Genomic DNA, 144179 nt, shown 5'->3' with positions numbered 1-144179 from the left:
ATTAATCGGAACCAGGTTTAATTGACCATTTCGGTGTGGTACCACATTACTATGTAATCCAACCCAGAAAAAATCCAGGATCTGGACAACAAGTATGCGAAGAATGCGAAAGTATGAGTCAGATGATTGCAAATACCAGACCTAACACAAACCTAACCGCCGTTATCCTCTAAAATATTAATCGGAACCAGGTTTAATTGACCATTTCGGTGTGGTACCACATTACTATGTAATCCAACCCAGAAAAAATCCAGGCTCTGGACAACAAGTATGCGAAAAATGCGAAAGTATGAGTCAAATGATTGCAAATACCAGACATAACCAAGACATAACCGGCGTTATCCTCTAAAATATTAATCGGAACCACGTTTAATTGACTGCTTCAGTGTGGTACCATATTACTACGTGATCCAAACCGGAAAAAACCCAGGATCTGGCCAACAAGTATGCGAATAATGCGAAAGTATGAGTCAGATGATAGCAAATACCAGACCTTACACAGACATAACCGGCGTTATCTTCTAAAATATTAATCGGAACCAGGTTTAATTGGCCATTTCGGTGTGGTACCACATTACTATGTAATCCAAACCAGAAAAAATCCAGGATCTGGACAACAAGTATGCGCAAAATGCGAAAGTATGAGTCAAATGGTTGCAAATACCAGACATAACCCAGACATAACCGGCGTTATCCTCTAAAATATTAATCGGAACCACGTTTAATTGACTGTTTCAGTGTAGTACCACATTACTACGTGATCCAAATCAGAAAAAACTCCCGATCTGGCCAACTAGTATGCGAAGAATGCGAAAGTCTGAGCCAGATGATTGCAAATACCAGACCTAACACAAACCTAACCGGCGCTATCCTCGAAAATATTAATCGGAACCAGGTTTAATTGAATGGTTCAGTGTGGTACCACAATGATACGTGATCCTATCCAGACAAAAACCCAGGATCTGGCCATTCAAGTATGCGAAAAATGCGAAAGTATGAGGCAGCTGATTCCAAATACCAGACCTAACACAAACCTAACCTACGTTATCATCTATGATATCAATCGGAACCAGGTTTAATTGACTGTTTCAGTGTGGTACCACATTACTACGTGATCCAAACCGGAAAAAACCCAGGATCTGGCCAACAAGTATGCGAAGAATGCGAAAGTCTGAGTCAGATGATTGCAAATACCAGACCAGACACAAACCTAACCGTCGCTATCCTCTAAAATATTAATCGGAACCAGGTTTAATTGACTGTTTCAGTGTGGTGCCATATTACTACGTGATCGAAACCGGAAAAACCCAGGATCTGGCCAACAAGTATGCGAAAAATTCGGAAGTATGAGGCAGATGATTGCAAATACCAGACCTAACACAAACCTAACCGGCGTTATCCTCTAAAATATTAATCGGAACCAGGTTTAATTGACCATTTCGGTGTGGTAACACATTACTATGTAATCCAAACCAGAAAAAATCCAGGCTCTGGACAACAAGTATGCGAAAAATGCGAAAGTATGAGTCAAATGGTTGCAAATACCAGACATAACCCAGACATAACCGGCGTTATCCTCTAAAATATTAATCGGAACCACGTTTAATTGACTGTTTCAGTGTAGTACCACATTACTACGTGATCCAAATCAGAAAAAACCCCCGATCTGGCCAACAAGTATGCGAAGAATGCGAAAGTCTGAGTCAGATGATTGCAAATACCAGACCTAACACACACCCAACCGGCGTTATCCTCTAAAATATTAATCGGAACCAGGTTTAATTGACTGTTTCAGTGTGGTACCATATTACTACGTGATCCAAACCGGACAAAATCCAGGATCTGGACAACAAGTATGCGAAAAATGCGAAAGTATGAGTCAGATGACAGCAAATACCAGACCTAACCCAGACATAACCGGCATTATGCCCTAAAATATTAATCGGAACCAGGTTTAATTGACTGTTTCAGTGTGGTACCACATTACTACGTGATCCAAACCAGAAAAAGCCCAGGATCTGGCCATTCAAGTATGCGAAAAATACGAAAGTATAGGCTAGATGACGGCAAATACCACACCTAACCCAGGCATTACCGGCGTTATCCTCTAAAATATTAATCGCAACCAGGTTTAATTGACTGTTTCGGTGTGGTACCACAACACTACGTGATCCAAACCAGAAAATACCCAGGATCTGGCCAACAAGTATGCGAAGAATGCGAAAGTATGAGCTTGATGATGGCAAATACCAGACCTAACCCAGACAAAACCGGCGTTATCCTCTAAAATATTAATCGCAACTAGTTTTAATAGACGGCTTCGGTGTGGTACCACATTACTACGTGATCCAAACCAAAAAAGCCCAGGCTCTGGCCAACAAGTATGCGAAGAATGCGAAAGTCTGAGTCAGATGATTGCAAATACCAGACCTGACACAAACATAACCGCCGCTATCCTCTAAAATATTAATCGGAACCAGGTTTGATTGACTGTTTCAGTGTGGTACCACAATGATACGTGATCCTATCCAGACAAAAACCCAGGATCTGGCCATTCAAGTATGCGAAAAATGCGAAAGTATGAGGCAGCTGATTCCAAATACCAGACCTAACACAAACCTAACCGCCGTTATCGTCTATAATATCAATCGGAACCAGGTTTAATTGACTGTTTCAGTGTGGTACCACATTACTACGTGATCCAAACCGGAAAAAACCCAGGATCTGGCCAACAAGTATGCGAAGAATGCGAAAGTCTGAGTCAGATGATTGCAAATACCAGACCTAACACAAACCAAACCGGCGTTATCCTCTAAAATATTAATCGGAACCAGGTTTAATTGACTGTTTCAGTGTGGTATCATATTACTACGTGATCCAAACCGGACAAAATCCAGGATCTGGACAACAAGTATGCGAAGAATGCGAAAGTATGAGTCAGATGATAGCAAATACCAGACCTAACCCAGACATAACCGGCATTATGCCCTAAAATATTAATCGGAACCAGGTTTAATTGACTGTTTCAGTGTGGTACCACATTACTACGTGATCCAAACCAGAAAAAGCCCAGGATCTGGCCATTCAAGTATGCGAAAAATGCGAAACTATGAGCTAGATGACGGCAAATACCACACCTAACCCAGGCATTACCGGCGTTATCCTCTAAAATAATAATCGCAACCAGGTTTAATAGACCGTTTCGGTGTGGTACCACATTACTACGTGATCCAAACCAGGAAAAGCCCAGGATCTGGCCATTCAAGTATGCGAAAAATGCGAAAGTATGAGCTAGATGACGGCAAATACCACACCTAACCCAGGCATTACCGGCGTTATCCTCTAAAATAATAATCGCAACCAGGTTTAATAGACCGTTTCGGTGTGGTACCACATTACTACGTGATCCAAACCAGAAAAAGCCCAGGATCTGGCCAACAAGTATGCGAAGAATGCGAAAGTCTGAGTCAGATGATTGCAAATACCAGACCAGACACAAACCTAACCGTCGCTATCCTCTAAAATATTAATCGGAACCAGGTTTAATTGACTGTTTCAGTGTGGTACCATATTACTACGTGATCCAAACCGGAAAAAACCCAGGATCTGGCCAACAAGTATGCGAAAAATGCGAAAGTATGAGCCAGATGATTGCAAATACCAGACCTAACACAAACCTAACCGGCGTTATCCTCTAAAATATTAATCGGAACCAGGTTTAATTGACTGTTTCAGTGTGGTGCCATATTACTACGTGATCGAAACCGGAAAAACCCAGGATCTGGCCAACAAGTATGCGAAAAATTCGGAAGTATGAGGCAGATGATTGCAAATACCAGACCTAACACAAACCTAACCGGCGTTATCCTCTAAAATATTAATCGGAACCAGGTTTAATTGACCATTTCGGTGTGGTAACACATTACTATGTAATCCAAACCAGAAAAAATCCAGGCTCTGGACAACAAGTATGCGAAAAATGCGAAAGTATGAGTCAAATGGTTGCAAATACCAGACATAACCCAGACATAACCGGCGTTATCCTCTAAAATATTAATCGGAACCACGTTTAATTGACTGTTTCAGTGTAGTACCACAGTACTACGTGATCCAAATCAGAAAAAACCCCCGATCTGGCCAACAAGTATGCGAAGAATGCGAAAGTCTGAGTCAGATGATTGCAAATACCAGACCTAACACACACCTAACCGGCGTTATCCTCTAAAATATTAATCGGAACCAGGTTTAATTGACTGTTTCAGTGTGGTACCATATTACTACGTGATCCAAACCGGACAAAATCCAGGATCTGGACAACAAGTATGCGAAAAATGCGAAAGTATGAGTCAGATGACAGCAAATACCAGACCTAACGCAGACATTACCGGCATTATGCCCTAAAATATTAATCGGAACCAGGTTTAATTGACTGTTTCAGTGTGGTACCACATTACTACGTGATCCAGACCAGAAAAAGCCCAGGATCTGGCCATTCAAGTATGCGAAAAATACGAAAGTATAGGCTAGATGACGGCAAATACCACACCTAACCCAGGCATTACCGGCGTTATCCTCTAAAATATTAATCGCAACCAGGTTTAATTGACTGTTTCGGTGTGGTACCACAACACTACGTGATCCAAACCAGAAAATACCCAGGATCTGGCCAACAAGTATGCGAAGAATGCGAAAGTATGAGCTTGATGATGGCAAATACCAGACCTAACCCAGACAAAACCGGCGTTATCCTCTAAAATATTAATCGCAACTAGGTTTAATAGACGGCTTCGGTGTGGTACCACATTACTACGTGATCCAAACCAGAAAATGCTCAGGATCTGGCCAACAAGTATGCGAAGAATGCGAAAGTCTGAGTCAGATGATTGCAAATACCAGACCTAACACAAACCTGACCGGCGTTATCCTCTAAAATATTAATCGGAACAAGGTTCAATTGACTGTTTCAGTGTGGTACCATATTACTACGTGACCCAAACCGGACAAAATCCAGGATCTGGACAACAAGTATGTGGAAAATGCGAAAGTATGAGACAGATGATTGCAAATACCAGACCTGACACAAACATAACCGCCGCTATCCTCTAAAATATTAATCGGAACCAGGTTTGATTGACTGTTTCAGTGTGGTACCACAATGATACGTGATCCTATCCAGACAAAAACCCAGGATCTGGCCATTCATGTATGCGAAAAATGCGAAAGTATGAGGCAGCTGATTCCAAATACCAGACCTAACACAAACCTAACCGCCGTTATCGTCTATAATATCAATCGGAACCAGGTTTAATTGACTGTTTCAGTGTGGTACCACATTACTACGTGATCCAAACCGGAAAAAACCCAGGATCTGGCCAACAAGTATGCGAAGAATGCGAAAGTCTGAGTCAGATGATTGCAAATACCAGACCTAACACAAACCAAACCGGCGTTATCCTCTAAAATATTAATCGGAACCAGGTTTAATTGACTGTTTCAGTGTGGTATCATATTACTACGTGATCCAAACCGGACAAAATCCAGGATCTGGACAACAAGTATGCGAAGAATGCGAAAGTATGAGTCAGATGATAGCAAATGCCAGACCTAACCCAGACATAACCGGCATTATGAACTAAAATATTAATCGGAACCAGGTTTAATTGACTGTTTCAGTGTGGTACCACATTACTACGTGATCCAAACCAGAAAAAGCCCAGGATCTGGCCATTCAAGTATGCGAAAAATGCGAAAGTATGAGCTAGATGACGGCAAATACCACACCTAACCCAGGCATTACCGGCGTTATCCTCTAAAATAATAATCGCAACCAGGTTTAATAGACCGTTTCGGTGTGGTAACACATTACTATGTAATCCAAACCAGAAAAAATCCAGGCTCTGGACAACAAGTATGCGAAAAATGCGAAAGTATGAGTCAAATGGTTGCAAATACCAGACATAACCCAGACATAACCGGCGTTATCCTCTAAAATATTAATCGGAACCACGTTTAGTTGACTGTTTCAGTGTAGTACCACAGTACTACGTGATCCAAATCAGAAAATACCCCCGATCTGGCCAACAAGTATGCGAAGAATGCGAAAGTCTGAGTCAGATGATTGCAAATACCAGACCTAACACACACCTAACCGGCGTTATCCTCTAAAATATTATTCGGAACCAGGTTTAATTGACTGTTTCAGTGTGGTACCATATTACTACGTGATCCAAACCGGACAAAATCCAGGATCTGGACAACAAGTATGCGAAAAATGCGAAAGTATGAGTCAGATGACAGCAAATACCAGACCTAACGCAGACATAACCGGCATTATACTCTAAAATATTAATCGGAACCATGTTTAATTGAACATTTCGGTGTGGTACACATTACTATGTAATCCAAACCAGAAAAAATCCAGGATCTGGACAACAAGTATGCGAAAAATGCGAAAGTAAGAGTCAAATGATGGCAAATACCAGACATAACCCAGACATAACCGGCGTTATCCTCTAAAATATTAATCGGAACCACGTTTAATTGACTGTTTCAGTGTAGTACCACATTACTACGTGATCCAAACCAGAAAAAGCCCAGGATCTGGCCAACAGGATTTCGAAAAATGCGAATGTATGAGCCAGATGATTGCAAATACCTGAACTAACCCAGACATAACCGGCGTTATCCTCTAAAATATTAATCGGAACCACGTTTAATTGACTGTTTCAGTGTAGTACCACATTACTACGTGATCCAATCCAGAAAAAGCCCAGGATATGGCCAACAAGTATGCGAAGAATGCGAAAGTCTGAGTCAGATGATTGCAAATACCAGACGTAACTCAGACATAACCGGCGTTATCCTCCAAAATATTAATCGCGAGCGGGTTTAATTGACTGTTTCGTTGTGGCACCACATTACTACGTAATCAAACCAGAAAAAAACGCAGGATCTGGCCAACAGGAATTCGAAAAATGCGAATGTATGAGCCAGATGATTGCAAATACCTGAACTAACCCAGACATAACCGGCGTTATCCTCTAAAATATTAATCGGAACCACGTTTAATTGACTGTTTCAGTGTAGTACCACATTACTACGTGATCCAAATCAGAAAAAGCCCAGGATCTGGCCAACAAGTATGCGAAGAATGCGAAAGATTGAGCTTGGTACTGGCAAATACCAGACGTAACTCAGACATAACCGGCGTTATCCTCCAAAATATTAATCGCGAGAGGGTTTCATTGACTGTTCCAGTGTGGTACCACATTACTATGTAATCCAAACCAGAAGAAACGCAGGATCTGGACAACAAGTATGCGAAAAATGCGAAAGTATGAGTCAAATGATTGCAAATACCAGACATAACCCAGACATAACCGGCGTTATCTTCTAGAATATTTATCGCAACCAGGTTTAATTGACTGTTTCAGTGTGGTACCACATTACTACGTGATCCAAACTAGAAAAAGCCCAGGATCTGGCCAACAAGTATGCGAAAAATGCGAAAGAATGAGCTTGGTATTGGCAAATACTAGACGTAACTCAGACATAACCGGCGTTATCCTCCAAAATATTAATCGCGAGCGGGATTAATTGACTGTTTCGTTGTGGCACCACATTAATACGTAATCAAACCAGAAAAAACCCAGGATCTGGCCAACAGGAATTCGAAAAATGCGAATGTATGAGCCAGATGATTGCAAATACCTGAACTAACCCAGACATAACCGGCGCTATCCTCTAAAATATTAATCGGAACCACGTTTAATTGACTGTTTCAGTGTAGTACCACATTACTACGTGATCCAAACCAGAAAAAGCCCAGGATCTGGCCAACAAGTATGCGAAGAATGCGAAAATCTGAGTCAGATGATTGCAAAAACCAGACCTAACATAAACCTAACCGGGGTTATCCTCTAAAATATTAATCGGAACCAGGTTTAATTGACTGTTTCAGTGTGGTACCATATTACTACGTGACCCAAACCGGACAAAATCCAGGATTTGGAAAACAAGTATGCGAAAAATGCGAAAGTATGAGTCAGATGATAGCAAATACCAGACCTTACCCAGACATAACCGGCGTTATCTTCTAAAATATTAATCGCAACCAGGTATAATTGACAGTTTCGGTGTGGTGCCAGATTACTACGTGATCCAAATCAGAAAAAGTCAGGATCTGGCCAACAAGTATGCGAAGAATGCGAAAGTACGAGTCATATGATGGCAAATACCAGACCTAACCCAGACATAACCGGCGTTATCTTCTAAAATATTAATCGGAACCAGGTTTAATTGACTGTTTCAGTGTGGTACCACGATACCATGTAATCCAAACCAGAAGAAATCCAGGATCTGGACAATAAGTATGCGAAAAATGCGAAAGTATGAGTCAAATGATTGCAAATACCAGACATAACCCAGGCATAACCGGCGTTATCTTCTAGAATATTTATCGCAGCCAGGTTTAATTGACTGTTTCAGTGTGGTACCACAATACTACGTGATCCAAGCCAGAAAAAGCCCAGGATCTGGCCAACAAGTATGCGAAAAATGCGAAAGAATGAGCTAGGTATTGGCAAATACCAGACGTAACTCAGACATAACCGGCGTTATCCTCCAAAATATTAATCGCGAGCGGGTTTAATTGACTGTTTCGTTGTGGCACCACATTACTACGTAATCAGACCAGAAAAAAACCCAGGATCTGGCCAACAGGAATTCGAAAAATGCGAATGTATGAGCCAGATGATTGCAAATACCTGAACTAACCCAGACATAACCGGCGTTATCCACTAAAATATTAATCGGAACCACGTTTAATTGACTGTTTCAGTGTAGTACCACATTACTACGTGATCCAAATCAGAAAATGCCCGGATCTGGCCAACAAGTATGCGAAGAATGCGAAAGTCTGAGTCAGATGATTGCAAATACCAGACCTGACACAAACCTAACCGCCGCTATCCTCTAAAATATTAATCGGAACCAGGTTTGATTGACTGTTTCAGTGTGGTACCATATTACTACGTGATCCAAACCGGACAAAATCCAGGATCTGGACAAGTATGCGAAAAATGCGAAAGTATGAGTCAGATGACAGCAAATACCAGACCTAACCCAGACATAACCGGCATTATGCCCTAAAATATTAATCGGAACCAGGTTTAATTGACTGTTTCAGTGTGGTACCACATTACTACGTGATCCAAACCAGAAAAAGCCCAGGATCTGGCCATTCAAGTATGCGAAAAATACGAAAGTATAGGCTAGATGACGGCAAATACCACACCTAACCCAGGCATTACCGGCGTTATCCTCTAAAATATTAATCGCAGCCAGGTTTAATTGACTGTTTCAGTGTGGTACCACAATGATACGTGATCCTATCCAGACAAAAACCCAGGATCTGGCCATTCAAGTATGCGAAAAATGCGAAAGTATGAGGCAGCTGATTCCAAATACCAGACCTAACACAAACCTAACCGCCGTTATCCTCTATAATATCAATCGGAACCAGGTTTAATTGACTGTTTCAGTGTGGTACCACATTACTACGTGATCCAAACCGGAAAAAACCCAGGATCTGGCCAACAAGTATGCGAAGAATGCGAAAGTATGAGGCAGCTGATTCCAAATACCAGACCTAACACAAACCTAACCGCCGCTATCCTCTAAAATATTAATCGGAACCAGGTTTGATTGACTGTTTCAGTGTGGTACCACAATGATACGTGATCCTATCCAGACAAAAACCCAGGATCTGGCCATTCAAGTATGCGAAAAATGCGAAAGTATGAGGCAGCTGATTCCAAATACCAGACCTAACACAAACCTAACCTCCGTTATCCTCTATAATATCAATCGGAACCAGGTTTAATTGACTGTTTCAGTGTGGTACCACATTACTACGAGATCCAAACCGGAAAAAACCCAGGATCTGGCCAACAAGTATGCGAAGAATGCGAAAGTCTGAGTCAGATGATTGCAAATACCAGACCAGACACAAACCTAAGCGTCGCTATCCTCTAAAATATTAATCGGAACCAGGTTTAATTGACTGTTTCAGTGTGGTGCCATATTACTACGTGATCGAAACCGGAAAAACCCAGGATCTGGCCAACAAGTATGCGAAAAATTCGAAAGTATGAGGCAGATGATTGCAAATACCAGACCTAACACAAACATAACCGGCGTTATACTCTAAAATATTAATCGGAACCATGTTTAATTGAACATTTCGGTGTGGTACACATTACTATGTAATCCAAACCAGAAAAAATCCAGGATCTGGACAACAAGTATGCGAAAAATGCGAAAGTAAGAGTCAAATGATGGCAAATACCAGACATAACCCAGACATAACCGGCGTTATCCTCTAAAATATTAATCGGAACCACGTTTAATTGACTGTTTCAGTGTAGTACCACATTACTACGTGATCCAAACCAGAAAAAGCCCAGGATCTGGCCAACAGGAATTCGAAAAATGCGAATGTATGAGCCAGATGATTGCAAATACCTGAACTAACCCAGACATAACCGGCGTTATCCTCTAAAATATTAATCGGAACCACGTTTAATTGACTGTTTCAGTGTAGTACCACATTACTACGTGATCCAATCCAGAAAAAGCCCAGGATATGGCCAACAAGTATGCGAAGAATGCGAAAGTCTGAGTCAGATGATTGCAAATACCAGACGTAACTCAGACATAACCGGCGTTATCCTCCAAAATATTAATCGCGAGCGGGTTTAATTGACTGTTTCGTTGTGGCACCACATTACTACGTAATCAAACCAGAAAAAAACGCAGGATCTGGCCAACAGGAATTCGAAAAATGCGAATGTATGAGCCAGATGATTGCAAATACCTGAACTAACCCAGACATAACCGGCGTTATCCTCTAAAATATTAATCGGAACCACGTTTAATTGACTGTTTCAGTGTAGTACCACATTACTACGTGATCCAAATCAGGAAAAGCCCAGGATCTGGCCAACAAGTATGCGAAGAATGCGAAAGATTGAGCTTGGTACTGGCAAATACCAGACGTAACTCAGACATAACCGGCGTTATCCTCCAAAATATTAATCGCGAGAGGGTTTCATTGACTGTTCCAGTGTGGTACCACATTACTATGTAATCCAAACCAGAAGAAACGCAGGATCTGGACAACAAGTATGCGAAAAATGCGAAAGTATGAGTCAAATGATTGCAAATACCAGACATAACCCAGACAAAACCGGCGTTATCTTCTAGAATATTTATCGCAACCAGGTTTAATTGACTGTTTCAGTGTGGTACCACATTACTACGTGATCCAAACTAGAAAAAGCCCAGGATCTGGCCAACAAGTATGCGAAAAATGCGAAAGAATGAGCTTGGTATTGGCAAATACTAGACGTAACTCAGACATAACCGGCGTTATCCTCCAAAATATTAATCGCGAGCGGGATTAATTGACTGTTTCGTTGTGGCACCACATTAATACGTAATCAAACCAGAAAAAACCCAGGATCTGGCCAACAGGAATTCGAAAAATGCGAATGTATGAGCCAGATGATTGCAAATACCTGAACTAACCCAGACATAACCGGCGCTATCCTCTAAAATATTAATCGGAACCACGTTTAATTGACTGTTTCAGTGTAGTACCACATTACTACGTGATCCAAACCAGAAAAAGCCCAGGATCTGGCCAACAAGTATGCGAAGAATGCGAAAATCTGAGTCAGATGATTGCAAAAACCAGACCTAACATAAACCTAACCGGGGTTATCCTCTAAAATATTAATCGGAACCAGGTTTAATTGACTGTTTCAGTGTGGTACCATATTACTACGTGATCCAAACCGGAAAAAACCCAGGATCTGGCCAACAAGTATGGGATGAATGCGAAAGTCTGAGTCAGATGATTGCAAATACCAGACCTAACACAAACCTAACCGGCGTTACCCTCTAAAATATTAATCGGAACCAGGTTTGATTGACTGTTTCAGTGTGGTACCATATTACTACGTGACCCAAACCGGACAAAATCCAGGATTTGGAAAACAAGTATGCGAAAAATGCGAAAGTCTGAGTCAGATGATAGCAAATACCAGACCTTACCCAGACATAACCGGCGTTATCTTCTAAAATATTAATCGCAACCAGGTATAATTGACAGTTTCGGTGTGGTGCCAGATTACTACGTGATCCAAATCAGAAAAAGTCAGGATCTGGCCAACAAGTATGCGAAGAATGCGAAAGTACGAGTCATATGATGGCAAATACCAGACCTAACCCAGACATAACCGGCGTTATCTTCTAAAATATTAATCGGAACCAGGTTTAATTGACTGTTTCAGTGTGGTACCACGTTACCATGTAATCCAAACCAGAAAAAATCCAGGATCTGGACAATAAGTATGCGAAAAATGCGAAAGTATGAGTCAAATGATTGCAAATACCAGACATAACCCAGGCATAACCGGCGTTATCTTCTAGAATATTTATCGCAGCCAGGTTTAATTGACTGTTTCAGTGTGGTACCACAATACTACGTGATCCAAGCCAGAAAAAGCCCAGGATCTGGCCAACAAGTATGCGAAAAATGCGAAAGAATGAGCTAGGTATTGGCAAATACCAGACGTAACTCAGACATAACCGGCGTTATCCTCCAAAATATTAATCGCGAGCGGGTTTAATTGACTGTTTCGTTGTGGCACCACATTACTACGTAATCAGACCAGAAAAATACCCAGGATCTGGCCAACAGGAATTCGAAAAATGCGAATGTATGAGCCAGATGATTGCAAATACCTGAACTAACCCAGACATAACCGGCGTTATCCTCTAAAATATTAATCGGAACCACGTTTAATTGACTGTTTCAGTGTAGTACCACATTACTACGTGATCCAAATCAGAAAATGCCCGGATCTGGCCAACAAGTATGCGAAGAATGCGAAAGTCTGAGTCAGATGATTGCAAATACCAGACCTGACACAAACCTAACCGCCGCTATCCTCTAAAATATTAATCGGAACCAGGTTTGATTGACTGTTTCAGTGTGGTACCATATTACTACGTGATCCAAACCGGACAAAATCCAGGATCTGGACAAGTATGCGAAAAATGCGAAAGTATGAGTCAGATGACAGCAAATACCAGACCTAACCCAGACATAACCGGCATTATGCCCTAAAATATTAATCGGAACCAGGTTTAATTGACTGTTTCAGTGTGGTACCACATTACTACGTGATCCAAACCAGAAAAAGCCCAGGATCTGGCCATTCAAGTATGCGAAAAATACGAAAGTATAGGCTAGATGACGGCAAATACCACACCTAACCCAGGCATTACCGGCGTTATCCTCTAAAATATTAATCGCAGCCAGGTTTAATTGACTGTTTCAGTGTGGTACCACAATGATACGTGATCCTATCCAGACAAAAACCCAGGATCTGGCCATTCAAGTATGCGAAAAATGCGAAAGTATGAGGCAGCTGATTCCAAATACCAGACCTAACACAAACCTAACCGCCGTTATCCTCTATAATATCAATCGGAACCAGGTTTAATTGACTGTTTCAGTGTGGTACCACATTACTACGTGATCCAAACCGGAAAAAACCCAGGATCTGGCCAACAAGTATGCGAAGAATGCGAAAGTATGAGGCAGCTGATTCCAAATACCAGACCTAACACAAACCTAACCGCCGCTATCCTCTAAAATATTAATCGGAACCAGGTTTGATTGACTGTTTCAGTGTGGTACCACAATGATACGTGATCCTATCCAGACAAAAACCCAGGATCTGGCCATTCAAGTATGCGAAAAATGCGAAAGTATGAGGCAGCTGATTCCAAATACCAGACCTAATACAAACCTAACCTCCGTTATCCTCTATAATATCAATCGGAACCAGGTTTAATTGACTGTTTCAGTGTGGTACCACATTACTACGTGATCCAAACCGGAAAAAACCCAGGATCTGGCCAACAAGTATGCGAAGAATGCGAAAGTCTGAGTCAGATGATTGCAAATACCAGACCAGACACAAACCTAAGCGTCGCTATCCTCTAAAATATTAATCGGAACCAGGTTTAATTGACTGTTTCAGTGTGGTGCCATATTACTACGTGATCGAAACCGGAAAAACCCAGGATCTGGCCAACAAGTATGCGAAAAATTCGAAAGTATGAGGCAGATGATTGCAAATACCAGACCTAACACAAACATAACCGGCGTTATACTCTAAAATATTAATCGGAACCATGTTTAATTGAACATTTCGGTGTGGTACACATTACTATGTAATCCAAACCAGAAAAAATCCAGGATCTGGACAACAAGTATGCGAAAAATGCGAAAGTAAGAGTCAAATGATGGCAAATACCAGACATATCCCAGACATAACCGGCGTTATCCTCTAAAATATTAATCGGAACCACGTTTAATTGACTGTTTCAGTGTAGTACCACATTACTATGTGATCCAAACCAGAAAAAGCCCAGGATCTGGCCAACAGGAATTCGAAAAATGCGAATGTATGAGCCAGATGATTGCAAATACCTGAACTAACCCAGACATAACCGGCGTTATCCTCTAAAATATTAATCGGAACCACGTTTAATTGACTGTTTCAGTGTAGTACCACATTACTACGTGATCCAATCCAGAAAAAGCCCAGGATCTGGCCAACAAGTATGCGAAGAATGCGAAAGTCTGAGTCAGATGATTGCAAATACCAGACGTAACTCAGACATAACCGGCGTTATCCTCCAAAATATTAATCGCGAGCGGGTTTAATTGACTGTTTCGTTGTGGCACCACATTACTACGTAATCAAACCAGAAAATACCCAGGATCTGGCCAACAAGTATGCGAAGAATGCGAAAGTATGAGCTTGATGATGGCAAATACCAGACCTAACCCAGACAAAACCGGCGTTATCCTCTAAAATATTAATCGCAACTAGGTTTAATAGACGGCTTCGGTGTGGTACCACATTACTGCGTGATCCAAACCAAAAAAGCCCAGGATCTGGCCAACAAGTATGGGAAGAATGCGAAAGTCTGAGTCAGATGATTGCAAATACCAGACCTGACACAAACCTAACCGCCGCTATCCTCTAAAATATTAATCGGAACCAGGTTTGATTGACTGTTTCAGTGTGGTACCACAATGATACGTGATCCTATCCAGACAAAAACCCAGGATCTGGCCATTCAAGTATGCGAAAAATGCGAAAGTATGAGGCAGCTGATTCCAAATACCAGACCTAACACAAACCTAACCTCCGTTATCCTCTATAATATCAATCGGAACCAGGTTTAATTGACTGTTTCAGTGTGGTACCACATTACTACGTGATCCAAACCGGAAAAAACCCAGGATCTGGCCAACAAGTATGCGAAGAATGCGAAAGTCTGAGTCAGATGATTGCAAATACCAGACCAGACACAAACCTAAGCGTCGCTATCCTCTAAAATATTAATCGGAACCAGGTTTAATTGACTGTTCCAGTGTGGTGCCATATTACTACGTGATCGAAACCGGAAAAACCCAGGATCTGGCCAACAAGTATGCGAAAAATTCGAAAGTATGAGGCAGATGATTGCAAATACCAGACCTAACACAAACATAACCGGCGTTATACTCTAAAATATTAATCGGAACCATGTTTAATTGAACATTTCGGTGTGGTACACATTACTATGTAATCCAAACCAGAAAAAATCCAGGATCTGGACAACAAGTATGCGAAAAATGCGAAAGTAAGAGTCAAATGATGGCAAATACCAGACATAACCCAGACATAACCGGCGTTATCCTCTAAAATATTAATCGGAACCACGTTTAATTGACTGTTTCAGTGTAGTACTACATTACTACGTGATCCAAACCAGAAAAAGCCCAGGATCTGGCCAACAGGAATTCGAAAAATGCGAATGTACGAGCCAGATGATTGCAAATACCTGAACTAACCCAGACATAACCGGCGCTATCCTCTAAAATATTAATCGGAACCACGTTTAATTGACTGTTTCAGTGTAGTACCACATTACTACGTGATCCAATCCAGAAAAAGCCCAGGATATGGCCAACAAGTATGCGAAGAATGCGAAAATCTGAGTCAGATGATTGCAAAAACCAGACCTAACATAAACCTAACCGGGGTTATCCTCTAAAATATTAATCGGAACCAGGTTTAATTGACTGTTTCAGTGTGGTACCATATTACTACGTGATCCAAACCGGAAAAAACCCAGGATCTGGCCAACAAGTATGGGATGAATGCGAAAGTCTGAGTCAGATGATTGCAAATACCAGACCTAACACAAACCTAACCGGCGTTACCCTCTAAAATATTAATCGGAACCAGGTTTGATTGACTGTTTCAGTGTGGTACCATATTACTACGTGACCCAAACCGGACAAAATCCAGGATTTGGACAACAAGTATGCGAAAAATGCGAAAGTATGAGTCAGATGATAGCAAATACCAGACCTTACCCAGACATAACCGGCGTTATCTTCTAAAATATTAATCGCAACCAGGTATAATTGACAGTTTCGGTGTGGTGCCAGATTACTACGTGATCCAAATCAGAAAAAGTCAGGATCTGGCCAACAAGTATGCGAAGAATGCGAAAGTACGAGTCATATGATGGCAAATACCAGACCTAACCCAGACATAACCGGCGTTATCTTCTAAAATATTAATCGGAACCAGGTTTAATTGACTGTTTCAGTGTGGTACCACGTTACCATGTAATCCAAACCAGAAAAAATCCAGGATCTGGACAATAAGTATGCGAAAAATGCGAAAGTATGAGTCAAATGATTGCAAATACCAGACATAACCCAGGCATAACCGGCGTTATCTTCTAGAATATTTATCGCAGCCAGGTTTAATTGACTGTTTCAGTGTGGTACCACAATACTACGTGATCCAAGCCAGAAAAAGCCCAGGATCTGGCCAACAAGTATGCGAAAAATGCGAAAGAATGAGCTAGGTATTGGCAAATACCAGACGTAACTCAGACATAACCGGCGTTATCCTCCAAAATATTAATCGCGAGCGGGTTTAATTGACTGTTTCGTTGTGGCACCACATTACTACGTAATCAGACCAGAAAAAAACCCAGGATCTGGCCAACAGGAATTCGAAAAATGCGAATGTATGAGCCAGATGATTGCAAATACCTGAACTAACCCAGACATAACCGGCGTTATCCTCTAAAATATTAATCGGAACCACGTTTAATTGACTGTTTCAGTGTAGTACCACATTACTACGTGATCCAAATCAGAAAATGCCCCGGATCTGGCCAACAAGTATGCGAAGAATGCGAAAGTCTGAGTCAGATGATTGCAAATACCAGACCTGACACAAACCTAACCGCCGCTATCCTCTATAATATCAATCGGAACCAGGTTTAATTGACTGTTTCAGTGTGGTACCACATTACTACGTGATCCAAACCGGAAAAAACCCAGGATCTGGCCAACAAGTATGCGAAGAATGCGAAAGTCTGAGTCAGATGATTGCAAATACCAGACCTAACACAAAACAAACCGTCGTTATCCTCTAAAATATTAATCGGAACCAGGTTTAATTGACTGTTTCAGTGTGGTACCATATTACTACGTGATCCAAACCGGACAAAATCCAGGATCTGGACAACAAGTATGCGAAGAATGCGAAAGTATGAGTCAGATGATAGCAAATACCAGACCTAACCCAGACATAACCGGCATTATGCCCTAAAATATTAATCGGAACCAGGTTTAATTGACTGTTTCAGTGTGGTACCACATTACTACGTGATCCAAACCTGAAAAAGCCCAGGATCTGGCCATTCAAGTATGCGAAAAATGCGAAAGTATGAGCTAGATGACGGCAAATACCACACCTAACCCAGGCATTACCGGCGTTATCCTCTAAAATAATAATCGCAACCAGGTTTGATAGACCGTTTCGATGTGGTACCACATTACTACGTGATCCAAACCAGAAAAAGCCCAGGATCTGGCCAACAAGTATGCGAAAAATTGGAAAGTATGAGGCAGATGATTGCAAATACCAGACCTAACACAAACCTAACCGGCGTTATCCTCTAAAATATTAATCGGAACCAGGTTTAATTGACCATTTCGGTGTGGTACCACATTACTATGTAATCCAACCCAGAAAAAATCCAGGATCTGGACAACAAGTATGCGAAGAATGCGAAAGTATGAGTCTGATGATTGCAAATACCAGACCTAACACAAACCTAACCGCCGTTATCCTCTATAATATTAAACGGAACCAGGTTTAATTGACTGTTTCAGTGTGGTACCACATTACTACGTGATCCAAATCAGAAAAAGCCCAGGATCTGGCCAACAAGTATGCGAAAAATGCGAAAGTATGAGCTAGATGATGGCATATACCATGCCTGACACAAACCTAACCGGCGTTATCCTCTAAAATATTAATCGGAACCAGGCTTAATTGTCTGTTTCGGTGTGATACCACAATACTACGTGATCCAAACCAGAAAAAACCCAGGATCTGGCCAACAGGTATTCGAAAAATGCGAAAGCATGAGCAAGATGATTGCAAATACCAGAACTAACCCAGACATAACCGGCGTTATCCTCCAAGATATTAATCGGAACCACGTTTAATTGACTGTTTCAGTGTAGTACCACATTACTACGTGATCCAAATCAGAAAAAACCCAGGACCTGGCCATTCAAGAATGCGAAAAATGCGAAAGTATGAGCTTGATGATGGCAAATACCAGACCTAACCCAGACATAACCGGCGTTATCCTCTAAAATATTAATCGCAACTAGGTTTAATAGACGGCTTCGGTGTTGTACCACATTACTACGTGATCCAAACCGAAAAAACCCCAGGATCTGGCCAGCAAGTATGCGAAAAATTCGAAAGTATGAGGCAGATGATTGCAAATACTAGACCTAACCCAGACATAACCGGCGTTATCTTTTAACATATTAGTCGCAACCAGGTTTAATTGACCAGTTCGGTGTGATACTACAATACTACGTGATCCAAACTGGAAGAGACCCAGGATCTGGCCAACAAGTATGCGAAGAATGCGAAAGTATGAGTCAGATGATGGCAAATACCAGACCTAACCCAGACATAACCGGCGTTATCTTCTAACATATAAATCGCAACCAGGTTTAATTGACTGCTTCGTGGTGGCACCACATTACTACGTAATCAAACCAGAAAAAAACCTAGGATCTGGCCAACAGCAATTCGAAAAATGCGAATGTATGAGCCAGATGATTGCAAATACCTAAACTGACCCAGACATAACCGGCGTTAACCTCTAAAATATTAATCGGAACCACGTTTAATTGACTGTTTCAGTGTGGTACCATATTACTACGTGATCCAATCCGGACAAAATCCAGGATCTGGACAACAAGTATGCGAAGAATGCGAAAGTATGAGTCAGATGATTGCAAATACCAGACATAACACAAACCTAACCGGCGTTATCCTCTAAAATATTAATCGGAACCAGGTTTAATTGACGGCTTCGGTGTGGTACCATATTACAACGTGATCCAAACCGGAAAAAACCCAGGATCTGGCCAACAAGTATGCGAAGAATGCGAAAGTCTGAGTCAGATGATTGCAAATACCAGACCTAACACAAACCTGACCGGCGTTATCCTCTAAAATATTAATCGGAACAAGGTTCAATTGACTGTTTCAGTGTGGTACCATATTACTACGTGACCCAAACCGGACAAAATCCAGGATCTGGACAACAAGTATGTGGAAAATGCGAAAGTATGAGACAGATGATTGCAAATACCAGACATAACCCAGACACAACCGGCGTTATCCTCTAAAATATTAATCGCAACTAGGTTTAATTGACAGTTTCGGTGTGGTGCCAGATTACTACGTGATCCAAATCCGAAAAAGTCAGGGTCTGGCCATCAAGTATGCGAAGAATGCGAAAGTATGAGTCGTATGATGGCAAATACCAGACCTAATCCAGACATAACCGGCGTTATCTTCTAAAATATTAATCGGAACCAGGTTAAATTGACTGTTTCGGTACGGTACCACATTACTACGTAATCAAACCTGAAAAAACCCAGTATCTGGCCAACAGGTATTCGAAAAATGCGAAAGTATGAGACAGATGATTGCAAATACCAGACATAACCCAGACATAACCGGCGTTATCCTCTAAAATATTAATCGGAACCACGTTTAATTGACTGTTTCGGTGTGGTACCACAACACTACCTGATCCAAACCAGAAAATACCCAGGACCTGGCCATTCAAGTATGCGAAAAATGCGAAAGTATGAGACAGATGATTGCAAATACCAGACATAACCCAGACACAACCGGCGTTATCCTCTAAAATATTAATCGCAACTAGGTTTAATTGACAGTTTCGGTGTGGTGCCAGATTACTACGTGATCCAAATCCGAAAAAGTCAGGGTCTGGCCAACAAGTATGCGAAGAATGCGAAAGTATGAGTCGTATGATGGCAAATACCAGACCTAATCCAGACATAACCGGCGTTATCTTCTAAAATATTAATCGGAACCAGGTTAAATTGACTGTTTCGGTACGGTACCACATTACTACGTAATCAAACCTGAGAAAACCCAGTATCTGGCCAACAGGTATTCGAAAAATGCGAAAGTATGAGACAGATGATTGCAAATACCAGACATAACCCAGACATAACCGGCGTTATCCTCTAAAATATTAATCGGAACCACGTTTAATTGACTGTTTCGGTGTGGTACCACAACACTACCTGATCCAAACCAGAAAATACCCAGGACCTGGCCATTCAAGTATGCGAAAAATGCGAAACTATGAGGCAGATGATTGCAAATACCAGACATAACCCAGACATAACCGGCGTTATCCTCTAAAATATTAATCGGAACCAGGTTTAATTGACTGTTTCAGTGTGGTACCATATTACTACGTGATCCAAACCGGACAAAATCCAGGATCTGGACAACAAGTATGCGAAAAATGCGAAAGTATGAGTCAGATGACAGCAAATACCAGACCTAACCCAGACATAACCGGCATTATGCCCTAAAATATTAATCGGAACCAGGTTTAATTGACTGTTTCAGTGTGGTACCACATTACTACGTGATCCGAACCAGAAAAAGCCCAGGATCTGGCCATTCAAGTATGCGGAAAATGCGAAAGTATAGGCTAGATGACGGCAAATACCACACCTAACCCAGGCATTACCGGCGTTATCCTCTAAAATATTAATCGCAACCAGGTTTAATAGACCGTTTCGGTGTGGTACCACATTACTACGTGATCCAAACCAGAAAAAGCCCAGGATCTGGCCAACAAGTATGCGTAGAATGCGAAAGTCTGAGTCAGATGATTGCAAATACCAGACCAGACACAAACCTAACCGTCGCTATCCTCTAAAATATTAATCGGAACCAGGTTTAATTGACTGTTTCAGTGTGGTACCATATTACTACGTGATCCAAACCGGACAAAATCCAGGATCTGGACAACAAGTATGCGAAAAATGCGAAAATATGAGTCAGATGATAGCAAATACCAGACCTAACCCAGACATAACCGGCATTATGCCCTAAAATATTAATCGGAACCAGGTTTAATTGACTGTTTCAGTGTGGTACCACATTACTACGTGATCCAATCCAGAAAAAGCCCAGGATCTGGCCATTCAACTATGCGAAAAATGCGAAAGTATGAGCTAGATGACGGCAAATACCACACCTAACCCAGGCATTACCGGCGTTATCCTCTAAAATAATAATCGCAACCAGGTTTAATAGACCGCTTCGGTGTGGTACCACATTACTACGTGATCCAAACCAGAAAAAGCCCAGGATCTGGCCAACAAGTATGCGAAAAATTCGAAAGTATGAGGCAGATGATTGCAAATACCAGACCTAACACAAACCTAACCGGCGTTATACTCTAAAATATTAATCGGAACCAGGTTTAATTGACCATTTCGGTGTGGTACCACATTACTATGTAATCCAAACCAGAAAAAGCACAGGATCTGGCCAACAAGTATGTGAAGAATACGAAAGTCTGAGTCAGATGATTGCAAATACCAGACCTAACACAAACCTAACCGGCGCTATCCCCTAAAACATTAATCGGAACCAGGTTTAATTGAGTGTTTCAGTGTGGTTCCATATTACTACGTGATCCAAACCGGAAAAAACCCAGGATCTGGCCAACAAGTATGCGAAGAATGCGAAAGTCTGAGTCAGATGATTGCAAATACCAGACCTAACACAAACCTAACCGGCGCTATCCCCTAAAATATTAATCGGAATCAGGTTTAATTGACTGTTTCAGTGTGGTTCCATATTACTGGGTGATCCAAACCGGAAAAAACCCAGGATCTGGCCAACAAGTATGCGAAAAATTCGAAAGTATGAGGCAGATGATTGCAAATACCAGACCTAACACAAACCTAACCGGCGTTATACTCTAAAATATTAATCGGAACCATGTTTAATTTAACATTTCGGTGTGGTACACATTACTATGTAATCCAAACCAGAAAAAATCCAGGATCTGGACAACAAGAATGCGAAAAATGCGAAAGTAAGAGTCAAATGATGGCAAATACCAGACATAACCCAGACATAACCGGCGTTATCCTCTAAAATATTAATCGGAACCAGGTTTAATTGACCATTTCGGTGTGGTACCACATTACTATGTAATCCAAACCAGAAAAAGCCCCGGATCTGGCCAACAAGTATGCGAAGAATGCGAAAGTCTGAGTCAGATGATTGCAAATACCAGACCTAACACAAACCTAACCGGCGTTATCCTCTAAAATATTAATCGGAACCAGGTTTAATTGACTGTTTCAGTGTGGTACCATATTACTACGTGATCCAAACCGGACAAAATCCAGGATCTGGACAACAAGTATGCGAAAAATGCGAAAGTATGAGTCAGATGACAGCAAATACCAGACCTAACCCAGACATAACCGGCATTATGCCCTAAAATATTAATCGGAACCAGGTTTAATTGACTGTTTCAGTGTGGTACCACATTACTACGTGATCCAAACCAGAAAAAGCCCAGGATCTGGCCATTCAAGTATGCGAAAAATACGAAAGTATAGGCTAGATGACGGCAAATACCACACCTAACCCAGGCATTACCGGCGTTATCCTCTAAAATATTAATCGCAACCAGGTTTAATTGACTGTTTCGGTGTGGTACCACAACACTACGTGATCCAAACCAGAAAATACCCAGGATCTGGCCAACAAGTATGCGAAGAATGCGAAAGTATGAGCTTGATGATGGCAAATACCAGACCTAACCCAGACAAAACCGGCGTTATCCTCTAAAATATTAATCGCAACTAGGTTTAATAGACGGCTTCGGTGTGGTACCACATTACTACGTGATCCAAACCAAAAAAGCCCAGGATCTGGCCAACAAGTATGCGAAGAATGCGAAAGTCTGAGTCAGATGATTGCAAATACCAGACCTGACACAAACCTAACCGCCGCTATCCTCTAAAATATTAATCGGAACCAGGTTTGATTGACTGTTTCAGTGTGGTACCACAATGATACGTGATCCTATCCAGTGTTACGAGCCAGGGCCGTGCAGCGCGCGTGGCCTGCGAGTGCGAGAGAGAGTATGGAATATGGTATCAATTTGTTAGTTAGGTACACGGACGAACCCGATGCGAAATCGGGGAGCCGCTAGGATAGTTGATAGCGAGGACGAACCTGATGCGAAATCAGGGAGCCTCTGGGATGGAGTCACGTACGGACGAACCTGGTGCGAAACCAGGGAGCCGTAGGAGGGTGAAACGTCGTGAACGAACCCGATGCGAAATCGGGGAGTCACTAGGATTGTTGATAACGACGCAGACGAACCCAATGCGAAATCGGGGAGCTGCTAGGAGGTTGGAAGAAACGCAGACGAACTCAATGCGAAATCGAGGAGCTGCTGGGAGGTTGGATAAATCACAGACGAACCTGATGCGAAATCAGGGAGCTGTAGGATGCGGACGAACCTGATGCGAAATCAGGGAGCCGCTAGGATGGTAATAGATTGCGTGGACGAACTCGATGCGTAATCGAGGAGCCACTAGGTTGTAAGAGGTTGTATTTGGATTTGGGGATGTGTTAATTGAACTCGTAACTGTGAATTATTAAATATAATATAACCCGAGCGGTAAGGTTATATTATTATGGGAACGTTTAACTAATAATAATCGCTTTATATAATTGTGGGTTAAAGAAGTTGGGTAACTCTGATTTGATAATAAAAGTAGATATATTCTTAAATCAACAAATAAAATACAATTGTTTCGTGTATCTTATGTCGCGATCAAAGAATGATTATATTTACCTAAAATGACCTTGCACGGTGTTGACGCACTGGCGATGCGGGGGTATGTCAGTTGGAAATAAAGGCCGCAATAGAATTTATGCCGGTTCACGGATTCTATATGGTTTGATACTAAAGGGTACGGTAGCCCGATCTCGCAAGATACAACTGACTATCAAATCGTATACGCGTGACAAGAGACGTGACGTTGACTCTAACGTGACGGTACGATTATGATCCCCCGAGTAATGAAATCACAGGGTTTATATACCAAAAAATCTGTGTGGGGCGGATTCAAAAGTACGTTAGAAATCACCGTGTGCACTATTCTCCGAATTGTATTAATTAACGGGCTGCTCTATTCTCCGAATTGTATTAATTAACGGGCTGCTGCATCGCGACGGAAGTGACCCCCATTTCAAAGGTTAGATAAGTAGCAGGGCGATTTCATAATGCACGCAAGTGACAAGAAAAATTTGAGGAACGAAACGTTCGACATACGTAACATCTCCCCCCCCCCCCCCCCCCAAGATGAAACATCGCGTTATGCGTGATGCTTTCATATTAGACGGAAAGCGCCCTGTTACTTATTTACAAATGAAAATAATGAAAGTCGCGAAAAGTAGAATAATTGAAAGCTAAATGTGTCGGGGTGTGTAGTATCATGTTGTGGTGTGTACTTATCGATTCTGGTGCGTTGTGTTCTGGGTTTAAACCTTGGGCACGACGTAGCCCACCTCCAACCAGTGCTCGGCCACGTTCACAGGTGGCTGCCCCTGTAGTCGGTCCAGGTGGAGATCGGCAACGACTCCGTCTTCCGCGTTACCGATCCGGGATATTCGGCCTCTTCGATTGCTCAATGCGAGGACTGCAATCCTCGTCCTTGCGTTGAGCGGGGTTATGTTTCTGGGTTGGACCCCCCTCAGCTGGATCCTCACCGCCATCCATAGAGTTTTCCGGTAATGGGGCGGCAGGGATCTGATTTCTGTTGCCGGTACATCTACAGTTTGTCCGTAATCCCCAAGGAAGACTTCGCACCCATGCAAAGTGGTTTGTTTTAGTTGGCCCCTTCGCCACATGCCCTTGTGACGTACGGCCACCAGCCGCTCTGGCGTCAGGGCGTCTAGCGGCATTGCGTACATTTCTCCTTGGCATTGCATGCGGTGGTGAAGTTCATACCCCATGGTCCGGAGGTTCGGCAGGTCCCTTTCTAACACCACCCATACCGTCGTCATGCCTTCCACGTGGGTAGTCACGATTCTGGCCTCGGTTCCCAGGGTTCCGGTTGAGATGGTTTCCATTGTGTAGCGTTCTTCTTAATTGGTTCCCGGTGTAAAGAGGCGAATGTTCTTGTCCGTTATGATTTTAAGACCGGTCCAGTCTTTTGAAGGTTGCGGTGGTTGACGCCTTTTCCTGGTTTGAGTAGCGCGGCCTTTACACACTGGTCCGGCCGAACAGAGTTGGTATTTCCTGGCAGATAGGGGTGTTCCTTGTTCCGGGTAAGACGTTGTTTGTGTTCCAATGGTTTTCGATTGCATCTGTGACTGATACTGATTTCGATACGGTCCAGCATCTTGCTTTTAAAGGCCCCAAACCCCACTCCAACTTCCCTGCGTGTAGGTGGAGGGGAGTCGCTAAGGGTGCAGGCGTCTCTAGAAAATTGTTGCGCTCGGCCTTTCGATTTTTTTATCTGTTTCCAGGGTATTAGGTATATTTATTGTAATTTTATTCGGTTCCTCTGGAGGATTTGTATTTTTGGATAGTTTGTTGACCCAGATTTTTCCAATTATTATTATGCCTGCCACAGTTAATGTTATGAATACGGTTCCGATGAACGTGAAATTAATGATATTCTGGTTGCGAAAACTGGTTCGATGATTTGATAGTTCTCTTGCTCGTTGTTCTATTTCGGTAAGTGACACTGCTGCAGGTAGCTTATCCCAGGTAGAAGTAGTATGGTTTGCGTCAAAGGTGTCTCTCTCCAAAACTTCTAGGTGATGCGTTGCGGGTTCTGGTAATATTATTGACAAATTATACACGTTTGAAGGGTAGTAAATGATGTTCTCAGTTGTTTTCATTGTTTCTACGGCTTCGAATTGTATGGAATTAATCGTTGCACGGCATCCAGGTTTGAGTTCAAAAATTCCTGTGTTTGACATATTTTTGATTACTCCTTTGTCTCCCTGGCAGTAGATCCGCGCCTTTTGTTGTTCGGGCATGAAGTACAACCATGTAGACGGTCTGTTTAGAGTTTGCCAATATGGTTTTATAGAAGAGGTTATTCTTATGTCGCAGGTCGACCATTTTATTGCAGAAGGGTTCAGTAACGCCGTAGATTCGCAGATAGCGTGGCGGTCCGTTTGGTATATTGGTAGTGTTGATGGTCCCACAAATTGTCCGCGATGGAAATGACAGTGGTTCAGGTAGTCCTCAGTTGGAATAATATATTGTTGTTCGTCTGATGATACAGCAAGGAATTGAATTTTTGATTTGATGTATAAAACTACAGATTTTTTCCCAATTTTATGTATGGATGGGCAAGGATATATCTTATATAAACTGTAGGCTCTTGTTTCAAGTAAGGGTATCGAGAGTTCAAAAAGTATTCTTCCCCTTTTAAAAATGACGTTTAACTTCGTAATTCTTTCAATTTGCTCCGTAAGTAGTTCTTCCGGCGTCAGAGGAAATTCATGCTTCGATGTTTGTTTGATTCTCTGGGCAGATCGTAATAACTGCTGCAGTGAAAAAATTGCCGGATGCAGAATTCCCTGTTTTGCCAAAAGTATGGAATCTATTAATAATAACAGATTGGCATTGTAGTCATCCAGTCCTTTTTCAATCTCAAATACCGCGTCCCTTGCTGCTGCTTCGAAACGTAATTTACTTATGTTGGATTCTGTTTCACGGAACATTAACGAGTGTTCAGCCATAGTTTTCATTAATTGAGTAGTGAATTTTGTTAGGTTAACAATTCTGTCATGAGTGGAAGAAAATTCGGCTCTAATTATATGGGTTTGTTTTTCTATGATCTCTGTTATTTCATGTTGGTCATTATAAATTTTATTTAACTCTTGATTATAATATTCCGCATCTTCTTGTGTCAAGGTTCCAAATAATGTTTTGCTTAGGCTGCCGATGAATCCAAACGGTACACTGCGACGCGATGATTTAGTAATTGGAATATCACCCATTGCAGTTTTTATTAACTTGATGTACTGGAACGTGTTTTCTTCTTTCTTGATTAATCGGGGTCCCCATTCTTTGCTGATGCAATGAAGAGAATCGTGACGGTCACAGAGTTGATTGATAGCTTTGATAAATTCCTTTACAGGTGGAGCATGATTGAGGTATCGGTTAACGTCTAATGATGTGACTAAGCGCCATTGTGTGCGGAAAATCCTAATTTCTGGCAGTCTCTCGTAGAACAATCCGGCATCGTTCACCAGCGGCGTTATTGTTGAACCGTTCTTAGTTATTTCCTGGCCAGTGGTCAGTGGTATCAGAAGCATCCAGATGAACATCATGATCCACTGAGTGATTTGATTCCACTGAAGATGGGAAATAAGCAGGTTTTAATTTGTCTTGGTGCTTTGTAATTATTTTACTGTCGGTTTGAATGACAACGTTGTTTCGGTCTGTTACGTCTAGAATTTTGTATGGTCCAATGTAGTGTGGGTCGAATTTATTTATACGAGGTTCGAGGAGTACGTAAACAAAATCACCTACGTTGAAATTTACTGGGTTTGACCGTCTATCGTAATAATCTTTTGAACGAATTTTCGCTTTATTTAAATTCTCTGAAGTAATGTTACGGATTTTAGTTATGTGTGAAATCAAGTCCTGTAAATAATCTCCATATGATTTTAATTTCTCTTTATCTGGGAAGGAACTGGGTTCTCGAGCTACTTTTCCAAAAATTAACTCGTATGGTGTGAAATTTGTTGCTTCGTGAACGGATGTGTTATATGAGAACATTGCAAAAGGAATTAATAAATCCCAATCTTCGTAATTATCCATGTAATGTTTGAGGTATTCAGTGAGCACGATGTGACTTCTTTCCAATGATCCATTAGTTTGTGGTCTGTATCCGGAAGTTGTTATTTGTTTGATTTTAAATATTTCTGCCAAATTCGTCATTAAATTTCCAATGAAACTAGTTCCTTTATCTGTTAATATTGCGCGAGGTGTACCGTAGATTGCGATAAAGTGTCGTGCGAAGGCATCTGCAATGGTCGCGGCTCGAATATTAGGTATTGCAACTGCCACGCAGTATTTCGTCAGATTGTCCTGTATGGTAAGAATATGTCTATTTCCATTAGGCGTGATTGGAAGAGGTCCCACGGTGTCCAATGATATTTTGTCAAATGCATCCAGCGGTGTGTCGGTGATCAACATGGGTTGGCGAGTCTTTGCTCGAACTAATTTTTGTTCTTGGCAACTTTGGCATGTCCTGATGTACTCTTGAATTTCGTTGCGCATTTTTGGCCAATGGAATTTTGATCGAATGCGTTTGTACGTTTTTGTTATCCCTTTATGCCCTCCAATTAAACTATCATGGGCTTCGCGAATTATATCCAATCTATCCGATTCAGACGGTGTGGTGATAGCACAGCTGCATAGAGTAATTTGTTGATCTGTTTCGGTAAAAACTTCTTCTAATATTTTGTAAAATTTGTTAGCTGGTAATTTGTGTAAATCTCCTGTTACAGATATTCGAAAGGAATTTATTTGATTTTGGTCCAGGGTATGTCTGAGAGTCTTTAACCCATGGGATACATCTTTTGCCGTAATATTGTCGTAAAAATTGTCAGAAATTACTATACTGAAGGTTTTAAACAATCCATTGTCTGAAGTCAATACGTGTCCCTTTTTCGGTTGCGCTGCCAAAAGATCCGGTTTATTAATTATTTCGGTGTCCAGTAATACTTTTCCTACGGTGGATATTAGGTTGCAATCTGCTGATATGAAGTGCGCGTAATGTCCGTTTTCCGCAGCGAGGGTGTTCGAAGAAACAGTTATTTTATAAGATTGTTTTGACGCAGTGTATCGGTGCTCGTTTTCGTCGGTTAAAACATCTGTGTCGGATGCGTATGGTAGGTAAGGGTCAGGCGTGTGGTCAAAGGCGTCAGGTAGCCGTTCTGCACTTGCTTCGGTTGCAACCCTTGCAGGTGGATGAATTATGGCTGGTTGTAAAATTTCGTCTGTAACATGCGGTGTTACCTGTGGAGTACTGAATACATTTTTACGAGGATTTTCCATAATTGTATTTTCATTATTGGTAATATCAAGTGGTTCTTCAAAGGACATTAGGTCATCGGGTAAATTGTTATCTTCCTCCGGTAGTGTGTTCCTTGTGGAGTTTGCTGCTGGCAGTAAGTTGTTTATGATTTCCTGAGATTCGTCTGGCAATGTTACTTCGTGCGATAAGCTGGGTAGAGTTCGGTGTCTAGCTATTATCGGCGAGTGTTGAATTTTTCCATAAGAGGGGCCTTGTTCTTCGTCCGAGCTACTACTAGCCTCCCGGTATTTGGGTCGGTTTTCCCTATCTCGACGTAACTGTTGTATACGGTGACCTATGAATTGCTTATCGGTAGTCGGTGGTACTTGAGCCCGGAAGTCGGGATCGTCCTTTGACTCCCGCGGAATGAGCGGTAGACAGACTGATGGAGGGTTGCGCGATAACGCGTCCGCGTTCATGTTCGTTTTTCCACACTTGTGGATAACCTGGTACTCGTATTCCGAAAGTCGTAATTTCCATTTTATTAGCCTGGAGGTCGGGTCCTTAACTGAATGTAGCCAGACTAAGGGACGGTGATCTGTGACAAGGGTGAATTTTGTTCCATAAATATAGGGTCGGAAATACTTTACTGCGTAAACCATTGCGAGACATTCCATCTCTGTTGCCGAATAATTCTTTTCAGGTTTATTAAGGCTTCGAGATGCATATGCTATCGGTAAATCCTTTCCTATTTCCCCCTGGCTAAGTACAGCTCCTATGGCGTATTCGGATGCGTCTGTAGTCACGATGAAGGGTTTGGTGAAATCCGGATACTGCAATATAGGTTGTTGACAAAGTTCTTTACGTAATTGATTAAAACTTTGATCTTGTTCTTCTGTCCATTTAAATTTAATGCCCTTTCCTAGTAAATTGATCAATGGTTTTGACTTCACGGTGAAATCTGGTATAAATCTTCTGTAATATCCTGCTAAGCCCAAGAATTGTTGAATATTCTTCTGCGTTTTCGGTGTGGGAAAGTCTTGCACAGCTTTTAATTTTCTTGGATCCGGTCTTACCCCCTTTTCGGAAATTATATGTCCTAAATATGCAACTTCTTTGCGTAGAAATTCGCATTTGTCAGTTTGAAGGGTTAAGCCCTGTTCCCGAAGGCGGTTCAATAATTTTTTAACTTTGATATTATGTTCTTGCAATGATGAAGCGTAAACGACAATGTCGTCCAGGTAAACGAAGAGGTCTGTTCCTTGTAATCCGGTGAGAACTTGATCCATGAGGCGTTGAAATGTAGGTGGAGCGTTCTTTAAGCCAAAAGGCATTCTTGAAAATTCGTAATGTCCATGCGGTGTGGTGAATGCTGTTTTTTGCTTATCCCTTGGATTCATTTCTATCTGGTGAAATCCACTGGCGAGATCAAAAACGGAAAAATATTTTGCTCCTCCTAATCGGTCCAAAATTTCTGTGATTTGTGGTAATGGATATTTGTCGGAGATTGTCTTTTCGTTTAATGCGCGAAAGTCTATTACCATGCGCCAACGTTTGTTTCCCTGTGAGTCAGCTTTCTTCGGTACGATCCATAAAGGTGAGTTGTAGGGTGATTTTGACGGAGTAATTATGCCTTGTGATAATAATGCGCTAACCTGTTTTTGTATTTCGTCCTGATGCACAGGCGGATATCGATATTGTCTTGTGTTTACTGGTATTTCGTCTATGGTGTGAATCGAATGATTAAAATCGGCTGCTTTTCCTAATTTGTCTCCAAGCAGAAAAAATCGGTCTGGAAATTCTTTTATTAAATCAGTGACGGATGCTCGTTCTTCCCTGTTTAAATGATTGGTATTTAGTGTATTTACGAGTTTTTCTATCCTATCTTCGGTGGTCCTGAATTTTGTTGGCTGTTCTGCATATGAGCAAAGGTCTTCGTCCGATGTGCTTAGAAAATCGTACGGTTCTATTATCTGTGGTTCTATCTCTACGTCGAGGTCTTCGCTGCTGGTGTTCGTTGCTAAGACGTGACATTTTCCGTTGTTATTTGTTACAGCTGCTTCCCTTACGTACAGTTGATCGTGAGTTTTAATACGTGGTAAATATCCTTCCTTTACTGTCGGGTTTGCTATTTTTACCGCGATTTGTTGTATCGTACGAGCTTCGAGCCTGTGTTTAGTCGGAGTTTGCGAGTTTAAAGATGAAAACAAATCATTGCGGTTTGAAAAACGTAATGGTCTAATAGGTTTGTCCCTTAATACCATGGTCCCATGATAATAAGAAATTTCGGCACCCTCTTGCATTAAAAATGGGCTTCCTATGAGTCCATCAGCGTCTATTGCAAGAGTTCTTACTATATAGAAAAATGCGGGTGTATCGTGAATATGGAGAATTGTGGTTCCTAACGTGTAAATTGGAGTTGTGGTTAATTCTGTTATTTCTATTTCTTCGCGAGAATTTATTATTGCTTTTGTTCCTAAAACATCGAGACGTACTAAGTTGATGGCTGCACCGCAATCGATTAAAAATGTTCCCTTTCCTAATTCCAGTTCTGGGACTTTGGTTTCGAGACGTGGGGCAGGTGTTTCTTTGATAAGGAGTCGTTTTCGAAGTGTACTGTTCTTTGACGACGGGTTTCGTTGCCGCTCATCGTGTCGCCGGTACGGTGAGCGCGATTGAAGTTTAAAGACCCGTTCGATTCGGCTGACGAGTCCCGCGAGTCGCGTCGGTTTTTTGGATTACGCGGATTTTTTCTACAGGATTTATTGTCGTGTCCCGTAGTTTCACAATACCAACAATATAATTTCGGTTCGCGATATCTTTCGGAATTTTTTAATATGGAATAATGATTTCCTTCATCCTTAGGAAAATCGTAAGAACGCCTCGAAGGGGAAATCGAGGGGCTCCCTTGTCGCACGGGCCATGCCGACGCATGTGGTTGTTCCTCTCGATCCTCTTGACCTTCGTATGTTCTAGCATGCCGCCCTCGGTCATAACGACTCGGCGAGCCAGGGTACGACACTTGATTGTCGCGGTGGCGATAATCTTCGGTTCCACGATCCTTTCGTGACCACCGTGCAGGTGATTCGTTCCGGGGCATTTGTCTTCGATTCCTTAGTTTCCTGTCTATATGCAGCACGGCGTCGTAAGCATCTTCAAGAGTCCGTATGTCTCTAAATTGTGCCGACACCTTCCAAGAAATACGATCCGGTAAGCCTTCGATGAAATTTTCCAAAACATCTCGTTCCATCTCCTTGATGAAATCTTCGGCGTTGTCCCGGTATCTTTCTCGAATGGCTCCGCGCGCGCAATAAACCAGGTGACTAGTCCTGTCGACGTACTGTCGCAAACTTTCACCCTCGCGAATACGTAAACTCGCGATGTCTACTTGGAAATACGACAAACTTTTTCCCGGCGTGAATCTCTTTTTTAAATGTTTAATCAATTCGCTAACACTCACGAATTTATGCTCTAAGGTGCACCTTCGTGCGGGACCTATGAGTTTAGTCAGAATAATCGCCAGATAATCGGCTTCCGAACCCTCAGGTATCAATGTTAACCCATCCTCCACACTTTGTGCAAAACGCGATAAAGATGGAGTTTCTCCGTCGAAAGTCGGTATCGTCGATGTAACGTTTTGTATGCATGTCTTTTGTGTCAAAAGTGACATTGAATTTGCAAGCGATAATGTCAAGTTCATAATATCGTTCGACGAAATATTTGCTTGTGAACTTGTCATTTTTAATAATTTATTTTAATTCAACTAGAGAAAACTAGTATATTTAAATCCAATTAACAATGTGTATTAACTAGCGAAAACTAGTATATCGTCTAAATTCAAGAAGAGAAATTTCAACTTTTCAAGAAACCCCAAAATTACGTAGCGATTCTAAAATAGTTAGATCCCACCGCTGTCACCAGTTTCTGTTACGAGCCAGGGCCGTGCAGCGCGCGTGGCCTGCGAGTGCGAGAGAGAGTATGGAATATGGTATCAATTTGTTAGTTAGGTACACGGACGAACCCGATGCGAAATCGGGGAGCCGCTAGGATAGTTGATAGCGAGGACGAACCTGATGCGAAATCAGGGAGCCTCTGGGATGGAGTCACGTACGGACGAACCTGGTGCGAAACCAGGGAGCCGTAGGAGGGTGAAACGTCGTGAACGAACCCGATGCGAAATCGGGGAGTCACTAGGATTGTTGATAACGACGCAGACGAACCCAATGCGAAATCGGGGAGCTGCTAGGAGGTTGGAAGAAACGCAGACGAACTCAATGCGAAATCGAGGAGCTGCTGGGAGGTTGGATAAATCACAGACGAACCTGATGCGAAATCAGGGAGCTGTAGGATGCGGACGAACCTGATGCGAAATCAGGGAGCCGCTAGGATGGTAATAGATTGCGTGGACGAACTCGATGCGTAATCGAGGAGCCACTAGGTTGTAAGAGGTTGTATTTGGATTTGGGGATGTGTTAATTGAACTCGTAACTGTGAATTATTAAATATAATATAACCCGAGCGGTAAGGTTATATTATTATGGGAACGTTTAACTAATAATAATCGCTTTATATAATTGTGGGTTAAAGAAGTTGGGTAACTCTGATTTGATAATAAAAGTAGATATATTCTTAAATCAACAAATAAAATACAATTGTTTCGTGTATCTTATGTCGCGATCAAAGAATGATTATATTTACCTAAAATGACCTTGCACGGTGTTGACGCACTGGCGATGCGGGGGTATGTCAGTTGGAAATAAAGGCCGCAATAGAATTTATGCCGGTTCACGGATTCTATATGGTTTGATACTAAAGGGTACGGTAGCCCGATCTCGCAAGATACAACTGACTATCAAATCGTATACGCGTGACAAGAGACGTGACGTTGACTCTAACGTGACGGTACGATTATGATCCCCCGAGTAATGAAATCACAGGGTTTATATACCAAAAAATCTGTGTGGGGCGGATTCAAAAGTACGTTAGAAATCACCGTGTGCACTATTCTCCGAATTGTATTAATTAACGGGCTGCTCTATTCTCCGAATTGTATTAATTAACGGGCTGCTGCATCGCGACGGAAGTGACCCCCATTTCAAAGGTTAGATAAGTAGCAGGGCGATTTCATAATGCACGCAAGTGACAAGAAAAATTTGAGGAACGAAACGTTCGACATACGTAACACCAGACAAAAACCCAGGATCTGGCCATTCAAGTATGCGAAAAATGCGAAAGTATGAGGCAACTGATTCCAAATACCAGACCTAACACAAACCTAACCGCCGTTATCCTCTATAATATCAATCGGAACCAGGTTTAATTGACTGTTTCAGTGTGGTACCACATTACTACGTGATCCAAACCGGAAAAAACCCAGGATCTGGCCAACAAGTATGCGAAGAATGCGAAAGTCTGAGTCAGATGATTGCAAATACCAGACCTAACACAAACCAAACCGGCGTTATCCTCTAAAATATTGTTGCGCCGGGGAGTATTGCTCGTCGCTCGCCTCATATTGTCTCAACACAATTAAAACAGCACAACGTAACAAACTAATGTAAACTGGGAACTTTATTAACAACAGTGCTTTTCAATACGTCTGTTCGCCTTGCGATCTGTCGTAATTCTAATCTTCAAAACGTTGCCGGTTTCTCAGCAACCGGAAGGCTCGGGATCTCGCATCCGCTCGTTTTTGTGTGGCAGCTTCACCTCATCGCGAAGCCTCTTCACACCATTGCGACGATGCAATTTCGCGGTATTGCGCGGAATCTTCATACCGTCGCAACACTGCTTCCTCTTCCTTCAGAGCGGTCGTCCCGACCGCTGCAAATTCCGTTCGAACAGCCAACTTCACCCGTAGTCTCCTAACCTCCGGGTTGTCACGAAGCTGCGTCGAACCTGTACACCTCTGTCTGTAAAGTAGATAAACTAATAGGTCGAACATTTACCTGAGTGGCCTTTATCAGACAGTCAGCGCCTTGACATTCGTCCTTCGTCCCAAGGAAAACCACTCAAAAACCTTGAGCAAGGCGCCGGTGTAAGTCCTTTGTGCGATTCCTCTGGATGGAACTTAAATCCCGACCGATCCTCGCCCTCCTCTTGACTCTTACGACTTGCGTACTTCTTTCTTGATGTCTTCCCGGATGCGGATTCCCCCCCAGCCTCACGAGAGAACTTCCCATGGGATGTTCCCCAATCTCCAAGGAGAATTTCCTCGAAGATCGGTTGTGGAACATACCACAATTCCGCCGTCCGACCGTCTGTGCCCCATTCCGCTATTAGTGTCGAGCATGACTGGGGGGCGACCCTCCCCGGGGAGAATCGCACTTCCCCGGCCGTTCTGACCTGCGGAAATGGAAAGTCCTCCGCGGCCGGTAAGAAAACCCGATCCTCGCCTTCTGCGATGAAACGTCCTCTTCTTGGGCGAAGATGTCGGCCATCTTTCTCAATCCTCACCTCGCAGTTTCTTCGCAGGGGGCCTCTCGTGAATCGTACCGGGCCAGTCGATTCACATGCACCACCCTTGGTTTGGACTTCGGGGAACGGACTATCCGGTAGATCAACTCATTCAGCCGATTTTTCACCTCGTAGGGCCCTTCCCAGTCGTATTGGAGCTTCGGGCATCTTCCTTTCGTCCTTCGAGGATTGTATAACCACACCTTCTCTCCTGGAGCAAAGGAAATTGATCTCGAGAACGAATCATACCACGATTTCGTCCTCTCCGAACAAATTCGCATCCGCTGTCGAACGAATTTGTGAACTTCTTCAATCCTTTTCTTGGTTTCCTCAATGAAATCATCTTCATCCTTTCTCTCAGCAGGAACAGCTCCCCTTAGAAGATCCAGAGGAAGGCGCAGCTCCCGTCCCGTGAGGACCATTGACGGAGTATTCTGTGTCACTTCATGTTGCGAGGAACGATAAGCAAGCAAGAACGTTGGAATCCATTCGTCCCAGTCCTTTTGATGTTCTGCAACAAACTGAGACAAATATCGCAACAAGGTTCTAATCATCCGCTCAACGAGCCCGTCCGACTGAGGGTGTAATGGAGTTGTCCTTGTCTTCTTAATTCCAAGCATCTTCATCAGTTCTCTGAAGATGCTTGATTCGAAACTCCGACCCTGATCAGAATGCAGCTCTAGCGGAACTCCATGTCGGCTTATCACTTCCTTCAGCAACGCCGTGGAAATCGTTGTCGCCCGCTGGTTGAGAAGTGGAATAACCTCTGGCCACTTCGAAAAATAATCCATCACAACCAGCGCGAATCTGTTCCCAGCGAAAGACCTCGGCAGGGGACCAACAACGTCGAGCGCTACCCTCTCAAAAGGTGCCCCTACGTTATAAACCTTCATGGTTCCTCTTCCCTTCTCCGCAGGTCCTTTCCTCGCAGAACAGCTATGGCACCGGCGACACCAATCTTCCACGTCCCGACGGTGGTTCGGCCAAAAGAAGCGCTGTCGAATTTTCGCCAATGTCTTCCTCACCCCAAAGTGTCCTCCAGAAGGCGCATCATGGCATTCCTGAAGGGCTTCGGCAATTTTGCTTTTCGGTACAACCAATAACCGATTGAACTCATTTCCATCAGCAGATTCCCACCTTCGGAACAATAATCCACGTTGTACTTCCAAGGAATCCCACGTTTTCCAGAAGTACTTCGCTTCAGGAGAAAGTGCTGAAACATCCTGCCAAGTAGGCTTATTCTCTTCAATCTTCGCTTGTCGAATAAATCGCAGATCCTCATCCTCTTCCTGGGCCTTAATCCAATCTTCCGTCTTCGCAGATACGCAGGTGGTCCTGAGAACAAGATGCTCTTCTTCGCGATCTTGCTCCAGACGTAAGCAGCGTTTGCATTGCAAAGCTTCGCATGGTCTCCGGGAAAGGCTGTCTGCATTCCCGTGGTTCTTTCCTTCACGATGTTTGATCTCGAACTCGTACTGTTGAAGACGCTCTATCCATCTTGCAGTTTGTCCTTCGGGATTCTTGAAAGAGAGGAGCCATCTTAAGGAAGCATGATCCGTCCTCACCAAGAACTTGCGGCCATAGAGGTAATGGTGGAAATGCTCAATGGATTTTACGATGGCTAATAGTTCCCTTCTTGTCACACAATAATTTCTTTCCGCCTTTCCCAGCACCTTCGAGAAATACGCAATCACCTTTTCTTGCCCACCTTGAATCTGGGAAAGGACTGCACCAATTCCATTGCTCGATGCGTCGGTGTCCAAGATGAAATCCGCATCAGGCAAGGGGTAAGCCAAGATAGGGGACTTCGCAAGATGTGTCTTCAAGTCTTCGAATACCTTCTGGCATTCCTCTGTCCATTGGAACGAAACCTTACTCTCCGTCAAACGATACAAGGGCTTTGCAATCGCTGAAAAGTTTCGGACAAATTTCCTGTAATAAGTGCAAAGTCCTAAGAAACTTCGCAGTTCCGTCTGATTTTTGGGTACAGGCCATTCTCGTACCGCGGCTATCTTCTCGGGGTCCGTCTTAACGCCTTGCTCGGAAACCATGTGACCGAGGTATTTAACTTCCCGGCAAAAGAAATTGCATTTCTTCGGGCTCATGACCAATTTCGCCTTGCGCAGGCGGGTGAAAACTTTCCTCAAATTTCCAATTTCCTCCTCGAAACTTCTTCCGAAAATTATAACATCGTCCAGGTATACCAGACAGATTTTCCAGTTTAAATCCGTCAATACTGTATCCATAAGACGTTCGAAAGTAGCAGGGGCATTGCAGAGTCCAAACGGCATCACCTTGAATTGCCAAAGACCAGCACCAACACAAAAGGCGGTTTTCTCCTTATCCTCTTCGTGTACAGCAATTTGCCAGTAACCACTTTGCAAATCTATCGTCGAGAACCAGGTTGCACCAGCCAGGGCATCCAGCGTGTCCTCAATCCTGGGAAGTGGATAGGAGTCCTTCTTCGAGACTTCGTTAAGACGACGATAGTCTACACAGAATCGGGTGCTTCCATCCTTCTTCTTCACCAGTACAATTGGAGAAGACCACGGACTTCCTGATTTCTCAATTACTCCCTGCCTTTCCATTTTCGCAAGCAGCTCTTCAACTTCACCACGACGATGTATAGGCAAACGCCGCGGTGGTTGTTTAATCGGACGATGATCCCCAGTGTCAATTCTGTGTTGAACGACATCGCATCTTCCTACTTGATCGGGATCCCTTGCGAAAACGTCTTGAAATTCGTTTAATAACTTTCGGAATTCAGTCTTCTGCTGTTCGGAAAGGTCGACAGAACAACGTCCATACAGATCTTGAAGAAATTCCGGAGTAGAAGCTTCGTTCTTCATTTCCGCAAGCCTCAAGACCCGGTCTTCAGGATGATTCCTCTTCAAATCCATATCTTGATGTCCTTTAATCCGGAGTTTTCCTAGGATGAAATCCAGCTGGCAAGAATGCTTTCGGAGAAAGTTCGTTCCTAAAATGCATTCTTCAACCATTCCAATCAAAAGAAAATCTTCCTCGGTTCGGAGGCTACCAATGGTAACAGAGAAACATTGTTTTCCTAGAATTTGTAACTTTTCACCGGAAACAGAGTAAATGTTAATGTTTTCTTGTACTCCCGCCGCGCAAGACTTGTCATTCTTGTGAAATTTCATTAAGTTCACACTTGAGCCCGTGTCGATGACGAACCGACACCTCCTTCCCTCGACGGTTCCCTCGACGCTAGTCGAATCTTCTGACAAGTTTGTCTTCCTTACGACGGGGGTAGGAGAAAACGAAGCCGGAGTCTCCCCCCCTACGCCGACTTCTTCAAGTTTCCCTTCTTCGAGGGGGCCTCTTCTCTCCTCCTCTTCTTCGGGCAGTTCCGCTGTAAATGTCCCTCCTGTCCGCAGTTCCAGCACTCCGAGACCGGCTTCCCAGCAGTCCTCTTCTCCAACTTTCCCTTGGGAAAACAAGTGACACCCTGAATGCAGTCCTTAACACGGCAAGGACCAGGGGCCACAGACTCGACGGCCTCAATCTCCAGGGCTCTGATCACAGCCGCCCTGAGAGTATTGAAACCGCCTAGCCTCAGCGTCCTCCTCATTTCCTCATTGGCCAGGGCGGAGACGAACTGAGAGGCGGCCAGCTTATCCCTGACTTCCATTGGACAATCACCAAAGGAAGCCTGCGCCAACCTCTCAATCTCCGAAGCCAAATCAGAAATCGACTCCCCCTTCCGTTGAGTATAATTTTGGAATTTCACGTAATTTAGATTCGCGAAATTCTTGGTTCCGAAACGGAACTCCAAAGCGGAAACCAAGACACCAAAATCACAACGCGACTCCTCGGAAAGAGTAGTCAAAACACTCCGAGCGGGCCCCTCCAGACATGCGACCAAGGCCAACGCTTTCCTTGGTGCATCTCATCCATTCGCCTTCGCAATCGCCTCGAATTGCACCCGGTACTCCTCCCAACAAGCTCTTCCATCAAACGCTGGTGGTTTTAGGACGTACCCCAGAAATCCACCAGTCGCTTCCAACGGAGGAGCCGACTGCGAAGTGGAAGACATCGCGAGTCCAGCAACAACAGGATTATCCCTAACAAAATTATTAACAAGGCTGGACTCGCGATCCTCGCTACGGAACGCCGCGGCCGACAGGTTATCGATCACACTTTTAAAATTCTCCGCAAGCACCTGATAACGGTCTTCCATGGCCCTTATCCTTCCTTCCACAGCAGCCTCCTTCGCCGAAGCGGCAGCCTCCTTCGCGGCCTGCCTCTCTTCGGTCCGCTTCCGATCCTCTTCCCACCTGGACTCGAAAGTTCTCTGCTGCTCCTGGAACTGCGCAGCGAGGCTCCTCTGCAGGCCCTCGAACAACAGTTCCAAGGAAGGAACGGCCACTCTCTCCCCGGCGGTAGATCGGGTCGACATCCCGCTTCTGGCCCCACTGTTGCGCCGGGGAGTATTGCTCGTCGCTCGCCTCATATTGTCTCAACACAATTAAAACAGCACAACGTAACAAACTAATGTAAACTGGGAACTTTATTAACAACAGTGCTTTTCAATACGTCTGTTCGCCTTGCGATCTGTCGTAATTCTAATCTTCAAAACGTTGCCGGTTTCTCAGCAACCGGAAGGCTCGGGATCTCGCATCCGCTCGTTTTTGTGTGGCAGCTTCACCTCATCGCGAAGCCTCTTCACACCATTGCGACGATGCAATTTCGCGGTATTGCGCGGAATCTTCATACCGTCGCAACAATATTAATCGGAACCAGGTTTAATTGACTGTTTCAGTGTGGTACCATATTACTACGTGATCCAAACCGGACAAAATCCAGGATCTGGACAACAAGTATGCGAAGAATGCGAAAGTATGAGTCAGATGATAGCAAATACCAGACCTAACCCAGACATAACCGGCATTATGCCCTAAAATATTAATCGGAACCAGGTTTAATTGACTGTTTCAGTGTGGTACCACATTACTACGTGATCCAAACCAGAAAAAGCCCAGGATCTGGCCATTCAAGTATGCGAAAAATGCGAAAGTATGAGCTAGATGACGGCAAATACCACACCTAACCCAGGCATTACCGGCGTTATCCTCTAAAATAATAATCGCAACCAGGTTTAATAGACCGTTTCGGTGTGGTACCACATTACTACGTGATACAAACCAGAAAAAGCCCAGGATCTGGCCATTCAAGTATGCGAAAAATGCGAAAGTATGAGCTAGATGACGGCAAATACCACACCTAACCCAGGCATTACCGGCGTTATCCTCTAAAAAAATAATCGCAGCCAGGTTTAATAGACCGTTTCGGTGTGGTACCACGTTACTACGTGATCCAAACCAGAAAAAGCCCAGGATCTGGCCAACAAGTATGCGAAGAATGCGAAAGTCTGAGTCAGATGATTGCAAATACCAGACCAGACACAAACCTAACCGTCGCTATCCTCTAAAATATTAATCGGAACCAGGTTTAATTGACTGTTTCAGTGTGGTACCATATTACTACGTGATCCAAACCGGAAAAAACCCAGGATCTGGCCAACAAGTATGCGAAAAATTGGAAAGTATGAGGCAGATGATTGCAAATACCAGATCTAACACAAACCTAACCGGCGTTATCCTCTAAAATATTAATCGGAACCAGGTTTAATTGACCATTTCGGTGTGGTACCACATTACTATGTAATCCAACCCAGAAAAAATCCAGGATCTGGACAACAAGTATGCGAAGAATGCGAAAGTATGAGTCAGATGATTGCAAATACCAGACCTAACACAAACCTAACCGCCGTTATCCTCTATAATATTAATCGGAACCAGGTTTAATTGACTGTTTCAGTGTGGTACCACATTACTACGTGATCCAAATCAGAAAAAGCCCAGGATCTGGCCAACAAGTATGCGAAAAATGCGAAAGTATGAGCTAGATGATGGCATATACCATGCCTGACACAAACCTAACCGGCGTTATCCTCTAAAATATTAATCGGAACCAGGTTTAATTGTCTGTTTCGGTGTGATACCACAATACTACGTGATCCAAACTGGAAGAAACCCAGGATCTGGCCAACAGGTATGCGAAGAATGCGAAAGTATGAGTCAGATGATGGCAAATACCAGACCTAACCCAGACATAACCGGCGTTATCTTCTAACATATAAATCGCAACCAGGTTTAATTGACTGCTTCGGTGTGGTACCACATTACTACGTAATCAAACCAGAAAAAACCCAGGATCTGGCCAACAGGTATTCGAAAAATGCGAAAGTATGAGCCAGATGATTGCAAATACCAGAACTAACCCAGACATAACCGGCGTTATCCTCTAGAATATTAATCGCAACCAGGTTTAATTGACTGTTTCGGTGTGGTACCACAACACTACGTGATCCAAACCTGAAAAAACCCAGTATCTGGCCAACAGGTATTCGAAAAATGCGAAAGTATGAGACAGATGATTGCAAATACCAGACCTAACCCAGACATAACCGGCGTTATCCTCTAAAATATTAATCGCAACTAGGTTTAATAGACGGCTTCGGTGTGGTACCACATTACTACGTGATCCAAACCAGAAAATGCTCAGGATCTGGCCAACAAGTATGCGAAGAATGCGAAAGTCTGAGTCAGATGATTGCAAATACCAGACGTAACTCAGACATAACCGGCGTTTTACTCTAAAATATTAATCGGAACCATGTTTAATTGAACATTTCGGTGTGGTACACATTACTATGTAATCCAAACCAGAAAAAGCACAGGATCTGGCCAACAAGTATGTGAAGAATACGAAAGTCTGAGTCAGATGATTGCAAATACCAGACCTAACACAAACCTAACCGGCGCTATCCCCTAAAACATTAATCGGTACCAGGTTTAATTGAGTGTTTCAGTGTGGTTCCATATTACTACGTGATCCAAACCGGAAAAAAACCCAGGATCTGGCCAACAAGTATGCGAAGAATGCGAAAGTCTGAGTCAGATGATTGCAAATACCAGACCTAACACAAACCTAACCGGCGCTATCCCCTAAAATATTAATCGGAACCAGGTTTAATTGACTGTTTCAGTGTGGTTCCATATTACTGGGTGATCCAAACCGGAAAAAACCCAGGATCTGGCCAACAAGTATGCGAAAAATTCGAAAGTATGAGGCAGATGATTGCAAATACCAGACCTAACACAAACCTAACCGGCGTTTTACTCTAAAATATTAATCGGAACCATGTTTAATTGAACATTTCGGTGTGGTACACATTACTATGTAATCCAAACCAGAAAAAATCCAGGATCTGGACAACAAGTATGCGAAAAATGCGAAAGTAAGAGTCAAATGATGGCAAATACCAGACGTAACCCAGACATAACCGGCGTTATCCTCTAAAATATTAATCGGAACCACGTTTAATTGACTGTTTCAGTGTAGTACCACATTACTACGTGATCCAAACCAGAAAAAGCCCAGGATCTGGCCAACAGGAATTCGAAAAATGCGAATGTATGAGCCAGATGATTGCAAATACCTGAACTAACCCAGACATAACCGGCGTTATCCTCTAAAATATTAATCGGAACCACGTTTAATTGACTGTTTCAGTGTAGTACCACATTACTACGTGATCCAAACCAGAAAAAGCCCAGGATCTGGCCAACAAGTATGCGAAGAATGCGAAAGTCTGAGTCAGATGATTGCAAATACCAGACGTAACTCAGACATAACCGGCGTTATCCTCCAAAATATTAATCGCGAGCGGGTTTAATTGACTGTTTCGTTGTGGCACCACATTACTACGTAATCAAACCAGAAAAAAACCCAGGATCTGGCCAACAGGAATTCGAAAAATGCGAATGTATGAGCCAGATGATTGCAAATACCTGAACTAACCCAGACATAACCGGCGTTATCCTCTAAAATATTAATCGGAACCACGTTTAATTGACTGTTTCAGTGTAGTACCACATTACTACGTGATCCAAATCAGAAAAAGCCCAGGATCTGGCCAACAAGTATGCGAAGAATGCGAAAATCTGAGTCAGATGATTGCAAATACCAGACCTAACATAAACCTAACCGGCGTTATCCTCTAAAATATTAATCGGAACCAGGTTTAATTGACTGTTTCAGTGTGGTACCATATTACTACGTGATCCAAACCGGAAAAAACCCCGGATCTGGCCAACAAGTATGCGAAGAATGCGAAAGTCTGAGTCAGATGATTGCAAATACCAGACCTAACACAAACCTAACCGGCGTTATCCTCTAAAATATTAATCGGAACCAGGTTTCATTGACTGTTCCAGTGTGGTACCACATTACTATGTAATCCAAACCAGAAAAAATGCAGGATCTGGACAACAAGTATGCGAAAAATGCGAAAGTATGAGTCAAGTGATTGCAAATACCAGACAAAACCCAGACATAACCGGCGTTATCTTCTAGAATATTTATCGCAACCAGGTTTAATTGACTGTTTCAGTGTGGTACCACATTACTACGTGATCCAAACCAGAAAAAGCCCAGGATCTGGCCAACAAGTATGCGGAAAATGCGAAAGAATGAGCATGGTACTGGCAAATGCCAGACGTAACTCAGACATAACCGGCGTTATCCTCCAAAATATTAATCGCGAGCGGGTTTCATTGACTGTTCCAGTGTGGTACCACATTACTATGTAATCCAAACCAGAAAAAATGCAGGATCTGGACAACAAGTATGCGAAAAATGCGAAAGTTTGAGTCAAATGATTGCAAATACCAGACATAACCCAGACATAACCGTCGTTATCTTCTAGAATATTTATCGCAACCAGGTTTAATTGACTGTTTCAGTGTGGTACCACATTACTACGTGATCCAAACTAGAAAAAGCCCAGGATCTGGCCAACAAGTATGCGAAAAATGCGAAAGAATGAGCTTGGTATTGGCAAATACCAGACGTAACTCAGACATAACCGGCGTTATCCTCCAAAATATTAATCGCGAGCGGGTTTAATTGACTGTTTCGTTGTGGCACCACATTACTACGTAATCAAACCAGAAAAAAACCCAGGATCTGGCCAACAGGAATTCGAAAAATGCGAATGTATGAGCCAAATGATTGCAAATACCTGAACTAACCCAGACATAACCGGCGTTATCCTCTAAAATATTAATCGGAACCACGTTTAATTGACTGTTTCACTGTAGTACCATATTACTATGTGATCCAAACCGGAAAAAACCCCGGATCTGGCCAACAAGTATGCGAAGAATGCGAAAGTCTGAGTCAGATGATTGCAAATACCAGACCTAACACAAACCTAACCGGCGTTATCCTCTAAAAAATTAATCGGAACCAGGTTTAATTGACTGTTTCAGTGTGGTACCTTATTACTACGTGATCCAAATCAGAAAAAGCCCCGGATCTGGCCAACAAGTATGCGAAAAATGCGAAAGTATGAGGCAGATGATTGCAAATACCAGACCTAACACAAACCTAACCGGCGTTATCCTCTAAAATATTAATCGGAACCAGGTTTATTTGACTCTTTGAGTGTGGTACCTTATTACTACGTGATCGAAATCAGAAAATGCCCAGGATCTGGCCAACAAGTACGCGAAGAATGCGAAAGTCTGAGCTAGATGATAGCAAATACGAGAACTTACCCCGACATAACCGGCGTCGTCCTCTAAAATATTAACCGCAATCAGGTTTAATTGACGGTTTCGGTGTGGTACCATATTACTACGTCATTCAAACCGGAAAATGCCCAGGATCTGGCCCACAAGTATGCGAAGAATGCGAAAGTATGAGTCATATGATGGCAAATACCAGACCTAACCCAGACATAACCGGCGTTATCTTCTATAATATAAATCGGGACCAGGTTTAATTGACTGTTTCGGTACGGTACCACATTACTACGTGATCCAAACCGGACAAAATCCAGGATCTGGACAACGAGTATGCGAAAAATGCGAAAGTATGAGGCAGATGATTGCAAATACCAGACCTAACACAAACCTAACCGGCGTTATCCTCTAAAATATTAATCGGAACCAGGTTTGTTTGACTCTTTCAGTGTGATACCACATTACTACGTGATCCAAGTCAGATAAAGCCCAGGACCTGGCCAACAAGTATGCGAAGAATGGGAAACTCTGAGTCAGATGATGGTAAATACCAGACCTAACCCAGACATAACCGGCGTTATCGCCTAAAATATTAATCGGAACCAGGTTTATTTGACTCTTTCAGTGTGGTACCACATTACTACGTGATCCAAATCAGAAAATGCCCAGGATCTGGCCCACAAGTATGCGAAGAATGCGAAAGTCTGAGTCAGATGATGCCAATTTCCAGACCTAACACAAACCTAACCGGCGTTATCCTCTAAAATATTGTTCAGAACCAGGTTTAATTGACTGTTTCAGTGTGGTACCATATTACTATGTGATCCAAACCGGAAAAAACCCCGGATCTGGCCAACAAGTATGCGAAGAATGCGAAAGTCTGAGTCAGATGATTGCAAATACCAGACCTAACACAAACCTAACCGGCGTTATCCTCTAAAAAATTAATCGCAACCAGGTTTAATTGACTGTTTCAGTGTGGTACCATATTACTACGTGATCCAAATCAGAAAATGCCCAGGATCTGGCCAACAAGTACGCGAAGAATGCGAAAGTCTGAGCTAGATGATAGCAAATACCAGACCTTACCCAGACATAACCGGCGATATCTTCTAAAATATTAACCGCAACCAGGTTTAATTGACAGTTTCGGTGTGGTGCCAGATTACTACGTGATCCAAATCAGAAAAAGTCAGGATCTGGCCAACAAGTATGCGAAGAATGCGAAAGTATGAGTCATATGATGGCAAATACCAGACCTAACCCAGACATAACCGGCGTCATCTTCTAAAATATTAATCGGAACCAGGTTTAATTGACTGTTTCAGTGTAGTACCACATTACTACGTGATCCAAACCAGAAAAAGCCCAGGATCTGGCCAACAAGTATGCGAAGAATGCGAAAGTCTGAGTCAGATGATTGCAAATACCAGACATAACCCAGACATAACCGTCGTTATCTTCTAGAATATTTATCGCAACCAGGTTTAATTGACTGTTTCGTTGTGGCACCACATTACTACGTAATCAAACCAGAAAAAAACCCAGGATCTGGCCAACAGGAATTCGAAAAATGCGAATGTATGAGCCAGGTGATTGCAAATACCTGAACTAACCCAGACATAACCGGCGTTATCCTCTAAAATATTAATCGGAACCACGTTTAATTGACTGTTTCAGTGTAGTACCACATTACTACGTGATCCAAACCAGAAAAAGCCCAGGATCTGGCCAACAAGTATGCGAAGAATGCGAAAGAATGAGTCAGATGATTGCAAATACCAGACCTAACATAAACCTAACCGGCGTCATCTTCTAAAATATTAATCGGAACCAGGTTTAATTGACTGTTTCAGTATAGTACCACATTACTACGTGATCCAAATCAGAAAATGCCCAGGATCTGGCCAACAAGTACGCGAAGAATGCGAAAGTCTGAGCTAGATGATAGCAAATACCAGACCTAACCCAGACATAACCGGCGTCATCTTCTAAAATATTAATCGCAACCAGGTTTCATTGACTGTTCCAGTGTGGCACCACATTACTATGTAATCCAAACCAGAAAAAATGCAAGATCTGGACAACAAGTATGCGAAAAATGCGAAAGTATGAGTCAAGTGATTGCAAATACCAGACAAAACCCAGACATAACCGGCGTTATGTTCTAGAATATTTATCGCAACCAGGTTTAATTGACTGTTTCAGTGTGGTACCACATTACTACGTGATCCAAACCAGAAAAAGCCCAGGATCTGGCCAACAAGTATGCGAAAAATGCGAAAGAATGAGCTTGGTACTGGCAATTACCAGACGTAACTCAGACATAACCGGCGTTATACTCCAAAATATTAATCGCGAGCGGGTTTCATTGACTGTTCCAGTGTGGTACCACATTACTATGTAATCCAAACCAGAAAAAATGCAGGATCTGGACAACAAGTATGCGAAAAATGCGAAAGTATGAGTCAAATGATTGCAAATACCAGACATAACCCAGACATAACTGGCGTTATGTTCTAGAATATTTATCGCAACCAGGTTTAATTGACTGTTTCAGTGTGGTACCACATTACTACGTGATCCAAACCAGAAAAAGCCCAGCATCTGGCCAACAAGTATGCGAAAAATGCGAAAGAATGAGCTTGGTATTGGCAAATACCAGACGTAACTCTGACATAACCGGCGTTATCCTCCAAAATATTAATCACGAGCGGGTTTAATTGACTGTTTCGTTGTGGCACCACATTACTACGTAATCAAACCAGAAAAAAACCCAGGATCTGGCCAACAGGAATTCGAAAAATGCGAATGTATGAGCCAGATGATTGCAAATACCTGAACTAACCCAGACATAACCGGCGTTATCCTCTAAAATATTAATCGGAACCACGTTTAATTGACTGTTTCAGTGTAGTACCACATTACTACGTGATCCAAACCAGAAAAAGCCCAGGATCTGGCCAACAAGTATGCGAAGAATGCGAAAATCTGAGTCAGATGATTCCAAATACCAGACCTAACATAAACCTAACCGGGGTTATCCTCTAAAATATTAATCGGAACCAGGTTTAATTGACTGTTTCAGTGTGGTACCATATTACTACGTGATCCAAACCGGAAAAAACCCAGGATCTGGCCAACAAGTATGCGATGAATGCGAAAGTCTGAGTCAGATGATTGCAAATACCAGACATAACCCAGACATAACCGGCGTTATCTTCTAGAATATTTATCGCAGCCAGGTTTAATTGACTGTTTCAGTGTGGTACCACAATACTACGTGATCCAAGCCAGAAAAAGCCCAGGATCTGGCCAACAAGTATGCGAAAAATGCGAAAGAATGAGCTAGGTATTGGCAAATACCAGACGTAACTCAGACATAACCGGCGTTATCCTCCAAAATATTAATCGGAACCACGTTTAATTGACTGTTTCAGTGTAGTACCACATTACTACGTGATCCAAATCAGAAAAAGCCCCGGATCTGGCCAACAAGTATGCGAAGAATGCGAAAGTCTGAGTCTGATGATTGCAAATACCAGACCTAACACAAACCTAACCGGCGTTATCCTCAAAAATATTAATCGGAACCAGGTTTAATTGACTGTTTCGGTACGGTACCACATTACTACATGATCCAAAGCGGACAAAATCCAGGATCTGGACAACAAGTATGCGAAAAATGCGAAAGTATGAGGCAGATGATTGCAAATACCAGACCTAACACAAACCTAACCGGCGTTATCCTCTAAAATATTAATCGGAACCAGGTTTATTTGACTCTTTCAGTGTGGTACCTTATTACTACGTGATCGAAATCAGAAAATGCCCAGGATCTGGCCAACAAGTACGCGAAGAATGCGAAAGTCTGAGCTAGATGATAGCAAATACGAGAACTAATCCCGACATAACCGGCGTCGTCCTCTAAAATATTAACCGCAATCAGGTTTAATTGACGGTTCCGGTGTGGTACCATATTACTACGTAATTCAAACCGGAAAATGCCCAGGATCTGGCCCACAAGTATGCGAAGAATGCGAAAGTATGAGTCATATGATGGCAAATACCAGACCTAACCCTGACATAACCGGCGTTATCTTCTAAAATATTAATCGGAACCAGGTTTAATTGACTGTTTCGGTACGGTACCACATTACTACGTGATCCAAACCGAACAAAATCCAGGATCTGGACAACGAGTATGCGAAAAATGCGAAAGTATGAGGCAGATGATTGCAAATACCAGACCTAACACAAACCTAACCGGCGTTATCCTCTAAAATATTAATCGGAACCAGGTTTGTTTGACTCTTTCAGTGTGATACTATATTACTACGTGATCCAAGTCAGAAAAAGCCCAGGACCTGGCCAACAAGTATGCGAAGAATGGGAAACTCTGAGTCAGGTGATGGTAAATACCAGACCTAACCCAGACATAACCGGCGTTATCGCCTAAAATATTAATCGGAACCAGGTTTATTTGACTCTTTCAGTGTGGTACCACATTACTACGTGATCCAAATCAGAAAATGCCCAGGATCTGGCCCACAAGTATGCGAAGAATGCGAAAGTCTGAGTCAGATGATGCCAATTACCAGACCTAACCCAGACATAACCGGCGTTGTCCTCTAAAATATTGACCGAAACCAGCTTTAATTAACTGTTTCGGTGTGGTATCACATTACTACGTGATCCAAATCAGCAAGAGCCCAGGATCTGGTCACTCAAGTATGCGAAAAATGCGAAAGAATGAGCTTGGTATTGGCAAATACCAGACGTAACTCAGACATAACCGGCGTTATCCTCCAAAATATTAATCGCGAGCGGGTTTAATTGACTGTTTCGTTGTGGCACCACATTACTACGTAATCAAACCAGAAAAAAACCCAGGATCTGGCCAACAGGAATTCGAAAAATGCGAATGTATGAGCCAGATGATTGCAAATACCTGAACTAACCCAGACATAACCGGCGTTATCCTCTAAAATATTAATCGGAACCACGTTTAATTGACTGTTTCAGTGTAGTACCACATTACTACGTGATCCAGATCAGAAAAAGCCCCGGATCTGGCCAACAAGTATGCGAAGAATGCGAAAGTCTGAGTCAGATGATTGCAAATACCAGACCTAACACAAACCTAACCGGCGTTATCCTCTAAAATATTGATCAGAACCAGGTTTAATTGACTGTTTCAGTGTGGTACCATATTACTATGTGATCCAAACCGGAAAAAACCCCGGATCTGGCCAACAAGTATGCGAAGAATGCGAAAGTCTGAGTCAGATGATTGCAAATACCAGACCTAACACAAACCTAACTGGCGTTATCCTCTAAAAAATTAATCGCAACCAGGTTTAATTGACTGTTTCAGTGTGGTACCTTATTACTACGTGATCCAAATCAGAAAATGCCCAGGATCTGGCCAACAAGTACGCGAAGAATGAGAAAGTCTGAGCTAGATGATAGCAAATACCAGACCTTACCCAGACATAACCGGCGTTATCTTCTAAAATATTAATCGCAACCAGGTTTAATTGACAGTTTCGGTGTGGTGCCAGATTACTACGTGATCCAAATCAGAAAAAGTCAGGATCTGGCCAACAAGTATGCGAAGAATGCGAAAGTATGAGTCATATGATGGCAAATACCAGACCTAACCCAGACATAACCGGCGTCATCTTCTAAAATATTAATCGGAACCAGGTTTAATTGACTGTTTCGGTACGGTACCACATTACTACGTGATCCAAATCAGAAAAAGTCAGGATCTGGCCAACAAGTACGCGAAGAATGCGAAAGTATGAGTCATATGATGGCAAATACCAGACTTAACCCAGACATAACCGGCGTTATCTTCTAAAATATTAATCGGAACCAGGTTTAATTGACTGTTTCGGTACGGTACCCCATTACTACGAGATCCAAACCGGACAAAATCCAGGATCTGGACAACTAGTATGCGAAAAATGCGAAAGTATGTGGAAGATGATTGCAAATACCAGACCTAACACAAACCTAACCGGCGTTATCCTCCAAAATATTAATCGGAACAAGGTTCAATTGACTCTTTCAGTGTGGTACCTTATTACTACGTGATCCAAATCAGAAAATGCCCCGGATCTGGCCAACAAGTACGCGAAGAATGCGAAAGTCTGAGCTAGATGAAAGCAAATACGAGAACTAACCCAGACATAACCGGCGTCGTCCTCTAAAATATTAACCGCATTCAGGTTTAATTGACGGTTTCGGTGTGGTACCATGTTACTACGTAATTCAAACCGGAAAAAACCCAGGATCTGGCCAACAAGTATGCGAAAAATGTGAAAGTATGAGCTACATGATGGCTAATACCACACCTAACGCAGACATAACAGGCTTTATCCTATAAAATATTAATCGCAACCACGTTTGATTAACTGTTTCGGTGTGGTAAAACATTACTACCTGATCCACATCAGCAGGAGCCCAGGATCTGGCCAACAGGTATGCGAAAAATGCGAAAGCATGAGCCAGATGATTGCAAATAGCAGACCTAACCCAGACATAACCGGCGTTATCCCCTAAAATATTAATCGGAACCAGGTTTAATTGACTGCTTCGGTGTAGTACCACATTGCTACGTTATTCAAATCAGCAAAAGCCCAGGATCTGGCAACAAGTATGCGAAAAATGCGAAAGTAGGAGCCAGATGATTGCAGATACCAGACCTAACCCAGACATAACCGGCGTTATCCCCTAAAGTATTAATCGGAACCAGGTTTATTTGACTCTTTCAGTATTATACCACATTACTACGTGATTCAAGTCAGAAAAAGCCCAGGACCTGGCCAACAAGTATGCGAAGAATGGGAAACTCTGAGTCAGATGATGGTAAATACCAGACCTAACCCAGACATAACCGGCGTTATCGCCTAAAATATTAATCGGAACCAGGTTTATTTGACTCTTTCAGTGTGGTACCATATTACTATGTGATCCAAACCGGAAAAAACCCCGGATCTGGCCAACAAGTATGCGAAGAATGCGAAAGTCTGAGTCAGATGATTGCAAATACCAGACCTAACCCAGACATAACCGGCGTCATCTTCTAAAATATTAATCGGAACCAGGTTTAATTGACTGTTTCGGTACGGTACCACATTACTACGTGATCCAAATCAGAAAAAGTCAGGATCTGGCCAACAAGTACGCGAAGAATGCGAAAGTATGAGTCATATGATGGCAAATACCAGACTTAACCCAGACATAACCGGCGTTATCTTCTAAAATATTAATCGGAACCAGGTTTAATTGACTGTTTCGGTACGGTACCCCATTACTACGAGATCCAAACCGGACAAAATCCAGGATCTGGACAACAAGTATGCGAAAAATGCGAAAGTATGTGGAAGATGATTGCAAATACCAGACCTAACACAAACCTAACCGGCGTTATCCTCCAAAATATTAATCGGAACAAGGTTCAATTGACTCTTTCAGTGTGGTACCTTATTACTACGTGATCCAAATCAGAAAATGCCCAGGATCTGGCCAACAAGTACGCGAAGAATACGAAAGTCTGAGCTAGATGAAAGCAAATACGAGAACTAACCCAGACATAACCGGCGTCGTCCTCTAAAATATTAACCGCAATCAGGTTTAATTGACGGTTTCGGTGTGGTACCATGTTACTACGTAATTCAAACCGGAAAAAACCCAGGATCTGGCCAACAAGTATGCGAAAAATGTGAAAGTATGAGCTACATGATGGCTAATACCACACCTAACCCAGACATAACAGGCTTTATCCTATAAAATATTAATCGCAACCACGTTTGATTAACTGTTTCGGTGTGGTAAAACATTACTACCTGATCCACATCAGCAGGAGCCCAGGATCTGGCCAACAGGTATGCGAAAAATGCGAAAGCATGAGCCAGATGATTGCAAATAGCAGACCTAACCCAGACATAACCGGCGTTATCCCCTAAAATATTAATCGGAACCAGGTTTAATTGACTGCTTCGGTGTAGTACCACATTGCTACGTTATTCAAATCAGCAAAAGCCCAGGATCTGGCAACAAGTATGCGAAAAATGCGAAAGTAGGAGCCAGATGATTGCAGATACCAGAACTAACCCAGACATAACCGGCGTTATCCCCTAAAGTATTAACCGGAACCAGGTTTATTTGACTCTTTCAGTGTGGTACCACATTACTACGTGATCCAAATCAGAAAATGCCCAGGATCTGGCCCACAAGTATGCTAAGAATGCGAAAGTCTGAGTCAGATGATGGTAAATACCAGACCTAACCCAGACATAACCGGCGTTATCGCCTAAAATATTAATCGGAACCAGGTTTATTTGACTCTTTCAGTGTGGTACCACATTACTACGTGATCCAAATCAGAAAATGCCCAGGATCTGGCCCACAAGTATGCTAAGAATGCGAAAGTCTGAGTCAGATGATGCCAATTACCACACCTAACCCAGACATAACCGCCGTTATCCTCTAAAATATTGACCGAAACCAGCTTTAATTGACTGTTTCGGTGTGGTATCACATTACTACGTGATCCAAATCAGCAAGAGCCCAGGATCTGGCCAACAAGTATGCGAAGAATGCGAAAGTCTGAGTCTGATGATGGCAAATACCAGACCTAACCCAGACATAACCGGCGTTATCGCCTAAAATATTAATCGGAACCAGGTTTATCTGACTCTTTCAGTGTGGTACCACATTACTACGTGATCCTATCCAGACAAAAACCCGGGATCTGGCCAACAAGTACGCGAAGAATGCGAAAGTCTGAGCTAGATGATGGCAAATACCAGACCTAACCCAGACACAACCGGCGTTATCTTCTAAAATATTAATCGGAACCAGGTTTAATTGACTGTTTCGGTGCGCTACCACATTACTACGTGATCCAAACCGGACAAAATCCAGGATCTGGACAACAAGTATGCGAAGAATGCGAAAGTCTGAGTCAGATGATGCCAATTACCAGACCTAACCCAGACATAACCGGCGTTATCTTCTAAAATATTGACCGAAACCAGCTTTAATTGACTGTTTCGGTGTGGTATCACGTTACTACGTGATCCAAATCAGCAAGAGCCCAGGATCTGGCCACTCAAGTATGCGAAAAATGCGAAAGAATGAGCTTGGTATTGGCAAATACCAGACGTAACTCAGACATAAAAGGCGTTATCCTCCAAAATATTAATCGCGAGGGGGTTTAATTGACTGTTTCGTTGTGGCACCACATTACTACGTAATCAAACCAGAAAAAAACCCAGGATCTGGCCAGCAGGAATTCGAAAAATGCGAATGTATGAGCCAGATGATTGCAAATACCTGAACTAACCCAGACATAACCGGCGTTATCCTCTAAAATATTAATCGGAACCACGTTTCATTGACTGTTTCAGTGTAGTACCACATTACTACGTGATCCAAATCAGAAAAAGCCCCGGATCTGGCCAACAAGTATGCGAAGAATGCGAAAGTCTGAGTCAGATGATTGCAAATACTAGACCTAACACAAACCTAACCGGCGTTATCCTCTAAAATATTGATCGGAACCAGGTTTAATTGACTGTTTCAGTGTGGCACCATATTACTACCTGATCCAAACCGGAAAAAACCCCGGATCTGGCCAACAAGTATGCGAAGAATGCGAAAGTCTGAGTCAGATGATTGCAAATACCAGACCTAACCCAGGCATAACCGGCGTTATCCTTTAAAATATTAATCGGAACCAGGTTTAATCGAATGCTTCGGTGTAGTACCACATTGCTACGTTATTCAAATCAGCAAAAGCCCAGGATCTGGCAACAAGTATGCGAAAAATGCGAAAGTAGGACCCAGATGATTGCAAATACCAGAACTAACCCAGACATAACCGGCGTTATCCCCTAAAGTATTAACCGGAACCAGGTTTATTTGACTCTTTCAGTGTGGTACCACATTACTACGTGATCCAAATCAGAAAATGCCCAGGATCTGGCCCACAAGTATGCGAAGAATGCGAAAGTCTGAGTCAGATGATGCCAATTACCAGACCTAACCCAGACATAACCGGCGTTATCCTCTAAAATATTGACCGAAACCAGCTTTAATTGACTGTTTCGGTGTGGTATAACATTACTACGTGATCCAAATCAGCAAGAGCCCTGGATCTGGCCAACAAGTATGCGAAGAATGCGAAAGTCTGAGTCTGATGATGGCAAATACCAGACCTAACCCAGACATAACCGGCGTTATCCTCTAAAATATTGACCGAAACCAGGTTTAATTGACTGCTTCGCTGTGGTATCACATTACTACGTGATCCAAATCAGCAAGAGCCCAGGATCTGGCCACTCAAGTATGCGAAAAATGCGAAAGAATGAGATTGGTATTGGCAAATACCAGACGTAACTCAGACATAACCGGCGTTATCCTCCAAAATATTAATCGCGAGCGGGTTTAATTGACTGTTTCGTTGTGGCACCACATTACTACGTAATCAAACCAGAAAAAAACCCAGGATCTGGCCAACAGGAATTCGAAAAATGCGAATGTATGAGCCAGATGATTGCAAATACCTGAACTAACCCAGACATAACCGGCGTTATCCTCTAAAATATTAATCGGAACCACGTTTCATTGACTGTTTCAGTGTAGTACCACATTACTACGTGATCCAAATCAGAAAAAGCACCGGATCTGGCCAACAAGTATGCGAAGAATGCGAAAGTCTGAGTCAGATGATTGCAAATACCAGACCTAACACAAACCTAATCGGCGTTATCCTCTAAAATATTGATCGGAACCAGGTTTAATTGACTGTTTCAGTGTGGTATCATATTACTACGTGATCCAAACCGGAAAAAACCCCGGATCTGGCCAACAAGTATGCGAAGAATGCGAAAGTCTGAGTCAGATGATTGCAAATACCAGACCTAACACAAACCTAACCGGCGTTATCCTCTAAAAAATTAATCGGAACCAGGTTTAATTGACTGTTTCAGTGTGGTACCTTATCACTACGTGATCCAAATCAGAAAATGCCCAGGATCTGGCCAACAAGTACGCGAAGAATGCGAAAGTCTGAGCTAGATGATAGCAAATACCAGACCTTACCCAGACATAACCGGCGTTATCTTCTAAAATATTAATCGCAACCAGGTTTAATTGACAGTTTCGGTGTGGCGCCTGATTACTACGTGATCCAAATCAGGAAAAGTCAGGATCTGGCCAACAAGTATGCGAAGGATGCGAAAGTATGAGTCATATGATGGCAAATACTAGACCTAACCCAGACACAACCGGCGTTATCTTCTAAAATATTAATCGGAACCAGGTTTAATTGACTGTTTCGGTGCGCTACCACATTACTACGTGATCCAAACCGGACAAAATCCAGGATCTGGACAACAAGTATGCGAAGAATGCGAAAGTCTGAGTCAGATGATGCCAATTACCAGACCTAACCCAGACATAACCGGCGTTAAGCTTCTAAAATATTGACCGAAACCAGCTTTAATTGACTGTTTCGGTGTGGTATCACGTTACTACGTGATCCAAATCAGCAAGAGCCCAGGATCTGGCCACTCAAGTATGCGAAAAATGCGAAAGAATGAGCTTGGTATTGGCAAATACCAGACGTAACTCAGACATAACCGGCGTTATCCTCCAAAATATTAATCGCGAGGGGGTTTAATTGACTGTTTCGTTGTGGCACCACATTACTACGTAATCAAACCAGAAAAAAACCCAGGATCTGGCCAGCAGGAATTCGAAAAATGCGAATGTATGAGCCAGATGATTGCAAATACCTGAACTAACCCAGACATAACCGGCGTTATCCTCTAAAATATTAATCGGAACCACGTTTCATTGACTGTTTCAGTGTAGTACCACATTACTACGTGATCCAAATCAGAAAAAGCACCGGATCTGGCCAACAAGTATGCGAAGAATGCGAAAGTCTGAGTCAGATGATTGCAAATACCAGACCTAACACAAACCTAATCGGCGTTATCCTCTAAAATATTGATCGGAACCAGGTTTAATTGACTGTTTCAGTGTGGTATCATATTACTACGTGATCCAAACCGGAAAAAACCCCGGATCTGGCCAACAAGTATGCGAAGAATGCGAAAGTCTGAGTCAGATGATTGCAAATACCAGACCTAACACAAACCTAACCGGCGTTATCCTCTAAAAAATTAATCGGAACCAGGTTTAATTGACTGTTTCAGTGTGGTACCTTATCACTACGTGATCCAAATCAGAAAATGCCCAGGATCTGGCCAACAAGTACGCGAAGAATGCGAAAGTCTGAGCTAGATGATAGCAAATACCAGACCTTACCCAGACATAACCGGCGTTATCTTCTAAAATATTAATCGCAACCAGGTTTAATTGACAGTTTCGGTGTGGCGCCTGATTACTACGTGATCCAAATCAGGAAAAGTCAGGATCTGGCCAACAAGTATGCGAAGGATGCGAAAGTATGAGTCATATGATGGCAAATACTAGACCTAACCCAGACACAACCGGCGTTATCTTCTAAAATATTAATCGGAACCAGGTTTAATTGACTGTTTCGGTGCGCTACCACATTACTACGTGATCCAAACCGGACAAAATCCAGGATCTGGACAACAAGTATGCGAAGAATGCGAAAGTCTGAGTCAGATGATGCCAATTACCAGACCTAACCCAGACATAACCGGCGTTAAGCTTCTAAAATATTGACCGAAACCAGCTTTAATTGACTGTTTCGGTGTGGTATCACGTTACTACGTGATCCAAATCAGCAAGAGCCCAGGATCTGGCCACTCAAGTATGCGAAAAATGCGAAAGAATGAGCTTGGTATTGGCAAATACCAGACGTAACTCAGACATAACCGGCGTTATCCTCCAAAATATTAATCGCGAGGGGGTTTAATTGACTGTTTCGTTGTGGCACCACATTACTACGTAATCAAACCAGAAAAAAACCCAGGATCTGGCCAGCAGGAATTCGAAAAATGCGAATGTATGAGCCAGATGATTGCAAATACCTGAACTAACCCAGACATAACCGGCGTTATCCTCTAAAATATTAATCGGAACCACGTTTCATTGACTGTTTCAGTGTAGTACCACATTACTACGTGATCCAAATCAGAAAAAGCACCGGATCTGGCCAACAAGTATGCGAAGAATGCGAAAGTCTGAGTCAGATGATTGCAAATACCAGACCTAACACAAACCTAATCGGCGTTATCCTCTAAAATATTGATCGGAACCAGGTTTAATTGACTGTTTCAGTGTGGTATCATATTACTACGTGATCCAAACCGGAAAAAACCCCGGATCTGGCCAACAAGTATGCGAAGAATGCGAAAGTCTGAGTCAGATGATTGCAAATACCAGACCTAACACAAACCTAACCGGCGTTATCCTCTAAAAAATTAATCGGAACCAGGTTTAATTGACTGTTTCAGTGTGGTACCTTATCACTACGTGATCCAAATCAGAAAATGCCCAGGACCTGGCCAACAAGTACGCGAAGAATGCGAAAGTCTGAGCTAGATGATAGCAAATACCAGACCTTACCCAGACATAACCGGCGTTATCTTCTAAAATATTAATCGCAACCAGGTTTAATTGACAGTTTCGGTGTGGCGCCTGATTACTACGTGATCCAAATCAGGAAAAGTCAGGATCTGGCCAACAAGTATGCGAAGAATGCGAAAGTATGAGTCATATGATGGCAAATACTAGACCTAACCCAGACACAACCGGCGTTATCTTCTAAAATATTAATCGGAACCAGGTTTAATTGACTGTTTCGGTGCGCTACCACATTACTACGTGATCCAAACCGGACAAAATCCAGGATCTGGACAACAAGTATGCGAAGAATGCGAAAGTCTGAGTCAGATGATGCCAATTACCAGACCTAACCCAGACATAACCGGCGTTATCCTCTAAAATATTGACCGAAACCAGCTTTAATTGACTGTTTCGGTGTGGTATCACATTACTACGTGATCCAAATCAGCAAGAGCCCTGGATCTGGCCAACAAGTATGCGAAGAATGCGAAAGTCTGAGTCTGATGATGGCAAATACCAGACCTAACCCAGACATAACCGGCGTTTTCCTCTAAAATATTGACCGAAACCAGGTTTAATTGACTGCTTCGCTGTGGTATCACATTACTACGTGATCCAAATCAGCAAGAGCCCAGGATCTGGCCACTCAAGTATGCGAAAAATGCGAAAGAATGAGCTTGGTATTGGCAAATACCAGACGTAACTCAGACATAACCGGCGTTATCCTCCAAAATATTAATCGCGAGCGGGTTTAATTGACTGTTTCGTTGTGGCACCACATTACTACGTAATCAAACCAGAAAAAAACCCAGGATCTGGCCAACAGGAATTCGAAAAATGCGAATGTATGAGCCAGATGATTGCAAATACCTGAACTAACCCAGACATAACCGGCGTTATCCTCTAAAATATTAATCGGAACCACGTTTCATTGACTGTTTCAGTGTAGTACCACATTACTACGTGATCCAAATCAGAAAAAGCACCGGATCTGGCCAACAAGTATGCGAAGAATGCGAAAGTCTGAGTCAGATGATTGCAAATACCAGACCTAACACAAACCTAATCGGCGTTATCCTCTAAAATATTGATCGGAACCAGGTTTAATTGACTGTTTCAGTGTGGTATCATATTACTACGTGATCCAAACCGGAAAAAACCCCGGATCTGGCCAACAAGTATGCGAAGAATGCGGAAGTCTGAGTCAGATGATTGCAAATACCAGACCTAACACAAACCTAACCGGCGTTATCCTCTAAAAAATTAATCGGAACCAGGTTTAATTGACTGTTTCAGTGTGGTACCTTATCACTACGTGATCCAAATCAGAAAATGCCCAGGACCTGGCCAACAAGTACGCGAAGAATGCGAAAGTCTGAGCTAGATGATAGCAAATACCAGACCTTACCCAGACATAACCGGCGTTATCTTCTAAAATATTAATCGCAACCAGGTTTAATTGACAGTTTCGGTGTGGCGCCTGATTACTACGTGATCCAAATCAGGAAAAGTCAGGATCTGGCCAACAAGTATGCGAAGAATGCGAAAGTATGAGTCATATGATGGCAAATACTAGACCTAACCCAGACACAACCGGCGTTATCTTCTAAAATATTAATCGGAACCAGGTTTAATTGACTGTTTCGGTGCGCTACCACATTACTACGTGATCCAAACCGGACAAAATCCAGGATCTGGACAACAAGTATGCGAAGAATGCGAAAGTCTGAGTCAGATGATGCCAATTACCAGACCTAACCCAGACATAACCGGCGTTATCCTCTAAAATATTGACCGAAACCAGCTTTAATTGACTGTTTCGGTGTGGTATCACATTACTACGTGATCCAAATCAGCAAGAGCCCTGGATCTGGCCAACAAGTATGCGAAGAATGCGAAAGTCTGAGTCTGATGATGGCAAATACCAGACCTAACCCAGACATAACCGGCGTTTTCCTCTAAAATATTGACCGAAACCAGGTTTAATTGACTGCTTCGCTGTGGTATCACATTACTACGTGATCCAAATCAGCAAGAGCCCAGGATCTGGCCACTCAAGTATGCGAAAAATGCGAAAGAATGAGCTTGGTATTGGCAAATACCAGACGTAACTCAGACATAACCGGCGTTATCCTCCAAAATATTAATCGCGAGCGGGTTTAATTGACTGTTTCGTTGTGGCACCACATTACTACGTAATCAAACCAGAAAAAAACCCAGGATCTGGCCAACAGGAATTCGAAAAATGCGAATGTATGAGCCAGATGATTGCAAATACCTGAACTAACCCAGACATAACCGGCGTTATCCTCTAAAATATTAATCGGAACCACGTTTCATTGACTGTTTCAGTGTAGTACCACATTACTACGTGATCCAAATCAGAAAAAGCACCGGATCTGGCCAACAAGTATGCGAAGAATGCGAAAGTCTGAGTCAGATGATTGCAAATACCAGACCTAACACAAACCTAATCGGCGTTATCCTCTAAAATATTGATCGGAACCAGGTTTAATTGACTGTTTCAGTGTGGTATCATATTACTACGTGATCCAAACCGGAAAAAACCCCGGATCTGGCCAACAAGTATGCGAAGAATGCGGAAGTCTGAGTCAGATGATTGCAAATACCAGACCTAACACAAACCTAACCGGCGTTATCCTCTAAAAAATTAATCGGAACCAGGTTTAATTGACTGTTTCAGTGTGGTACCTTATCACTACGTGATCCAAATCAGAAAATGCCCAGGATCTGGCCAACAAGTACGCGAAGAATGCGAATGTCTGAGCTAGATGATAGCAAATACCAGACCTTACCCAGACATAACCGGCGTTATCTTCTAAAATATTAATCGCAACCAGGTTTAATTGACAGTTTCGGTGTGGCGCCTGATTACTACGTGATCCAAATCAGGAAAAGTCAGGATCTGGCCAACAAGTATGCGAAGAATGCGAAAGTATGAGTCATATGATGGCAAATACCAGACCTAACCCAGACACAACCGGCGTTATCTTCTAAAATATTAATCGGAACCAGGTTTAATTGACTGTTTCGGTGCGCTACCACATTACTACGTGATCCAAACCGGACAAAATCCAGGATCTGGACAACAAGTATGCGAAAAATGCGAAAGTATGAGGAAGATGATTGCAAATACCAGACCTAACACAAACCTAACCGGCGCTATCCTCCAAAATATTAATCGGAACCAGGTTTGATTGACTGTTTCAGTGTGGTACCATATTACTACGTGACCCAAACCGGACAAAATCCAGGATCTGGACAACAAGTATGCGAAAAATGCGAAGGAATGAGTCAGATGATAGCAAATACCAGACCTTACCCAGACATAACCGGCGTTATCTTCTAAAATATTAATCGCAACCAGGTTTAATTGACAGTTTCGGTGTGGTGCCAGATTACTACGTGATCCAAATCAGAAAAAGTCAGGATCTGGCCCACAAGTATGCGAAGAATGCGAAAGTCTGAGTCAGATGTTGCCAATTACCAGACCTAACGTAGACATAACCGGCGTTATCCTCTAAAATATTGACCGAAACCAGCTTTAATTGACTGTTTCGGTGTGGTATCACCTTACTACGTGATCCAAATCCGCAAGAGCCCAGGATCTGGCCAACAAGTATGCGAAGAATGCGAAAGTCTGAGTCTGATGATGGCAAATACCAGACCTAACCCAGACATAACCGGCGTTATCCTCTAAAATATTGACCGAAACCAGGTTTAATTGACTGCTTCGCTGTGGTATCACATTACTACGTGATCCATATCAGCAAGATCCCAGGATCTGGCCACTCAAGTATGCGAAAAATGCGAAAGAATGAGCTTGGTATTGGCAAATACCAGACGTAACTCAGACATAACCGGCGTTATCCTCCAAAATATTAATCGCGAGCGGGTTTAATTGACTGTTTCGGTGCGCTACCACATTACTACGTGATCCAAACCGGACAAAATCCAGGATCTGGACAACAAGTATGCGAAAAATGCGAAAGTATCAGGAAGATGATTGCAAATACCAGACCTAACACAAACCTAACCGGCGCTATCCTCCAAAATATTAACCGCAATCAGGTTTAATTGACGGTTTCGGTGTGGTACCATATTACTACGTAATTCAAACCGGAAAAAACCCAGGATCTGGCCAACAAGTATGCGAAAAATGTGAAAGTATGAGCTACATGATGGCTAATACCACACCTAACCCAGACATAACAGGCGTTATCCTATAAAATATTAATCGCAACCACGTTTGATTGACTGTTTCGGTGTGGTAAAACATTACTACCTGATCCACATCAGCAGGAGCCCAGGATCTGGCCAACAGGTATGCGAAAAATGCGAAAGCATGAGCCAGATGATTGCAAATACCAGACGTAACCCAGACATAACCGGCGTTATCCCCTAAAATATTAATCGGAACCAGGTTTAATTGACTGCTTCGGTGTAGTACCACATTGCTACGTGATCCAAATCAGAAAAAGCCCCGGATCTGGCCAACAAGTATGCGAAGAATGCGAAAGTCTGAGTCAGATGATTGCAAATACTAGACCTAACACAAACCTAACCGGCGTTATCCTCTAAAATATTGATCGGAACCAGGTTTAATTGACTGTTTCAGTGTGGTACCATATTACTACCTGATCCAAACCGGAAAAAACCCCGGATCTGGCCAACAAGTATGCGAAGAATGCGAAAGTCTGAGTCAGATCACGGCGGATCATACCCTGGAGGTATGCCCCGCGTGGGAGGGGGAGCGCCGTGTCCTGGTCGGCGTCGTCGGGCGGGATGTCTCGCTGCCGGGCGTGGTGCGCGCCATGCTCGGCAGCGAGGAGAAGTGGAGGGCCGTGGCCTCCTTCTGCGAGAACGTCATGTTGCAGAAGGAGGCCGCGGGGAGGGAGCGCGAGCTTCAACGGCGCGCTGAAGCTCGCGCTCGTGCGGTGGCCCGAGGTCGTCACCCGGTCGCGAGGCGTCGCGGGCGGCCGCCTCGGCGTGGCGGATGACCTAGGCTGGGTGGGGGGTCCTGAGGGGACCCTCCTCCCGTCAGGCGGCGCCGGGTCGGACCGGTTGGGGGTAGGAGTGCCTCCCCCTACCGGTCCGACGCAAGGGGAGGCACCCTCGGCGGTCTGGTGCGGCCATGAACGCCCGGCCGCCGAGGGGTGGAAACGGGGTCGCGGGCGGTTGCGAGTTGGGGCTCGCAGCCGCCACTAAACGCGGCCCCGGGACGGATAGCGGCGGGATGGAGTGGCCCCGTCCCGCCGCTATGAGGCAGTGTGTCTACTGGTGGGACCGATTGTCCCCCCGGGGGATGGGCGCGAAAGCGCGGGCACGGGGAGGATACCGGAAGAATGCTTCGAGCGATTCCCGGTGTCCTCCCAAAGCGTGCCGAAGGGTCACCGTGGGGTTTTTAGTGGGTAGGTCCCGCGCCTGTCGTTGTACGGGCGCGGGGAATCCCACACACCCCTCCCACCTCTCCCCAAGGAGGTGGGAGGGAGTCTTTCGAAGATTTTCCCCACGACAAAAAAAAAAAAAAAAAAAAAAAAAAAAAAAGTCTGAGTCAGATGATTGCAAATACCAGACCTAACCCAGACATAACCGGCGTTATCCTTTAAAATATTAATCGGAACCAGGTTTAATCGAATGCTTCGGTGTAGTACCACATTGCTACGTTATTCAAATCAGCAAAAGCCCAGGATCTGGCCCACAAGTATGCGAAGAATGCGAAAGTCTGAGTCAGATGATGCCAATTACCAGACCTAACCCAGACATAACCGGCGTTATCCTCTAAAATATTGACCGAAACCACGTTTGATTGACTGTTTCGGTGTGGTAAAACATTACTACCTGATCCACATCAGCAGGAGCCCAGGATCTGGCCAACAGGTATGCGAAAAATGCGAAAGCATGAGCCAGATGATTGCAAATACCAGACGTAACCCAGACATAACCGGCTTTATCCCCTAAAATATTAATCGGAACCAGGTTTAATTGACTGCTTCGGTGTAGTACCACATTGCTACGTTATTCAAATCAGCAAAAGCCCAGGATCTGGCAACAAGTATGCGAAAAATGCGAAAGTAGGAGCCAGATGATTGCAAATACCAGACCTAACCCAGACATAACCGGCGTTATCGCCTAAAATATTAATCGGAACCAGGTTTATTTGACTCTTTCAGTGTGGTACCACATTACTACGTAATCAAACCAGAAAAAAACCCAGGATCTGGCCAGCAGGAATTCGAAAAATGCGAATGTATGAGCCAGATGATTGCAAATGCCTGAACTAACCCAGACATAACCGGCGTTATCCTCTAAAATATTAATCGGAACCACGTTTAATTGACTGTTTCAGTGTAGTACCACATTACTACGTGATCCAAATGAGAAAAATCCCCCGATCTGGCCAACAAGTATGCGAAGAATGCGAAAGTCGGAGTCAGATGATTGCAAATACCAGACCTAACCCAGACATAAACGGCGTTATCCTTTAAAATATTAATCGGAACCAGGTTTAATCGAATGCTTCGGTGTAGTACCACATTGCTACGTTATTCAAATCAGCAAAAGCCCAGGATCTGGCAACAAGTATGCGAAAAATGCGAAAGTAGGACCCAGATGATTGCAAATACCAGAACTAACCCAGACATAACCGGCGTTATCCCCTAAAGTATTAACCGGAACCAGGTTTAATTGACTGCTTCGCTGTGGTATCACATTACTACGTGATCCAAATCAGCAAGAGCCCAGGATCTGGCCAACAAGTATGCGAAGAATGCGAAACTCTGAGTCAGATGATGGTAAATACCAGACCTAACCCAGACATAACCGGCGTTATCCTTTAAAATATTAATCGGAACCAGGTTTAATCGACTGCTTCGCTGTGGTATCACATTACTACGTGATCCAAATCAGCAAGAGCCCAGGATCTGGCCAACAAGTATGCGAAGAATGCGAAACTCTGAGTCAGATGATGGTAAATACCAGACCTAACCCAGACATAACCGGCGTTATCCTTTAAAATATTAATCGGAACCAGGTTTAATCGACTGTTTCGGTGTGGTATCACATTACTACGTGATCCATATCAGCAAGATCCCAGGATCTGGCCACTCAAGTATGCGAAAAATGCGAAAGAATGAGCTTGGTATTGGCAAATACCAGACGTAACTCAGACATAACCGGCGTTATCCTCCAAAATATTAATCGCGAGCGGGTTTAAATGACTGTTTCGTTGTGGCACCACATTACTACGTAATCAAACCAGAAAAAAACCCAGGATCTGGCCAACAGGAATTCGAAAAATGCGAATGTATGAGCCAGATGATTGCAAATACCTGAACTAACCCAGATATAACCGGCGTTATCCTCTAAAATATTAATCGGAACCACGTTTAATTGACTGTTTCAGTGTAGTACCACATTACTACGTGATCCAAATCAGAAAAAGCACCGAATCTGGCCAACAAGTATGCGAAGAATGCGAAAGTCTGAGTCAGATGATTGCAAATACCAGACCTAACACAAACCTAATCGGCGTTATCCTCTAAAATATTGATCGGAACCAGGTTTAATTGACTGTTTCAGTGTGGTATCATATTACTACGTGATCCAAACCGGAAAAAACCCCGGATCAGGCCAACAAGTATGCGAAGAATGCGAAAGTCTGAGTCAGATGATTGCAAATACCAGACCTAACACAAACCTAACCGGCGTTATCCTCTAAAAAATTAATCGGAACCAGGTTTAATTGACTGATTCAGTGTGGTACCTTATCACTACGTGATCCAAATCAGAAAATGCCCAGGATCTGGCCAACAAGTACGCGAAGAATGCGAAAGTCTGAGCTAGATGATAGCAAATACCAGACCTTACCCAGACATAACCGGCGTTATCTTCTAAAATATTAATCGCAACCAGGTTTAATTGACAGTTTCGGTGTGGCGCCTGATTACTACGTGATCCAAATCAGGAAAAGTCAGGATCTGGCCAACAAGTATGCGAAGAATGCGAAAGTATGAGTCATATGATGGCAAATACCAGACCTAACCCAGACACAACCGGCGTTATCTTCTAAAATATTAATCGGAACCAGGTTTAATTGACTGTTTCGGTGCGCTACCACATTACTACGTTATCCAAACCGGACAAAATCCAGGATCTGGACAACAAGTATGCGAAAAATGCGAAAGTATGGGAAGATGATTGCAAATACCAGACCTAACACAAACCTAACCGGCGCTATCCTCCAAAATATTAATCGGAACCAGGTTTGATTGACTGTTTCAGTGTGGTACCATATTACTACGTGACACAAACCGGACAAAATCCAGGATCTGGACAACAAGCATGCGAAAAATGCGAAAGTATGAGGAAGATGATAGCAAATACCAGACCTAACACAAACCTAACCGGCGCTATCCTCCAAAATATTAACCGCAATCAGGTTTAATTGACGGTTTCGGTGTGGTACCATATTACTACGTAATTCAAACCGGAAAAAACCCAGGATCTGGCCAACAAGTATGCGAAAAATGTGAAAGTATGAGCTACATGATGGCTAATACCACACCTAACCCAGACATAACAGGCGTTATCCTATAAAATATTAATCGCAACCACGTTTGATTGACTGTTTCGGTGTGGTAAAACATTACTACCTGATCCACATCAGCAGGAGCCCAGGATCTGGCCAACAGGTATGCGAAAAATGCGAAAGCATGAGCCAGATGATTGCAAATACCAGACCTAACCCAGACATAACCGGCGTTATCCTTTAAAATATTAATCGGAACCAGGTTTAATCGAATGCTTCGGTGTAGTACCACATTGCTACGTTATTCAAATCAGCAAAAGCCCAGGATCTGGCAACAAGTATGCGAAAAATGCGAAAGTAAGACCCAGATGATTGCAAATACCAGACCTAACCCAGACATAACCGGCGTTATCCCCTAAAGTATTAACCGGAACCAGGTTTATTTGACACTATCAGTGTGGTACCACATTACTACGTGATCCAAATCAGAAAATGCCCAGGATCTGGCCCACAAGTATGCGAAGAATGCGAAAGTCTGAGTCAGATGATGCCAATTACCAGACCTAACCCAGACATAACCGGCGTTATCCTCTAAAATATTGACCGAAACCTGGTTTAATTGACTGCTTCGCTGTGGTATCACATTACTACGTGATCCAAATCAGCAAGAGCCCAGGATCTGGCCAACAAGTATGCGAAGAATGCGAAACTCTGAGTCAGATGATGGTAAATACCAGACCTAACCCAGACATAACCGGCGTTATCCTTTAAAATATTAATCGGAACCAGGTTTAATCGACTGTTTCGGTGTGGTATCACATTACTACGTGATCCATATCAGCAAGATCCCAGGATCTGGCCACTCAAGTATGCGAAAAATGCGAAAGAATGAGCTTGGTATTGGCAAATACCAGACGTAACTCAGACATAACCGGCGTTATCCTCCAAAATATTAATCGCGAGCGGGTTTAATTGACTGTTTCGTTGTGGCACCACATTACTACGTAATCAAACCAGAAAAAAACCCAGGATCTGGCCAACAGGAATTCGAAAAATGCGAATGTATGAGCCAGATGATTGCAAATACCTGAACTAACCCAGACATAACCGGCGTTATCCTCTAAAATATTAATCGGAACCACGTTTCATTGACTGTTTCAGTGTAGTACCACATTACTACGTGATCCAAATCAGAAAAAGCACCGGATCTGGCCAACAAGTATGCGAAGAATGCGAAAGTCTGAGTCAGATGATTGCAAATACCAGACCTAACACAAACCTAATCGGCGTTATCCTCTAAAATATTGATCGGAACCAGGTTTAATTGACTGTTTCAGTGTGGTATCATATTACTACGTGATCCAAACCGGAAAAAACCCCGGATCTGGCCAACAAGTATGCGAAGAATGCGAAAGTCTGAGTCAGATGATTGCAAATACCAGACCTAACACAAACCTAACCGGCGTTATCCTCTAAAAAATTAATCGGAACCAGGTTTAATTGACTGTTTCAGTGTGGTACCTTATCACTACGTGATCCAAATCAGAAAATGCCCAGGATCTGGCCAACAAGTACGCGAAGAATGCGAAAGTCTGAGCTAGATGATAGCAAATACCAGACCTTACCCAGACATAACCGGCGTTATCTTCTAAAATATTAATCGCAACCAGGTTTAATTGACAGTTTCGGTGTGGCGCCTGATTACTACGTGATCCAAATCAGGAAAAGTCAGCATCTGGCCAACAAGTATGCGAAGAATGCGAAAGTATGAGTCATATGATGGCAAATACCAGACCTAACCCAGACACAACCGGCGTTATCTTCTAAAATATTAATCGGAACCAGGTTTAATTGACTGTTTCGGTGCGCTACCACATTACTACGTGATCCAAACCGGACAAAATCCAGGATCTGGACAACAAGTATGCGAAAAATGCGAAAGTATGAGGAAGATGATTGCAAATACCAGACCTAACACAAACCTAACCGGCGCTATCCTCCAAAATATTAATCGGAACCAGGTTTGATTGACTGTTTCAGTGTGGTACCATATTACTACGTGACCCAAACCGGACAAAATCCAGGATCTGGACACCAAGTATGCGAAAAATGCGAAAGTATGAGGAAGATGATTGCAAATACCAGACCTAACACAAACCTAACCGGCGCTATCCTCCAAAATATTAACCGCAATCAGGTTTAATTGACGGTTTCGGTGTGGTACCATATTACTACGTAATTCAAACCGGAAAAAACCCAGGATCTGGCCAACAAGTATGCGAAGAATGCGAAAGTACGAGTCATATGATCGCAAATACCAGACCTAACCCAGACATAACCGGCGTTATCCTCTAAAATATTGACCGAAACCAGCTTTAATTGACTGTTTCGGTGTGATATCACATTACTACGTGATCCAAATCAGCAAGAGCCCAGGATCTGGCCAACAAGTATGCGAAGAATGCGAAAGTCTGAGTCTGATGATGGCAAATACCAGACCTAACCCAGACATAACCGGCGTTATCCTCTAAAATATTGACCGAAACCAGGTTTAATTGACTGCTTCGCTGTGGTATCACATTACTACGTGATCCATATCAGCAAGATCCCAGGATCTGGCCACTCAAGTATGCGAAAAATGCGAAAGAATGAGCTTGGTATTGGCAAATACCAGACGTAACTCAGACATAACCGGCGTTATCCTCCAAAATATTAATCGCGAGCGGGTTTAATTGACTGTTTCGTTGTGGCACCACATTACTACGTAATCAAACCAGAAAAAAACCCAGGATCTGGCCAACAGGAATTCGAAAAATGCGAATGTATGAGCCAGATGATTGCAAATACCTGAACTAACCCAGATATAACCGGCGTTATCCTCTAAAATATTAATCGGAACCACGTTTAATTGACTGTTTCAGTGTAGTACCACATTACTACGTGATCCAAATCAGAAAAAGCACCGAATCTGGCCAACAAGTATGCGAAGAATGCGAAAGTCTGAGTCAGATGATTGCAAATACCAGACCTAACACAAACCTAATCGGCGTTATCCTCTAAAATATTGATCGGAACCAGGTTTAATTGACTGTTTCAGTGTGGTATCATATTACTACGTGATCCAAACCGGAAAAAACCCCGGATCTGGCCAACAAGTATGCGAAGAATGCGAAAGTCTGATTCAGATGATTGCAAATACCAGACCTAACACAAACCTAACCGGCGTTATCCTCTAAAAAATTAATCGGAACCAGGTTTAATTGACTGTTTCAGTGTGGTACCTTATCACTACGTGATCCAAACCGGAAAAAACCCCGGATCTGGCCAACAGGAATTCGAAAAATGCGAATGTATGAGCCAGATGATTGCAAATACCTGAACTAACCCAGATATAACCGGCGTTATCCTCTAAAATATTAATCGGAACCACGTTTAATTGACTGTTTCAGTGTAGTACCACATTACTACGTGATCCAAATCAGAAAAAGCACCGAATCTGGCCAACAAGTATGCGAAGAATGCGAAAGTCTGAGTCAGATGATTGCAAATACCAGACCTAACACAAACCTAATCGGCGTTATCCTCTAAAATATTGATCGGAACCAGGTTTAATTGACTGTTTCAGTGTGGTATCATATTACTACGTTATCCAAACCGGACAAAATCCAGGATCTGGACAACAAGTATGCGAAAAATGCGAAAGTATGAGGAAGATGATTGCAAATACCAGACCTAACACAAACCTAACCGGCGCTATCCTCCAAAATATTAACCGCAATCAGGTTTAATTGACGGTTTCGGTGTGGTACCATATTACTACGTAATTCAAACCGGAAAAAACCCAGGATCTGGCCAACAAGTATGCGAAAAATGTGAAAGTATGAGCTACATGATGGCTAATACCACACCTAACCCAGACATAACAGGCGTTATCCTATAAAATATTAATCGCAACCACGTTTGATTGACTGTTTCGGTGTGGTAAAACATTACTACCTGATCCACATCAGCAGGAGCCCAGGATCTGGCCAACAGGTATGCGAAAAATGCGAAAGCATGAGCCAGATGATTGCAAATACCAGACCTAACCCAGACATAACCGGCGTTATCCTTTAAAATATTAATCGGAACCAGGTTTAATCGAATGCTTCGGTGTAGTACCACATTGCTACGTTATTCAAATCAGCAAAAGCCCAGGATCTGGCAACAAGTATGCGAAAAATGCGAAAGTAAGACCCAGATGATTGCAAATACCAGACCTAACCCAGACATAACCGGCGTTATCCCCTAAAGTATTAACCGGAACCAGGTTTATTTGACTCTTTCAGTGTGGTACCACATTACTACGTGATCCAAATCAGAAAATGCCCAGGATCTGGCCCACAAGTATGCGAAGAATGCGAAAGTCTGAGTCAGATGATGCCAATTACCAGACCTAACCCAGACATAACCGGCGTTATCCTCTAAAATATTGACCGAAACCAGCTTTAATTGACTGTTTCGGTGTGATATCACATTACTACGTGATCCAAATCAGCAAGAGCCCAGGATCTGGCCAACAAGTATGCGAACAATGCGAAAGTCTGAGTCTGATGATGGCAAATACCAGACCTAACCCAGACATAACCGGCGTTATCCTCTAAAATATTGACCGAAACCAGGTTTAATTGACTGCTTCGCTGTGGTATCACATTACTACGTGATCCATATCAGCAAGATCCCAGGATCTGGCCACTCAAGTATGCGAAAAATGCGAAAGAATGAGCTTGGTATTGGCAAATACCAGACGTAACTCAGACATAACCGGCGTTATCCTCCAAAATATTAATCGCGAGCGGGTTTAATTGACTGTTTCGTTGTGGCACCACATTACTACGTAATCAAACCAGAAAAAAACCCAGGATCTGGCCAACAGGAATTCGAAAAATGCGAATGTATGAGCCAGATGAATGCAAATACCTGAACTAAACCAGACATAACGGGCGTTATCCTCTAAAATATTAATCGGAACCACGTTTAATTGACTGTTTCAGTGTAGTACCACATTACTACGTGATCCAAATCAGAAAAAGCACCGGATCTGGCCAACAAGTATGCGAAGAATGCGAAAGCCTGAGTCAGATGATTGCAAATACCAGACCTAACACAAACCTAACCGGCGTTATCCTCTAAAATATTGATCGGAACCAGTTTTAATTGACTGTTTCAGTGTGGTATCATATTACTACGTGATCCAAACCGGAAAAAACCCCGGATCTGGCCAACAAGTATGCGAAGAATGCGAAAGTCTGAGTCAGATGATTGCAAATACCAGACCTAACACAAACCTAACCGGCGTTATCGTCTAAAAAATTAATCGGAACCAGGTTTAATTGACTGTTTCACTGTGGTACCTTATTACTACGTGATCCAAATCAGAAAATGCCCAGGATCTGGCCAACAAGCACGCGAAGAATGCGAAAGTCTGAGCTAGATGATAGCAAATACCAGACCTTACCCAGACATAACCGGCGTTATCTTCTAAAATATTAATCGCAACCAGGTTTAATTGACAGTTTCGGTGTGGTGCCCGATTACTACGTGATCCAAATCTGAAAAAGTCAGGATCTGGCCAACAAGTATGCGAAGAATGCGAAAGTATGAGTTATATGATGGCAAATACCAGACCTAACCCAGACACAACCGGCGTTATCTTCTAAAATATTAATCGGAACCAGGTTTAATTGACTGTTTCGGTACGGTACCACATTACTACGTGATCCAAACCGGACAAAATCCAGGATCTGGACAACAAGTATGCGAAAAATGCGAAAGTATGAGGAAGATGATTGCAAATACCAGACCTAACACAAACCTAACCGGCGTTATCCTCCAAAATATTAATCGGAACAAGGTTCAATTGACTCTTTCAGTGTGGTACCTTATTACTACCTGATCCACATCAGCAGGAGCCCAGGATCTGGCCAACAGGTATGCGAAAAATGCGAAAGCATGAGCCAGATGATTGTAAATACCAGACCTAACCCAGACATAACCGGCGTTATCGCCTAAAATATTAATCGGAACCAGGTTTATTTGACTCTTTCAGTGTGGTACCACATTACTACGTGATCCAAATCAGAAAATGCCCAGGATCTGGCTCACAAGTATGCGAAGAATGCGAAAGTCTGAGTCAGATGATTCCAATTACCAGACCTAACCCAGACATAACCGGCGTTATCCTCTAAAATATTGACCGGAACCAGCTTTAATTGACTGTTTCGGTGTGGTATAACATTACTACGTTATCCAAATCAGCAAGCGCCCAGGATCTGGGCAACAAGTACGCGAAGAATGCGAAACTCTGAGTCAGATGATGGTAAATACCAGACCTAACCCAAACATAACCGGCGTTATCGCCTAAAATATTAATCGGAACCAGGTTTATTGGACTCTTTCAGTGTGGTACCACATTACTACGTGATCATATCCAGACAAAAACCCGGGATCTGGCCTACATGTATGCGAAAAATGCGAAAGTATGAGCTAGATGATGGCAAATACCAGACCTAACCCAGGCATTACCGGCGTTATCCTCTAGTATATTAATTGGGACCATGTTTTATTGACTATTTCAGTGTGGTACCACATTAATACGTGATCCTATCCAGACAAAAACCCGGGATCTGGCCTACATGTATGCGAAAAATGCGAAAGTATGAGCTAGATGATAGCAATTTCGAGAACTAACCCAGGCATAACCGGCGTCGTCCTGTAAAATATTAACCGCAATCAGGTTTAATTGACGGTTTCGGTGTGGTACCATATTACTACGTAATTGAAACCGGAAAAAACCCAGGATCTGGCCAACAAGTATGCGAAGAATGCGAAACTCTGAGTCAGATGATGGTAAATACCAGACCTAACCCAGACATAACCGGCGTTATCGCCTAAAATATTAATCGGAACCAGGCTTATTTGACACTTTCAGTGTGGTACCACATTACTACGTGATCCAAATCAGCAAGCGCCCAGGATCTGGCCAACAAGTATGCGAAGAATGCGAAACTCTGAGTCAGATGATGGTAAATACCAGACCTAACCCAGACATAACCGGCGTTATCGCCTAAAATATTAATCGGAACCAGGCTTATTTGACACTTTCAGTGTGGTACCACATTACTACGTGATCCAAACCGGACAAAATCCAGGATCTGGCCCACAAGTATGCGAAGAATGCGAAAGTCTGAGTCAGATGATGCCAAATACCAGACCTAACCCACACATAACCGGCGTTGTCCTTTAAAATATTAATCGGAACAAGGTTCAATTGACTCTTTCAGTGTGGTACCTTATTACTACGTGATCCAAATCAGAAAATGCCCAGGATCTGGCCAACAAATACGCGAAGTATGCGAAAGTCTGAGTCAGACGATTCCAATTACCAGACCTAACCCAGACATAACCGGCGTTATCCTATAAAATATTAATCGCAACCACGTTTGATTGACTGTTTCGGTGTGGTAAAACATTACTACCTGATCCACATCAGCAGGAGCCCAGGATCTGGCCCACAGGTATGCGAAAAACGCGAAAGCGTGAGCCAGATGATTGCAAATACCAGACGTAACCCAGACATAACCGGCGTTATCCCCTAAAATATTAATCGGAACCAGGTTTAATTGACTGCTTCGGTGTAGTACCACATTGCTACGTTATTCAAATCAGAAAATGCCCAGGATCTGGCAACAAGTATGCGAAGAATGCGAAAGTCTGAGCCAGATGATTGCAAATACCAGACCTAACCCAGACATAACCGGCGTCATCCCCTAAAGTATTAATCGGAACCAGGTTTATTTGACTCTTTCAGTGTGGTACCACATTACTACGTGATCCAAATCAGAAAATGCCCAGGATCTGGCCCACAAGTATGCGAAGAATGCGAAAGTCTGAGTCAGACGATTCCAATTACCAGACCTAACCCAGACATAACCGGCGTTATCCTCTAAAATATTGACCGGAACCAGCTTTAATTGACTGTTTCGGTGTGGTATAACATTACTACGTGATCCAAATCAGCAAGCGCCCAGGATCTGGGCAACAAGTATGCGAAGAATGCGAAACTCTGAGTCAGATGATGGTAAATACCAGACCTAACCCAGACATAACCGGCGTTATCCTCTAAAATATTGACCGAAACCAGGTTTAATTGACTGTTTCGGTGTGGTATCACATTACTACCTGATCCAAATCAGCAAGAGCCCAGGATCTGGCCAACAAGTATGCGAAGAATGCGAAAGTATGAGTCATATGATGGCAAATACCAGACGTAACCCAGACATAACCGGCGTTATCTTCTAAAATATTAATCGGAACCAGGTTTAATTGACTGTTTCGGAACGGTACCACATTACTACGTGATCCAAACCGGGCAAAATCCAGGATCTGGACAACAAGTATGCGAAAAATGCGAAAGTATGAGGAAGATGATTGCAAATACCAGACCTAACACAAACCTAACCGGCGTTATCCTCCAAAATATTAATCGGAACAAGGTTCAATTGACTCTTTCAGTGTGGTACCTTATTACTACGTGATCCAAATCAGAAAATGCCCAGGTTCTGGCCCACAAGTATGCGAAGAATGCGAAAGTCTGAGTCAGACGATTTCAATTACCAGACCTAACCCAGACATAACCGGCGTTATCCTCTAAAATATTGACCGGAACCAGCTTTAATTGACTGTTTCGGTGTGGTATAACATTACTACGTGATCCAAATCAGCAAGCGCCCAGGATCTGGGCAACAAGTATGCGAAGAATGCGAAACTCTGAGTCAGATGATGGTAAATACCAGACCTAACCCAGACATAACCGGCGTTATCCTTTAAAATATTAATCGGAACCAGGTTTAATCGACTGTTTCGGTCTGGTATCACATTACTACGTGATCCAGATCAGCGAGAGCCCAGGATCTGGCCACTCAAGTATGCGAAAAATGCGAAAGAATCAGCTTGGTATTGGCAAATACCAGACGTAACTCAGACATAACCGGCGTTATACTCCAAAATATTAATCGCGAGCGGGTTTAATTGACTGTTTCGTTGTGGCACCACATTACTACGTAATCAAACCAGAAAAAAACCCCGGATCTGGCCAACAAGTATGCGAAAAATGCGAAAGTCTGAGTCAGATGATTGCAAATACCAGACCTAACACAAACCTAACCGGCGTTATCCTCCAAAATATTAATCGGAACAAGGTTCAATTGACTCTTTCAGTGTGGTACCTTATTACTACGTGATCCAAATCAGAAAATGCCCAGGATCTGGCCAACAAATACGCGAAGAATGCGAAAGTCTGAGCTAGATGATAGCAAATACGAGAACTAACGCAGACATAACCGGCGTCGTCCTCTAAAATATTAACCGCAATCAGGTTTAATTGACGGTTTCGGTGTGGTACCATATTACTACGTAATACAAACCGGAGAAAACCCAGGATCTGGCCAACAAGTATGCGAAAAATGTGAAAGTATGAGCTACATGATGGCTAATACCACACCTAACCCAGACATAACAGGCGTTATCCTATAAAATATTAATCGCAACCACGTTTGATTGACTGTTTCGGTGTGGTAAAACATTACTACCTGATCCACATCAGCAGGAGCCCAGGATCTGGCCAACAGGTATGCGAAAAACGCGAAAGCGTGAGCCAGATGATTGCAAATACCAGACGTAACCCAGACATAACCGGCGTTATCCCCTAAAATATTAATCGGAACCAGGTTTAATTGACTGCTTCGGTGTAGTACCACATTGCTACGTTATTCAAATCAGCAAAAGCCCAGGATCTGGCAACAAGTATGCGAAGAATGCGAAAGTCTGAGCCAGATGATTGCAAATACTAGACCTAACCCAGACATAACCGGCGTTATCCCCTAAAGTATTAATCGGAACCAGGTTTATTTGACTCTTTCAGTGTGGTACCACATTACTACGTGATCCAAATCAGAAAATGCCCAGGATCTGGCCCACAAGTATGCGAAGAATGCGAAAGTCTGAGTCAGATGATGCCAATTACCAGACCTAACCCAGACATAACCGGCGTTATCCTCTAAAATATTGACCGAAACCAGCTTTAATTGACTGTTTCGGTGTGGTATCACATTACTACGTGATCCAAATCAGCAAGAGCCCAGGATCTGGCCAACAAGTATGCGAAGAATGCGAAAGTCTGAGTCTGATGATGGCAAATACCAGACCTAACCCAGATATAACCGGCGTTATCCTCTAAAATATTGACCGAAACCAGGTTTAATTGACTGTTTCGGTGTGGTATCACATTACTATGTGATCCAAATCAGCAAGAGCCCAGGATCTGGCCAACAAGTATGCGAAGAATGCGAAACTCTGAGTCAGATGATGGTAAATACCAGACCTAACCCAGACATAACCGGCGTTATCCTTTAAAATATTAATCGGAACCAGGTTTAATCGACTGTTTCGGTCTGGTATCACATTACTACGTGATCCAGATCAGCAAGAGCCCAGGATCTGGCCACTCAAGTATGCGAAAAATGCGAAAGAATGAGCTTGGTATTGGCAAATACCAGACGTAACTCAGACATAACCGGCGTTATCCTCCAAAATATTAATCGCGAGCGGGTTTAATTGACTGTTTCGTTGTGGCACCACATTACTACGTAATCAAACCAGAAAAAAACCCAGGATCTGGCCAACAGGAATTCGAAAAATGCGAATGTATGAGCCAGATGATTGCAAATACCTACACTAACCCAGACATAACAGGCGTTATCCTCTAAAATATTAATCGGAACCAGGTTTAATTGATTGTTTCAGTGCGGTACCACATTACTATGTAATCCAAACCAGAAAAAATCCAGGATCTGGACAACAAGTATGCGAAAAATGCGAAAGTATGAGTCAAATGATTGCAAATACCAGATATAACCCAGACATAACCGGCTTTATCTTCTAGAATATTAATCGCAACCAGGTTTAATTGACTGTTTCAGTGTGGTACCACATTACTACGTGATCCAAATCAGAAAATGCCCAGGATCTGGCCAACAAGTACGCGAAGAATGCGGAAGTCTGAGCCAGACGATAGCAAATACGAGAACTAACCCAGACATAACCGGCGTTATCCTCTAAAATATTGATCGGAACCAGGTTTAATTGACTGTTTCAGTGTGGTACCATATTACTACGTGATCCAAACCGGAAAAAACCCCGGATCTGGCCAACAAGTATGCGAAGAATGCGAAAGTATGAGTCAAATGATAGCAAATACCAGACCTTACCCAGACATAACCGGCGTTATCTTCTAAAATATTAATCGCAACCAGGTTTAATTGACAGTTTCGGTGTGGTGCCAGATTACTACGTGATCCTAATCAAAAAAACCCAGGATCTGGCCAACAAGTATGCGATGAATGCGAAAGTCTGAGTCAGATGATTGCAAATACCAGACCTAACACAAACCTAACCGGCGTTATCCTCTAAAATATTAATCGGAACCAGGTTTGATTGACTGTTTCAGTGTGGTACCATATTACTACGTGACCCAAACCGGACAAAATCCTGGATCTGGACAACAAGTATGCGAAAAATGCGAAAGTATGAGTCAGATGATAGCAAATACCAGACCTTACCCAGACATAACCGGCGTCGTCCTCTAAAATATTAACCGCAATCAGGATTAATTGACGGTTTCGGTGTGGTACCATATTACTACGTAATTCAAACCGGAAAAAACCCAGGATCTGGCCAACAAGTATGCGAAAAATGTGAAAGTATGAACTACATGATGGCTAATACCACACCTAACCCAGACATAACAGGCGTTATCCTATAAAATATTAATCGCAACCACGTTTGATTGACTGTTTCGGTGTGGTAAAACATTACTACGTGATCCAAATCAGAAAATGCCCAGGATCTGGCCCACAAGTATGCGAAGAATGCGAAAGTCTGAGTCAGATGATGCCAATTACCAGATCTAACCCAGACATAACCGGCGTTATCCTCTAAAATATTGACCGAAACCAGCTTTAATTGACTGTTTCGGTGTGGTATCACATTACTTCGTGATCCAAATCAGCAAGAGCCCAGGATCTGGCCAACAAGTATGCGAAGACTGCGAATTCTGAGTCTGATGATGGCAAATACCAGACCTAACCCAGACATAACCGGCGTTATCCTCTAAAATATTGACCGAAACCAGGTTTAATTGACTGTTTCAGTGTGGTATCACATTACTACGTGATCCAAATCTGCAAGAGCCCAGGATCTGGCAAACAAGTATGCGAAGAATGCGAAAGTCTGAGTCAGATGATTGCAAATACCAGACCTAACACAAACCTAACCGGCGTTATCCTCTAAAAAATTAATCGGAACCAGGTTTAATTGACTGTTTCAGTGTGGTACCTTATTTCTACGTGATCCAAATCAGAAAATGCCCAGGATCTGGCCAACAAGTACGCGAAGAATGCGAAAGTCTGAGCTAGATGATAGCAAATACCAGACCTTACGCAGACATAACCGGCGTTATCCTCTAAAATATTGATCGGAACCAGGTTTAATTGACTGTTTCAGTGTGGTACCATATTACTACGTGATCCAAACCGGAAAAAACCCCGGATCTGGCCAACAAGTATGCGAAGAATGCGAAAGTATGAGTCATATGATGGCAAATACCAGACCTAACCCAGACACAACCGGCATTATCTTCTAAAATATTAATCGGAACCAGGTTTAATTGACTGTTTCGGTACGGTACCACATTACTACGTGATCCAAACCGGACAAAATCCAGGATCTGGACAACAAGTATGCGAAAAATGCGAAAGTATGAGGAAGATGATTGCAAATACCAGACCTAACACAAACCTAACCGGCGCTATCCTCCAAAATATTAATCGGAACCAGGTTTGATTGACTGTTTCAGTGTGGTACCATATTATTACGTGACCCAAACCGGACAAAATCCAGGATCTGGGCAACAAGTATGCGAAAAATGCAAAAGTATGAGTCAGATGATAGCAAATACCAGACCTTACCCAGACATAACCGGCGTTATCTTCTAAAATATTAATCGCTACCAGGTTTAATTGACAGTTTCGGTGTGGTGCCAGATTACTACGTGATCCAAATCAGAAAAAGTCAGGATCTGGCCAACAAGTATGCGATGAATGCGAAAGTATGAGTCATATGATGGCAAATACCAGACGTAACCCAGACATAACCGGCGTTATCTTCTAAAATATTAATCGGAACCAGGTTTAATTGACTGTTTCGGTACGGTACCACATTACTGCGTGATCCAAACCGGACAAAATCCAGGATCTGGACAACAAGTATGCGAAAAATGCGAAAGTATGAGGAAGATGATTGCAAATACCAGACCTGACACAAACCTAACCGGCGTTATCCTCCAAAATATTAATCGGAACAAGGTTCAATTGACTCTTTCAGTGTGGTACCTTATTACTACGTGATCCAAATCAGAAAATGCCCAGGATCTGGCCAACAAGTACGCGAAGAATGCGAAAGTCTGAGCTAGATGATAGCAAATACCAGACCTTACCCAGACATAACCGGCGTTATCTTCTAAAATATTAATCGCAACCAGGTTTAATTGACAGTTTCGGTGTGGTGCCAGATTACTACGTGATCCAAATCAGAAAAAGTCAGGATCTGGCCAACAAGTATGCGAAGAATGCGAAAGTATGAGTCATATGATGGCAAATACCAGACCTAACCCAGACATAACCGGCGTTATCCTCTAAAATATTGACCGGAACCAGCTTTAATTGACTGTTTCGGTGTGGTATAACATTACTACGTGATCCAAATCAGCAAGCGCCCGGGATCTGGCCAACAAATATGCGAAGAATGCGAAACTCTGAGTCAGATGATGGTAAATACCAGACCTAACCCAGACATAACCAGCGTTATCGCCTAAAATATTAATCGGAACCAGGTTTATTTGACTCTCTCAGTGTGGTACCACATTACTACGTGACCCTATCCAGACAAAAACCCGAGATCTGGCCTACAAGTATGCGAAAAATGCGAAAGTATGAACTACATGATGGCTAATACCACACCTAACCCTGACATAACAGGCGTTATCCTATAAAATATTAATCGCAACCACGTTTGATTGACTGTTTCGGTGTGGTAAAACATTACTACGTGATCCAAATCAGAAAATGCCCAGGATCTGGCCCACAAGTATGCGAAGAATGCGAAAGTCTGAGTCAGATGATGCCAATTACCAGATCTAACCCAGACATAACCGGCTTTATCCTCTAAAATATTGACCGAAACCAGCTTTAATTGACTGTTTCGGTGTGGTATCACATTACTACGTGATCCAAATCAGCAAGAGCCCAGGATCTGGCCACTCAAGTATGCGAAAAATGCGAAAGAATGAGCTTGGTATTGGCAAATACCAGACGTAACTCAGACATAACCGGCGTTATCCTCCAAAATATTAATCGCGAGCGGGTTTAATTGACTGTTTCGTTGTGGCACCACATTACTACGTAATCAAACCAGAAAAAAACCCAGGATCTGGCCAACAGGAATTCGAAAAATGCGAATGTATGAGCCAGATGATTGCAAATACCTACACTAACCCAGACATAACAGGCGTTATCCTCTAAAATATTAATCGGAACCAGGTTTAATTGATTGTTTCAGTGCGGTACCAGATTACTATGTAATCCAAACCAGAAAAAATCCAGGATCTGGACAACAAGTATGCGAAAAATGCGAAAGTATGAGTCAAATGATTGCAAATACCAGACATAACCCAGACATAACCGGCTTTATCTTCTAGAATATTAATCGCAACCAGGTTTAATTGACTGTTTCAGTGTGGTACCACATTACTACGTGATCCAAATCAGAAAATGCCCAGGATCTGGCCAACAAGTACGCGAAGAATGCGGAAGTCTGAGCCAGACGATAGCAAATACGAGAACTAACCCAGACATAACCGGCGTTATCCTCTAAAATATTGATCGGAACCAGGTTTAATTGACTGTTTCAGTGTGGTACCATATTACTACGTGATCCAAACCGGAAAAAACCCCGGATCTGGCCAACAAGTATGCGAAGAATGCGAAAGTATGAGTCAAATGATAGCAAATACCAGACCTTACCCAGACATAACCGGCGTTATCTTCTAAAATATTAATCGCAACCAGGTTTAATTGTCAGTTTCGGTGTGGTGCCAGATTACTACGTGATCCTAATCAAAAAAACCCAGGATCTGGCCAACAAGTAAGCGATGAATGCGAAAGTCTGAGTCAGATGATTGCAAATACCAGACCTAACACAAACCTAACCGGCGTTATCCTCTAAAATATTAATCGGAACCAGGTTTGATTGACTGTTTCAGTGTGGTACCATATTACTACGTGACCCAAACCGGACAAAATCCAGGATCTGGACAACAAGTATGCGAAAAATGCGAAAGTATGAGTCAGATGATAGCAAATACCAGACCTTACCCAGACATAACCGGCGTCGTCCTCTAAAATATTAACCGCAATCAGGATTAATTGACGGTTTCGGTGTGGTACCATATTACTACGTAATTCAAACCGGAAAAAACCCAGGATCTGGCCAACAAGTATGCGAAAAATGTGAAAGTATGAACTACATGATGGCTAATACCACACCTAACCCAGACATAACAGGCGTTATCCTATAAAATATTAATCGCAACCACGTTTGATTGACTGTTTCGGTGTGGTAAAACATTACTACGTGATCCAAATCAGAAAATGCCCAGGATCTGGCCCACAAGTATGCGAAGAATGCGAAAGTCTGAGTCTGATGATGGCATATACCAGACCTAACCCAGACATAACCGGCGTTATCCTCTAAAATATTGACCGAAACCAGGTTTAATTGACTGTTTCAGTGTGGTATCACATTACTACGTGATCCAAATCAGCAAGAGCCCAGGATCTGGCAAACAAGTATGCGAAGAATGCGAAACTCTGAGTCAGATGATGGCAAATACCAGACCTAACACAAACCTAACCGGCGTTATCCTCTAAAATATTGAATGGAACCAGGTTTAATTGACTGTTTCAGTGTGGTACCATATTACTACGTGATCCAAATCAGAAAATGCCCAGGATCTGGCCAACAGGAATTCGAAAAATGCGAATGTATGAGCCAGATGATTGCAAATACCTGAACTAACCCAGACATAACCGGCGTCGTCCTCTAAAATATTAACCGCAATCAGGTTTAATTGACTGTTTCAGTGTGGTACCTTATTACTACGTGATCCAAATCAGAAAATGCCCAGGATCTGGCCAACAAGTACGCGAAGAATGCGAAAGTCTGAGCTAGATGATAGCAAATACCAGACCTTACGCAGACATAACCGGCGTTATCCTCTAAAATATTGATCGGAACCAGGTTTAATTGACTGTTTCAGTGTGGTACCATATTACTACGTGATCCAAACCGGAAAAAACCCCGGATCTGGCCAACAAGTATGCGAAGAATGCGAAAGTATGAGTCATATGATGGCAAATACCAGACCTAACCCAGACACAACCGGCGTTATCTTCTAAAATATTAACCGCAATCAGGTTTAATTGACTGTTTCAGTGTGGTACCTTATTACTACGTGATCCAAATCAGAAAATGCCCAGGATCTGGCCAACAAGTACGCGAAGAATGCGAAAGTCTGAGCTAGATGATAGCAAATACCAGACCTTACGCAGACATAACCGGCGTTATCCTCTAAAATATTGATCGGAACCAGGTTTAATTGACTGTTTCAGTGTGGTACCATATTACTACGTGATCCAAACCGGAAAAAACCCCGGATCTGGCCAACAAGTATGCGAAGAATGCGAAAGTATGAGTCATATGATGGCAAATACCAGACCTAACCCAGACACAACCGGCGTTATCTTCTAAAATATTAATCGGAACCAGGTTTAATTGACTGTTTCGGTACGGTACCACATTACTACGTGATCCAAACCGGACAAAATCCAGGATCTGAACAACAAGTATGCGAAAAATGCGAAAGTATGAGGAAGGTGATTGCAAATACCAGACCTGACACAAACCTAACCGGCGTTATCCTCCAAAATATTAATCGGAACAAGGTTCAATTGACTCTTTCAGTGTGGTACCTTATTACTACGTGATCCAAATCAGAAAATGCCCAGGATCTGGCCAACAAGTACGCGAAGAATGCGAAAGTCTGAGCTAGATGATAGCAAATACCAGACCTTACCCAGACATAACCGGCGTTATCTTCTAAAATATTAATCGCAACCAGGTTTAATTGACAGTTTCGGTGTGGTGCCAGATTACTACGTGATCCAAATCAGAAAAAGTCAGGATCTGGCCAACAAGTATGCGAAGAATGCGAAAGTATGAGTCATATGATGGCAAATACCAGACCTTACCCAGACATAACCGGCGTTATCCTCTAAAATATTGACCGGAACCAGCTTTAATTGACTGTTTCGGTGTGGTATAACATTACTACGTGATCCAAATCAGCAAGCGCCCGGGATCTGGCCAACAAATATGCGAAGAATGCGAAACTCTGAGTCAGCTGATGGTAAATACCAGACCTAACCCAGACATAACCGGCGTTATCCCCTAAAGTATTAATCGGAACCAGGTTTATTTGACTCTTTCAGTGTGGTACCACATTACTACGTGATCCAAATCAGCAAGAGCCCAGGATCTGGCCAACAAGTATGCGAAGAATGCGAAACTCTGAGTCAGATGATGGTAAATACCAGACCTAACCCAGACATAACCGGCGTTATCCTCTAAAATATTAATCGGAACCAGGTTTAATCGACTGTTTCGGTCTGGTATCACATTACTACGTGATCCAGATCAGCAAGAGCCCAGGATCTGGCCACTCAAGTATGCGAAAAATGCGAAAGAATGAGCTTGGTATTGGCAAATACCAGACGTAACTCAGACATAACCGGCGTTATCCTCCAAAATATTAATCGCGAGCGGGTTTAATTGACTGTTTCGTTGTGGCACCACATTACTACGTAATCAAACCAGAAAAAAACCCAGGATCTGGCCAACAGGAATTCGAAAAATGCGAATGTATGAGCCAGATGATTGCAAATACCTACACTAACCCAGACATAACAGGCGTTATCCTCTAAAATATTAATCGGAACCAGGTTTAATTGACTGTTTCAGTGCGGTACCACATTACTATGTAATCCAAACCAGAAAAAATCCAGGATCTGGACAACAAGTATGCGAAAAATGCGAAAGTATGAGCCAAATGATTGCAAATACCAGACATAACCCAGACATAACCGGCTTTATCTTCTAGAATATTAATCGAAACCAGGTTTAATTGACTGTTTCAGTGTGGTCCCACATTACTACGTGATCCAAACCAGAAAAAACCCAGGATCCGTTCAACAAGTATGTGAAGAATGCGAAAGTATGAGTCTGATGAGGGCAAATCCCCGACCTATCCCAGACCTAACATGCGTTATCCTCTAAAATATTTATCAAGACCAGGTTTAATTGACTGTTTCAGTGTGGTCCCACATTACTACGTGATCCAAACCGGAAAAAACCCCGGATCTGGCCAACAAGTATGCGAAGAATGCGAAAGTATGAGTCAAATGATAGCAAATACCAGACCTTACCCAGACATAACCGGCGTTATCTTCTAAAATATTAATCGCAACCAGGTTTAATTGACAGTTTCGGTGTGGTGCCAGATTACTACGTGATCCAAATCAAAAAAACCCAGGATCTGGCCAACAAGTATGCGAAAAATGTGAAAGTATGAGCTACATGATGGCTAATACCACACCTAACCCAGACATAACAGGCGTTATCCTATAAAATATTAATCGCAACCACGTTTGATTGACTGCTTCGGTGTGGTAAAACATTACTACCTGATCCACATCAGCAGGAGCCCAGGATCTGGCCAACAGGTATGCGAAAAATGCGAAAGCATGAGCCAGATGATTGCAAGTACCAGACGTAACCCAGACATAACCTGCGTTATCGCCTAAAATATTAATCGGGACCAGGTTTATTTGACTCTTTCAGTGTGGTACCACATTACTACGTGATCCAAATCAGCAAGAGCCCAGGATCTGGCCAACAAGTATGCGAAGAATGCGAATTCTGAGTCTGATGATGGCAAATACCAGACCTAACCCAGACATAACCGGCGTTATCCTCTAAAATATTGACCGAAACCAGGTTTAATTGACTGTTTCAGTGTGGTATCACATTACTACGTGATCCAAATCAGAAAATGCCCAGGATCTGGCCAACAGGAATTCGAAAAATGCGAATGTATGAGCCAGATGATTGCAAATACCTGAACTAACCCAGACATAACCGGCGTTATCCTCTAAAATATTAATCGGAACCACGTTTAATTGACTTTTTCAGTGTAGTACCACATTACTACGTGATCCAAATCAGAAAAAGCCCCGGATCTGGCGAACAAGTATGCGAAGAATGCGAAAGTCTGAGTCAGATGATTGCAAATACCAGACCTAACACAAACCTAACCGGCGTTATCCTCTAAAATATTGATCGGAACCAGGTTTAATTGACTGTTTCAGTGTGGTACCATATTACTACGTGATCCAAACCGGAAAAAACCCCGGATCTGGCCAACAAGTATGCGAAGAATGCGAAAGTCTGAGTCAGATGATTGCAAATACCAGACCTAACACAAACCTAACCGGCGTTATCCTCTAAAAAATTAATCGGAACAAGGTTTAATTGACTGTTTCAGTGTGGTACCACATTACTATGTAATCCAGACCAGAAAAAATCCAGGATCTGGACAACAAGTATGCGAAAAATGCGAATGTATGAGTCAAATGATTGCAAATACCAGACATAACCCAGACATAACCGGCTTTATCTTCTAGAATATTAATCGCAACCAGGTTTAATTGACTGTTTCAGTGTGGTACCAGATTACTACGTGATCCAAATCAGAAAAAGTCAGGGTCTGGCCAACAAGTATGCGAAGAATGCGAAAATCTGAGTCAGATGATTGCAAATACCAGACCTAACATAAACCTAACCGGCGTTATCCTCTGAAATATTAATCGGAACCAGGTTTAATTGACTGTTTCAGTGTGGTACCATATTACTACGTGACCCAAACCGGACAAAATCCAGGATCTGGACAACAAGTATGCGAAAAATGCGAAAGTATGAGGAAGATGATTGCAAATACCAGACCTAACACAAACCTAACCGGCGCTATCCTCCAAATTTTAATCGGAACCAGGTTTGATTGACTGTTTCAGTGTGGTACCATATTACTACGTGACCCAAACCGGACAAAATCCAGGATCTGGACAACAAGTATGCGAAAAATGCGAAAGTATGAGTCAGATGATAGCAAATACCAGACCTTACCCAGACATAACCGGCGTTATCTTCTAAAATATTGACCGAAACCAGGTTTAATTGACTGCTTCGCTGTGGTATCACATTACTACGTGATCCATATCAGCAAGATCCCAGGATCTGGCCACTCAAGTATGCTTAAAATGCGAAAGAATGAGCTTGGTATTGGCAAATACCAGACGTAACTCAGACATAACCGGCGTTATCCTCCAAAATATTAATCGCGAGCGGGTTTAATTGACTGTTTCGATGCGCTACCACATTACTACGTGATCCAAACCGGACAAAATCCAGGATCTGGACAACAAGTATGCGAAAAATGCGAAAGTATGAGGAAGATGATTGCAAATACCAGACCTAACACAAACCTAACCGGCGCTATCCTCCAAAATATTAATCGGAACCAGGTTTGATTGACTGTTTCAGTGTGGTACCATATTACTACGTGACCCAAACCGGACAAAATCCAGGATCTGGACAACAAGTATGCGAAAAATGCGAAAGTATGAGTCAGAAGATAGCAAATACCAGACCTTACCCAGACATAACCGGCGTTATCTTCTAAAATATTAATCGCAACCAGGTTTAATTGACAGTTTCGGTGTGGTGCCAGATTACTACGTGATCCAAACCAGAAAAAACCCAGGACCTGTTCAACAAGTATGTGAAAAACGCGAAAGTATGAGCCTGATGAGGGCAAATCCCAGACCTATCACAGACCTAACTTGCGTTGTCCTCTAAGATATTGATGGAAACCAGGTTTAATTGACTGTTTCAGTGTTGTACTTCATTACTACGTGATGCAATCGAGAAAAAGCCCAGGATCTAGCCGTCAAGTATGAGAAATATGCGAAAGAATGAGCCTGATGAGAGCAAATCCCAGACCTAACCTAGACCTAACATGAATTATTCTCTAATATATTCATCAAAACCAGGCTTAATTGACTGTTTCAGTGTGGTACCACATTACTACGTGATCCAATCCAGAAATAGCCCAGGATCCAGCCATGAAGTATGAGAAATATGCGAAAGTATGAGCCTGATGAGGGCAAATCCTAGACCTAACCCAGACCTAACATGCGTTATCCTCTAAAATATTGATCGCATCCAAGTTTAATGGACTGTTTCAGTGTGGTACCACACTACTACGTGATCCAAACCAGAAAAAACCCCGGATCTGTTCAACAAGTATGAGAATAACGCGAAAGTATGAGTCTGATGAGGTCAAATCCCAGACCTATCCCAGACTTAACTTGCGTTATCCTCTAAAATATTGATCGAAACCAGGTTTCATCGACTGTTTCAGCGTGGTACCACATTACTATGTGGTACAATCCAGAAACTGCCCAGGATCTAGCCATGAAGTATGAGAAATATGCGAAAGTATGAGCCTGATGAGTGAAAATCCTCGGCCTAACCTAGACCTAACATGCGTTATCCTCAAAAATATTGATCCAAACCAGGTTTAATGGACTGTTTCAGTGTGGTACCACCTTACTACGTGATCCAAAGCAGAAAAAACCCTCCATCAGGTCAACATGTATGTTAAAACTGCGAAAGTATGACCCTGATGAGAGCAAATCCCAGGCCTAACCTAGACCTAACATGAACTATTCTCTAAAATATTGATCGAAACCAGGTTTAATTGACAGTTTCGGTGTGGTGCCAGATTACTACGTGATCCAAACCAGAAAAAACCCAGGATCCGTTCAACAAGTATGTGAAGAATGCGAAAGTATGAGTCTGATGAGTGAAAATCCCAGGCCTAACCTAGACCTAACATGCGTTATCCTCAAAAATAGTGATCGAAACCCGGTTTAATCGACTGTTTCAGTGTGGTACCACATTACTATGCGATCCAAACCAGAAAATAACCCAGGATCTGTTCAACGAGTATGTGAAGTGTGCGAAAGTATGAGTCTGATGAGGTCAAATCCCAGACCAATCCCAGACTTAACTTGCGTTATCCTCTAAAATATTGATCGAAACCAGGTTTAATCGACTGTTTCAGTGTGGTACCACATTACTACCTGATCCAAACCAGAAATAACCCAGGATCAGTTCAACAAGTATGTGAAGAATGCGTAAGTATGAGCCTGATGAGGGCAAATCCTAGACCTAACCCAGACCTAACATGCGTTATCCTCTAAAATATTTATCAAGACCAGGTTTAATTGATTGTTTCAGTGTGGTCCCACATTACTGCGTGATCCAAACCAGAAAAAACCCAGGATCTGTTCAACATGTATGAGAAATATGCGAAAGAATGAGCCTGATGAGAGCAAATCCCAGACCTAACCTAGACATCACATGAATTATTCTCTAAAAGATTGATCGAAACCTGGTTTAATGGACTGTTTCAGTGTGGTACCACACTACTACGTGATACAAACCTGAAAAAACCTTGGATCTGTTCAACGAGTATGTGAAGTGTGCGAAAGTATGAGTCTGATGAGGGCAAATCCCAGACCTATCCCAGACCTAAAATGCGTTATCCTCTAAAATATTTATCAAGACCAGGTTTAATTGATTGTTTCAGTGTGGACACACATTACTACGTGATCCAAACCAGGAAAAACACAGGATCCGTTCAACAAGTATGTGAAGAATGCGAAAGTATGAGTCTGATGAGTGAAAATCCCACACCTAACCTAGACCTAACATGCGTTATCCTCTAAAATATTGATCCAAACCAGGTTTAATGGACTGTTTCAGTGTGGTGCCACACTACTACGTGATACAAACCAGAAAAAACCCAGGATCTGTTCAACAAGTATGTGAAAAACGCGAAAGTATGAGTCTGATGAGGTCAAATCCCAGACCTATCCCAGACTTAACTTGCGTTATCCTCTAAAATATTGATCGCAAGCAGGTTTAATGGACTGTTTCAGTGTGGTACCACACTACTACGTGATCCAAACCAGAAAAAACCCAGGATCTGTTCAACAAGTATGTGAAAAACGCGAAAGTATGAGTCTGATGAGGTCAAATCCCAGACCTATCCCAGACTTAACTTGCGTTATCCTCTAAAATACTGATCCAAACCACGTTTAATCGACTGTTTCAGTGTGGTACCACACTACTACGTGATCCAAACCAGAAAAAACCCAGGATCTGTTCAACGAGTATGTGAAGTGTGCGAAAGTATGAGTCTGATGAGGGCAAATCCCCGACCTATCCCAGACCTAACATGCGTTATCCTCTAAAATATTTATCAAGACCAGGTTTAATTGATTGTTTCAGTGTGGTCCCACATTACTACGTGATACAAACCAGAAAAAACCCAGGATCTGTTCAACAAGTATGTGAAAAACGCGAAAGTATGAGCCTGATCAGGGCAAATCCCAGACCTATCCCAGACCTAACTTGCGTTGTCCTCTAAGATATTGATGGAAACCAGGTTTAATTGACTGTTTCAGTGTTGTACTTCATTACTACGTGATGCAATCCAGAAAAAGCCCAGGATCTAGCCATCAAGTATGAGAAATATGCGAATGAATGAGCCTGATGAGAGCAAATCCCAGACCTAACCTAGACCTAACATGAATTATTCTCTAAAATATTGATCGAAACCAGGTTTAATTGACTGTTTCAGTGTGGTCCCACATTACTACGTGATCCAAACCAGAAAAAACCCAGGATCCGTTCAACAAGTATGTGAAGAATGCGAAAGTATGAGTCTGATGAGGGCAAATCCCCGACCTATCCCAGACCTAACATGCGTTATCCTCTAAAATATTTATCAAGACCAGGTTTAATTGACTGTTTCAGTGTGGTCCCACATTACTACGTGATCCAAACCAGAAAAAACCCAGGATCCGTTCAACAAGTATGTGAAGAATGCGAAAGCATGAGTCTGATGAGTGAAAATCCCAGGCCTAACCTAGAGCTAACATGCGTTATCCTGAAAAATATTGATCGAAACTTGGTTTAATCGACTGTTTCAGTGTGGCACCACATTACTATGCGATCCAAACCAGAAAATAATCCAGGATCTGTCAAACGTGTATGTGAAGTGTGCGAAAGTATGAGCCTGATGAGTGCAAATCCTAGACTTAACCCAAACCTAACATGCGTTATCCTCTCAAATATTTATCAAGATCAGGTATAATTGAATGTTTCAGTGTGGTACCACATTACTACGTTAACGAGACCAGAAAAAACCCAGGATCCGTTCAACAAGTATGTGAAGAATGCGAAAGTATGAGTCTCATGAGTGAAAATCCCAGACCTAACCTAGGCCTAACATGCGTTATCCTCCAAAATATTGATTGAAACCAGGTTTAATTGACTGTTTCAGCGTGGTACCCCATTACTACGTGGTACAATCCAGAAACAGCCTAGGATCTAGCCAAGAAGTATGAGAAATATGCGAAAGTATGAGCCTGATGAGGGCAAATCCTAGACCTAACCCAGACCTAACATGCGTTATCCTCTAAAATATTTATCAAGACCAGGTTTAATTGATTGTTTCAGTGTGGTCCCACATTACTACGTGATCCAAACCAGAAAAAACCCAGGATCTGTTCAACATGTATGAGAAATATGCGAAAGAATGAGCCTGATGAGAGCAAATCCCAGACCTAACCTAGACCTAACATGCGTTATCCTCCAAAATATTGATCCAAACCAGGTTTAATGGACTGTTTCAGTGTGGTACCACACTACTACGTGATACAAACCAGAAAAAACCCAGGATCTGTTCAACGAGTATGTGAAGTGTGCGAAAGTATGAGCCTGATGAGGGCAGGTCCAAGAGCTATCCCAGACCTAACTTGCGTTGTCCTCTAAGAGATTGATGGAAACCAGGTTTAATTGACTGATTCAGTGTTGTAATTCATTACTACGTGATGGAATCCAGAAAAAGCCCAGGATCTAGCCATGAAGTATGAGAAATATGCGAAAGTATGAGCCTGATGAGGGCAAATCCTAGACCTATCCCAGACCTAACATGCGTTATCCTCAAAAATAATTATCAAGACCAGGTTTAATTGAATGTTTCAGTGTGGTACCACATTACTACGTGATGCAATCCAGAAAAAGCCCAGGATCTAGCCATCAAGTTTGAGAAATATGCGAAAGAATGAGCCTGATGAGGGCAAATCCTAGACCTAACCCAGACCTAACATGCGTTATCCTCTAAAATATTTATCAAGACCAGGTTTAATTGATTGTTTCAGTGTGGTCCCACACTACTACGTGATCCAAACCAGAAAAAACCCGGGATCTGTTCAACAACTATGTGAAAAACGCGGAAAGTATGAGCCTGATGAGGGCAAATCCCAGACCTATCCCAGACTTAACTTCCGTTATCCTCTAAAATATTGATCGCAAGCAGGTTTAATGGACTGTTTCAGTGTGGTACCACACTACTACGTGATCCAAACCAGAAAAAACCCAGGATCTGTTCATCAAGTATGTGAAAAACGCGAAAGTATGAGTCTGATGAGGTCAAATCCCAGACCTATCCCAGACTTAACATGCGTTATCCTCTAAAATACTGATCGAAACCACGTTTAATCGACTGTCTCAGTGTGGTACCACATTACTACGTGATCCAAACCAGAAAAAAACCCAGGATCCGTTCAACAAGTATCTGAAGAATGCGTAAGTATGAGTCTGATGAGTGAAAATCCCCGACCTAACCTAGACTTAACATGCGTTATCCTCTAAAATATTGATCCAAACCAGGTTTAATGGACTGTTTCATTGTGGTATCACACTACTACGTGATCCAAACCAGAAAAAACCGAGGATCCGTACAACAAGTATGTGAAGAATGCGAAAGTATGAGTCTGATGAGTGAAAATCCCAGGCCTAACCTAGACCTAACATGCGTTATCCTCTAAAATATTGATCGAAACCTGGTTTAATCGACCGCTTCAGTGTGGTACCACATTACTATGTGATCCAAACCAGAAAATAACCCAGGATCTGTTCAACGAGTATGTGAAGTGTGCGAAAGTGTGAGTGTGATGAGGTCAAATCCCAGACCAATCCCAGACTTAACTTGCGTTATCCTCTAAAATATTGATCGAAACCAGGTTTAATCGACTGTTTCAGTGTGGTACCACATTACTACGTGATCCAAACCAGAAAAAACCCAGGATCCGTTCAACAAGTATGTGAAGAATGCGAAAGTATGAGTCTGATGAGTGAAAATCCCAGACCTAACCTAGACCTAACATGCGTCATCCTCTAAAATATTGATCCAAACCAGGTTTAATGGACTGTTTCAGTGTGGTACCATACTACTACGTGATCCAAACCAGAAAAAACCCAGGATCTGTTCAAAAAGTATGTGAAAAACGCGAAAGTATGAGCCTGATGAGGGCAAATCCAGGACCTATCCCAGACCTAACTTGGGCTGTCCTTTAAGATATTGATGGAAACCAGGTTTAATTGCCTGTTTCAGTGTGGCACCACATTACTACGTGATCTAATCCAGAAATAGCCCAGGATCTAGCCATGAAGTATGAGAAATATGCGAAAGTATGAGTCTGATGAGGGCAAATCCCCGACCTATCCCAGACCTAACATGCGTTATCCTCTAAAATATTTATCAAGACCAGGTTTAATTGATTGTTTCAGTGTGGACACACATTACTACGTGATCCAAACCCGAAAAAACCCAGGATCCGTTCAACAAGTATGTGAAGAATGCTAAAGTATGAGTCTGATGAGTGAAAATCCCAGACCTAACCTAGACCTAACATGCGTTATCCTGTAAAATATTGATCCAAACCAGGTTTAATGGACTGTTTCAGTGTGGTACCACATTACTACGTGATACAAACCAGAAAAAACCCAGGATCTGTTCAACAAGTATGTGAAAAACGCGAAAGTATGAGCCTGATGAGGGCAAATCCCAGACCTATCCCAGACCTAACTTGCGTTGTCCTCTAAGATATTGATGGAAACCAGGTTTAATTGACTGTTTCAGTGTTGTACTTCATTACTACGTGATGCAATCCAGAAAAAGCCCAGGATCTAGCCGTCAAGTATGAGAAATATGCGAATGAATGAGCCTGATGAGAGCAAATCCCAGACCTAACCTAGACCTAACATGAATTATTCTCTAAAATATTGATCGATACCAGGTTTAATTGACTGTTTCAGTGTGGCCCCACATTACTACGTGATCCAAACCAGAAAAAACCCAGGATCCGTTCAACAAGTATGTGAAGAATGCGAAAGTATGAGTCTGATGAGGGCAAATCCCCGACCTATCCCAGACCTAACATGCGTTATCCTCTAAAATATTTATCAAGACCAGGTTTAATTGATTGTTTCAGTGTGGACACACATTACTACGTGATCCAAACCCGAAAAAACCCAGGATCCGTTCAACAAGTATGTGAAGAATGCTAAAGTATGAGTCTGATGAGTGAAAATCCCAGACCTAACCTAGACCTAACATGCGTTATCCTGTAAAATATTGATCCAAACCAGGTTTAATGGACTGTTTCAGTGTGGTACCACACTACTACGTGATCCAAACCAGAAAATAACCCAGGATCTGTTCAACGAGTATGTGAAGTGTGCGAAAGTATGAGTCTGATGGGGGCAAATCCCAGACCTATCCCAGACCTAACATGCGTTATCCTCTCAAATATTTATCAAGATCAGGTATAATTGAATGTTTCAGTGTGGTACCACATTACTACGTTAACGAAACCAGAAAAAACCCAGGATCTGTTCAACAAGTATGTGAAAAACGCGGAAAGTATGAGCCTGATGAGGGCAAATCCCAGACCTATGCCAGACCTAACTTGCGTTATCCTGTAAAATATTGATCGAAACCAGGTTTAATTGACTGTTTCAGCGTGGTACCAAATTACTACGTGATACAATCCAGAAACAGCCCAGGATCTAGCCACGAAGTATGAGAAATATGCGAAAGTATGAGCCTGATGAGTGCAAATCCCAGACCTAACCTAGACCTAACATGAATTATTCTCTAAAATATTGATCGAAACCAGGTTTAATTGACTGTTTCAGTGTGGTCCCACATTACTACGTGATCCAAACCAGAAAAAACCCGGGACCTGTTCAACAAGTATGAGAAATATGCGAAAGTATGAGCCTGATGAGGGCAAATCCTAGACCTAACCCAGACCTAACATGCGTTATCCTCTAAAATATTGATCGCAACCAAGTTTAATGGACTGTTTCAGTGTGGTACCACACTACTACGTGATCCAAACCAGAAAAAACCCCGGATCTGTTCAACAAGTATGAGAATAACGCGAAAGTATGAGTCTGATGAGGTCAAATCCCAGACCTATCCCAGACTTAACTTGCGTTATCCTCTAAAATATTGATCGAAACCAGGTTTCATCGACTGTTTCAGCGTGGTACCTCATTACTATGTGGTACAATCCAGAAACAGCCCAGGATCTAGCCATGAAGTATGAGAAATATGCGAAAGTATGAGCCTGATGAGTGAAAATCCTCGGCCTAACCTAGACCTAACATGCGTTATCCTCAAAAATATTGATCCAAACCAGGTTTAATGGACTGTTTCAGTGTGGTACCACCTTACTACGTGATCCAAAGCAGAAAAAACCCTCGATCAGGTCAACATGTATGTTAAAACTGCGAAAGTATGACCCTGATGAGAGCAAATCCCAGGCCTAACCTAGACCTAACTTGCGTTGTCCTCTAAGATATTGATGGAAACCAGGTTTAATTGACTGTTTCAGTGTTGTACTTCATTACTACGTGATGCAATCCAGAAAAAGCCCAGGATCTAGCCGTCAAGTATGAGAAATATGCGAATGAATGAGCCTGATGAGAGCAAATCCCAGACCTAACCTAGACCTAACATGAATTATTCTCTAAAATATTGATCGAAACCAGGTTTAATTGACAGTTTCAGTGTGGTCCCACATTACTACGTGATGCAAACCAGAAAAAACCCAGGATCCGTTCAACAAGTATGTGAAGAATGCGAAAGTATGAGTCTGATGAGTGAAAATCCCAGGCCTAACCTAGACCTAACATGCGTTATCCTCAAAAATATTGATCGAAACCTGGTTTAATCGACTGTTTCAGTGTGGTACCACATTACTATGTGATCCAAACCAGAAAATAACCCAGGATCTGTTCAACGAGTATGTGAAGTGTGCGAAAGTGTGAGTCTGATGAGGTCAAATCTCAGACCAATCCCAGACTTAACTTGCGTTATCCTCTAAAATATTGATCGAAACCAGGTTTAATCGACTGTTTCAGTGTGGTACCACATTACTACCTGATCCAAACCAGAAATAACCCGGGATCAGTTCAACAAGTATGTGAAGAATGCGATAGTATGAGCCTGATGAGGGCAAATCCTAGACCTAACCCAGACCTAACATGCGTTATCCTCTAAAATATTTATCAAGACCAGGTTTAATTGATTGTTCCAGTGTGGTCCCACATTACTACGTGATCCAAACCAGAAAAAACCCAGGATCTGTTCAACATGTATGAGAAATATGCGAAAGAATGAGCCTGATGAGAGCAAATCCCAGACCTAACCTAGACATCACATGAATTATTCTCTAAAAGATTGATCGAAACCTGGTTTAGTGGACTGTTTCAGTGTGGTACCACACTACTACGTGATACAAACCAGAAAAAACCCAGGATCTGTTCAACGAGTATGTGAAGTGTGCGAAAGTATGAGTCTGATGAGGGCAAATCCCAGACCTATCCCAGACCTAAAATGCGTTAACCTCTAAAATAATTATCAAGACCAGGTTTAATTGATTGTTTCAGTGTGGACACACATTACTACGTGATCCAAACCAGGAAAAACACAGGATCCGTTCAACAAGTATGTGAAGAATGCGAAAGTATGAGTCTGATGAGTGAAAATCCCACACCTAACCTAGACCTAACATGCGTTATCCTCTAAAATATTGATCCAAACCAGGTTTAATGGACTGTTTCATTGTGGTATCACACTACTACGTGATCCAAACCAGAAAAAACCCAGGATCCGTACAACAAGTATATGAGGAATGCGAAAGTATGAGTCTGATGAGGGCAAATCCCCGACCTATCCCAGACCTAACATGCGTTATCCTCTAAAATATTTATCAAGACCAGGTTTAATTGATTGTTTCAGCGTGGTACCAAATTACTACGTGATACAATCCAGAAACAGCCCAGGATCTAGCCACGAAGTATGAGAAATATGCGAAAGTATGAGCCTGATGAGTGCAAATCCCAGGCCTAACCTAGACCTAACATGCGTTGTCCTCTAAAATATTGATGGAAACCAGGTTTAATTCACTGTTTCAGTGTTGTACTTCATTACTACGTGATGCAATCCAGAGAAAGCCCAGGATCTAGCCGTCAAGTATGAGAAATATGCGAAAGAATGAGCCTGATGAGAGCAAATCCCAGACCTAACCTAGACATAACATGAACTATTCTCTAAAATATTGATCGAAACCTGGTTTAATTGACTGTTTCAGTGTGGTACCACATTACTGCGTGATCCAAACCAGAAAATAACCCAGGATCTGTCAAACGAGTATGTGAAGTGTGCGAAAGTATGAGCCTGATGAGAGCAAATCCCAGACCTAACCTAGACCTAACATGAATTATTCTCTAAAATATTGATCGAAACCAGGTTTAATTGACAGTTTCAGTGTGGTCCCACATTACTACGTGATCCAAACCAGAAAAAACCCAGGATCCGTTCAACAAGTATGTGAAGAATGCGAAAGTATGAGTCTGATGAGTGAAAATCCCAGGCCTAACCTAGACCTAACATGCGTTATCCTCAAAAATATTGATCGAAACCTGGTTTAATCGACTGTTTCAGTGTGGTACCACATTACTATGTGATCCAAACCAGAAAATAACCCAGGATCTGTTCAACGAGTATGTGAAGTGTGCGAAAGTGTGAGTCTGATGAGGTCAAATCCCAGACCAATCCCAGACTTAACTTGCGTTATCCTCTAAAATATTGATCGAAACCAGGTTTAATCGACTGTTTCAGTGTGGTACCACATTACTACCTGATCCAAACCAGAAATAACCCAGGATCAGTTCAACAAGTATGTGAAGAATGCGAAAGTATGAGCCTGATGAGGGCAAATCCTAGACCTAACCCAGACCTAACATGCGTTATCCTCTAAAATATTTATCAAGACCAGGTTTAATTGATTGTTCCAGTGTGGTCCCACATTACTACGTGATCCAAACCAGAAAAAAACCCAGGATCTGTTCAACATGTATGAGAAATATGCGAAAGAATGAGCCTGATGAGAGCAAATCCCAGACCTAACCTAGACATAACATGAACTATTCTCTAAAATATTGATCGAAACCAGGTTTAATTGACTGTTTCAGTGTGGTACCACATTACTGCGTGATCCAAACCAGAAAATAACCCAGGATCTGTCAAACGAGTATGTGAAGTGTGCGAAAGTATGAGCCTGATGAGAGCAAATCCCAGACCTAACCTAGACCTAACATGAATTATTCTCTAAAATATTGATCGAAACCAGGTTTAATGGACTGTTTCATTGTGGTATCACACTACTACGTGATCCAAACCAGAAAAAACCCAGGATCCGTACAACAAGTATGTGAAGAATGCGAAAGTATGAGTCTGATGAGTGAAAATCCCAGGCCTAACCTAGACCTAACATGCGTTATCCTCAAAAATATTGATCGAAACCTGGTTTAATCGACCGTTTCAGTGCGGTACCACATTACTATGTGATCCAAACCAGAAAATAACCCAGGATCTGTTCAACGAGTATGTGAAGTGTGCGAAAGTGTGAGTCTGATGAGGTCAAATCCCAGACCAATCCCAGACTTAACTTGCGTTATCCTCTAAAATATTGATCGAAACCAGGTTTAATCGACTGTTTCAGTGTGGTACCACATTACTACGTGATCCAAACCAGAAAAAACCCAGGATCCGTTCAACAAGTATGTGAAGAATGCGAAAGTATGAGTCTAATGAGGGCAAATCCCCGACCTATCCCAGACCTAACATGCGTTATCCTCTAAAATATTTATCAAGACCAGGTTTAATTGATTGTTTCAGCGTGGTACCAAATTACTACGTGATACAATCCAGAAACAGCCCAGGATCTAGCCACGAAGTATGAGAAATATGCGAAAGTATGAGCGTGATGAGTGCAAATCCCAGACCTAACCTAGACCTAACATGAATTATTCTCTAAAATATTGATCGAAACCAGGTTTAATTGACTGTTTCAGTGTGGTCCCACATTACTACGTGATCCAAACCAGAAATAACCCAGGACCTGTTCAACAAGTATGTGAAAAACGCGAAAGTATGAGCCTGATGATGGCAAATCCCAGACCTATCACAGACCTAACTTGCGTTGTCCTCTAAGATATTGATGGAAACCAGGTTTAATTGACTGTTTCAGTGTTGTACTTCATTACTACGTGATGCAATCGAGAAAAAGCCCAGGATCTAGCCGTCAAGTATGAGAAATATGCGAAAGAATGAGCCTGATGAGAGCAAATCCCAGACCTAACCTAGACCTAACATGAATTATTCTCTAATATATTCATCAAAACCAGGTTTAATTGACTGTTTCAGTGTGGTACCACATTACTACGTGATCCAATCCAGAAATAGCCCAGGATCCAGCCATGAAGAATGAGAAATATGCGAAAGTATGAGCCTGATGAGGGCAAATCCTAGACCTAACCCAGACTTAACATGCGTTATCCTCTAAAATATTGATCCAAACCAGGTTTAATGGACTGTTTGTTGTGGTACCACACTACTACGTGATCCAAACCAGAAAAAACTCAGGATCTGTTCAACAAGTATGTGAAAAACGCGAAAGTATGAGCCTGATGAGGGCAAATCCCAGACCTATCCCAGACTTAACTTGCGTTATCCTCCGAAATATTGATCGAAACCAGGTTTCATCGACTGTTTCAGCGTGGTACCACATTACTATGTGGTACAATCCAGAAACAGCCCAGGATCTAGCCATGAAGTATGAGAAATATGCGAATGTATGAGCCTGATGAGTGAAAATCCTCGGCCTAACCTAGACCTAACATGCGTTATCCTCAAAAATATTGATCCAAACCAGGTTTAATGGACTGTTTCAGTGTGGTACCACCTTACTACGTGATCCAAACCAGAAAAAACCCAGGATCTTGTTCAACAAGTATGTGAAAAACGCGAAAGTATGAGTCTGATGAGGTCAAATCCCAGACCTATCCCAGACTTAACTTGCGTTATCCTCTAAAATATTGATCGGAAGCAGGTTTAATGGACTGTTTCAGTGTGGTACCACACTACTACTTGATCCAAACCAGAAAAAACCCAGGATCTGTTCAACAAGTATGTGAAAAACGCGAAAGTATGAGTCTGATGAGGTCAAATCCCAGACCTATCCCAGACTTAACTTGCGTTATCCTCTAAAATACTGATCGAAACCACGTTTAATCGACTGTTTCAATGTGGTATCACACTACTACGTGATCCAAACCAGAAAGAACCCAGGATCCGTACAACAAGTATGTGAAGAATGCGAAAGTATGAGTCTGATGAGTGAAAATCCCAGGCCTAACCTAGACCTAACATGCGTTATCCTCAAAAATATTGATCGAAACCTCGTTTAATCGACCGTTTCAGTGTGGTACCACATTACTATGTGATCCAAAACCAGAAAAAACCCAGGATCTGTTCAACAAGTATGTGAAAAACGCGGAAAGTATGAGCCTGATGAGGGCAAATCCCAGACCTATCCCAGACCTAACTTGCGTTGTCCTCTAAGATATTGATGGAAACCAGGTTTAATTGACTGTTTTAGTGTTTTACTTCATTACTACGTGATGCAATCCAGAAAAAGCCCAGCATCTAGCCATCAAGTATGAGAAATATGCGAAAGAATGAGCCTGATGAGAGCAAATCCCAGACCTAACCTAGACCTAACATGCGTTATCCTCTAAAATATTTATCAAGACCAGGTTTAATTGATTGTTTCAGTGTGGTTCCACATTACTACGTGATCCAAACAAGAAAAAACCCAGGATCTGTTCAACGAGTATGTGAAGTGTGCGAAAGTATGAGTCTGATGAGGGCAAATCTCCGACCTATCCCAGACCTAACATGCGTTATCCTCTAAAATATTTATCAAGACCAGGTTTAATTTATTGTTTCAGTGTGGTCCCACTTTACTACGTGATACAAACCAGAAAAAACCCAGGATCTGTTCAACAAGTATGTGAAAAACGCGAAAGTATGAGCCCGATGAGGGCAAATCCCAGACCTATCCCAGACCTAACTTGCGTTGTCCTCTAAGATATTGATGGAAACCAGGTTCAATTGACTGTTTCAGTGTTGTACTTCATTACTACGTGATGCAATCCGGAAAAAGCCCAGGATCTAGCCATCAAGTATGAGAAATATGCGAATGAATGAGCCTGATGTGAGCAAATCCCAGACCTAACCTAGGCCTAACATGAATTATTCTCTAAAATATTGATCGAAACCAGGTTTAATTGATTGTTTCAGTGTGGTCCCACATTGCTACGTGATCCAAACCAGAAAAAACCCAGGATCCGTTCAACAAGTATGTGAAGAATGCGAAAGTATGAGTCTGATGAGGGCAAATCCCCGACCTATCCCAGACCTAACATGCGTTATCCTCTAAAATATTTATCAAGACCAGGTTTAATTGATTGTTTCAGTGTGGTCCCACACTACTACGTGATCCAAACCAGAAAAAACCCAGGATCTGTTCAACAACTATGTGAAAAACGCGGAAAGTATGAGCCTGATGAGGGCAAATCCCAGACCTATCCCAGACTTAACTTGCGTTATCCTCTAAAATATTGATCGCAAGCAGGTTTAATGGACTGTTCCAGTGTGGTACCACACTACTACGTGATCCAAACCAGAAAAAACCCAGGATCTGTTCAACAAGTATGTGAAAAACGCGAAAGTATGAGTCTGATGAGGGCAAATCCCAGACCTATCCCAGACTTAACTTGCGTTATCCTCTAAAATACTGATCGAAACCAGGTTTAATCGACTGTTTCAGTGTGGTACCACATTACTACGTGATCCAAACCAGAAAAAACCCAGGATCCGTTCAACAAGTATGTGAAGAATGCGAAAGTATGAGTCTGATGAGTGAAAATCCCCGACCTAACCTAGACCTAACATGCTTTATCCTCTAAAATATTGATCCAAACCAGGTTTAATGGACTGTTTCATTGTGGTACCACACAACTACGTGATCCAAACCAGAAAAAACTCAGGATCTGTTCAACAAGTATGCGAAAAACGCGAAAGTATGAGCCTGATGGGGGCAAATCCCAGACCTATCCCAGACTTAACTTGCGTTATCCTCTAAAATATTGATCGCAAGCAGGTTTAAAGGACTGTTTCAGTGTGGTACCGCACTACTACGTGATCCAAACCAGAAAAAACCCCGGATCTGTTCAACAAGTATGAGAATAACGCGAAAGTATGAGTCTGATGAGGTCAAATCCCAGACCTATCCCAGACTTAACTTGCGTTATCCTCTAAAATATTGATCGAAACTAGGTTTCATCGACTGCTTCAGCGTGGTACCACATTACAATGTGGTACAATCCAGAAACAGCCCAGGATCTAGCCACGAAGTATGAGAAATATGCGAAAGTATGAGCCTGATGAGTGCAAATCCTAGACTTAACCCAAACCTAACATGCGTTATCCTCTCAAATATTTATCAAGATCAGGTATAATTGAATGTTTCAGTGTGGTACCACACTACTACGTGATCCAAACCAGAAAAAACCCAGGATCCGTACAACAAGTATGTGAAGAATGCGAAAGTATGAGTCTGATGAGTGAAAATCCCAGGCCTATCCCAGACCTAACATGCGTTATCCTCTAAAATATTTATCAAGACCAGGTTTAATTGATTGTTTCAGTGTGGTCCCACACTACTACGTGATCCAAACCAGAAAAAACCCAGGATCTGTTCAACAAGTATGTGAAAAACGCGGAAAGTATGAGCCTGATGAGGGCAAATCCCAGACCTATCCCAGACCTAACTTGCGTTGTCCTCTAAGATATTGATGGAAACCAGGTTTAATTGACTGTTTTAGTGTTGTACTTCATTACTACGTGATGCAATCCAGAAAAAGCCCAGCATCTAGCCATCAAGTATGAGAAATATGCGAAAGAATGAGCCTGATGAGAGCAAATCCCAGACCTAGCCTAGACCTAACATGCGTTATCCTCTAAAATATTTATCAAGACCAGGTTTAATTGATTGTTTCAGTGTGGACACACATTACTACGTGATCCAAACCCGAAAAAACCCAGGATCCGTTCAACAAGTATGTGAAGAATGCGAAAGTATGAGTCTGATGAGGGCAAATCCCCGACCTATCCCAGACCTAACATGCGTTATCCTCTAAAATATTTATCAAGACCAGGTTTAATTGATTGTTCCAGTGTGGACACACACTACTACGTGATCCAAACCCGAAAAAACCCAGGATCCGTTCAACAAGTATGTGAAGAATGCGAAAGTATGAGTCTGATGAGTGAAAATCCCAGACCTAGCCTAGTCCTAACATGCGTTATCCTCTAAAATATTGATCCAAACCAGGTTTAATGGACTGTTTCAGTGTGGTACCACACTACTACGTGATCCAAACCAGAAAATAACCCAGGATCTGTTCAACGAGTATGTGAAGTGTGCGAAAGTATGAGTCTGATGAGGGCAAATCCCAGACCTATCCCAGACCTAACATGCGTTATCCTCTAAAATATTTATCAAGACCAGGTTTAATTGATTGTTTCAGTGTGGTCCCACACTACTACGTGATCCAAACCAGAAAAATCCCAGGAACTGTTCAACAAGTATGTGAAAAACGCGGAAAGTATGAGCCTGATGAGGGCAAATCCCAGACCTATGCCAGACCTAACTTGCGTTATCCTGTAAAATATTGATCGAAACCAGGTTTAATTGACTGTTTCAGCGTGGTACCAAATTACTACGTGATACAATCCAGAAACAGCCCAGGATCTAGCCACGAAGTATGAGAAATATGCGAAAGTATGAGCCTGATGAGTGCAAATCCTAGACTTAACCCAAACCTAACATGCGTTATCCTCTCAAATATTTATCAAGATCAGGTATAATTGAATGTTTCAGTGTGGTACCACATTACTACGTGAACGAAACCAGAAAAAACCCAGGATCCGTTCAACAAGTATGTGAAGAATGCGAAAGTATGAGTCTGATGAGTGAAAATCCCAGGGCTAACCTAGACCTAACATGCGTTATCCTCTAAAATATTGATCCAAATCAGGTTTAATGGACTGTTTCAGTGTGGTACCACACTACTACGTGATACAAACCAGAAAAAACCCAGGATCTGTTCAACAAGTATGTGAAAAACGCGAAAGTATGAGCCTGATGAGGGCAAATCCCAGACCTATCACAGACCTAACTTGCGTTGTCCTCTAAGATATTGATGGAAACCAGGTTTAATTGACTGTTTCAGTGTTGTACTTCATTACTACGTGATGCAATCGAGAAAGAGCCCAGGATCTAGCCGTCAAGTATGAGAAATATGCGAAAGAATGAGCCTGATGAGAGCAAATCCCAGACCTAACCTAGACCTAACATGCGTTATCCTCTAAAATATTGATCGCAACCAAGTTTAATGGACTGTTTCAGTGTGGTACCACACTACTACGTGATCCAAACCAGAAAAAACCCCGGATCTGTTCAACAAGTATGAGAATAACGCGAAAGTATGAGTCTGATGAGGTCAAATCCCAGACCTATCCCAGACTTAACTTGCGTTATCCTCTAAAATATTGATCGAAACTAGGTTTCATCGACTGCTTCAGCGTGGTACCACATTACAATGTGGTACAATCCAGAAACAGCCCAGGATCTAGTCATGAAGTATGAGAAATATGCGAAAGTATGAGCCTGATGAGTGAAAATCCTCGGCCTAACCTAGACCTAACATGCGTTATCCTCAAAAATATTGATCCAAACCAGGTTTAATGGACTGTTTCAGTGTGGTACCACCTTACTACGTGATCCAAAGCAGAAAAAACCCTCGATCAGGTCAACATGTATGTTAAAACTGCGAAAGTATGACCCTCATGAGAGCAAATCCCATGCCTAACCTAGACCTAACATGCGTTGTCCTCTAAAATATGATGGAAACCAGGTTTAATTGACTGTTTCAGTGTTGTACTTCATTGCTACGTGATGCAATCCAGAGAATAACCCAGGATCTAGCCGTCAAGTATGAGAAATATGCGAAAGAATGAGCCTGATGAGAGCAAATCCCAGACCTAACCTAGAAATAACATGAACTATTCTCTAAAATATTGATCGAAACCAGGTTTAATTGACTGTTTCAGTGTGGTACCACATTACTGCGTGATCCAAATCAGAAAAAACCCAGGATCCGTTCAACAAGTATGTGAAGAATGCGAAAGTATGAGTCTGATGAGTGAAAATCCCAGGCCTAACCTAGACCTAACATGCGTTATCCTCAAAAATATTGATCGAAACCTGGTTTAATCGACTGTTTCAGTGTGTTACCACACTACTACGTGATACAAACCAGAAAAAACCCAGGATCTGTTCAACGAGTATGTGAAGTGTGCGAAAGTATGAGTCTGATGAGGGCAAATCCCAGACCTATCCCAGACCTAAAATGCGTTATCCTCTAAAATATTTATCAAGACCCGGTTTAATTGATTGTTTCAGTGTGGACACACATTACTACGTGATCCAAACCATAAAAAAACACAGGATCCGTTCAACAAGTATGTGAAGAATGCGAAAGTATGAGCCTGATGTGGGCATATCCTAGACCTAACCCAGACCTAACATGCGTTATCCTCTAAAATATTTATCAAGACCAGGTTTAATTGATTGTTTCAGTGTGGTCCCACACTACTACGTGATCCAAACCAGAAAAAACCCAGGATCTGTTCAACAAGTATGTGAAAAACGCGGAAAGTATGAGCCTGATGAGGGCAAATCCCAGACCTATCCCAGACTTAACTTGCGTTATCCTCTAAAATATTGATCGCAAGCAGGTTTAATGGACTGTTTCAGTGTGGTACCGCACTACTACGTGATCCAAACCAGAAATAACCCAGGATCCGTCCAACAAGTATGTGAAGAATGCGAAAGTATGAGCCTGATGAGGGCAAATCCCAGACCTATCACAGACCTAACTTGCGTTGTCCTCTAAGATATTGATGGAAACCAGGTTTAATTGACTGTTTCAGTGTTGTACTTCATTACTACGTGATGCAATCGAGAAAGAGCCCAGGATCTAGCCGTCAAGTATGAGAAATATGCGAAAGAATGAGCCTGATGAGAGCAAATCCCAGACCTAACCTAGACCTAACATGCGTTATCCTCTAAAATATTGATCGCAACCAAGTTTAATGGACTGTTTCAGTGTGGTACCACACTACTACGTGATCCAAACCAGAAAAAACCCCGGATCTGTTCAACAAGTATGAGAATAACGCGAAAGTATGAGTCTGATGAGGTCAAATCCCAGACCTATCCCAGACTTAACTTGCGTTATCCTCTAAAATATTGATCGAAACTAGGTTTCATCGACTGCTTCAGCGTGGTACCACATTACAATGTGGTACAATCCAGAAACAGCCCAGGATCTAGTCATGAAGTATGAGAAATATGCGAAAGTATGAGCCTGATGAGTGAAAATCCTCGGCCTAACCTAGACCTAACATGCGTTATCCTCGAAAATATTGATCCAAACCAGGTTTAATGGACTGTTTCAGTGTGGTACCACCTTACTACGTGATCCAAAGCAGAAAAAACCCTCGATCAGGTCAACATGTATGTTAAAACTGCGAAAGTATGACCCTCATGAGAGCAAATCCCATGCCTAACCTAGACCTAACATGCGTTGTCCTCTAAAATATGATGGAAACCAGGTTTAATTGACTGTTTCAGTGTTGTACTTCATTGCTACGTGATGCAATCCAGAGAATAACCCAGGATCTAGCCGTCAAGTATGAGAAATATGCGAAAGAATGAGCCTGATGAGAGCAAATCCCAGACCTAACCTAGAAATAACATGAACTATTCTCTAAAATATTGATCGAAACCAGGTTTAATTGACTGTTTCAGTGTGGTACCACATTACTGCGTGATCCAAATCAGAAAAAACCCAGGATCCGTTCAACAAGTATGTGAAGAATGCGAAAGTATGAGTCTGATGAGTGAAAATCCCAGGCCTAACCTAGACCTAACATGCGTTATCCTCAAAAATATTGATCGAAACCTGGTTTAATCGACTGTTTCAGTGTGTTACCACACTACTACGTGATACAAACCAGAAAAAACCCAGGATCTGTTCAACGAGTATGTGAAGTGTGCGAAAGTATGAGTCTGATGAGGGCAAATCCCAGACCTATCCCAGACCTAAAATGCGTTATCCTCTAAAATATTTATCAAGACCCGGTTTAATTGATTGTTTCAGTGTGGACACACATTACTACGTGATCCAAACCATAAAAAAACACAGGATCCGTTCAACAAGTATGTGAAGAATGCGAAAGTATGAGCCTGATGTGGGCATATCCTAGACCTAACCCAGACCTAACATGCGTTATCCTCTAAAATATTTATCAAGACCAGGTTTAATTGATTGTTTCAGTGTGGTCCCACACTACTACGTGATCCAAACCAGAAAAAACCCAGGATCTGTTCAACAAGTATGTGAAAAACGCGGAAAGTATGAGCCTGATGAGGGCAAATCCCAGACCTATCCCAGACTTAACTTGCGTTATCCTCTAAAATATTGATCGCAAGCAGGTTTAATGGACTGTTTCAGTGTGGTACCGCACTACTACGTGATCCAAACCAGAAATAACCCAGGATCCGTCCAACAAGTATGTGAAGAATGCGAAAGTATGAGTCTGATGAGTGAAAATCCCAGGCCTAACCTAGACCTAACATGCGTTATCCTCAAAAATATTGATCGAAACCTGGTTTAATCGCCTGTTTCAGTGTGTTACCACACTGCTACGTGATACAAACCAGAAAAAACCCAGGATCTGTTCAACGAGTATGTGAAGTGTGCGAAAGTATGAGTCTGATGAGGGCAAATCCCAGACCTATCCCAGACCTAAAATGCGTTATCCTCCAAAATATTTATCAAGACCAGGTTTAATTGATTGTTTCAGTGTGGACACACATTACTACGTGATCCAAACCAGAAAAAACCCAGGATCTGTTCAACAAGTATGTGAAAAACGCGAAAGTATGAGCCTGATGAGGGCAAGTCCAAGACCTATCCCAGACCTAACTTGCGTTGTCCTCTAAGATATTGATGGAAACCAGGTTTAATTGACTGATTCAGTGTTGTAATTCATTACTACGTGATGCAATCCAGAAAAAGCCCAGGATCTAGCCATGAAGTATGAGAAATATGCGAAAGTATGAGCCTGATGAGGGCAAATCCTAGACCTATCCCAGACCTAACATGCGTTATCCTCTAAAATATTTATCAAGACCAGGTTTAATTGAATGTTTCAGTGTGGTACCACATTACTACGTGATGCAATCCAGAAAAAGCCCAGGATCTAGCCATCAAGTTTGAGAAATATGCGAAAGAATGAGCCTGATGTGGGCAAATCCTAGATCTAACCCAGACCTAACATGCGTTATCCTCTAAAATATTTATCAAGACCAGGTTTAATTGATTGTTTCAGTGTGGTCCCACACTACTACGTGATCCAAACCAGAAAAAACCCAGGATCTGTTCAACAAGTATGTGGAAAACGCGAAAGTATGAGCCTGATGAGGGCAAATCCCAGACCTATCCCAGACTTAACTTGCGTTATCCTCTAAAATACTGATCGAAACCAGGTTTAATCGACTGTTTCAGTGTGGTACCACATTACTACGTGATCCAAACCAGAAAAATCCCAGGATCCGTTCAACAAGTATGCGAAGAATGCGAAAGTATGAGACAGATGAGTGAAAATCCCCGACCTAACCTAGACATAACATGCGTTATCCTCTAAAATATTGATCCAAACCAGGTTTAATGGACTGTTTCATTGTGGTACCACATTACTACGTGATCCAAACCAGAAAAAACTCAGGATCTGTTCAACAAGTATGTGAAAAACGCGAAAGTATGAGCCTGATGAGGGCAAATCCCAGACCTATCCCAGACTTAACTTGCGCTATCCTCTAAAATATTGATCGCAAGCAGGTTTAATGGACTGTTTCAGTGTGGTACCGCACTACTACGTGATCCAAACCAGAAAAAACCCAGGATCTTGTTCAACAAGTATGTGAAAAACGCGAAAGTATGAGTCTGATGAGGTCAAATCCCAGACCTATCCCAGACTTAACTTGCGTTATCCTCTAAAATATTTATCAAGACCAGGTTTAATTGATTGTTTCAGTGTGGTCCCACACTACTACGTGATCCAAACCAGAAAAAACCCAGGATCTGTTCAACAAGTATGTGAAAAACGCGGAAAGTATGAGCCTAATGAGGGCAAATCCCAGACCTATCCCAGACCTAACTTGCGTTGTCCTCTAAGATATTGATGGAAACCAGGTTTAATTGACTGTTTTAGTGTTGTATTTCATTACTACGTGATGCAATCCAGAAAAAGCCCAGCATCTAGCCATCAAGTATGAGAAATATGCGAAAGAATGAGCCTGATGAGAGCAAATCCCAGACCTAACCTAGACCTAACATGCGTTATCCTCTAAAATATTTATCAAGACCAGGTTTAATTGATTGTTTCAGTGTGGTTCCACATTACTACGTGATCCAAACCAGAAAAAACCCAGGATCTGTTCAACGAGTATGTGAAGTGTGCGAAAGTATGAGTCTGATGAGGGCAAATCTTCGACCTATCCCAGACCTAACATGCGTTATCCTCTAAAATATTTATCAAGACCAGGTTTAATTGATTGTTTCAGTGTGGTCCCACATTACTACGTGATACAAACCAGAAAAAACCCAGGTTCTGTTCAACAAGTATGTGAAAAACGCGAACGTATGAGCCTGATGAGGGCAAATCCCAGACCTATCCCAGACCTAACTTGCGTTGTCCTTTAAGATATTGATGGAAACCAGGTTTAATTGACTGTTTCAGTGTTGTACTTCATTACTACGTGATGCAATCCAGAAAAAGCCCAGGATCTAGCCATCAAGTATGAGAAATATGCGAATGAATGAGCCTGATGAGAGCAAATCCCAGACCTGACCTAGACCTAACATGAATTATTCTCTAAAATATTGATCGAAACCAGGTTTAATTGACTGTTTCAGTGTGGTCCCACATTACTACGTGATCCAAACCAGAAAAAACCCAGGATCCGTTCAACAAGTATGTGAAGAATGCGAAAGTATGAGTCTGATGAGGGCAAATCCCCGACCTATCCCAGACCTAACATGCGTTATCCTCTAAAATATTTATCAAGACCAGGTTTAATTGATTGTTTCAGTGTGGACACACATTACTACGTGATCCAAACCCGAAAAAACCCAGGATCCGTTCAACAAGTATGTGAAGAATGCGAAAGTATGAGTCTCATGAGTGAAAATCCAAGACCTATCCCAGACCTAACTTGGGTTGTCCGTTAAGATATTGATGGGAACCAGGTTTAATTGACTGTTTCAGTGTGGTACCACATTACTACGTGATCTAATCCAGAAATAGCCCAGGATCTAGCCATGAAGTATGAGAAATATGCGAAAGTATGAGCCAGACGAGGGCAAATCCTAGACCTTACCCAGACCTAACATGCGTTATCCTCTAAAATATTTATCAAGACCAGGTTTAATTGATTGTTTCAGTGTGGTTCCACATTACTACGTGATCCAAACCAGAAAAAACCCAGGATCCGTTCAACAAGTATGTGAAGAATGCGAAAGTATGAGTCTGATGAGGGCAAATCCCCGACCTATCCCAGACCTAACATGCGTTATCCTCTAAAATATTTATCAAGACCAGGTTTAATTGATTGTTTCAGTGTGGTCCCACATTACTACGTGATACAAACCAGAAAAAACCCAGGATCTGTTCAACAAGTATGTGAAAAACGCGAAAGTATGAGCCTGATGAGGGCAAATCCCAGACCTATCCCAGACCTAACTTGCGTTGTCCTGTAAGATATTGATGGAAACCAGGTTTAATTGACTGTTTTAGTGTTGTATTTCATTACTACGTGATGCAATCCAGAAAAAGCCCAGCATCTAGCCATCAAGTATGAGAAATATGCGAAAGAATGAGCCTGATGAGAGCAAATCCCAGACCTAACCTAGACCTAACATGAATTCTTCTCTAAAATATTGATCGAAACCAGGTTTAATTGACTGTTTCAATGTGGTCCCATATTACTACGTGATCCAATCCAGAAAAAACCCAGGATCCGTTCAACAAGTATGAGAAGAATGCGAAAGTATGAGTCTGATGAGTGAAAATCCCAGACCAATCCCAGACTTAACTTGCGTTATCCTCTAAAATATTGATCCAAACCAGGTTTAATGGACTGTTTCAGTGTGGTACCAAATTACTACGTGATCCAAACCAGAAAAAACCCAGGATCCGTTCAGCAAGTATGTGAAGAATGCGAAAGTATGAGTCTGATGAGTGAAAATCCAAGACCTATCCTAGACCTAACTTGGGTTGTCCTTTAAGATATTGATGGAAACCAGGTTTAATTGACTGTTTCAGTGTGGTACCACATTACTACGTGATCTAATCCAGAAATAGCCCAGGATCTAGCCATGAAGTATGAGAAATATGCGAAAGTATGAGCCTGACGAGGGCAAATCCTAGACCCTACCCAGACCTAACATGCGTTATCCTCTAAAATATTTATCAAGACCAGGTTTAATTGATTGTTTCAGTGTGGTTCCACATTACTACGTGATCCAAACCAGAAAAAACCCAGGATCTGTTCAACGAGTATGTGAAGTGTGCGAAAGTATGAGTCTGATGAGGGCAAATCCCCGACCTATCCCAGACCTAACATGCGTTATCCTCTAAAATATTTATCAAGACCAGGTTTAATTGATTGTTTCAGTGTGGTCCCACATTACTACGTGATACAAACCAGAAAAAACCCAGGGCCTGTTCAACAAGTATGTGAAAAACGCGAAAGTATGAGCCTGATGAGGTCAAATCCCAGACCTATCCCAGACCTAACTTGCGTTGTCCTCTAAGATATTGATGGAAACCAGGTTTAATTGACTGTTTCAGTGTTGTACTTCATTACTACGTGATGCTATCCAGAAAAAGCCCAGGATCTAGCCATCAAGTATGAGAAATATGCGAATGAATGAGCCTGATGAGAGCAAATCCCAGACCTAACCTAGACCTAACATGAATTATTCTCTAAAATATTGATCGAAACCAGGTTTAATTGACTGTTTCAGTGTGGTCCCACATTTCTACGTGATCCAAACCAGAAAAAACCCAGGATCCGTTCAACAAGTATGTGAAGAATGCGAAAGTATGAGTCTGATGAGTGAAAATCCCAGACCTAACCTAGACCTAACATGCGTTATCCTCTAAGATATTGATGGAAACCAGGTTTAATTGACTGTTTCAGTGTTGTACTTCATTACTACGTGATGCAATCCAGAAAAAGCCCAGGATCTAGCCATGAAGTATGAGAAATATGCGAAAGTATGAGCCTGATGAGGGCAAATCCCAGACCTATCCCAGACCTAACTTGCGTTATCCTCTAAAATATTGATCGAAACCAGGTTTAATCGACTGTTCCAGTGTGGTACCACATTACTACGTGATCCAAACCAGAAAATAACCCAGGATCTGTTCAACGAGTATGTGAAGTGTGCGAAAGTATGAGTCTGATGAGGTCAAATCCCAGACCTATCCCAGACCTAACTTGCGTTGTCCTCTAAGATATTGATGGAAACCAGGTTTAATTGACTGATTCAGTGTTGTAATTCATTACTACGTGATTGATTCCAGAAAAAGCCCAGGATCTAGCCATCAAGTTTGAGAAATATGCGAAAGAATGAGCCTGATGAGGGCAAATCCTAGACCTAACCCAGACCTAACATGCGTTATCCTCTAAAATATTTATCAAGACCAGGTTTAATTGATTGTTTCAGTGTGGTCCCACACTACTACGTGATCCAAACCAGAAAAAACCCAGGATCCGTACAACAAGTATGTGAAGAATGCGAAAGTATGAGTCTGATGAGTGCAAATCTCAGGCCTGTCCCAGACCTAACATGCGTTATCCTCAAAAATATTTATCAAGACCAGGTTTAATTGATTGTTTCAGTGTGGTCCCACACTACTACGTGATCCAAACCAGAAAAAACCCAGGATCTGTTCAACAAGTATGTGAAAAACGCGGAAAGTATGAGCCTGATGAGGGCAAATCCCAGACCTATCCCAGACCTAACTTGCGTTGTCCTCTAAGATATTGATGGAAACCAGGTTTAATTGACTGTTTTAGTGTTGTACTTCATTACTACGTGAAGCAATCCAGAAAAAGCCCAGCATCTAGCCATCAAGTATGAGAAATATGCGAAAGAATGAGCCTGATGAGAGCAAATCCCAGACCTAACCTAGACCTAACATGAATTATTCTCTAAAATATTGATCGAAACCAGGTTTAATTGACTGTTTCAATGTGGTCCCACATTACTACGTGATCCAAACCAGAAAAAACCCAGGATCCGTTCAACAAGTATGAGCAGAATGCGAAAGTATGAGTCTAATGAGTGAAAATCCCAGGCCTAACCTAGACCTAACATGCGTTATCCTCAAAAATATTGATCGAAACCTGGTTTAATCGACTGTTTCAGTGTGTTACCATATTACTATACGATCCAAACCAGAAATAACCCAGCATCTGTCAAACGAGTATGTGAAGTGTGCGAAAGTATGAGCCTGATGAGAGCAAATCCCAGACCTAACCTAGACCTAACATGATTTATTCTCTAAGATATTGATCGAAACCAGGTTTAATTGACTGTTTCAGTGTGGTACCACATTACTACGTGATCTAATCCAGAAATAGCCCAGGATCTAGCCATGAAGTATGAGAAATATGCGAAAGTATGAGCCTGACGAGGGGCAAATCCTAGACCTTACCCAGACCTAACATGCGTTATCCTCTAAAATATTTATCAAGACCAGGTTTAATTGATTGTTTCAGTGTGGTTCCACATTACTACGTGATCCAAACCAGAAAAAACCCAGGATCTGTTCAACGAGTATGTGAAGTGTGCGAAAGTATGAGTCTGATGAGGGCAAATTCCCGACCTATCCCAGACCTAACATGCGTTATCCTCTAAAATATTTATCAAGACCAGGTTTAATTGATTGTTTCAGTGTGGTCCCACATTACTACGCGATACAAACCAGAAAAAACCCAGGATCTGTTCAACAAGTATGTGAAAAACGCGAAAGTATGAGCCTGATGAGGGCAAATCCCAGACCTATCCCAGACCTAACTTGCGTTGTCCTCTAAGATATTGATGGAAACCAGGTTTAATTGACTGTTTCAGTGTTGTACTTCATTACTACGTGATGCAATCCAGAAAAAGCCCAGGATCTAGCCATCAAGTATGAGAAATATGCGAATGAATGAGCCTGATGAGAGCAAATACCAGACCTAACCTAGACCTAACATGAATTATTCTCTAAAATATTGATCGAAACCAGGTTTAATTGACTGTTTCAGTGTGGTCCCACATTACTACGTGATCCAAACCAGAAAAAACCCAGGATCCGTTCAACAAGTATGAGAAGAATGCGAAAGTATGAGTCTGATGAGTGAAAATCCCAGACCAATCCCAGACTTAACTTGCGTTATCCTCTAAAATATTGATCCAAACCAGGTTTAATGGACTGTTTCAGTGTGGTACCAAATTACTACGTGATCCAAACCAGAAAAAACCCAGGATCCGTTCAACAAGTATGTGAAGAATGCGAAAGTATGAGTCTGATGAGTGAAAATCCAAGACCTATCCCAGACCTAACTTGGGTTGTCCTTTAAGATATTGATGGAAACCAGGTTTAATTGACTGTTTCAGTGTGGTACCACATTACTACGTGATCTAATCCAGAAATAGCCCAGGATCTAGCCATGAAGTATGAGAAATATGCGAAAGTATGAGCCTGACGAGGGCAAATCCTAGACCTTACCCAGACCTAACATGCGTTATCCTCTAAAATATTTATCAAGACCAGGTTTAATTGATTGTTTCAGTGTGGTTCCACATTACTACGTGATCCAAACCAGAGAAAACCCAGGATCTGTTCAACGAGTATGTGAAGTGTGCGAAAGTATGAGTCTGATGAGGGCAAATCCCCGACCTATCCCAGACCTAACATGCGTTATCCTCTAAAATATTTATCAAGACCAGGTTTAATTGATTGTTTCAGTGTGGTCCCACATTACTACGTGATCCAAACCAGAAAAAACCCAGGATCTGTTCAACAAGTATGTGAAAAACGCGGAAAGTATGAGCCTGATGAGGGCAAATCCCAGACCTATCCCAGACCTAACTTGCGTTGTCGTCTAAGATATTGATGGAAACCAGGTTTAATTGACTGTTTTAGTGTTGTACTTCATTACTACGTGATGCAATCCAGAAAAAGCCCAGCATCTAGCCATCAAGTATGAGAAATATGCAAAAGAATGAGCCTGATGAGAGCAAATCCCAGACCTAACCTAGACCTAACATGAATTATTCTCTAAAATATTGATCGAAACCAGGTTTAATTGACTGTTTCAATGTGGTCCCACATTACTACGTGATCCAAACCAGAAAAAACCCAGGATCCGTTCAACAAGTATGAGAAGAATGCGAAAGTATGAGTCTAATGAGTGAAAATCCCAGGCCTAACCTAGACCTAACATGCGTTATCCTCAAAAATATTGATCGAAACCTGGTTTAATCGACTGTTTCAGTGTGTTACCATATTACTATACGATCCAAACCAGAAATAACCCAGCATCTGTCAAACGAGTATGTGAAGTGTGCGAAAGTATGAGCCTGATGAGAGCAAATCCCAGACCTAACCTAGACCTAACATGAATTATTCTCTAAGATATTGATCGAAACCAGGTTTAATTGACTGTTTCAGTGTGGTACCACATTACTACGTGATCTAATCCAGAAATAGCCCAGGATCTAGCCATGAAGTATGAGAAATATGCGAAAGTATGAGCCTGACGAGGGGCAAATCCTAGACCTTACCCAGACCTAACATGCGTTATCCTCTAAAATATTTATCAAGACCAGGTTTAATTGATTGTTTCAGTGTGGTTCCACATTACTACGTGATCCAAACCAGAAAAAACCCAGGATCTGTTCAACGAGTATGTGAAGTGTGCGAAAGTATGAGTCTGATGAGGGCAAATCCCCGACCTATCCCAGACCTAACATGCGTTATCCTCTAAAATATTTATCAAGACCAGGTTTAATTGATTGTTTCAGTGTGGTCCCACATTACTACGCGATACAAACCAGAAAAAACCCAGGATCTGTTCAACAAGTATGTGAAAAACGCGAAAGTATGAGCCTGATGAGGGCAAATCCCAGACCTATCCCAGACCTAACTTGCGTTGTCCTCTAAGATATTGATGGAAACCAGGTTTAATTGACTGTTTCAGTGTTGTACTTCATTACTACGTGATGCAATCCAGAAAAAGCCCAGGATCTAGCCATCAAGTATGAGAAATATGCGAATGAATGAGCCTGATGAGAGCAAATACCAGACCTAACCTAGACCTAACATGAATTATTCTCTAAAATATTGATCGAAACCAGGTTTAATTGACTGTTTCAGTGTGGTCCCACATTACTACGTGATCCAAACCAGAAAAAACCCAGGATCCGTTCAACAAGTATGAGAAGAATGCGAAAGTATGAGTCTGATGAGTGAAAATCCCAGACCAATCCCAGACTTAACTTGCGTTATCCTCTAAAATATTGATCCAAACCAGGTTTAATGGACTGTTTCAGTGTGGTACCAAATTACTACGTGATCCAAACCAGAAAAAACCCAGGATCCGTTCAACAAGTATGTGAAGAATGCGAAAGTATGAGTCTGATGAGTGAAAATCCAAGACCTATCCCAGACCTAACTTGGGTTGTCCTTTAAGATATTGATGGAAACCAGGTTTAATTGACTGTTTCAGTGTGGTACCACATTACTACGTGATCTAATCCAGAAATAGCCCAGGATCTAGCCATGAAGTATGAGAAATATGCGAAAGTATGAGCCTGACGAGGGCAAATCCTAGACCTTACCCAGACCTAACATGCGTTATCCTCTAAAATATTTATCAAGACCAGGTTTAATTGATTGTTTCAGTTTGGTTCCACATTACTACGTGATCCAAACCAGAGAAAACCCAGGATCTGTTCAACGAGTATGTGAAGTGTGCGAAAGTATGAGTCTGATGAGGGCAAATCCCCGACCTATCCCAGACCTAACATGCGTTATCCTCTAAAATATTTATCAAGACCAGGTTTAATTGATTGTTTCAGTGTGGTCCCACATTACTACGTGATACAAACCAGAAAAAACCCAGGATCTGTTCAACAAGTATGTGAAGAATGCGAAAGTATGAGTCTGATGAGTGAAAATCCAAGACCAATCCCAGACTTAACTTGCGTTATCCTCTAAAATATTGATCCAAACCAGGTTTAATGGACTGTTTCAGTGTGGTACCAAATTACTACGTGATCCAAACCAGAAAAAACCCAGGATCCGTTCAGCAAGTATGTGAAGAATGCGAAAGTATGAGTCTGATGAGTGAAAATCCAAGACCTATCCTAGACCTAACTTGGGTTGTCCTTTAAGATATTGATGGAAACCAGGTTTAATTGACTGTTTCAGTGTGGTACCACATTACTACGTGATCTAATCCAGAAATAGCCCAGGATCTAGCCATGAAGTATGAGAAATATGCGAAAGTATGAGCCTGACGAGGGCAAATCCTAGACCTTACCCAGACCTAACATGCGTTATCCTCTAAAATATTTATCAAGACCAGGTTTAATTGATTGTTTCAGTTTGGTTCCACATTACTACGTGATCCAAACCAGAGAAAACCCAGGATCTGTTCAACGAGTATGTGAAGTGTGCGAAAGTATGAGTCTGATGAGGGCAAATCCCCGACCTATCCCAGACCTAACATGCGTTATCCTCTAAAATATTTATCAAGACCAGGTTTAATTGATTGTTTCAGTGTGGTCCCACATTACTACGTGATACAAACCAGAAAAAACCCAGGATCTGTTCAACAAGTATGTGAAAAACGCGAAAGTATGAGCCTGATGAGGGCAAATCCCAGACCTATCCCAGACCTAACTTGCGTTGTCCTGTAAGATATTGATGGAAACCAGGTTTAATTGACTGTTTTAGTGTTGTATTTCATTACTACGTGATGCAATCCAGAAAAAGCCCAGCATCTAGCCATCAAGTATGAGAAATATGCGAAAGAATGAGCCTGATGAGAGCAAATCCCAGACCTAACCTAGACCTAACATGAATTCTTCTCTAAAATATTGATCGAAACCAGGTTTAATTGACTGTTTCAATGTGGTCCCATATTACTACGTGATCCAATCCAGAAAAAACCCAGGATCCGTTCAACAAGTATGAGAAGAATGCGAAAGTATGAGTCTGATGAGTGAAAATCCCAGACCAATCCCAGACTTAACTTGCGTTATCCTCTAAAATATTGATCCAAACCAGGTTTAATGGACTGTTTCAGTGTGGTACCAAATTACTACGTGATCCAAACCAGAAAAAACCCAGGATCCGTTCAGCAAGTATGTGAAGAATGCGAAAGTATGAGTCTGATGAGTGAAAATCCAAGACCTATCCTAGACCTAACTTGGGTTGTCCTTTAAGATATTGATGGAAACCAGGTTTAATTGACTGTTTCAGTGTGGTACCACATTACTACGTGATCTAATCCAGAAATAGCCCAGGATCTAGCCATGAAGTATGAGAAATATGCGAAAGTATGAGCCTGACGAGGGCAAATCCTAGACCCTACCCAGACCTAACATGCGTTATCCTCTAAAATATTTATCAAGACCAGGTTTAATTGATTGTTTCAGTGTGGTTCCACATTACTACGTGATCCAAACCAGAAAAAACCCAGGATCTGTTCAACGAGTATGTGAAGTGTGCGAAAGTATGAGTCTGATGAGGGCAAATCCCCGACCTATCCCAGACCTAACATGCGTTATCCTCTAAAATATTTATCAAGACCAGGTTTAATTGATTGTTTCAGTGTGGTCCCACATTACTACGTGATACAAACCAGAAAAAACCCAGGGCCTGTTCAACAAGTATGTGAAAAACGCGAAAGTATGAGCCTGATGAGGTCAAATCCCAGACCTATCCCAGACCTAACTTGCGTTGTCCTCTAAGATATTGATGGAAACCAGGTTTAATTGACTGTTTCAGTGTTGTACTTCATTACTACGTGATGCTATCCAGAAAAAGCCCAGGATCTAGCCATCAAGTATGAGAAATATGCGAATGAATGAGCCTGATGAGAGCAAATCCCAGACCTAACCTAGACCTAACATGAATTATTCTCTAAAATATTGATCGAAACCAGGTTTAATTGACTGTTTCAGTGTGGTCCCACATTTCTACGTGATCCAAACCAGAAAAAACCCAGGATCCGTTCAACAAGTATGTGAAGAATGCGAAAGTATGAGTCTGATGAGTGAAAATCCCAGACCTAACCTAGACCTAACATGCGTTATCCTCTAAGATATTGATGGAAACCAGGTTTAATTGACTGTTTCAGTGTTGTACTTCATTACTACGTGATGCAATCCAGAAAAAGCCCAGGATCTAGCCATGAAGTATGAGAAATATGCGAAAGTATGAGCCTGATGAGGGCAAATCCCAGACCTATCCCAGACCTAACTTGCGTTATCCTCTAAAATATTGATCGAAACCAGGTTTAATCGACTGTTCCAGTGTGGTACCACATTACTACGTGATCCAAACCAGAAAATAACCCAGGATCTGTTCAACGAGTATGTGAAGTGTGCGAAAGTATGAGTCTGATGAGGTCAAATCCCAGACCTATCCCAGACCTAACTTGCGTTGTCCTCTAAGATATTGATGGAAACCAGGTTTAATTGACTGATTCAGTGTTGTAATTCATTACTACGTGATTGATTCCAGAAAAAGCCCAGGATCTAGCCATCAAGTTTGAGAAATATGCGAAAGAATGAGCCTGATGAGGGCAAATCCTAGACCTAACCCAGACCTAACATGCGTTATCCTCTAAAATATTTATCAAGACCAGGTTTAATTGATTGTTTCAGTGTGGTCCCACACTACTACGTGATCCAAACCAGAAAAAACCCAGGATCCGTACAACAAGTATGTGAAGAATGCGAAAGTATGAGTCTGATGAGTGCAAATCTCAGGCCTGTCCCAGACCTAACATGCGTTATCCTCAAAAATATTTATCAAGACCAGGTTTAATTGATTGTTTCAGTGTGGTCCCACACTACTACGTGATCCAAACCAGAAAAAACCCAGGATCTGTTCAACAAGTATGTGAAAAACGCGGAAAGTATGAGCCTGATGAGGGCAAATCCCAGACCTATCCCAGACCTAACTTGCGTTGTCCTCTAAGATATTGATGGAAACCAGGTTTAATTGACTGTTTTAGTGTTGTACTTCATTACTACGTGAAGCAATCCAGAAAAAGCCCAGCATCTAGCCATCAAGTATGAGAAATATGCGAAAGAATGAGCCTGATGAGAGCAAATCCCAGACCTAACCTAGACCTAACATGAATTATTCTCTAAAATATTGATCGAAACCAGGTTTAATTGACTGTTTCAATGTGGTCCCACATTACTACGTGATCCAAACCAGAAAAAACCCAGGATCCGTTCAACAAGTATGAGCAGAATGCGAAAGTATGAGTCTAATGAGTGAAAATCCCAGGCCTAACCTAGACCTAACATGCGTTATCCTCAAAAATATTGATCGAAACCTGGTTTAATCGACTGTTTCAGTGTGTTACCATATTACTATACGATCCAAACCAGAAATAACCCAGCATCTGTCAAACGAGTATGTGAAGTGTGCGAAAGTATGAGCCTGATGAGAGCAAATCCCAGACCTAACCTAGACCTAACATGATTTATTCTCTAAGATATTGATCGAAACCAGGTTTAATTGACTGTTTCAGTGTGGTACCACATTACTACGTGATCTAATCCAGAAATAGCCCAGGATCTAACCATGAAGTATGAGAAATATGCGAAAGTATGAGCCTGACGAGGGGCAAATCCTAGACCTTACCCAGACCTAACATGCGTTATCCTCTAAAATATTTATCAAGACCAGGTTTAATTGATTGTTTCAGTGTGGTTCCACATTACTACGTGATCCAAACCAGAAAAAACCCAGGATCTGTTCAACGAGTATGTGAAGTGTGCGAAAGTATGAGTCTGATGAGGGCAAATTCCCGACCTATCCCAGACCTAACATGCGTTATCCTCTAAAATATTTATCAAGACCAGGTTTAATTGATTGTTTCAGTGTGGTCCCACATTACTACGCGATACAAACCAGAAAAAACCCAGGATCTGTTCAACAAGTATGTGAAAAACGCGAAAGTATGAGCCTGATGAGGGCAAATCCCAGACCTATCCCAGACCTACCTTGCGTTGTCCTCTAAGATATTGATGGAAACCAGGTTTAATTGACTGTTTCAGTGTTGTACTTCATTACTACGTGATGCAATCCAGAAAAAGCCCAGGATCTAGCCATCAAGTATGAGAAATATGCGAATGAATGAGCCTGATGAGAGCAAATACCAGACCTAACCTAGACCTAACATGAATTATTCTCTAAAATATTGATCGAAACCAGGTTTAATTGACTGTTTCAGTGTGGTCCCACATTACTACGTGATCCAAACCAGAAAAAACCCAGGATCCGTTCAACAAGTATGAGAAGAATGCGAAAGTATGAGTCTGATGAGTGAAAATCCCAGACCAATCCCAGACTTAACTTGCGTTATCCTCTAAAATATTGATCCAAACCAGGTTTAATGGACTGTTTCAGTGTGGTACCAAATTACTACGTGATCCAAACCAGAAAAAACCCAGGATCCGTTCAACAAGTATGTGAAGAATGCGAAAGTATGAGTCTGATGAGTGAAAATCCAAGACCTATCCCAGACCTAACTTGGGTTGTCCTTTAAGATATTGATGGAAACCAGGTTTAATTGACTGTTTCAGTGTGGTACCACATTACTACGTGATCTAATCCAGAAATAGCCCAGGATCTAGCCATGAAGTATGAGAAATATGCGAAAGTATGAGCCTGACGAGGGCAAATCCTAGACCTTACCCAGACCTAACATGCGTTATCCTCTAAAATATTTATCAAGACCAGGTTTAATTGATTGTTTCAGTGTGGTTCCACATTACTACGTGATCCAAACCAGAGAAAACCCAGGATCTGTTCAACGAGTATGTGAAGTGTGCGAAAGTATGAGTCTGATGAGGGCAAATCCCCGACCTATCCCAGACCTAACATGCGTTATCCTCTAAAATATTTATCAAGACCAGGTTTAATTGATTGTTTCAGTGTGGTCCCACATTACTACGTGATCCAAACCAGAAAAAACCCAGGATCTGTTCAACAAGTATGTGAAAAACGCGGAAAGTATGAGCCTGATGAGGGCAAATCCCAGACCTATCCCAGACCTAACTTGCGTTGTCGTCTAAGATATTGATGGAAACCAGGTTTAATTGACTGTTTTAGTGTTGTACTTCATTACTACGTGATGCAATCCAGAAAAAGCCCAGCATCTAGCCATCAAGTATGAGAAATATGCAAAAGAATGAGCCTGATGAGAGCAAATCCCAGACCTAACCTAGACCTAACATGAATTATTCTCTAAAATATTGATCGAAACCAGGTTTAATTGACTGTTTCAATGTGGTCCCACATTACTACGTGATCCAAACCAGAAAAAACCCAGGATCCGTTCAACAAGTATGAGAAGAATGCGAAAGTATGAGTCTAATGAGTGAAAATCCCAGGCCTAACCTAGACCTAACATGCGTTATCCTCAAAAATATTGATCGAAACCTGGTTTAATCGACTGTTTCAGTGTGTTACCATATTACTATACGATCCAAACCAGAAATAACCCAGCATCTGTCAAACGAGTATGTGAAGTGTGCGAAAGTATGAGCCTGATGAGAGCAAATCCCAGACCTAACCTAGACCTAACATGAATTATTCTCTAAGATATTGATCGAAACCAGGTTTAATTGACTGTTTCAGTGTGGTACCACATTACTACGTGATCTAATCCAGAAATAGCCCAGGATCTAGCCATGAAGTATGAGAAATATGCGAAAGTATGAGCCTGACGAGGGGCAAATCCTAGACCTTACCCAGACCTAACATGCGTTATCCTCTAAAATATTTATCAAGACCAGGTTTAATTGATTGTTTCAGTGTGGTTCCACATTACTACGTGATCCAAACCAGAAAAAACCCAGGATCTGTTCAACGAGTATGTGAAGTGTGCGAAAGTATGAGTCTGATGAGGGCAAATCCCCGACCTATCCCAGACCTAACATGCGTTATCCTCTAAAATATTTATCAAGACCAGGTTTAATTGATTGTTTCAGTGTGGTCCCACATTACTACGCGATACAAACCAGAAAAAACCCAGGATCTGTTCAACAAGTATGTGAAAAACGCGAAAGTATGAGCCTGATGAGGGCAAATCCCAGACCTATCCCAGACCTAACTTGCGTTGTCCTCTAAGATATTGATGGAAACCAGGTTTAATTGACTGTTTCAGTGTTGTACTTCATTACTACGTGATGCAATCCAGAAAAAGCCCAGGATCTAGCCATCAAGTATGAGAAATATGCGAATGAATGAGCCTGATGAGAGCAAATACCAGACCTAACCTAGACCTAACATGAATTATTCTCTAAAATATTGATCGAAACCAGGTTTAATTGACTGTTTCAGTGTGGTCCCACATTACTACGTGATCCAAACCAGAAAAAACCCAGGATCCGTTCAACAAGTATGAGAAGAATGCGAAAGTATGAGTCTGATGAGTGAAAATCCCAGACCAATCCCAGACTTAACTTGCGTTATCCTCTAAAATATTGATCCAAACCAGGTTTAATGGACTGTTTCAGTGTGGTACCAAATTACTACGTGATCCAAACCAGAAAAAACCCAGGATCCGTTCAACAAGTATGTGAAGAATGCGAAAGTATGAGTCTGATGAGTGAAAATCCAAGACCTATCCCAGACCTAACTTGGGTTGTCCTTTAAGATATTGATGGAAACCAGGTTTAATTGACTGTTTCAGTGTGGTACCACATTACTACGTGATCTAATCCAGAAATAGCCCAGGATCTAGCCATGAAGTATGAGAAATATGCGAAAGTATGAGCCTGACGAGGGCAAATCCTAGACCTTACCCAGACCTAACATGCGTTATCCTCTAAAATATTTATCAAGACCAGGTTTAATTGATTGTTTCAGTTTGGTTCCACATTACTACGTGATCCAAACCAGAGAAAACCCAGGATCTGTTCAACGAGTATGTGAAGTGTGCGAAAGTATGAGTCTGATGAGGGCAAATCCCCGACCTATCCCAGACCTAACATGCGTTATCCTCTAAAATATTTATCAAGACCAGGTTTAATTGATTGTTTCAGTGTGGTCCCACATTACTACGTGATACATACCAGAAAAAACCCAGGGCCTGTTCAACAAGTATGTGAAAAACGCGAAAGTATGAGCCTGATGAGGTCAAATCCCAGACCTATCCCAGACCTAACTTGCGTTGTCCTCTAAGATATTGATGGAAACCAGGTTTAATTGACTGTTTCAGTGTTGTACTTCATTACTACGTGATGCTATCCAGAAAAAGCCCAGGATCTAGCCATCAAGTATGAGAAATATGCGAATGAATGAGCCTGATGAGAGCAAATCCCAGACCTAACCTAGACCTAACATGAATTATTCTCTAAAATATTGATCGAAACCAGGTTTAATTGACTGTTTCAGTGTGGTCCCACATTTCTACGTGATCCAAACCAGAAAAAACCCAGGATCCGTTCAACAAGTATGTGAAGAATGCGACAGTATGAGTCTGATGAGTGAAAATCCCAGACCTATCCCAGACCTAACTTGCGTTGTCCTCTAAGATATTGATGGAAACCAGGTTTAATTGACTGATTCAGTGTTGTAATTCATTACTACGTGATGCAATCCAGAAAAAGCCCAGGATCTAGCCATCAAGTATGAGAAATATGCGAAAGAATGAGCCTGATGAGAGCAAATCCCAGACCTATCCCAGACTTAACTTGCGTTATCCTCTATAATACTGATCGAAACCAGGTTTAATCGACTGTTTCATTGTGGTACCACACTACTACGTGATCCAAACCAGAAAAAACCCAGGATCCGTACAACAAGTATGTGAAGAATGCGAAAGTATGAGTCTGATGAGTGCAAATCTCAGGCCTATCCCAGACCTAACATGCGTTATCCTCAAAAATATTTATCAAGACCAGGTTTAATTGATTGTTTCAGTGTGGTCCCACACTACTACGTGATCCAAACCAGAAAAAACCCAGGATCTGTTCAACAAGTATGTGAAAAACGCGGAAAGTATGAGCCTGATGAGGGCAAATCCCAGACCTATCCCAGACCTAACTTGCGTTGTCCTCTAAGATATTGATGGAAACCAGGTTTAATTGACTGTTTTAGTGTGGTACCACATTACTACGTGATCCAAACCAGAAAAAACCCAGGATCCGTTCAACAAGTATGTGAAGAATGCGAAAGGATGAGTCTGATGAGTGAAAATCCCAGACCTAACCTAGACCTAACATGCGTTATCCTCTAAAATATTTATCAAGACCAGGTTTAATAGATTGTTTCAGTGTGGTCCCACATTACTACGTGATACAAACCAGAAAAAACCCAGGATCTGTTCAACAAGTATGTGAAGAATGCGAAAGTATGAGTCTGATGAGGGCAAATCCCCGACCTATCCCAGACCTAACATGCGTTATCCTCTAAAATATTTATCAAGACCAGGTTTAATTGATTGTTTCAGTGTGGACACACGTTACTACGTGATCCAAACCCGAAATAACCCAAGATCCGTTCAACAAGTATGTGAAGAATGCGAAAGTATGAGTCTGATGACTGAAAATCCCAGACCTAACCTAGACCTAACTTGCGTTATCCTCTAAAATATTTATCCAAACCAGGTTTAATGGACTGTTTCAGTGTGGTACCACACTACTACGTGATCCAAACCAGAAAATAACCCAGGATCTGTCAACGAGTATGTGAAGCGTGCGAAAGTATGAGTCTGATGAGGGCAAATCCCAGACCTAACCTAGACCTAACATGCGTTATCCTCTAAAGTATTTATCAAGACCAGGTTTAATTGATTGTTTCAGTGTGGTCCCACACTACTACGTGATCCAAACCAGAAAAAACCCAGGATCTGTTCAACAAGTATGTGAAAAACGCGGAAAGTATGAGCCTGATGAAGGCAAATCCCAGACCTATCCCAGACCTAACTTGCGTTGTCGTCTAAGATATTGATGGAAACCAGGTTTAATTGACTGTTTTAGTGTTGTACTTCATTACTACGTGATGCAATCCAGAAAAAGCCCAGCATCTAGCCATCAAGTATGAGAAATATGCAAAAGAATGAGCCTGATGAGAGCAAATCCCAGACCTAACCTAGACCTAACATGAATTATTCTCTAAAATATTGATCGAAACCAGGTTTAATTGACTGTTTCAATGTGGTCCCACATTACTACGTGATCCAAACCAGAAAAAACCCAGGATCCGTTCAACAAGTATGAGAAGAATGCGAAAGTATGAGTCTGATGAGTGAAAATCCCAGGCCTAACCTAGACCTAACATGCGTTATCCTCAAAAATATTGATCGAAACCTGGTTTAATCGACTGTTTCAGTGTGGTACCATATTACTATACGATCCAAACCAGAAATAACCCAGCATCTGTCAAACGAGTATGTGAAGTGTGCGAAAGTATGAGCCTGATGAGAGCAAATCCCAGACCTAACCTAGACCTAACATGAATTATTCTCTAAGATATTGATCGAAACCAGGTTTAATTGACTGTTTCAGTGTGGTACCACATTACTACGTGATCTAATCCAGAAATAGCCCAGGATCTAGCCATGAAGTATGAGAAATATGCGAAAGTATGAGCCTGACGAGGGCAAATCCTAGACCTTACCCAGACCTAACATGCGTTATCCTCTAAAATATTTATCAAGACCAGGTTTAATTGATTGTTTCAGTGTGGTTCCACATTACTACGTGATACAAACCAGAAAAAACCCAGGATCTGTTCAACAAGTATGTGAAGAATGCGAAAGTATGAGTCTGATGAGGGCAAATCCCCGACCTATCCCAGACCTAACATGCGTTATCCTCTAAAATATTTATCAAGACCAGGTTTAATTGATTGTTTCAGTGTGGACACACGTTACTACGTGATCCAAACCCGAAAAAACCCAAGATCCGTTCAACAAGTATGTGAAGAATGCGAAAGTATGAGTCTGATGACTGAAAATCCCAGACCTAACCTAGACCTAACTTGCGTTATCCTCTAAAATATTTATCCAAACCAGGTTTAATGGACTGTTTCAGTGTGGTACCACACTACTACGTGATCCAAACCAGAAAATAACCCAGGATCTGTCAACGAGTATGTGAAGCGTGCGAAAGTATGAGTCTGATGAGGGCAAATCCCAGACCTAACCTAGACCTAACATGCGTTATCCTCTAAAGTATTTATCAAGACCAGGTTTAATTGATTGTTTCAGTGTGGTCCCACACTACTACGTGATCCAAACCAGAAAAAACCCAGGATCTGTTCAACAAGTATGTGAAAAACGCGGAAAGTATGAGCCTGATGAAGGCAAATCCCAGACCTATCCCAGACCTAACTTGCGTTGTCGTCTAAGATATTGATGGAAACCAGGTTTAATTGACTGTTTTAGTGTTGTACTTCATTACTACGTGATGCAATCCAGAAAAAGCCCAGCATCTAGCCATCAAGTATGAGAAATATGCAAAAGAATGATCCTGATGAGAGCAAATCCCAGACCTAACCTAGACCTAACATGAATTATTCTCTAAAATATTGATCGAAACCAGGTTTAATTGACTGTTTCAATGTGGTCCCACATTACTACGTGATCCAAACCAGAAAAAACCCAGGATCCGTTCAACAAGTATGAGAAGAATGCGAAAGTATGAGTCTGATGAGTGAAAATCCCAGGCCTAACCTAGACCTAACATGCGTTATCCTCAAAAATATTGATCGAAACCTGGTTTAATCGACTGTTTCAGTGTGGTACCATATTACTATACGATCCAAACCAGAAATAACCCAGCATCTGTCAAACGAGTATGTGAAGTGTGCGAAAGTATGAGCCTGATGAGAGCAAATCCCAGACCTAACCTAGACCTAACATGAATTATTCTCTAAGATATTGATCGAAACCAGGTTTAATTGACTGTTTCAGTGTGGTACCACATTACTACGTGATCTAATCCAGAAATAGCCCAGGATCTAGCCATGAAGTATGAGAAATATGCGAAAGTATGAGCCTGACGAGGGCAAATCCTAGACCTTACCCAGACCTAACATGCGTTATCCTCTAAAATATTTATCAAGACCAGGTTTAATTGATTGTTTCAGTGTGGTTCCACATTACTACGTGATCCAAACCAGAAAAAACCCAGGATCTGTTCAACGAGTATGTGAAGTGTGCGAAAGTATGAGTCTGATGAGGGCAAATCCCCGACCTATCCCAGACCTAACATGCGTTATCCTCTAAAATATTTATCAAGACCAGGTTTAATTGATTGTTTCAGTGTGGTCCCACATTACTACGCGATACAAACCAGAAAAAACCCAGGATCTGTTCAACAAGTATGTGAAAAACGCGAAAGTATGAGCCTGATGAGGGCAAATCCCAGACCTATCCCAGACCTAACTTGCGTTGTCCTCTAAGATATTGATGGAAACCAGGTTTAATTGACTGTTTCAGTGTTGTACTTCATTACTACGTGATGCAATCCAGAAAAAGCCCAGGATCTAGCCATCAAGTATGAGAAATATGCGAAAGAATGAGCCTGATGAGAGCAAATCCCAGACCTAACCTAGACCTAACATGCGTTATCCTCTAAAATATTTATCAAGACCAGGTTTAATTGATTGTTTCAGTGTGGTACCACATTACTACGTGATCCAAACCAGAAAAAACCCAGGATCTGTTCAACGAGTATGTGAAAAACGCGAAAGTATGAGTCTGATGAGGGCGAATCCCAGACCTATGCCAGACCTAACTTGCGTTATCCTGTAAAAAATTGATCGAAACCAGGTTTAATTGACTGTTTCAGTGTGGTACCAAATTACTACGTGATACAATCCAGAAACAGCCCAGGATCTAGCCATGAAGTATGAGAAATATGCGAAAGTATGAGCCTGATGAGGGCAAATCCAAGACTTCACCCAAACCTAACATGCGTTATCCTCTCAAATATTTATCAAGATCAGGTTTAATTGAATGTTACAGTGTGGTACCACATTACTACGTGAACGAAACCAGAAAAAACCCAGGATCCGTTCAACAAGTATGTGAAGAATGCGAAAGTATGAGTCTGATGAGTGAAAATCCCAGGGCTAACCTAGACCTAACATGCGTTATCCTCTAAAATATTGATCCAAGCCAGGTTTAATGGACTGTTTCAGTGTGGTACCACACTACTACGTGATCCAAACCAGAAAAAACCCAGGATCTGTTCAACAAGTATGCGAAAAACGCGAAAGTATGAGCCTGATTAGTAAAAATCCCAGGCCTAACCTAGACCTAACATGCGTTATCCTCAAAAATATTGATCGAAACCTGGTTTAATCGACTGTTTCAGTGTGGTACCACATTACTACGTGATCCAAACCAGAAAAAACCCAGGATCTGTTCAACGAGTATGTGAAGTGTGCGAAAGTATGAGTCTGATGAGGGCAAATCCCAGACCTATCCCAGACCTAAAATGCGTTATCCTCAAAAATATTGATCGAAACCTGGTTTAATCGACTGTTTCAGTGTGGTACCACATTACTATGCGATCCAAACCAGAAAATAACCCAGGATCTGTCAAACGAGTATGTGATGTGTGCAAAAGTATGAGCCTGATGAGAGCAAATCCCAGACCTAACCTAGACCTAACATGAATTATTCTCTAAGATATTGATCGAAACCAGGATTAATTGACTGTTTCAGTGTGGTACCACATTACTACGTGATCCAAACCAGAAAAAGCCCAGGATCAGTTCAACAAGTATGTGAAAAACGCGAAAGTATGAGCCTGATGAGGGCGAATCGCAGACCTATGCCAGACCAAACTTGCGTTATCCTCTAAAATATTGATCGAAACCAGGTTTAATCGACTGTTTCAGCGTGGTACCACATTACTATGTGATACAATCCAGAAACAGCCCAGGATCTAGCCATGAAGTATGAGAGATATGCGAAAGTATGAGCCTGATGAGGGCAAATCCTAGACCTAACCCAAACCTAACATGCGTTATCCTCTAAAATATTTATCAAGACCAGGTTTAATTGAATGTTTCAGTGTGATACCACATTACTACGTGATCCAAACCAGTAAAAACCCAGGATCCGTTCAACAAGTATGTGAAGAATGCGAAAGTATGGGTCTGATGAAGATCCCCGGCCTAACCTAGACCTAACATGCGTTATCCTCAAAAATATTGATCCAAACCAGGTTTAATGGACTGTTTCAGTGTGGTACCACATTACTACGTGATCCAAAGCAGAAAAAACCCTCGATCAGGTCAACATGTATGTTAAAACTGCGAAAGTATGACCCTGATGAGAGCAAATCCCAGGCCTAACCTAGACCTAACATGCGTTGTCCACTAAAATATTGTTGGAAACCAGGTTTAATGGACTGTTTCAGTGTTGTACTTCATTACTACGTGATGCAATCCAGAGAAAGCCCAGGATCTAGCCATCAAGTATGAGAAATATGCGAAAGAATGAGCCTGATGAGAGCAAATCCCAGACCTACCCGAGACATAACCGGCGTTATCCTCTAAAATATTAATCGCAACCAGGTTTAATTGACTGTTTCGGTGTGGTACCGCATTACTACGTGATCCAAACCAGAAAATGGCCAGGATCTGGCCAACAAGTATGCGAAAAACATGAAAGTACGAGTCAGATGAGGACAAATTCCAGACCTACCCGAGACATAACCGGCGTTATCCTCTAAAATATTAATCTCAACCAGGTTTAATTGTCTGTTTCGGTGTGGTGACGCATTACTACGTGATCCAAACCAGAAAAAGGCCAGGATCTGGCCAACAAGTATGCGAAAAATGCGAAAGTACGAGCCAGATGAGGGCGAATGCCAGAACTAACCCAGACATAACTTGCGATGTCCTCTAAGATATTGATGGAAACCAGGTTTAATTGACTCTTTCAGTGTTGTACTTCATTACTACGTGATGCAATCCAGAAAAAGCCCAGGATCTAGCCATCAAGTATGAGAAATATGCGAAAGTATGAGTCTGATGCGTGAAAATCCCAGACCTAACCGAGACGTAACCGGCGTTATCCCCTAAAATATTAATCGCAACCAGGTTTAATTGACTCTTTCGGTGTGGAACCACATTACTACAGGATCCATACCAGAAAAAAACCAGAATCTGGCCAACAAGGATGCGAAAAATGCGAAAGTATGAGCCAGATGATTGCAAATACCAGAACTATCCCAGACATAACCAGCGTTATCCTCTAAAATATTGATCGAAACCAGCTACTATTGACTGTTTCAGTGAGGTACCACATTACTACGTGATCCAAACCAGAAAAGGGCCAGGGTCTGGCCAACAAGTATGCGAAAAACGCGAAAGTACGAGCCAGATGGGGGCAAATCGCAGACCTACCCGAGACATAACCGGCGTTATCCTCTAAAATATTAATCGCAACCAGTTTAATTGACTGTTTCGGTGTGGAACCTCATTACTACGTGATCCAAACCAGAAAAAACCCAGGATCTGGCCAACAACTATGAGAAAAACGCGAAAGTATGAGCCAGATGAATGCAAATACCAGAACTATCCCAGGCATAACCAACGTTATCCTCTAAAATATTATTCGCAACCAGGTTTAATTGACTGTTTCGGTGTGGTACCACATCACTACGTAGTCCAAGCCAGAAAGAGGCCAGGATCTGGCTAACAAGTATGCGAAAAATGCGAAAGTACGATCCAGATGAGGGCAAATCGCAGACCTAACCGAGACATAACCGGCGTTATCCTCTAAAATATTAATCGCAACCAGGTTTAATTGACTGTTTCGGTGTGGAACCACATTACAACGGGATCCAAACCAGAAAAAACCCAGGATCTGGCCAACAACTATGAGAAAAACGCGAAAGTATGAGCCAGATGAATGCAAATACCAGAACTATCCCAGGCATAACCAACGTTATCCTCTAAAATATTATTCGCAACCAGGTTTAATTGACTGTTTCGGTGTGGTACCACATTACTACGTAGTCCAAGCCAGAAAGAGGCCAGGATCTGGCTAACAAGTATGCGAAAAATGCGAAAGTACGATCCAGATGAGGGCAAATCCCAGACCTAACCGAGACATAACCGGCGTTATCCTCTAAAATATTAATCGCAACCAGGTTTAATTGACTGTTTCGGTGTGGAACCACATTACTACGTGATCCAAACCAGAAAAAGCCCTGGATCTGGCCAAGAAGTATGCGAAAAACGTGAAAGTACGAGCCAGATGAGGACAAATCACAGACCTACCCGAGACGTAACCGGCGCTATCCTCTAAAATATTAATCTCAACCAGGTTTAATTGACTGTTTCGTTGTGGAACCACATTACTACGGGATCCAAACCTGAGAAAACCCAGGATCTGGCCAACAGGTATGCGAAAAATGCGAAAGTATGAGCCAGATGATTGCAAATACTAGGACTAACCCAGACATAACCAGCGTTATCCTCTAAAATATTAATTGCAACCAGGTTTAATTGACTGTTTCGGTGTGGTACCGCATTACTACGTGATCCAAACCAGAGAAAGGCCAGGATCTGGCCAACAAGGATGAGAAAAATGCGAAACTATGAGCAAGATGATTGCAAATACCAGAACTAATCCTGACATAACCAGCGTTATCCTCTAAAATACGAATCGGAACATGCTTTTAATGACTGTTTCAGTGTGGTAACACAATACTACGTGATCCAAAGCAGAAACATCCCAGGATCGGGCCAACAAGAATGCGAAAAATGCGAAAGTACGAGCCAGATGAGGGAAAATCCCAGACCTAACCGAGACGTAACCGGCGTTATCCCCTAAAATATTAATCGCAACCAGGTTTAATTGACTGTTTCGGTGTGGAACCACATTACTACGGGATCCAAACCGGACAAAACCCAGGATCTGGCCAACAAGTATGCGAAAAATGCGAAAGTATGAGCCAGATGACAGCAAATACCAGAACTAACCCAGACATAACCGGCGTTATCCCCTAAAATATTAATCGCAACCAGGTTTAATTGACTGTTTCGGTGTGGTACCGCATTACTACGTGATCCAAACCAGAGAAATGCCAGGATCTGGCCTACAACGATGAGAAAAATGCGAATATATGATCCAGATGATTGCAAATACCAGAACTAACCCTGACATAACCAGCGTTATCCTCTAAAATATTAATCGCAACCAGGTTTAATTGACTGTTTCGGTGTGGTACCGCATTACTACGTGATCCAAACCAGAAAAAGGCCAGGATCTGGCCAACAAGGATGAGAGAAATGCGAAAGTATGAGCAAGATGATTGCAAATACCAGAACTAATCCTGACATAACCAGCGTTATCCTCTAAAATACGAATCGGAACATGCTTTTAATGACTGTTTCAGTGTGGTAACACAATACTACGTGATCCAGACCAGAAACATCCCAGGATCGGGCCAACAAGAATGCGAAAAATGCGAAAGTACGAGCCAGATGAGGGAAAATCCCAGACCTAACCGAGACGTAACCGGCGTTATCCCCTAAAATATTAATCGCAACCAGGTTTAATTGACTGTTTCGTTGTGGAACCACATTACTACGGTATCCAAACCAGAAAAAACCCAGGATCTGGCCAACAAGTATGCGAAAAATGCGAAAGTACGATCCAGATGAGGGCAAATCCCAGACCTAACCGAGACATAACCGGCGCTATCCTCTAAAATATTAATCGCAACCAGGTATAATTGACTGTTTCGGTGTGGTACCGCATTGCTACGATGATCCAAACCAGAAAGAGTCCAGGATCTGGCTAACAAGTATGCGAAAAATGCGAAAGTACGAGCCAGATGAGGGCAAATCCCAGAACTATCACAGACATAACCGGCGTTATCCTCTAAAATATTAATCTCAACCAGGTTTAATTGACTGTTTCGTTGTGGAACCACATTACTACGGGATCCAAACCAGACAAATCCCAGGATCTGGCCAACAAGTATGCGAAAAATGCGAAAGTATGAGCCAGATGACAGCAAATACCAGAACTAACCCAGACATAACCGGCGTTATCCCCTAAAATATTAATCGCAACCAGGTTTAATTGACTGTTTCGGTGTGGTACCGCATTACTACGTGATCCAAACCAGAGAAAGGCCAGGATCTGGCCTACAACGATGAGAAAAATGCGAATATATGATCCAGATGATTGCAAATACCAGAACTAACCCTGACATAACCAGCGTTATCCTCTAAAATATTAATCGCAACCAGGTTTAATTGACTGTTTCGGTGTGGTACCGCATTACTACGTGATCCAAACCAGAAAAAGGCCAGGATCTGGCCAACAAGGATGAGAAAAATGCGAAAGTATGAGCAAGATGATTGCAAATACCAGAACTAATCCTGACATAACCAGCGTTATCCTCCAAAATACGAATCGGAACATGCTTTTAATGACTGTTTCAGTGTGGTAACACAATACTACGTGATCCAGACCAGAAACATCCCAGGATCGGGCCAACAAGAATGCGAAAAATGCGAAAGTACGAGCCAGATGAGGGAAAATCCCAGACCTAACCGAGACGTAACCGGCGTTATCCCCTAAAATATTAATCGCAACCAGGTTTAATTGACTGTTTCGTTGTGGAACCACATTACTACGGTATCCAAACCAGAAAAAACCCAGGATCTGGCCAACAAGTATGCGAAAAATGCGAAAGTACGATCCAGATGAGGGCAAATCCCAGACCTAACCGAGACATAACCGGCGCTATCCTCTAAAATATTAATCGCAACCAGGTATAATTGACTGTTTCGGTGTGGTACCGCATTGCTACGATGATCCAAACCAGAAAGAGGCCAGGATCTGGCTAACAAGTATGCGAAAAATGCGAAAGTACGAGCCAGATGAGGGCAAATCCCAGACCAAACCGAGACATAACCGGCGTTATCCTGTAAAATATTAATCGCAACCAGGTTTAATTGACTGTTTCGGTATGGAACCACATTACTACGGGATCCAAACCTGAGAAAACCCAGGATCTGGCCAACAGGTATGCGAAAAATGCGAAAGTATGAGCCAGATGATTGCAAATACCAGAACTATCGCAGACATAACCAGCATTATCCTCAAAAATATTATTCGCAACCAGGTTTAATTGACTGTTTCGGTGTGGAACCACATTACTACGTGATCAAAACCAGAAAAAGCCCTGGATCTGGCCAACAAGTATGCGAAAAACGTGAAAGTACGAGCCAGATGAGGACAAATCCCAGACCTACCCGAGACATAACCGGCGTTATCCTCTAAAATATTAATCTCAACCAGGTATAATTGACTGTTTCGTTGTGGAACCACATTACTACGGGATCCAAACCAGACAAATCCCAGGATCTGGCCAACAAGTATGCGAAAAATGCGAAAGTATGAGCCAGATGACAGCAAATACCAGAACTAACCCAGACATAACCGGCGTTATCCCCTAAAATATTAATCGCAACCAGGTTTAATTGACTGATTCGGTGTGGTACCGCATTACTACGTGATCCAAACCAGAGAAAGGCCAGGATCTGGCCTACAACGATGAGAAAAATGCGAAAGTATGAGCCAGATGATTGCAAATACCAGAACTATCGCAGACATAACCAGCATTATCCTCTAATATATTATTCGCAACCAGGTTTAATTGACTGTTTCGGTGTGGATCCACATTACTACGTGATCAAAACCAGAAAAAGCCCTGGATCTGGCCAACAAGTATGCGAAAAACGTGAAAGTACGAGCCAGATGAGGACAAATCCCAGACCTACCCGAGACATAACCGGCGTTATCCTCTAAAATATTAATCTCAACCAGGTTTAATTGACTGTTTCGTTGTGGAACCACATTACTACGGGATCCAAACCAGACAAATCCCAGGATTTGGCCAACAAGTATGCGAAAAATGCGAAAGTATGAGCCAGATGACAGCAAATACCAGAACTAACCCAGACATAACCGGCGTTATCCCCTAAAATATTAATCGCAACCAGGTTTAATTGACTGTTTCGGTGTGGTACCGCATTGCTACGATGATGCAAACCAGAAAGAGGCCAGGATCTGGCTAACAAATATGCGAAAAATGCGAAAGTACGAGCCAGATGAGGGCAAATCCCAGACCAAACCGAGACATAACCGGCGTTATCCTGTAAAATATTAATCGCAACCAGGTTTAATTGACTGTTTCGGTATGGAACCACATTACTACGGGATCCAAACCTGAGAAAACCCAGGATCTGGCCAACAGGTATGCGAAAAATGCGAAAGTATGAGCCAGATGATTGCAAATACCAGAACTATCACAGACATAACCAGCATTATCCTCTAAAATATTATTCGCAACCAGGTTTAATTGACTGTTTCGGTGTGGAACCACATTACTACGTGATCCAAACCAGAAAAAGCCCTGGATCTGGCCAACAAGTATGCGAAAAACGTGAAAGTACGAGCCAGATGAGGACAAATCCCAGACCTACCCGAGACATAACCGGCGTTATCCTCTAAAATATTAATCTCAACCAGGTTTAATTGACTGTTTCGTTGTGGAACCACATTACTACGGGATCCAAACCAGACAAATCCCAGGATCTGGCCAACAAGTATGCGAAAAATGCGAAAGTATGAGCCAGATGACAGCAAATACCAGAACTAACCCAGACATAACCGGCGTTATCCCCTAAAATATTAATCGCAACCAGGTTTAATTGACTGTTTCGGTGTGGTACCGCATTACTACGTGATCCAAACCAGAGAAAGGCCAGGATCTGGCCAACAAGTATGCGAAAAACGTGAAAGTACGAGCCAGATGAGGACAAATCCCAGACCTACCCGAGACATAACCGGCGTTATCCTCTAAAATATTAATCTCAACCAGGTTTAATTGACTGTTTCGTTGTGGAACCACATTACTACGGGATCCAAACCAGACAAATCCCAGGATCTGGCCAACAAGTATGCGAAAAATGCGAAAGTATGAGCAAGATGATTGGAAATACCAGAACTAATCCTGACATAACCAGCGTTATCCTCTAAAATACGAATCGGAACATGCTTTTAATGACTGTTTCAGTGTGGTAACACAATACTACGTGATCCAGACCAGAAACATCCCAGCATCGGGCCAACAAGAATGCGAAAAATGCGAAAGTACGAGCCAGATGAGGGAGAATCCCAGACCTAACCGAGACGTAACCGGCGTTATCCCCTAAAATATTAATCGCAACCAGGTTTAATTGACTGTTTCGTTGTGGAACCACATTACTACGGTATCCAAACCAGAAAAAACCCAGGATCTGGCCAACAAGTATGCGAAAAATGCGAAAGTACGATCCAGATGAGGGCAAATCCCAGACCTAACCGAGACATAACCGGCGCTATCCTCTAAAATATTAATCGCAACCAGGTATAATTGACTGTTTCGGTGTGGTACCGCATTGCTACGATGATCCAAACCAGAAAGAGGCCAGGATCTGGCTAACAAGTATGCGAAAAATGCGAAAGTACGAGCCAGATGAGGGCAAATCCCAGACCAAACCGAGACATAACCGGCGTTATCCTGTAAAATATTAATCGCAACCAGGTTTAATTGACTGTTTCGGTATGGAACCACATTACTACGGGATCCAAACCTGAGAAAACCCAGGATCTGGCCAACAGGTATGCGAAAAATGCGAAAGTATGAGCCAGATGATTGCAAATACCAGAACTATCACAGACATAACCAGCATTATCCTCTAAAATATTATTCGCAACCAGGTTTAATTGACTGTTTCGGTGTGGAACCACATTACTACGTGATCCAAACCAGGAAAAGCCCTGGATCTGGCCAACAAGTATGCGAAAAACGTGAAAGTACGAGCCAGATGATTGCAAATACCAGAACTAACCCAGACATAACCGGCGTTATCCCCTAAAATATTAATCGCAACCAGGTTTAATTGACTGTTTCGGTGTGGTACCGCATTACTACGTGATCCAAACCAGAGAAAGGCCAGGATCTGGCCAACAAGTATGCGAAAAACGTGAAAGTACGAGCCAGATGAGGACAAATCCCAGACCTACCCGAGACATAACCGGCGTTATCCTCTAAAATATTAATCTCAACCAGGTTTAATTGACTGTTTCGTTGTGGAACCACATTACTACGGGATCCAAACCAGACAAATCCCAGGATCTGGCCAACAAGTATGCGAAAAATGCGAAAGTATGAGCCAGATGACAGCAAATACCAGAACTAACCCAGACATAACCGGCGTTATCCCCTAAAATATTAATCGCAACCAGGTTTAATTGACTGTTTCGGTGTGGTACCGCATTACTACGTGATCCAAACCAGAGAAAGGCCAGGATCTGGCCAACAAGTATGCGAAAAACGTGAAAGTACGAGCCAGATGAGGACAAATCCCAGACCTACCCGAGACATAACCGGCGTTATCCTCTAAAATATTAATCTCAACCAGGTTTAATTGACTGTTTCGTTGTGGAACCACATTACTACGGGATCCAAACCAGACAAATCCCAGGATCTGGCCAACAAGTATGCGAAAAATGCGAAAGTATGAGCCAGATGACAGCAAATACCAGAACTAACCCAGACATAACCGGCGTTATCCCCTAAAATATTAATCGCAACCAGGTTTAATTGACTGTTTCGGTGTGGTACCGCATTACTACGTGATCCAAACCAGAGAAAGGCCAGGATCTGACCTACAACGATGAGAAAAATGCGAATATATGATCCAGATGATTGCAAATACCAGAACTAACCCTGACATAACCAGCGTTATCCTCTAAAATATTAATCGCAACCAGGTTTAATTGACTGTTTCGGTGTGGTACTGCATTACTACGTGATCCAGACCAGAAAAAGGCCAGGATCTGGCCAAGAAGTATGCGCAAAATGCGAAAGTACGAACCAGATGAGGGCAAATCCCAGACCAAACCGAGACATAGCCAGCGTTATCCTCTAAAATATTAATCGCAACCAGGTTTAATTGACTGTTTCGGTGTGGAACCACATTACTACGGGATCCAAACCTGAGAAAACCCAGGATCTGGCCAACAGGTATGCGAAAAATGCGAAAGTATGAGCCAGATGATTGCAAATACCAGAACTAACCCAGACATAACCGGCGTTATCCCCTAAAATATTAATCGCAACCAGGTTTAATTGACTGTTTCGGTGTGGTACCGCATTACTACGTGATCCAAACCAGGGAAAGGCCAGGATCTGGCCTACAACGATGAGAAAAATGCGAATATATGATCCAGATGATTGCAAATACCAGAACTAACCCTGACATAACCAGCGTTATCCTCTAAAATATTAATCGCAACCAGGTTTAATTGACTGTTTCGGTGTGGTACCGCGTTACTACGTGATCCAAACCAGAAAAAGGCCAGGATCTGGCCAACAAGGATGAGAAAAATGCGAAAGTATGAGCAAGATGATTGCAAATACCAGAACTGATCCTGACATAACCAGCGTTATCCTCTAAAATACGAATCGGAACATGCTTTTAATGACTGTTTCAGTGTGGTAACACAATACTACGTGATCCAGACCAGAAACATCCCAGGATCGGGCCAACAAGAATGCGAAAAATGCGAAAGTACGAGCCAGATGAGGGAAAATCCCAGACCTAACCGAGACGTAACCGGCGTTATCCCCTAAAATATTAATCGCAACCAGGTTTAATTGACTGTTTCGTTGTGGAACCACATTACTACGGTATCCAAACCAGAAAAAACCCAGGATCTGGCCAACAAGTAAGCGAAAAATGCGAAAGTACGATCCAGATGAGGGCAAATCCCAGACCTAACCGAGACATAACCGGCGCTATCCTCTAAAATATTAATCGCAACCAGGTATAATTGACTGTTTCGGTGTGGTACCGCATTGCTACGATGATCCAAACCAGAAAGAGCCAGGATCTGGCTAACAAGTATGCGAAAAATGCGAAAGTACGAGCCAGATGAGGGCAAATCCCAGACCAAACCGAGACATAACCGGCGTTATCCTGTAAAATATTAATCGCAACCAGGTTTAATTGACTGTTTCGGTATGGAACCACATTACTACGGGATCCAAACCTGAGAAAACCCAGGATCTGGCCAACAGGTATGCGAAAAATGCGAAAGTATGAGCCAGATGATTGCAAATACCAGAACTATCACAGACATAACCAGCATTATCCTCAAAAATATTATTCGCAACCAGGTTTAATTGACTGTTTCGGTGTGGGACCACATTACTACGTGATCCAAACCAGAAAAAGCCCTGGATCTGGCCAACAAGTATGCGAAAAACGTGAAAGTACGAGCCAGATGAGGACAAATCCCAGACCTACCCGAGACATAACCGGCGTTATCCTCTAAAATATTAATCTCAACCAGGTTTAATTGACTGTTTCGTTGTGGAACCACATTACTACGGGATCCAAACCAGACAAATCCCAGGATCTGGCCAACAAGTATGCGAAAAATGCGAAAGTATGAGCCAGATGACAGCAAATACCAGAACTAACCCAGACATAACCGGCGTTATCCCCTAAAATATTAATCGCAACCAGGTTTAATTGACTGATTCGGTGTGGTACCGCATTACTACGTGATCCAAACCAGAGAGAGGCCAGGATCTGGCCTACAACGATGAGAAAAATGCGAATATATGATCCAGATGATTGCAAATACCAGAACTAACCCTTACATAACCACCGTTATCCTCTAAAATATTAATCGCAACCAGGTTTAATTGACTGTTTCGGTGTGGTACTGCATAACTACGTGATCCAGACCAGAAAAAGGCCAGGATCTGGCCAACAAGTATGCGCAAAATGCGAAAGTACGAACCAGATGAGGGCAAATCGCAGACCAAACCGAGACATAACCAGCGTTATCCTCTAAAATATTAATCGCAACCAGGTTTAATTGACTGTTTCGGTGTGGAACCACATTACTACGGGATCCAAACCTGAGAAAACCCAGGATCTGGCCAACAGGTATGCGAAAAATGCGAAAGTATGAGCCAGATGATTGCAAATACCTGAACTAACCCAGACATAACCGGCGTTATCCCCTAATATATTAATCGCCACCAGGTTTAATTGACTGTTTCGGTGTGGTACCGCATTACTACGTGATCCAAACCAGAGAAAGGCCAGGATCTGGCCTACAACGATGAGAAAAATGCGAATATTTGATCCAGATGATTGCAAATACCAGAACTAACCCTGACATAACCAGCGTTATCCTCTAAAATATTAATCGCAACCAGGTTTAATTGACTGTTTCGGTGTGGTACCGCATTACTACGTGATCCAAACCAGAAAAAGGCCAGGATCTGGCCAACAAGGATGAGAAAAATGCGAAAGTATGAGCCAGATGATTGCAAATACCAGAACTATCACAGACATAATCAGCATTATCCTCTAAAATATTACTCGCAACCAGGTTTAATTGACTGTTTCGGTGTGGAACCACATTACTACGTGATCCAAACCAGAAAAAGCCCTGGATCTGGCCAACAAGTATGCGAAAAACGTGAAAGTACGAGCCAGATGAGGACAAATCCCAGACCTACCCGAGACATAACCGGCGTTATCCTGTAAAATATTAATCGCAACCAGGTTTAATTGACTGTTTCGGTATGGAACCACATTACTACGGGATCCAAACCAGACAAATCCCAGGATCTGGCCAACAAGTATGCGAAAAATGCGAAAGTATGAGCCAGATGACAGCAAATACCAGAACTAACCCAGACATAACCGGCGTTATCCCCTAAAATATTAATCGCAACCAGGTTTAATTGACTGTTTCGGTGTGGTACCGCATTAATACGTGATCCAAACCAGAGAAAGGCCAGGATCTGGCCAACAAGGATGAGAAAAATGCGAAACTATGAGCAAGATGATTGCAAATACCAGAACTAATCCTGACATAACCAGCGTTATCCTCTAAAATACGAATCGGAACATGCTTTTAATGACTGTTTCAGTGTGGTAACACAATACTACGTGATCCAAAGCAGAAACATCCCAGGATCGGGCCAACAAGAATGCGAAAAATGCGAAAGTACGAGCCAGATGAGGGAAAATCCCAGACCTAACCGAGACGTAACCGGCGTTATCCCCTAAAATATTAATCGCAACCAGGTTTAATTGACTGTTTCGGTGTGGAACCAC

The sequence above is a fragment of the Colletes latitarsis genome, unplaced genomic scaffold, assembly GCF_051014445.1.
Source record: "Colletes latitarsis isolate SP2378_abdomen unplaced genomic scaffold, iyColLati1 scaffold0007, whole genome shotgun sequence".
In the NCBI taxonomy this organism is placed as follows: Eukaryota; Metazoa; Arthropoda; class Insecta; order Hymenoptera; family Colletidae; genus Colletes; species Colletes latitarsis.
This window is presented reverse-complemented; position numbering follows the sequence as displayed.